This window comes from Neoarius graeffei, chromosome 1 (assembly GCF_027579695.1).
Source record: "Neoarius graeffei isolate fNeoGra1 chromosome 1, fNeoGra1.pri, whole genome shotgun sequence".
NCBI classification, from domain to species: Eukaryota; Metazoa; Chordata; class Actinopteri; order Siluriformes; family Ariidae; genus Neoarius; species Neoarius graeffei.
The window spans coordinates 104,660,986-104,805,164 of NC_083569.1; the positions used below are offsets into that span (position 1 = coordinate 104,660,986).

Sequence of the window (144,179 nt, forward strand, 5' to 3'; positions counted from 1 at the left end):
GGGCTCAGGAATATTTCCAGAGAACATTATCTGTGAACACAATTCACCGTGCCATCCGGCGTTGCCAGCTAAAACTCTATAGTTCAAAGAAGAAGCCGTATCTAAGCATGATCCAGAAGGGCAGACATCTTCTCTGGGCCAAGGCTCCATTTTTGAATGATGGATTGAACAGTGCTTCTTGAGATGTTCAGTGCTTGGGATATTTTTTTATAACCTAACCCTGCTTTAAACTTCTCCAGAACTTTATCCCTGACCTGTCGTTCTTTGGTCTTCATGATGCTATTTGTTCTTCACTGTTCTCTAACAAACCACTGAGGCCTTCACAGAACAAGTGTATTTATGCTGAGAGTAAATTACACACAGTAGGACTCTATTAAATAATTAGATGACTTCTGAAGGCAATTGATTGCACTGGATTGTATTTAGAGGTATCAGAGTACAGGGGGCTGAATACTAATGCACACCACATTTTTCAGATTTTTATTTGTTTAAAATTTTGAAGACCATTTATCATTTTTCGTTTCACTTCACAGTTATGTGCTACTCTATGTTGGTCTATCACATAAAATCTCAATAAAAAACTTTTAAGTTCGTGGTTGTAAGGTGGAAAAATGTGAAAAAGTTCAAGGGGTATGAATACTTTTGCAAGGTACTGTATAGTCTTTTATTCTCTGTCTGTACTGACACTTTTCCCTTGTTTTTTTTTGCTCCACCTACTCAAGCGAGTAGGACGCTTCTTTGCTTTGCTCCTGCTTTGCTTCTGCTTGATCTTTATTTTATTTTACTTTTTCACTTAATTTCCACTATTTCTTCATTTTATTTTTCACCTTTACAAGATAAGTTAGCTTTTAAAACAAAATGCCAGGGGGCAAAAAAATCCAGGAGCTCCTGCAGAAAATGCACAGAACTAAAACAGAGGATTTCTATCCTAGAATCAAAGGTTGATGCCCTGCCAAAGACGGACGAACTAAGAGAGATATCTCACGAAAGGAGTACAGCTGTGAGTGGCTGAGAATGCAGAGATTGCACCCCGACAGGCCGATGGCATTGCAGATTGAGTGGATGAATGCATCGATCTAACAGAGCAAAATGTGAGTACAGAAAACTGGCACACGATGGGTGGCAGGCCCAAAAATAAAAACAGAAGAGTAATTACCTCAACACCAGTTCGTTCTGATACTATGCAACCCATGCTCCACAGCCATGCTATTAGAAATAGAGCCAGGTCTACAAACTACAATAGGATTTACAGTCCTATGGAAAATCCACAGCCCGTAAGGCTTCAGAACAAATTTGAATGCCTCAGGGATGTGGAAGCGGAATTTTCAGGTGGACAAGCACACCATAGAAAGAGATCGCACCACAACCGAAGAGCTGTGGGAAGAGGCAAAAAGCAGCTCGTAACACCACCTGATCCCACAACCCTTGTTCTTGGTGATTCCACTGGAAGACATTTAAAAGGACATGGGATGATTATTTGCTGCCTTCCAAATACACCCATCTCTGGACTTTCGGTTGCGCGATGTGGTGTTAAGACGTGTGAGCCTGAGCTCCGATACTTTCCAGTTTATAACTTAACGAAAGTGCCTTTACCTTTCATGCCTCTTACATTAGGAGTGATATTGGAATATACCAGTACTTTACAGCTATTTGCAGGACAAAGAGTAATGCGCAAGATGAGGAAAACCAGTGGAAGAACAACGCCGTCCCCGACTGACAAATCTGCTGCTAGCAACATGGCGGATAGTCCTCCGCTAACCACTGAGACACTGGTTGTGGAGCTTGAAAAACTCCGAAAAACAATGACTGACGAACTGACTACTCTGTTGAGCAGCTCGTTGGAGTCTGTGCGTTCTTCTGTGGAATCGATAGAGTCTATGCTAGTTACTCAGGCTGGTACAATCAGGGAAATGGAGTCTAGCCTAACTGACCATAGCGACCACGTTACGCAGCTCGAGCATGATATGTGCGTGCTTCAATCAACGGTGGAAACATTAATGGAGGAGAATGCTGCGCTCCAAACTAAGGTGGAAGATTTGGAATCTAGATCTAGGCGTCAAAACCTCCGTGTCCTGGGACTACCGGAGGGTACCGAGGGGAAGGACTGCAGAGACTTTATGGCCAAATTGTTCCATACCCTGCTGGGCGGACTGTTGTCTGAACTACCTGTATTGGATCGCGCTCACAGGAGCTTACAGAATCAGCCCAACAAACGAGCAGCCCCACAGCCAGCCCAACAAGAAGCTCCGCGCGCTCTGATTGTTAGGTTTCATAGATTCCTTGAAAAGGAAACGGTGCTGAAGTGGGCAAAAGCGCACAAAGATATTTCATACGAGGGCCACCGAATCAGAATTTTCGAGGATTTCAGCGCAGCAGTGGCGAAGAAGCGCTCAGCCTTTAACGATGTCAAAGGGCTCCTCTACAAAAAAGGCGTCAAGTTTGGCATGATCTACCCAGCCCGTCTCCGTCTCACTTACAGGAACAGAGTACACACCTTCGACTCCCCTGCGGACGCAGAGGCATTCTACGAGCGACACATCTCAACCACTGACCGTATACAGCCACTGGTTCCAATTACGGAGGACTCATCTGCCGCGGACCCATCCGATTAAGCAACGCGCTGACCGCAGGTGATAGCCAGCCTTTGGCTGGCTGGTTTATTTGTTAAGAAAGAACATTTAGGGGCTGAATGTTTACCCTGACATAGTGAACTGCAAAAGACTTTTCAGTTTTTCTCCCCTTTTGTGTTCTTATAATTTTTTAGCAGTCATTTTTCTCTTTGACGCTTAGTTTACTATGTGATCCAGAGGGGTTTATTTTTACTCAGATATCTGGGTTAAAGCAACTGGTGCTGGCAACACTGCACTCTTTGAGGAGCAACGTCGCCATTTAGTGGCTATCTTGCTGTTTGCTTTTCAATGACATGTTCTCTCTCCTTACAGCTCCATTTATTTCCTCACTTATTGATTATTTGCTGGTTCAATGTATCATGCCTTTTTAGTTCAGGAGCAGGATTAACACAACACAATTAATCGGATGCATGTTTACCATTTCTGGCTACTCGCCGCTCTGGCGGACGAGCTTCAGAATCATTTGTCTGTTATGTTTACTGTTTCAATTTTGGGGTTGTGGGGGTTGGGTGTTTTTTCTCTTAGGCCAATTGTCTCTTTTTTGTGTAATTTTTCCTTCTTGTTTTTCTTTCTCTTTTATTTATTTTTTTTACCTTCCTTTTAACTTTGTGTCACGAATCCCCATTTTTACTTAAATTGTCTCTGATACAGCTCCCATATGATTCATGTAGAACTAATTATCTCCAAGACTTGATATAGATGTCAACTTCCTCTACAATGCAAGGTGGGTCGAATAGGCACCCCATTAAAATAGTTACCTGGAATGTACGTAGGTTAGGTGGGCCAAATAAACGATGTAAAGTTCTCTCACACTTAAAGAGCCTCTCTACTGGTATAGCTTTTTTGCAGGAGACACACTTACGCAGGGAAGATCAGGTGAGACTACGCAAACCTTGGGTTGGTCAGATTTTTCACTCCAATTTTAATAGTAAATCCAGAGGCGTGGCTATTTTAATTCATAAAAGAATCCAGTTTTCTCCTGACCAGATACACTCTGATCCCTGTGGCCGTTATATTATAGTTTCTGGCTTGCTCTTTAAAACTCCTGTGGTTTTAGCGAACTTATACGCACCAAACTGGGATTGCCCAAATTTCATGTCCACTGTTTTTTCTCATTTACCAAATTTGGATACTCATCAGCTAATCCTGGGTGGAGACTTTAACTGTGTCACTAACCCTGCTATTGACCGCTCTCAGTCTAAAACAGTAACACCATCAGCTATGTCTAAGGCGTTAAAAACTTTCATGGAACAAATTGGATGTGTTGACCCCTGGCGCTTTTTCCATCCCAGCGCGAAGGATTTCTCCTACTATTCTCCTGTCCATAAGGTTTAGTCACGTATTGACTATTTTTTTATTGATAAATCTCTTCTACCTCTTGTTGGTACTACACAATACTCCGCCATTGTAATTTCTGACCACGCCCCCCACATTCTAGACCTGTGTTTACCATTAAGTTCCCTCAGTCATAAAGGTGGTTGGAGGCTTAATTCCAGCTTGCTTGCTGATTCTGATTTTTGTGATTATGTTTCTACAAACATTAATTTTTTCTTAGATACTAATAGATCTGAGCATGTATCGCCATCACTTTTATGGGAAACATTAAAAGCCTTCATTAGAGGGAGTATTATATCTTTTAGTTCTAATTTAGCTAAAAATAGAAGATTGAAGCAGCAAGAATTAACAGATGCCATTCTAAATATAGATAGGCAACAGGCATTATCAATTAATCCTGATTTAACTGCCAAGCGTTTACAATTGCAGACTGAGTTTGACCTATTATCCACTGGGAAAGCAGAATACCTATTGCAGCGCACAAGAGCCACATATTATGAGCATGGGGATAGAGCTGGCCGCCTTTTAGCCTCACAGTTGAGACACGAATATGCTTCACATTTTATTTCACAGATTTATGACACTTCTCATAATCTGACTACAGACCCCGCCTCCATAAATTCCGCCTTTTCCTCTTTCTATTCTACTCTTTACCAATCAGAACCTCCTTCTAATAGCTTTTCCATGGACTCATTTCTAGATAACTTAGAATTTCCAACTTTAAGTGAGGATATGTCGGGAAGTTTAGATGAACCCCTTAAGTTAGAAGAAATCACCTTCTGCATAGCCCAAATGCGGAGTAACAAAGCCCCTGGCCCAGATGGCTATCCAGTGGAGTTTTTTAAGAAGTTTTCTATTCAACTAGCCCCTTTACTACTGGATGTTTATAATCACTCATTGGAGCAGGGAATTTTACCTCCAACTCTCAATCAGGCTTTGATTTCCCTTATATTAAAGAAAGACAAGGACCCAAATCTATGCGGCAGCTACAGACCCATCAGTCTTCTTAACAACGATGTTAAAATTCTGGCAAAGGTGCTAGCACATAGACTGGAGACATGTCTCCCTAAAATTATTTCAGAAGACCAAACAGGTTTTATCCTGGGCCGTCAACTATCATTTAGTGTACGCAGACTCTTGAACGTGGTTTTATCTCCTTCTGCCTCTCCAACCCCTGAGCTGGTCATTTCCCTTGACGCAGAAAAAGCGTTTGATCGCGTAGAATTTAATTACTTATTTTCTGTATTGCACAGGTTTGGGTTTGGAACTAAATTCATTTCTTGGATTCGTCTTCTGTACTCTGCCCCAACTGCTAGTGTTAAAACTAACTCTGATATATCTCCTGCCTTCCCTCTAACACGTGGCACACGTCAGGGGTGTCCCTTGTCACCTTTATTATTTGCAATAGCCATAGAACCGCTTTCAATTGCCTTGAGAACTTCCCCACTATTCTCTGGTATTATTAGAGGAGGCCTTGAACATAGAGTCTCGCTCTATGCCGATGATTTATTGCTATATGTGTGTGACCCTCTTAACTGCACTGAGAAAATAGTGGATTTACTTAAGACATTTGGAACATTCTCAGGTTATAAATTGAACATTGATAAGAGTCTCTGTTTTCCTGTCAATCAATCTGCTAAATTAATCCCTCCAGGTACACTACCCTTTCAGTTATCCCCTAATAGCTTTAAATATTTAGGCGTCAATATCTCTCATTCACTTAGCTCTCTTCATAAAAACAATTTCATAAAACTTGTTGAGAATATAAAAGCAGATCTTCAGAGATGGCATGCTTTACCCCTTTCACTTGTTGGCCGAATTGAGACAATTAAAATGAATGTGTTACCCCGTATCTTATTTCTGTTTCAGACACTCCCTCTTTTTCTTCCGAAATCTTTTTTTAAGTCACAGGACAGAAGTGTGTCCTCTTTTATTTGGAATGGCAAGATCCCCAGGATTCAGAAAAGAATGTTAGAGAGACCCAAGCTGGTTGGGGGTTTTGCTCTACCAAACATGCTGTTATACTATTGGGCCGCTAACATTCAAATGCTTAAGAAATGGTGTCATTACCCAGACATTAACTGGTGTGTAATAGAAGCAAACTCTTGCATTACATCTTCACTACCAGCCTTGCTTTTTGGTCCTCTCTCTATACGCCCTTCTCAACACACTAATAATCCTTTGGTGCGTTCCTCCTTAAAAATCTGGAAGCAGTTTAGAAATCACTTTGGTTTAAAAGCTCCATCTGTCCTTCTTCCCATCTGCAATAATCACTTGTTCTTACCTTCCAGTATAGATAAGACCTTCATGTTGTGGAGAAATATGGGCCTGGTCTCTTTCAATGACCTATATTCAGTTAATTCTTTGGTAAGCTTTGCTGACCTGGTCAAAAACCGTGGTGTCTCAAATCAAAGTCTTTTTAGATATTTTCAATTAAGAGACTTTGCAAAAACTCATTTCACTTCCTTCCCTATATTGCCAGAAAAAACTCTGTTGGAAGACATTATGTACAATCCAGTTATAAACAGCCGCATTTCCTCAATACACAATCTCCTCCTCTCATCCCAGTTGTCTCCCCTGTTATGGCTTAAGGAGAATTGGGAAAAGGAACTTGGTCTTCCATTGGAAGATGTCTGGTGGATGGATGTCTTGGCCAGGATTAACACCACCTGTATTTGTGCACGAATGAGTCTTATTCAGTTCAAAGTGGTTTTCAGACTTCACTACACCAGGGCCAGGCTGAAAAAACTGTTCCCTGAAGCGGATGATCTCTGCATCAGGTGTTCTCACTCTCCAGCAGATCATACACACACTTTCTACACCTGTACCAAACTTAATGCTTTCTGGTTATCTTTCTTCACCACCCTTTCTGAAGTCCTGAATATTCCTATCTCCCCATGTCCTTTAATTGCAATTTTTGGTGTGTCCCCTGTTTTAGGGAAATTTAACAGTTACCAAGCTGATGTTATTGCATTTGCTGCACTAATAGCCAAATGTCAAATACTTCTTCACTGGAAGAGCCCTAAACCACCTGGCTCTTGTTCCTGGCTTGGAAAGCTTATGTCTTTCCTACACCTAGAGAAAATAAAGCATACTGTTAGAGGATCTTTGAGAACATTCTATAAAACGTGGGAGCCCCTCCTTTCCTATGATCTACTTAACATAAACCAACAATTAGACATTGAAGACTAGTGACACTTTCCCCCTTTTTTTTTATTTATTGTACATATTGTTTTAAATTGTTTGCTTTTTATTAGTAGTAGTATCATTATTTTATGTTTATTATTATTATTTTTATTTATTTATTTATTTTTCACTCTGCTTCATTTTAATGTCTTTGTTGTCTTTGTGTATATGTATGTATCTTTATGGGTAGATATGCATCTACTAGTTCAGGCCGATTTGCCCTTTCTTTATAATATTTTAAGTTTCATTTTCAGTTCATGGGAATTATTGGGAAGGGGAGGGTGGGTGTTTTGGGTGTTGGGTTCTTGATTTAAAAACAAAAACAAACCCATGGCCTGTAAACATTTTATACTTTGACTGTGATTCTCTTTGTGGTTTGCCCAATAAACATATTAAAAAAAAAATAAAAAAATAAAAATACACCCATCTCTGACACCAAAGACAGCATTTTGAAACTCATGTCCGAGCATAAAACTATCAAACGTATTGTTGTGCATGTGGGAGCAAATGATGTTTTCAGAGAACAGCCGTTTGTCCAAGATGATTTCAGAAAACTTTTTTCTGACATCTATAAGACTAGAATGCAATCTTTTATCAGTGGCCCACTCCCTGCAAGGGGAAGTTTTGCATTTACTCAACTCTTCAGTCTTAACACCTAGCTTGGAAAAACTTGTTTTTCATTTGGTATGAACTTCATAGACAATTTTAACCTTTTCTGGAATCGCAGAGAATTCTTCAGGCCAAATAGCACTGAACTCAGCCGGATTGGGACCAAAGTTTTGGCTGATCACTACAGCCTCTCTCACCAGCATGCATTCTTTTCTCAGCCAACATTGAGCAGAACTGCTGATAAGTGCTCACAGACTGACCCAGTTACAGATATCAACAAAACCTCTGCAAAGCCAAAACAACTACCCATGCAAGCACAGCAGAGATGCTTCAACAAGGACACACAGCCATCTGGGGCAGACTGCCAAGGACATCAACAATCACATTGTTAGGTTTATATAAGTATTATTCTTGACCAAGAAGGCAGTAATTTATTAAAATGGTGACAAAATTAAGGATTAACTTCAGTTCAGTTAAAATGACCTTCTGTCTCGGCTGGACATTGTTTGGGAACATTTTGTTTATTTTGATATGAGATGTTTTTTTTTTCTTAATGGCGATTAAACAGCAGTGAAACCCATCTCTGGTTCTCTGTTTTTTTGCGGTGTTCCGTCCCAGACGTCTGGGTGGTACGAGGGCGGGGGTCCCAAGAAATAAGTTGACCGATTGACCGTTTCAGACTGGGTTGAACCCCAACACACATGGAAAATGTGAGCATGTTGTTAACAATGGGCAGCCACAGATATCTGCATCGCCCATCCAGATTGAAGACCTGACCAAAGACAATCATGCCAAGGCTGCATCATCCACATCTCGACCCCATGCAAGTATCACAGAGACTGTCAGGGAGACAGTCACCACAGAGACAGTCATGGAGACACTCACAAAAACCTCACCAAAGTCCCAATATCAGTCTCGCTCTTCTGACTTTATTGTACCATCCCCGTCTCCCCCCTGCATGGATTTCCCTAAAAGTATGCAGAGATTGCTGCCAATGGCTGCACTCTCTTTTTCCAGCCCAAATCATTTGCGACAAGCAGTGTACCCAGTTCATCGAAAATCAACCAACAGACTGAACTGTGTTCGCCCAGGACTTTCAGCTGGCTACCAATCTTTTTCACCATCTAAAAAATACATGACATCTCCAATCCTTCCCCCTCCCAACCTCATGGAATATACAGAGAGTCTTGTATGATGTGCTGTGGGTCCCTGCATTGGGTGTAGTTTTGAAAACAAGCTGGGACCCAGTATGCCTATGCCATTCTCTATTCCTGTGTTGATAAGAAATAGAAAACATAGAGCATATTTAACCCAGGGGGTAAACCAGTCTAGTCTCCTTCCTGTTTCAAAACAACATCAGAGTGCCCAAGCGGATATTACTTCTAGACTTTCTGTAAAGCTAGCTCTTCTGAACGTTAGATCACTGTGGCAGCGGGGGCGTGGTCAAGCGCCGGTCTGTGACAGGAGGGCAGAGCCAGGGAAGGTGAGTGGCAGAATCGCTACACCTGACAGTGATTAACCTGTGTTTTGTGTGTTTTCCCAGTAACCACTCCCTATTTAAGGAGGCAGAGGGAGAGCAGAGGGAGCGCAACCCGGGACGAGAATACAGTGTGTGTGTGTGTTGGTGTGTTACGCCGCTTACTAGAAATGGGCGATTTATACTGAAAAGTGAGAAATAAAAGCCCTCTCTGTATTTACAGCATTGTCCTGCCATCCTCTGTGCTCCACCCACACTCTTTAAGCGCTACAGTGGTGCCGAAACCCGGGAAAAGGTGGAGCACCAACCTTGTAGCCCCATGGAATCCTCCCCGTTCGCGGACTTGGTCCACGCCCTCGCCACGGCTCAGCAGAGCCAGCACCAGGCACTCGTCACACTCCGAAAGGAGCAGGAGCACCGCTTCGAAGCCCTGGTGCTGGCCCAGCAGGAAGATCGTGCGGCGTTCCGGCATCTCCTCGTGTCGGCGGGGTCCACCAGCGCCCCGGCCACGGGCCCGTCTCCCCTCACCATGACCAAGATGGGTCCGCAGGATGACCCCAAGGCATTTATCACCTTGTTCGAGCAGGTCGCCGAAGCCTTGGGGTGGCCGATGGAGCAGCGCGCAGAGCGCCTCCTCCCCCTCCTGACGGGAGAGGCGCAGCTGGCCACCCTACAGCTCCCCGCTGACCGCCGGCTGGCCTACGTGGACCTTCGCCGGGCCGTCCTCCAGCGAGTGGGGCGCACGCCCGAACAACAGCGCCAGTGCTTCCGCGCGCTGCGGATGGAGGAAGTCGGCCGGCCGTTCGCGTTCGGCCAGCAGCTCCAGGACACCTGCTGGCAGTGGCTGAGGGCCGACGATCGCGACGCCGAGGGAATCAACGATCAGGTGGCGCTGGAGCAATTCATCGCCCGCTTACCAGCCGGAACCGCAGAGTGGGTCCAGTGCCACCGCCCGGCGTCGCTGGATCAGGTCGTAGGACTGGCGGAGGATCATTTGGCGGCTGTTCCGGCGGCAGGACGGCCGACGATGTCGTCTCTTCTCTCCTCTTCTCTCTCTCTTCCTCCCCCCCCTTCTGTGTCCCGTCCTCGCCCCATTCCCCCACCACGGAGGCGGGGGCCGGCTCCACCCCAGCCGGCCCGCTGCACCCGTGGTGTCCTCCTGTTTCTCCCTTCTGTGTCTGTCTCTCCCCCCCCTCAGGTGAGTGAGCCCCAGAACACAGCTGCAGAGGGAAGGCCCGGGCCGGTTTGCTGGCGCTGCGGGGAACCGGGCCACCTGCAGCAACAGTGCGCAGCAATGGAGGTGGGGGGGGTGCGGATCCCCGACGCGCCAGAAGCTGCCCTCGATCGGGCCAGAGCGTATCGCATACCGGTGAGTGTACAAGGGGCTACATATCAGGTGTTGGTGGATTCGGGTTGCAATCAGACCTCGATCTGCCAAAGCCTGGTGCAAGACGAGGCATTGGGGGGAGCACAGGGGGTGAAGGTGTTGTGTGTGCACAGGGATGTTCACAGATACCCTTTGGTGTCGGTCCACATATATTTCAGAGGGGAAAAATCTATAGTGAAGGTGGCGGTTAATCCTTGCCTTACCCACTCTTTAATTTTGGGGACTGATTGGCCGGGATTTCAGGGTTTAATGTCACGCCTAGTAAAGAGTGGGTCCTGCCGTTTGACAGGGGGAGGTCCCGGTGTCGCTTTGGCTGGAGCTGCGGTCGCAGAGCCGTCTACATCATCTCCGCAACAGAGCGAGGAGCTGCCGGCTCCTCCTCTTTCTGTTGGGGAATCCCTCGCGGATTTCCCACTAGAACAATCGCGAGACGAGACTCTGCGACACGCGTTTGACCAAGTGAGAGTAATCGATGGTCAAACGCTCCAGCCGAACACCACCCCGTCCTTCCCCTAGTTTTCCATTTTGAAGGATAGATTATACCGAGTGACGCAGGACACTCAGACGAAAGAGTGAGTCACACAGTTATTAATTCCAAAGAGCCGCCGGGAATTGGTATTCCAGGCGGCTCACTTTAATCCCATGGCTGGACACCTAGGGCAGGATAAGACACTAGCCCGGATAATGGCCCGATTCTATTGGCCGGGGATTCGCGGCGACATCCGTAAGTAGTGTACGGCGTGCCGCGAATGCCAGTTAGTAAATCCAGCGGCCATTCCAAAAGCGCCCTTGCGCCCCCTACCATTAATCGAGACCCCGTTCGAAAGAATTGGGATGGATCTCGTCGGGCCATTAGATCGGTCAACACGAGGGTACCGCTTTATATTGGTTCTGGTGGACTATGCAATGCGATACCCGGAAGCGGTGCCTCTTCGCAATATCTCAGCACGCAGTATTGCAGAGGCCCTCTTCCACATCATCTCCCGGGTTGGAATCCCGAAAGAGATTCTGACTGACCAAGGCACCTCGTTTATGTCACGAACACTGAGCGAACTGTATGGGCTACTGGGTATTAAGCCGATCCGCACCAGCGTTTATCACCCACAAACGGACGGTTTAGTTGAACGGTTCAATTGCACCCTCAAAAATATAATCAAAAAAATCGTAAGTGAGGACGCACGTAACTGGGATAAGTGGCTCGAACCCTTGTTATTTGCAGTGCGAGAGGTCCCCCAAGCCTCCACGGGGTTCTCCCCATTTGAATTATTATATGGGCGTAAGCCGCGCGGCATCTTAGATGTACTGCGGGAAAATTGGGAGGAGGGACCTTCACAGAGCAAAAACGAAATTCAGTACGTTATGGACCTGTGCGCAAAATTCCACACGCTCACCCACCTAACTCAGGAGAATTTGCGGCAGGCCCAGGAACGGCAAGCCCGCCTGTACAACAAGGGCACGCGCCTTAGAGAGTTCACTCCGGGAGATAAGGTACTCGTCCTGTTGCCCACGTCGAGCTCCAAATTAATCGCCAAGTGGCAAGGACCATTTGAGGTCATACAGCGAGTTGGGGACGTCGACTATGAGGTAAGGCGAACGGACAGGGAGGGGGCACTACAGATCTACCACCTCAATCTGCTGAAACTCTGGAACGAGGAGGTCCCCGTGGCGTTGGTGTCGGTAGTTCCGGAGAAGGCAGAGCTGGGGCCGGAGGTTCAAAAAGGGACATTGGCATCACATACCTCTCTGGTCCCCTGTGGAGACCACCTCTCCCCGACCCAACTCGCGGAGGTCGCCCAGTTGCAGGCCAAGTTTTCGGATGTGTTCTCGCCCCTGCCCGGTCGCACTAACCTCATAGAACACCACATAGAGACGCCCCCGGGGGTGGTAGTGCGTAGCCGCCCTTATAGGCTACCCGAACACAAAAAAAAGGTGGTTCGGGAAGAACTTCAGGCCATGCTCGAAATGGGCATCGTCGAGGAGTCCCACAGTGACTGGAGCAGCCTGGTGGTCTTGGTTCCCAAGGCAGACGGCTCGGTTCGGTTCTGTGTGGACTATAGAAAAGTCAGTGCGGTGTCTAAATTCGATGCATACCCAATGCCTCGTATTGATGAGCTGCTCGATCGACTAGGCACGGCTCGCTTTTACTCGACACTGGATTTGACGAAGGGATATTGGCAGATCCCCTTGACTCCATTATCCCAGGAGAAAATGGCCTTTTCCACACCGTTTGGCTTACACCAGTTCGTCACACTTCCGTTTGGGCTGTTTGGGGCGCCCGCTACATTTCAGCGGCTGATGGACAGGGTCCTCTGGCCCCACGCCACCTATGCGGCCGCTTATCTAGACAATATTATCATTTATAGTAATGACTGGCAGCGGCACCTGCAACACCTGAGGGCCGTCCTTAGGTCGCTGAGGTGGGCGGGTCTCACTGCCAACCCGAAGAAGTGTGCGATTGGGTGGATGGAAGTATGGTATCTGGGCTTCCACTTGGGCAACGGGCAGGTGCGTCCCCAAATTAATAAGACCGCAGCGATTGCGGCCTGCCCGAGGCCCAAGACCAAAAAGGGAGTGAGACAGTTCCTGGGGCTGGCTGGCTACTATCGTAGGTTTATACCTAATTATTCGGACGTCACCAGCCCGCTGACTGACCTCACTAAAAAGGGGGCGCCAGATCCGGTCCAGTGGACGGAGCAGTGCCAGCGGGCTTTCTCTGAGGTAAAGGCTGCACTGTGTGGGGGGCCACTTTTACACTCCCCTGACTTCTCTCTCCCTTTTATGTTACAGACGGATGCGTCGGACAGAGGGCTGGGGGCCGTTTTGTCCCAGCAGGTGGAGGGGGAGGATCGCCCCATCCTGTACATCAGTCGGAAGCTGTCGGTGCGTGAGGGCCGCTACAGCACGATTGAGAAGGAATGCCTGGTGATCAAGTGGGCGGTCCTCGCCCTCCGTTACTACCTGCTGGGGCACCCTTTCACCCTCTGTTCGGACCACGTGCCCCTCCAGTGGCTCCACCGCATGAAGGATGCCAACGCGCGGATCACCCGTTGGTATCTGGCACTCCAACCCTTCAACTTCAAGGTGGTCCACAGGCCGGGGGCTCAGATGGTCGTGGCGGACTTCCTCTCCCGTCAAGGGGGGGGGAGTCGGCTGCGGGCCGGACGGGCGCCCGGCCTGAGTCGGGCGGTGGGGGTATGTGGCAGCGGGGGCGTGGTCAAGCGCCGGTCTGTGACAGGAGGGCGGAGCCAGGGAAGGTGAGTGGCAGAATCGCTACACCTGATGGTGATTAACCTGTGTTTTGTGTGTTTTCCCAGTAACTGCTCCCTATTTAAGGAGGCAGAGGGAGAGCAGAGGGAGCACAACCCGGGACGAGAATACAGAGTGTGTGTGTGTGTTGGTGTGTTACGCCGCTTACTAGAAACGGGCGATTTATACTGAAAAGTGAGAAATAAAAGCCCTCTCTGTATTTAAAGCGTTGTCCTGCCGTCCTCTGTGCTCCACCCACACTCTTTAAGCGCTACAATCACTTTCAAACAAATCATTTTTAATTAATGATTTTATTTGCAAACACAATCTTGATTTTTTGCTTCTAACTGAAACGTGGCTGGCTCAAGCAAAGAGTGCTACCACCCTTATTGAAGCAGCTCCCCCAAATTTTAATTTCATGAGTGCTACCCGACATGGGAAAGGTGGAGGGGTCACAAATATATTCAAAGCCTCTTTTCAATGTAAACAGTCCTCACTTGGTGATTTTACATCCTTTGAACACTTATGTGCACTTGTTACATGCTCTCCTAACATATTGTTATTAACTATTTATAGGCCTCCGAGACATTCAGCCAAAGTTTTTCTGGAAGAGTTTGGTGAACTGTTGTCAGTCATTTGCTTAGAGTTTGACTGTCTTATTATATCTGGGGATTTTAACTTGCATGTAGATAATCCTAAAAACACTTATGCCAGAGAACTACTTGCATTTATTGACAACTTCAACCTAGTACAACATGTACAGGGGCTGACCCACTCTCGTGGTGATACCCTTGACCTCGTTATCGCAAAGGGTCTTACTGTTTCTACTACTGTTGTTGACCTGGCCTTATCTGATCATTTCTGTGTTTGCTCTGATATTTCTATGCCCCCTCACAATCAGAACAGCTCCATGACTATGGGTAGGAGAGTCATAAACGACAACACGTGTTCTCTTTGAGCAAGCTCTCTCACAGATCTCAACTAAAATGTCAGACTCTGTAGACGACTTACTGGAAATTTTTAATTTAAATATGACCCAAATTATGGATGATATTGCTCCATTCAACATCAAAAGAGTCAATGACAAGCAGAAAGCACCATGGAAGCAATACCCAGCTGTTAAACTGCTAAAGAGAGAATGTAGGAAGACCAAAAGAAAATGGCGCAAATCTAAACTTCACATCCATTATCAAATCCATAAAGAGATGCTTTGTAAATATAATTATGAAATTGGTAAAGCAAGACAGTCTTTCTTCTCCAACATCAACAGGAATATGAACAATGCCCGTGTGCTATTTTCAACAATAGCGAAGCTAACTAATCCCCCACCACAATTAGCACCTGAACTTCTCTCAGTTAATAAATGCAATGAGTTTGCATCCTTCTTCAAAGGTAAAATTGATAAAATACAGCAGAATATTGCTCATAATATATCTCAGTTGCAAATAACTGAAAAGCTGCAATCACCAGTGACACAGACAGACAATTTCAACACAATGTCAGAATTTTGTTTGATTGATTACGAGACCCTTGAAAAAACTGTATAAAATCTCAGGTCCTCAACATCTGAATTGGACATTCGACCCACCAACTTTTTTAAGTCTGTTCTTCACCTCATAATTACAGATGTGCTTCAGATCATAAATACATCCCTAGAGACTGGCATTTTTCCTGTGTCCCTGAAAAAAGCCATCGTAAAGCCCCTACTTAAAAAGAATAATCTGGATGCTTCAGTATTGAACAACTACAGGCCAATATCAAATCTACCATTCATCGGGAAAATCCTTGAAAAAATTGTCTTCAATCAATTAACTGCCTTCTTGATATCAAACAGCTGTTTTGATAACTTTCAGTCAGGATTTCGTGCCAATCACAGCACTGAAACAGCGCTGATTAAAGTTATAAATGACATACGTCTTAATACTGATGCAGGCAAAACATCGGTCCTGGTGTTACTGGACCTCAGTGCAGCTTTTGATACTGTTGATCACAACATACTGCTATATCGACTTGAACACTGGGTTGGGTTGACTGGTAAAGTTATCAATTGGTTAAAATCATACTTAAAAGATAGAAGCTTCTTTGTTACCATGGGAAATTGTACCTCAACATCAATGTCCTTGACCTGTGGTGTCCCCCAGGGGCCGATCCTTGGACCATTACTATTCAACCTTTATATGCTCCCACTTGGACAAATTATCAAGAACAACTCAATTTTGTATCACTGCTATGCAGATGATACCCAAATTTATTTTGCTCTATCACCTAATGATTATGCCCCCCCTGAATGTCTCTACCAGTGTATCAACCTAATCAACAACTGGATGTCACAAAATTTTCTTCAGCTGAACACAGATAAAACAGAAGTAATTCTATTTGGGAAAAAAGATGAAAGACTCAGGATTACCACTATTCTTGACACAAAGGGGATTAAAACAAAAGATATGGTTAAAAATCTTGGTGTTTTCATTGACAGCGAGCTAAACTTTGACAGTCACATGAAAGCAATCACTAAATCGGCATTTTATCACCTAAAAAACATTTCCAAACTAAGAGGACTTATGTCAAAAAATGATCTGGAAAAACTTATACATGCCTTCATCTCTAGTAGGGTTGATTACTGCAATGGCCTTTTCAGAGGCCTGCCAAAAAAGACCATCAAACGACTTCAGGTGATTCAAAATGCAGCGGCTAGGGTTCAAACACGAACAAAAAGAACAGAGCACATTACTCCAATTCTAAGGTCCCTTCACTGGCTTCCAGTAAGCTACAGAATTGACTTTAAAGCATTGCTGCTGGTGTGCAAATCTCTAAATGGTACAGGGCCCAATTACCTCTCTGATATGTTGCAGCGGCCTAACCCAATCAGATCTACCAGATCGCAGCAGCAAAATGTACTGGTAAAACCTGTTGTTAAAACAAAGTGTGGTGAAGCAGCTTTTAGCTACTATGCAGTGCAGCTATGGAACCAACTGCCAGAGGACATCAAAAATGCTCCTGCTGTTGGCAGCTTCAAATCTAGACTAAAGACCAAGCTGTTCTCAGATGCTTTCTGCTAACTGATAAATATCATCATCTTTACATGTTTTAAACTTTACTTAACTTTTATTCCATTTTATTCTGCTGTTTTTTACTGAAATTTTACTTCATTTTTTTTATTTTATTTCTACTATTGTTTAATTCTTATATTATTTTTATTTTTCTCTCTTCTTCTCCCTTTATTTTATGTAATTTTATTTTCTATTGTTTACTGTTTTGCCTTTACCTCTGTAAAGCACATTGAACTGCCACTGTGTATGAAATGCGCTATATAAATAAACTTGCCTTGCCTTGCTTGCCATAGCAGACTATTTTTAATCTAACATGGGGAAAAAAGAATACTAACCACAACCTAACCATAACCTGCAATCCACCCATATCCCAATCTAGTGTTTAAAACAAACCAACAAACAAACAAATGAAAAGTTGTGCAGAGCACGATACTTGCGAATATTGCAAAGAAACGAAAGTTATGGCCAATTAAGTATTCTTCCAAGATTTGACCTTGGTGATCTTGACCTTTTGACCTTGACCCACCAAAAACTAATGATGTCTTTGTGTGACCCTCGTAAGTTGTCCTGTGCATTTTGGTGAAGATTGGTCAAGAAATGATGACACTAGAGCACCAACAAACAAATGGACAAACAGACAGATCAACATACTTGCAAAAATCTCTGATTTTCGCAAGTAACAAACAAACAAACAAACAAACAAACAAATAAATACATGACCCTGACAATCCTGGCTGCCTACATGATGAAATAATAAAATGGATTTCACTAAACCCAAACCATTGCATGGGTAAATCCCTTAAAAATGCTGTAAACTGACATGTATATTAGGAACAATCTATGTTAAACCATCATACATTCAGTACTCTGTGAAACATGTTTGAGTGCAGCTTGGAAAAGAAAAATCACCCATTTAAGTGTTTTTTTAAATTATTATTATTATTATTATTATTATTATTATTATTATTTATTTATTTTTTTTAAAGAATTAATGGACCAAATAGACAAACAATAGATATATGGAACTAAGGACAGAGTCAGTGTTATTTTTGGTTGTAATTGATTGATTATCAATCTCATAAACATGTAATAATGTGCTAAAAAAAAAACCACAAGGTTCAAATATTATTTATCTAATGATAACCATGACTTTACCAGGGTTATTTATGATGTGTAATTTTGTGGGGAAAAATATATACGTAGTAGGCTCATGTCTTTTCTATCCCAAAAAACTGATAACTGTTTTGTGTGAAGTGGAAAATAGGTAGATTAAAAATGAAGTATATTAGTTTGATTGGGTATTTACTGCACAAAATCCATATTTTATTCAATTTTATAATTTATTCTTTTTTTTAGCTATGAATAAACGTTAGGCTAGAATTTAGTTCCTGTATGTACAGTTAATATATTCATATTACTGGCACTTGTTCTGTTAGACTGTACCACTGTATGGGTGCTTTTTGTTTTGTCCATAATTCTGCTTTTGAAAAGAAAACACATGCAGTTTTTGAGAAATGATTTTTATCTTGTGAATGCTCCTGAGATGCTACTCTGTGTTACAGGGGTTGGAGAAAAACTATAAAGAAGTTCTCGATATTTCATCTGCTGATGCCCACAGAATGGGATTAAAACCAATCACCTTTTGTCGTCAGGTAAACTCACTATTCATCGTCATATTAACTTTCCACTTTCGAGACATCGTCATCAGTCTTACCCTCAATCCTGGCTTTAATAACTTTAATCAAAAGTCTTTGAGAAGTTAAAGCTAATCTGACCAGGAGTCAACCCTACTAAAACATTGATCAGAGATAAGGGTATTTACAGGACATCTACTTGACATCACATCACTGTGGCTATTACTGCATGTGTGTTTTCTAAAACATTTCTTTGGGGACTGTGGTGCAGGTGCTGTCCGCTTGTTTCTACCCCTCCCTCCTGAATGATGAGAGTTTACCCCTGGATGCAAGAGAGAGAGCACAAAGCATTCTGAGGGAATGTAATGGAGGGAGCATAGGTGATCTGTTTAAATAACTTTATAACATATAGTGCCTTGAAAAAGTATTCATACCCCTTGAACTTTTTCACATTTTTCCACCTTACAACCATGAACTTAAAAGTTTTTTATTGAGATTTTATGTGATAGACCAACACAGAGTAGCACATAATTGTGAAGTGAAACGAAAATGCTAAATGGTCTTCAAAATTTTAAACAAATAAAAATCTGAAAAATGTGATGTGCATTAGTATTCAGCCCCCCTGCGTCAATACTTTGTAGAGCCACCTTTTGCTGCAATTACAGCTGCAAGTCTTTTGTGGTATGTCTCTACCAGCTTTGCACATCTAGACACTGAAATTTTTGCCCATTCTTCTTTGCAAAATAGCTCAAGCTCAGCCAGATTGGATGGAGAGCGTCTGTGAACAGCAATTTTCAAGTCTTGCCACAGATGCTCAATGGGATTTAAGTCTGGACTTTGACTGGGCCATTCTAACGCATGGATATTCTTTAATCTAAATCTTTCCATTGTAGCTCGAGCTGTATGTTTAGAGTTATTGTCTTGCTGGAAGGTGAATCTCCTTCCCAGTCTCAAGTCTTTTGCAGCCTCCAACAGGTTTTCTTCCAGGATTGCCCTGTATTTAGCTCCATCCATCTTCCCATCTACTCTGACCAGCTTCCCTGTCCCTGCTGAAGAAAAGCATCCCCATAGCATGATGCTGCCACCACCATGTTTCACAGTGGGGATGGTGTGTGCAGGGTGATGAGCAGTGTTAGTTTTCCGCCACACATAGCGCTTTGCATTTAGGCCAAAAAGTTCAACTTTGGTCTCATCTGACCAAAGCACCTTCTTCCACATGTTTGCTGTGTCCCCTACATGGCTTCTTATGCCTGTCTTTCAACAATGGCTTTCCTCTTGCCACTCTTCCAAAAAGGCCAGATTTGTGGAGTGTACGACTTATAGTTGTCCTGTGCACAGATTCTCCCACCTGAGCTGTGGATTTCTGCAGCTCCTCCAGAGTGATCATGGGCCTCTTGGCTGCTTCTCTGACCAGTGCTCTCCTTGCTGGCTCTGTCAGTTTAGGTGGATGGCCATGTCTTGGTAGGTTTGCAGTTGTGCCATACTTTTTCCATTTTTGAATGATGGATTGAACAGTGCTTCTTGAGATGTTCAGAGCTTGGGATATTTTTTTATAACCTAACCCTGCTTTAAACTTCTCCAGAACTTTATCCCTGACCTGTCTGGTGAATTCTTTAGTCTTCATGATGCTGTTTGTTCTTCAGTGTTCTCTAACAAACCACTGAGGCCTTCACAGAACAAGTGTATTTATGCTGAGAGTAAATTACACACAGTAGGACTCTATTAAATAATTAGATGACTTCTGAAGGCAAGGTATCAGAGTACAGGGGGCTGAATACTAATGCACACCACATTTTTCAGATTTTTATTTGTTTAAAATTTTGAAGACCATTTATCATTTTCGTTTAACTTCACAATTATGTGCTACTCTGTGCTGGTCTATCACATAAAATCTCAATAAAAAACTTTTAAGTTCGTGGTTGTAAGGTGGAAAAATGTGAAAAAGTTCAAGGGGTATGAATACTTTTTCAAGGCACTGTATATCCTTATCACAACAGTGCCTGGAAACTAAAACCAGTTAAGAAAAGCATTATCCAAAAATGTTAATGTTGCTAAAAGAACGTTCATGAAGGAAAGGCCACATAAAAAAAGATCATGCTACATGTTCTCTGAAATACATTATGAGTTTCACTGAATCTTTGAAAGTGCAGTGTGTGGTGTTTAAAAGTGTTTCTAGACCCACTGCAATAACATATCATCAAAGACGCCTGAAGAAATCTTTGATTTGCACTATTGAAACAAATTGGATCTGGCCTTTTTCTTCATTTCAGACTCCTCTTAACATTTTTCTGGTCCATAAATCAGCTCCACCCCCAGGACAGAACAAAAGCGCTCTTCCACACCACTTTTCAGAAAAAAAAAAACAAACTAGAAAAAGTTGGGACGGTATGAAAAATGCAAATAAACAAAGAAAGCAGCAATTTCTAAATTGACTTTGACTTGTATTTCATTACAGACAGAATGAACCCAAGATATTTCATGTTCTGTCTGGTCAACTTAATTTCATTTGTTAATATCGTCAAGTCAAGTCAAGTCAACTTTATTGTCAAATATGCTATACATGCTCAACATATAGCACAGATGAAATTTCAGTCCTCTCTGACCCACGGTGCAAACAGGCAATGCAATAAATAAAAATAAAAATAGAATAATTGAAAAAACAAACAATATAAACAGTATAAACACTCTAGATAAGAACTAGACATAGACTAAACACTCATATATACATACACACACACACACACACACACACACACACACACACACGTTATACATTCGTTCTTGTGTTTCAGGCCTGTAAAACATTCCAAAAAAGTTGGGACAGGAGCAATTTTGGGCTAGTAATGAGGTAAAACAATTAAATAATGATGTGATTTGTACAAAATGTACAAAATCAGTAAAAGGCCTAGTCTTTGAGGAGCAAAGATGGGCCGAGGATCTCCAGTTGGTCAACAAAAGCATGAGAAGATGTTGAAAAACAATGTTCCTCAAAGAAATATAGGAAGGGATTTTAATATTTCACCCTCTACAGTGCATAATATAATTAAATGATTCAAGGAATCTGGAGGAATTTTGGTGCATAAAGGGCAAAGGGCACAAGCCTAAGCTGAGCACCCATGATCTCCGATCCCTCAGACAGCACTGCATCAAGAACTGTCATTCATCTATAGCTGATAGGACCACATGGGCTCGGGATCACTTTGGCAAACCTTTGCCAAGCTACAATACAGAGTTACATCCACAAATACCAGTTAAAACTTTACTGTGTAAAAAGGAAGCCTTATGTTAACTGTGTCCAGAAGCGCCGTCGACTTCTCTGGGCTCAGATGCATCTGGGATGGACCATCACACAGTGGAGATGTGTACTGTGCTCAGATGAATCAGTATTCCAGGTCTTTCTTGGAAGAAATGTAAACTGTGTCTCTGGATCAAAGACTAAAAGTACCATCCAGACTTTTACCAGGAACAAGTTCAAAAGCCAGGGCGTGTCATAGTATGGGGTTGTGTCAGTGCTCTTGACAAAGGTAACTTACACTTCTGTGATGGAGCATTAATGCAGAAAATACATTGAGATTTTGGAGCAACACATGCTGCCTTCAAGACGATATCTTTTCCAGGGAGATTTCAGCAAGACCACATTCTGTACACATTACAAAGGCATGGCTGTGGAAGAAGAGGGTGTGTTCTCTCTGTCCCCAATATAGAATGTGTGGAGAATTTAGAAATTAAAAATATGACGATGACGACCCTGTAGTGTTGCACACCTAAAGACCTGTTTGCAGGAAGAATGGGATACAATAACACCTGGAACGCTTCATCACTTGGTGTCTTCAGTCCCTAAACAAGTGTTGTGAGAAGTAATGGCAACATTATTAAATGGTAAATGCTTTAGTGTCCCAACTTTTTTGAAATGTGTTGCAAAAATTTAATTTGAAATAATTGTTGTTGGGTTTTGTTTTGGTTTTTTTTGGAAAAAAACCCCCAATAAAATTAATGTAGTAGAAGATCAAATAATATGCTATTGTATTGTTTTGAGTGCACTCCGTAAACGTTTGGGAACTGAGGAGACCAACTGCTGTAGTTTTGAAGGAGAAATGTTGTCCCATTCTTGCCTGATATACAGTTTCAGTTGCTTAGCAGTTCAGGGTCTCCTTTTGTCGTATTTTGCGCTTCATAATACACCAAATGTTTTTAATGGGAGACAGATCTGTACTGCAGGCAGGCCAGTTTTGCACCCAGACTCTTTTACTACGGAGCCATGCAGTTTTAATATGTGCAGAAAGCGGTTTGGCATGAGTGCAGTACAGGTCAAAGATTATTTACAAATCACTGTTTTCAGTTTTAATTTCAATTTCAGCATACTGTCCCGACTTTTTCTGATTTGGGGTTGTACATAGATTTAATCGTGGATGTGACAAGGTGAAAGCTTATCAAAGTTGTTATGGTATTTGAAAGTCACCTCATGGACAGCAGATGGCTCAAAAAAAAAATTTCACAAATAGCTCCTGATGGTTACTGCAATAATTATAGAATTAGAAACAATTGAACTTGTTTACTGATATAATAATATCCATAACTTCTTAAGTACTCTGAGTACTGTTTACTTTCATGATTGTTTTCATAATTTCATGACTGGTGTAACATTTATTATGATTATTAATCTTTTTTATATCACCAGGATCATATACTGAAGCACAAGGGATTGAAAAAATCCAGGAGTCCATTTGTAAATTTATCACTAAACGTGATGGTGTTGTTTCTCATCCTGACAACATTTTCATCACTAATGGTGCCCAGTCACACCTCACAGTGAGAAACACCAGAACTATAAGCACATTTTTATATACTGTACTTTTCATCTTGGAACATTAACTGCAATTTACCAGTATTTTTCTCTGTAGATGGTACTGAAGATGCTGGTTCAGAGTGAAGGTTCATTGAAGACTGGTGTTCTTATTCCTGTACCATCCCACTTCACCTTTAACATGGCAGTGGCTGATGTGGGGGGAGTTGTGGTGCCTTACTACCTGTGTGAGGAGCAAGGATGGGCAGTGCAGCTTGAAGAACTGTGCCGAGCCCTGCACACAGCCAGGGGGCGATGCAACCCAACGGTGTTGTACCTCATCAATCCAGGACCAACAGGTAATGAAAATATTGGTGCTATTAGCAGATTTATTTGTGTGCATATTCATTTATTCTGATTTTAAAATGTGTATATCGAGTATATTTACATGAATTGCAGGTGAGAAAAATGAATAAAATAAGGATAAACAAAACAAGGTTAATGAAGATTAATCACTGAATGAGTGTTTTAAAAAAAGCTAAATCCTCAAGTATTTAAGTGACTTTGGGTTATTAACATGTGTGGCTAGAATAAATGAGCTTCTGTATAAAGAAAGCTCCCCTTTCTTTAAGTAAAAAAAAATATATCAATAGTTTTGTCAGTTGTCTTCAATAATTTTTTGGATTATTGTGGAACCAGGTGCAACAGCACCACAAATGGCCATAATAAAAACACACAGAATTGTATACAGGCTGGGCTTGTATACAGTTCTTTCTCGCTCAGACTGTACACTCATGCAGTCTATCAGTGATGGGCATGTCAGGAGATTACACAGAGTGATGCACCCACTACAACCCCAATTCCAAAAAAGTTGAGATGCTGTGTAAAGTGTCAATAAAAACAGAATGCAATAATTTGCAGATCATGGAAACCCTATCTTTCATTGAAAATAGTACAAAGACAACATATCAAATGTTGAAACTGAGAAATGTTATTGTTTTTTGAAAACTATACGCTCATTTTGAATTTGATGTCAGCAACACTTTTCAAAAAAGTTGGGACAGGGACATGTTTACCACTGTGTTGCATCACCTCTACTTTTAACAACACTCTGTAAACATTTGAGAACTGAGCAGACCAATTGCTGTAGTTTTGAAAGAGAAATGTTGTCCCATTCTTGCCTGATATACACTTTCAGTTGCTTAGCAGTTCGGGGTCTCCATTTGTCGTATTTTGCGCTTCATAATGCACCAAATGTTTTAAATGGGAGACAGGTCTGGACTGCAGGCAGGCCAGTTTAGCACCCAGACTCTTTTACTACGGAGCCATGCAGTTTTAATATGTGCAGAAAGCAGTTTGGCATTGTCTTGCTGAAAGAAAGAAGGCCTTCCCTGAAAAAGATTGTGTAGATGGCAGCATATTGCTCTGAAATGTGTATATATCATTCAGCATTAATGATGCCTTCCCAGATGTACAAGCGACCCATGTCATGTGCACTAATGCACCCTCATACCATCACAGATGCTGGCTTTTGAACTGTGAACTTATAACAAGCCGGATGGTCCCACTCCCCTTTAGCCTGGAGGATGTGGTGTCGATGATTTCTAAAAAGAATTTCTACTTTTGATTCGTCAGACCTTGGGACAATTTTCCACTTCACCTCAGTCCATTGTAAAAGCGCTCAGGCCCAGAGAAGGTGGCGGTGTTTCTGGATATTGTTTATATCTGGTTTTAACTTGCATTTGTGGATGCAGTCATGAACTGTTTTCACAGATGACGGTTTTCTGAAGTGTTCCTGAGCCCATACAGTGATTTCCACTACAGACACGTGTCTGCTTTTAACGCAGTGTCTCCTGAGGGCCTGAAGATCACAGGCATCCAATGTCAGTTTTCAGCCTTGTCTCTTGCATACAGAGATTTCCCCAGATTCTTTTAACGATATTATGGACCACAGATGATGTGATCCCCAAATTATTTCCAATTTTATATTGGGGAACGTTATTCTTAAATTGTTGCACTGTTTTGCCCACACAGTCTTTCACAGAGCGGTGAACCCCTCCCCATCTTTACTTCTGAGAGACTCCGCCTCTCTGGGATGTTCTTTTCATACCTAATCATATTACTGACCTGTTACTGATTAACCAAATTAGATTTTTTTTAACATTACACAATTTTTCAGTCTTTTGTTGCCCTTGTCCCAACTTTTTTGAAATGTGTTTTGCTGACATCAAATTCAAAATGACCATATATTTTTCAAACAACAAAATTTCTCAGTTTCAACATTTGATATGTTGTTTTTGTACCATTTTCAATTAATTATAGGGTTTCCATGATTTGCAAATTATCATATTCTATTTTGATTTACGGTTTACACAGCGTCCCAACTTTTTTGGAATTGGGGTTGTAGATTTGATCTCCAGTTTGGCTGATATTTTCTGATATGTATCCTGCTTCACTGACACATCCATAACATGTCCACAATATTGATTGAGAAGGATACCTGTGTAGGGGGCTGCCATGCCGTAGCCATAGTACCCACAATTCCCTGCTTCACTTTATGGCCCATCGTCTCCCCTTTCACTGTTCCAGCATTAAACACAACAATCCCTGTACTCGATGCCATGTTCTATCTCTGCCCATTCTTCTCATACTCACTGTAATGGTATTGGATACAGAGATGATACCGGATACCAAATACAGTGACATCACGACTGTGATTTAAAACCCGCGGTGGAATCGAAATTCTCTCTCTCTGGTGGTGGATCCCCACACGTGAAAGAGACATCGTTGTATCTGTGCTAAAGAAGAACAAAGAACGGGCTATTGATACTGGACCTTTAGCCAAAGTTCAATGTATTTGATCTTCGCATAGTTGCAATAATAACTGAACCGGTTAGTTACTGCAGCCCACGCAGTATTTTAAAGAGAAAAGGTGACCGGATCCCTTTTCCCTTGCTCAACACCGACAAACTACAAACAAGATTCCTTCCAGATCATCGGATGACCGACGGGACACCAAAGATCTTCAGCTGACGAGCTGTAAAAGCAAAAGGAACAGAACTGTTTTCTCCCTGGACCTGCGCTCCGTGCTGTCTTTGGATATTATATGATGTTATATGATTTTTATAGATCTAGAGAAAACGTATTACATTAGAACTACAATACTCACTAAAACTATAGCAGCATCACCACTAAGTTATTCCATTGATTTTAATAGTTTAGTTATAAACTATTAGACACTTGAATTAACGATTAATGAATTTATGAGACTGATCCCTTTTACATGAGATTGATTTGATAAGCCTATTGCACCTACACCTTTGAAATACAGTTGTGGGTGTAATGAATAGGAACACAAATTCACATGTATGCTTGTTAACCACATTTTATGATTTTGCTAATTCTGTGCTTAAACTCTCAGCCCTGTTAAGAAAAAAAAAACCATTAATTTTTTTAAAGAGCTACAGGGATTAAATGGCATGCCAATTGTTGAAACACCTTGCTGCACGACTAAATAAAAACTCTTCTTTATACCAGGGTTTTAGAGCATAAAATGCGATTGACATGAAGGTGCAAAATTAATAAGACCACCCAGGAACCAGTTTTACACATTTAAATCGCTAACAAAAAACAAAAACCATGTCATTTTCATTGCTCTGTAAAGCTCTTTAACCAAAGTTGCATGAATGTTTCACCAGGTCACGTGCAGAGTAAGGACTCGATTGCAGAAGTGATTCGCTTTGCTGCAGAAGAACGGCTCTTCTTAATGGTAGATGAGGTAGCCATCTTTAATTAAAGCAAATTCTTGAAGATACCTCCTTAAGTACATAATTTGTATGTTTTCTTTCCTACATTTAAGAGTACCACCACATAAACACGAGAAGATAGCTTCATATCTGAAGTGAATCCTATTCTTTGCACTTAATTCTGCATTTTGTATATTCTGTGAACTAGACAATTCACAGAGCCATATACTCATCTCATCTCATTATCTCTAGCTGCTTTATCCTGTTCTACAGGGTCGCAGGCAAGCTGGAGCCTATCCCAGCTAACTATTAGCGAAAGGCAGGGTACACCCTGGACAAGTCGCCAGGTCATCACAGGGCTGACACATAGACACAGACAACCATTCACACTCACATTCACACCTACGCTCAATTTAGAGTCACCAGTTAACCTAACCTGCATGTCTTTGGACTGTGGGGGAAACCGGAGCACCCGGAGGAAACCCACACGGACACGGGGAGAACATGCAAACTCCGCACAGAAAGGCCCTCGCCGGCCACGGGGCTCGAACCCGGACCTTCTTGCTGTGAGGCGACAGCGCTAACCACTACACCGCCATGCCGCCCCAGAGCCATATTAGATATTTAAAACATAAATGGCTTTCTTCTTTTTCATTTTGTCACAACAGGTGTATCAGGACAATGTGTACGGGAAAGGAATTGAGTTTTATTCATATAGAAGAGTGCTGTCTGAAATGGGTCCCCCATACTCCAACACCATGGAGTTGGCCTCATTTCACTCCATCTCCAAGAGTGTCATGGGAGAGTATGTTTTTTTTTTAAAGTTGCAGTCAAGATGTTTACATGCACAGATGTGAATGTCAACATGGGCATGGATGTCATGGCAATGTTGGGCTTTCAATGAAGTGTAAATCTATTATCCTCATTCTCAGATCTGCACTGAGCTCCTTGGACTTTCCCATTGTAATGTGTACTCATCTCATTTCGTTATCTCTAGCAGCTTTATCCTGTTCTACAGGGTCGCAGGCAAGCTGGAACCTATCCCAGCTGACTACGGGCGAAAGGTGGGGTATACCCTGGACAAGTCGCCAGGTCATCATAGGGCTGACACATAGACACAGATAACCATTCACACTCACATTCACACCTATGGTCAATTTAGAGTCACCAGTTAACCTAACCTGCATGTCTTTGGACTGTGGGGGAAACCAGAGCACCCGGAGGAAACCCACGCGAACACGGGGAGAACATGCAAACTCCACACAGAAAGGCCCTCGCCGGGACCTTCTTGCTGTGAGGCGACAGCGCTAACCACTACACCACCATGCCGCCCTGTACTGTGTGCTGGTCAGTCCAATTAGTGCTAACAAACAAACAAACAAACAAACCCTTTTTATGTTGGCACTAAGAACCTACCAGCTGTAGTCAATCATAATCATTAACAGGAAGTTAAGAGGCCTTGGTCTTTGCAAGTTCAGGGATGTTTTGGAACTTTCAGCACCACTGAATTATAATCTAAGTGGGTGTATGTATATTTTTGACCCTGCATGTATAATGTTGACCCTGTGTTGATTTCAGAAAATCCAAAATAATTTCAAACTTGTGAACCAAATTCTTGTTATTTTTCTATTAAAGATGTATATTGTACAGTCATTCTGCCACAGGAAGAGAACAGTTCAAAGAAATCACTGAAAGCCCAACACTGCCATGACATTCATGTCCATGATGATGATATTCATGTCTGTGAATGCAAACTTCTGACTGCAGCTGTATATACACTATAAGGCCAAAAGCATGTGTACACCTGACCAATCACACCCATATGTGCCTGTTGAACATCTCATACTTTCAAACTTTCCACTAGATTTGAGTATGTTTATGAGGATATGTGCCCATTCATTTACAATCCCAAATCAAAAAAAAAGTTCGAACGGTATGAAAAATGCAAATAAACAAAGATTTCTAAATTGACTTTGACTTCATTGCAGACAGTATGAACCCAAGATAATTCATGTTTTGTCTGGTCAACTTCATCCATCCATTATCTGTAGCCACTTATCCTGTCCTACAGGGTAGCAGGCAAGCTGGAGCCTATCCCAGCTGACTATGGGCAAGAGGCAGGGTACACCCTGGACAAGTCACCAGGCATCACATAGAGACACACAACCATTCACACCTATGGTCAATTTAGAGCCACCAATTAGCCTAACCTGCATGCCTTTGGACTGTGGGGGAAACCAGAGGACCCCCACACAAACACAGGGAGAGCATGCAAACTCCACACAGAAAACCCCTTGCCAGCTACTGGGCTCAAACCCAGGACCTTCTTGCTGTGAGGTGACAGTGCTAACCACTACACCACCATCAACTTCATTTCATTTGTTAATATACATCCTTTCCTGCATTTCAGGCCTGCAACCCATTCCAAAAAGAGTTGTAACAGAGGCAATTTAGTGCTAGTAATGATGTAAAATAATTAAATAATGATGTGATTTGGAACAGGTGATACTAATCATGATTTGGTACAAAATCAGCATCCAGGAAAGGGCACAATGTATGCTGGATCAGGTTTGAGCCTCTTAGTTCCATTGAAAGGACATTGTAATGCTAAAGCATGCAAAGCCTTTCTAGAAAGCCATGGCTTAATGGTTAGAGAAGTAGCTTTTGGACCAAAAGCTTGCTGGTTCAATTCCCTGAATCAGCAGGAATAGTTGAAGTATCCTTGAGTAAAGCACTTAACCTCCAACTGCTCCCCAGGCTGCTCTGGGTGTGTTGTATGTTGCTCTGGATAAGAGCATCTGCTAAATCAAATCAGTGATACTAGCGTTGACCAGTCTCGAGACCACTTTTGAAGATCTTGTCTCGGAATCAACCGCATTTTTACTCGGTCTCAGCCATCGAGGACTCAGGATTTTGTTTTCAAGACCATACAACCGCATGGGTCAAGCATGGTGGAGTTGGCGTCATGGCTTGGGCTTGCAGAAAAAGTGAGAATGACCCACAGAGAATGACCCAAAACACAGTGCCAACTAGTGTAGTAGTACTCAAGACTGGTCTCAAGAACACTTTTTGAAGGTCTCAGTCTCAGAAGTGACCACATTTTTACTCAGTTTTGTCTCAGTCTCAGACATAGAGGACTCAGGATTTTATTTCAAGACCAGTCAAGACCACAACTGTGGAAATTTTACTAAATTGCCTTTGCGTTGTGCAATTTATTTGTTAACATCACTAGTGTGATTGAATGTAAAATTTCCTGCTTCAAATGTAACCAATAACATGACTCATTGTTAATTTGAAGCCATGGCATTTATCTACATGGAGTTGTCAATTTTGTTTTAACAAATAGATAAAACAAAAAAAATTAATTGAAGCACTTGGCTTTTAACTTTAAGTGACTGAAACTGTTAACACTTTAGAGTAGCAGCTTTGGGACCAAAAGGTCACCGGTTTGATTCCCTAGACCAGCAGGAATGGCTGAGGTGCCCTTGAGCAAGGCACCTACCCCCCCCAACTGCTCCCCAGGTGTCTCTGGGTGTGTTGTATGTCACTCTTGATAAGAGCATCTGCTAAATGCCATTTATGTGATGGGAAATCTAGGCAATTGTTTAGGGAAGAACCACTTTGAGCATCTGGATCTTCAGCACATGGGTGTGATGGTCAGGTGTCCACAAACTTTTGGCTATGTACTGTAAATACACATGTATTAATATACATATATAATTTATAAAACATATATTGAAAAGTGTATTAATATAATACTGAAATGTATCCAATTCAAATTTAAACTCATTTAGTGTCTAAATTCATCGAGTTCAGAATCCTTGGATTCTAAACTCGATGGCAGTTAATAATATCCATGTCTGGGAATTTTTTAAAAATCAGCAACTGATCTTATGCAAAACTCCTTGTGTGGTCAGGTGCGGTCTGCGTGGAGGTTATTTGGAGTTGCTGAACCTTGACCCTTTAGTGATTCCATACGTCCTCAGATTCTTCTCCACAATTTCATGCGGTTCATTAAGTGGACAAATCGCTGTGGATGTGATGGTCAACCCTCCACAACCCACACAGCCTTCGTATGAACTCTACACTCAAGTACGATGTGTTAATGCAATAATTTTGTTTCACTAGAATTTTTTTTTTTTTACCAATTTCAAATTTATACTTCTCATTATAAACTTGAATTTCCAGGAAGTTCAGTCTATTAGGAACACAATAAGGAATAATGCCCAGAAGACTGTGGAGGTTCTCAGTGGTTTACCTGGAATCAGCTGTCAGCCAGTGAATGGAGGAATTTTTGCCTTCCCACGTCTGCATTTGTCCCAGTCTGCAATAAAACATGCCAAGGTAAGATAACCAAATATACTAAAGTCGCTAACAACACTAATTGCATTCAAACTATCATATACCATTAGCTAATAGAACATATTCCTTGTAACATATTAAAACCAGACCTGGATTTAAATTTGTTTAAAAAAATCTTGCTGTAACTTAATTTATAACTTGCTTTCTTGTACCATTTTGAACCAAATAGTCTGTTCAAGGGACATTTGGACGATTCCGCACATTAAACCATTCAAAAATGTTCAGGCAACATTCTTCTTCTTCCTCTTCTTCTTATTTTTTTTAATGAATAATATTTCTTTCCTGAAAGGCTGCATTTTGTTCTGAAATGATTAACAGAGTAGAAAGAAACAGGATTATATTTAAGAAAGAAACAAAATTATAAAATATATAAAAGGTGGCTAATTTGCATCTATGCGAATAAGAACATAAAACACCTTCTAATTATTATTTAATTTGTTTTTGTTATGAACTTACTTTCAGAATATAATTTAGGCAATATGGCTATACTTTCAAAGTGATCTCATTTGTGAATATCAGAATCATCATCATCTTCTCCCTTGTCCAGCACTATTGATCCATGTCATATTAATTGGAGCATAGTTTTATGCTGGATACCCTTCCTACCACAACTCTCCCATTTCTGGGCTTGGGAACCAACCATTCACACACTCGGACAATTCAGAGTAGCCAGTTAACTTAACTGCATGTCTTTTGACTGTGGGGGAAACCGGAGCACCTGGAGAAAACCTGGGCAGACATGGGGAGAACATGTAAACTCCACACAGAAAGGTCCCTGTCAGCCACTGGGCTCAAACCCAGAACCTTCTTGCTGTGAGGCAACAGTGCTAACGACTACACCACTGTGCCACCCTTTGTGAATATCCAAATTTAAACAAACAAACAAACAAAAATGGATTGACAAAACTTACTTTTCTTCTTCTTGTGATCTTCAGGAAACTCAGATGATGTGATCTTCTGTAGAACATGTGACTTATGGAATACTGTGAAAGGAGTTAGTCCATTTACATTTACTGCATTTGGTAGACACTCTTATCAAGAGCAATTTACATAAGTGCTTTGAAATCTCTATCAATAAATACATTCTGATACCAATTCACTAGGTCATAGACTAAGAATACTATCTGTCTAAAAACTCTGTTGGGGAGGTAATGTAGCAAGAAAAGCACAGACAACACAAGATCTTTTCTGAAAGTGCCAAATTAAGTACTTTGGGAAGCAGTAGTTTTTTGGATGTCGTTTGCAAACATCCAGTGACTCAGCTGTTCAGATATCTAGGGAAAATTCATTCCACCACCTAGGTGCCAGAACAGAGAAGAGTCTTGATGCATGCTTTCCTTGTACCTTGAGAGATGGTAGGACTGGTTCAGCAGTGCAAGAGGATCGTAGAGAGTGTGGTGCAGTGCGAGGTGTGCTTTGAAGTAAGTGGGCATTGGTCCATTTTTGGCTCTGTAGGCAAGTATCAGTGTTTTAAATCTGATGCAGGCAGCTACAGGAAGAAGCCAGTGGAGGGAGTGCAGCAACGTGGTAGTGTGAGAACTTAGGAAGATTGCAAAGTGTCATGCAGCTGCATTCTGGATCAGTTGCAGAGATCAAATGGTGCTCAGAAGCAGACCTGCTAGGACCGAGTTGCAGTCGCCCAGTCCCAAAATGGCAAGGGACTGAACAAGCAACTGAGTGGCCTATGCGGACAGGAATGGATGAATCCTTTTGATGTTGTAAAGGGAAAATCAACAGGAGTGTGACACGTTAGTAACGTGAGACGAATAGGACAGCTGATTGTCCATGGTTGCATGCAGTGACCAAAGGTGAGTTGTCCAGGGAGATCACAAGATCCTGATTTGGGGATGAATTATCTGGGATAAACAGCAGTTCAGTTTTGCTGGCATTAAGTTTCAGCTGATGTGCTACCATCCATGCTGAGATGAGAGCAGAAATATGAGTGTCTGAGGGAAGAAGAGGATGAGTTTAATGTCATCCACATAAAAGTAGTATGAGGATTCATTTAAGGATATGACCTCAATAAGAGATTGAGTAGAAAGCGAGAATAGAAGGGGACCCAATACTGAACCTTGTGGGATACCAGTGGAAAATCTATATGGACCAGATGTAGATCCCCCCATATTACCTGGCATGACTGACCTTCCAGGCTGGAAGCAAACCATTGCCATGTAGTATCATGAATTCCAAGACTCATGAGGATGGACAAGAGTCTTGTGGTTGTCAAATGCTGCTGAAAGGTTGAGGAGGATGAGGACTGATGACAGTTTGGCTGATCTGCAAGTAACTTTTCAATGACAGCCAAAAGGGCAGTCTCTGTGGAATGTGCTGCTTTGAAGCCAGACCGGTTTCTGGCTTCTACCAGGAGATTTTAGAGCACTTCATGCTTCCATCTGCTGATGAGCTTTTTGGAGATGCTGATTTTCTTTTCCAGCAGGACTTGGCACCTACCCACAGTGCCAAAACTACTACCAAATGGTTTGCTGACCATGATATTACTGTGTTTGATTGGCCAGCCAACTTGCCTGACCTGAACCCCATAGAGAATCTATGGGGTATTGTCAAGAGGAAGATGAGAAACACCCGACCCAAAAATACAGATATGCTGAAGGCCACTATCAAAGCAACCTGGGCTTCAATAACACCTCAGCAGTGCCACAGACTGATCACCTCCATGCCACACCGCATTGATACAGTAATTCATGGTAAAGGAGCCCCAACCAAGTATTGAGTGTATAAATGAATATACTTTTCAGAAGTTGAACATTTCTGTATTGTAAATCCTTTTTTTGATTGATCTTAGGGAATATTCTAATAATTTGAGATACTGGATTTCTGATTTTCATGAGCTATAAGCCATAATCATCAAAATTAAAACAAAAAAGGCTTTAAATATTTCACTTTACATGTAAGGAATATAGAATATATGAAAGTTTACCTTTTTGAATTACATTATGAAAAAAAGGAACTTTTTCATGGTATTCTAATTTTTTGAGATGCACTAGTATATATTTGTTCACCAGCCAGCCAGACTAGTTACCTTCCAAAGTAACTAGCCAAACAGAAAATCAACTCGCCAAAATTTGTTCATGTATGAATTTTACTCAGGGGTGAAAGTAACTTATTTCTTGCCGGTACTATTATTTTGAGTCATAGTGCGCGCGCAGTGCGCACCAAAAAATACACCTAATTATTTATTATTGTCTACAACCCCGATTCCAAAAAAGTTGGGACAAAGTAGAAATTGTAAATAAAAACGGAATGCAATGATGTGGAAGTTTCAAAATTCCATATTTTATTCAGAATAGAACATAGATGACATATCAAATGTTTAAACTGAGAAAATGTAGCAGTTAAAAAGAAAAAATTAGGTGATTTTAAATTTCATGACAACAACACATCTCAAAAAAGTTGGGACAAGGCCATGTTTACCACTGTGAGACATCCCCTTTTCTCTTTACAACAGTCTGTAAACGTCTGGGGACTGAGGAGACAAGTTGCTCAAGTTTAGGGATAGGAATGTTAACCCATTCTTGTCTAATGTAGGATTCTAGTTGCGCAACTGTCTTAGGTCTTTTTTGTCATATCTTCCATTTTATGATGCGCCAAATGTTTTCTATGGGTGAAAGATCTGGACTGCAGGCTGGCCAGTTCAGTACCCAGACCCGTCTTCTACGCAGCCATGATGCTGTAATTGATGCAGTATGTGGTGTGGCATTGTCATGTTGGAAAATGCAAGGTCTTCCCTGAAAGAGACGTCGTCTGGATGGGAGCATATGCTGCTCTAGAACCTGGATATACCTTTCAGCATTGATGGTGGCTTTCCAGATGTGTAAGCTGCCCATTCCACACGCACTAATGCAACCCCATACCATCAGAGATGCAGGCTTCTGAACTGAGCACTGATAACAACTTGGGTCGTCCTTCTCCTCTTTAGTCCGAATGACACGGCGTCCCTGATTTCCATAAAGAACTTCAAATTTTGATTCGTCTGACCACAGAACAGTTTTCCACTTTGCCACAGTCCATTTTAAATGAGCCTTGGCCCAGAGAAGACGTCTGCGCTTCTGGATCATGTTTAGATACGGCTTCTTCTTTGAACTATAGAGTTTTAGCTGGCAACGGCGGATGGCACGGTGAATTGTGTTCACAGATAATGTTCTCTGGAAATATTCCTGAGCCCATTTTGTGATTTCTAATACAGAAACATGCCTGTATGTGATGCAGTGCCATCTAAGGGCCCGAAGATCACGGGCACCCAGTATGGTTTTCCGGCCTTGACCCTTATGCACAGAGATTCTTCCAGATTCTCTGAACCTTTTGATGATATTATGCACTGTAGATGATGATATGTTCAAACTCTTTGCAATTTTACACTGTCGAACTCCTTTCTGATATTGCTCCACTATTTGTCGGTGCAGAATTAGGGGGATTGGTGATCCTCTTCCCATCTTTACTTCTGAGAGCCGCTGCCACTCCAAGATGCTCTTTTTATACCCAGTCATGTTAATGACCTATTGCCAATTGACCTAATGTGTTGCAATTTGGTCCTCCAGCTGTTCCTTTTTTGTACCTTTAACTTTTCCAGCCTCTTATTGCCCCTGTCCCAACTTTTTTGAGATGTGTTGCTGTCATGAAATTTCAAATGAGCCAATATTTGGCATGAAATTTCAAAATGTCTCACTTTTGACATTTGATATGTTGTCTATGTTCTATTGTGAATACAATATCAGTTTTTGAGATTTGTAAATTATTGTATTCCGTTTTTATTTACAATTTATACTTTGTCCCAACTTTTTTGGAATCGGGGTTGTATATTTCAGACAATTTTGTAACAAGGACAGTTCATTCTTAAGAGCAGGCCATGAAGGGGGGGATTTGGCATATCAACACTTGTGTATGTAATATTTTGTAAAAAATAATGAGATTATTCACCAAAAACTCAGTTTTCTTATCTTTAAGGATTACTCCCATTTGAATATTTTGAAAGGACCAGGAGCCAATGTTTCTGGAGCTGGACGATATTAAATCATGGAGAGATTTCCACAAACTTTGGACAATTTCACATTTGTAAAACAGGTGCTCTGTCGTTTCCATATCTGTTTTGCAAATATAACAGTTTTCTACATCAAATTTAAATCTTCTTTTTATAAATTCATTTGAGGGATCAATGTTATTTATAGTTTTAAAATGAACTTCTTTACCTTTTGGGGAACTTGGGAATTTTAAGTATCTTGTTCGAATAGATAATAAATCAGAATTGTTATAATCTTTCAGAATGAGTGAGCTTTTTGTTATACTTGGATATAAAGTGTTTACTAAGTACTGCATTAAAAATTTATTGTTACATTTTTCGTTTACTAAATCCAGACCATGTATCTTTACTTTGTGTAAATTTGGAGTTGGTATGTTCAAAATATTATTCTTAAAGGTGCCCTTCCACCAAAAACGTTTAATACTGGCTCTTTTTGAAATACCATAGTTCACTCCGAGTTGCATATGCATGCTGCATGTGAAAATGTAATTCTACTCCCATTCCCTGCATTAGCTTATGAAAGAAAATAGTCGGAAAAACAAGAGGATCAGAAAAAGCCATACGAAGTGACGTCACTTCAAAAATTAGTATTCATGGCCTCGCCCACCTTGGCTTGCGACCGCCCACGGGAAGGAAGTTCGGATTTAAGCGCGAGGAGAGATAGCAGAGCCAGTGTTGCCAGATTGGGTGGTTTTAAGTGCATTTTGGCGGATTTGAACATATTTTGGACTGGAAAACGTCAGCAGTATCTGGCAACACTGAGCAGAGCCCATCTCGTCAGTAGCTAATGAAGAGGACCTAAAGCCTAGGTCACAACCGGACGTACGATTTTTTGGCTGTGCGATTTTTGGCGTTTCCCAAATCGCTGCGTTTTTTTTGTTCATGGAGAAAGACACACGTTGGCCATAAGTTTGTCTTGCAACCTGAAAAAAACTTAAGCGCCCGTAGAGTTTGTTTGACATGACAAAGAACCTCTGCGGCCGGTCTGCGGCCAGTCTACGGCTCGAAAATCAGCATGTCACACGCGCGCCCGCCGTGCGTTTCACGCGTGCCCTCCGTGCGTTTCTTGCGTTTTTTTGCGCTTAGACCGGCCGTAGGAGCACGTACGGCCGGTTGTAACCGAGGCTTAACAGCAAGTAGAAAACATGTCTGAACAAGTTCGTGCCTGTGTTATTTGTTGCAGTAACACATCAACATTGCATTTCTTGCCCAAGATAGAAGATCTGAAGAAGAAATGGTTGGAATTTATCTTTGGAACACCACCAGCGAAGTATAATGCAGCGTTAGTGCTGTGTTCTGATCATTTCAACCACAGTGACTTTTCAAACTTCGGTGCCTTCAGTAGTGGTTTTGCTTCGAGGTTTCATTTAATCCCTGGATCTGTGCAGTCAAGACGATCGACCACCAGCTCACAAGCTGTAACTAAAACATGAACTTTTTCTTCAAAGGTTTTTGTTACAAAATAGCATGTTCATATTCTCCACGTTAGCATGCATGACATGGTCACAAGCTAGGCAGGGATGAGAGTTTTTTCCACTTTTTCTGAGTAACAAATGACCTTTTTATATTATGCCAAATCCGTTGAGAATTTTTTTATTAATTTCGGGGGGTTGGGGTATGTTCCTTCATGCTGTTCAAACTTTATTAACTCCAACGATGTTTACACATTATTTGTAAGTCGCCATCTTTAGTCTTGTTTAAATCTCGTTGAATGGGATGTAAAATTCGTGTTTACATTGTTATTCGTCAAAACATCGATGTCGAGACCATAATAGCCAACCAAAACAGTTTTTACAAAGACACCCACATCCGCTTGTTCTGACCCACTGGAGGTAGCGTCACAGTGCTGTTAGCCAATCAGAGGTAACACGTTTACATGTCATGAATATTAATGAGTAAGAGCTGAAATCCTGTCGTTCTCCTGCCACCCACTCCTCCAGCAAACTAGAACAGCCTGAAACAGGAGAACCACAGCATTTTTTTCACCAAAACCGGCTCACAGGGCATTCATTCATACTAGAGACCACCGCACAATTAATGAAAAAAAGATGCAATGACACCTTTAACAATTGGATCAAGGCTCTTGGGATATTTTGTGTGACTTTCCTATAGGTCTCACTGGAGCAACTCATACTATATTTAGCATTAAAATAATTTAGCTCAAGAATGTTTCCATTTCCATCCAAAATATGCATAACAGACCAAATTTGTTTTGCCATCCAGTCTTCCATAAACATAGACCTCCTCTGACTCAGTAGTCTCCCGCATATTGATAGTGGCTCCCTGATGCCCGCAAATTGGAGAATATCTCCCGGAATCTAGAGTAAGCGAGCAAGCGCGTGCACGCAAAACATTAATGTCTGCATCGTGCATATGACGGAGTGTGCGAGAGAGAGAGACTGCGCGTGTGCCTATTCATGAAGCGCATGCTAGACAAAGAGCATCCTGATTGGTTTACAGACATCCCAACGTGCAGACCGGAGAAAAACGTCCAATATATTATTATTTGTTGATATTATATTATGGTGCTCTGTGCGCGCTAGCCAGCCTGCCCCGGAGCGCGCTAGCTCAGTAAACTAGTAAATAGAGTAAAGGAAAAACTTCTAACGGGCCATGTCTCAACAGACTAAGAAGTTATTTCAATGGCATTTAATAACATTTTGTTTATCCTGAGGACCGAAAGTAAATGAAAATGTGAACAAACCTTAGCTGTCAGTGAACAGTCCTGGTGGAAGCAGGTAAACGTCGTTCTCTAAGCCTGCTAACCTCAATTTTTGCAAATACCTCTCCCTCTGCTCGCCCTGTAAATGCCCTACGTCGCTGGATAGTGAAGGTGTTTTCTGCATCTCGCTCCTTTTTCTTTTATGTTTTTCGTTTGTCGCCTTCCTCGCATTCAAACTGATTCGAGCCATGACGTCCAAAATGGCAGCCTCACATGACTTGGTCACGTGGGTGAAAAACCTCAATACACACATTGATGAACACAGACATGGCACGAGCCCTGTACAGTGGTGCTTGAAAGTTTGTGAACCCTTTAGAATTTTCTATATTTCTGCATAAATATGACCTAAAACATCATCAGATCTTCACACAAGTCTGAAAAGTAGATAAAGAGAACCCAGTTAAACAAATGAGACAAAAATATTATACTTGGTCATTTATTTATTGAGGAAAATGACCCAATATTACATATCTGTGAGTGGCAAAAGTATGTGAACCTTTGCTTTCAGTATCTGGTGTGACCCCCTTGTGCAGCAATAACTGCAACTAAACGTTTCCGGTAACTGCTGATCAGTCCTGCACACCGGCTTGGAGGAATTTTAGCCCATTCCTCCGTACAGAACAGCTTCAACTCTGGGATGTTGGTGGGTTTCCTCACATGAACTGCTCACTTCAGGTCCTTCCACAACATTTGGATTGGATTAAGGTCAGGACTTTGACTTGGCCATTCCAAAACATTAACTTTATTCTTCTTTAACCATTCTTTGGTAGAACGACTTGTGTGCTTAGGGTCGTCTTGCTGCATGACCCACCTGCTCTTGAGATTCAGTTCATGGACAGATGTCCTGACATTTTCCTTTAGAATTCGCTGGTATAATTCAGAATTCATTGTTCCATCAATGATGGCAAGCCATCCTGGCCCAGATGCAGCAGAACAGGCCCAAACCATGATACTACCACCACCACCACGTTTCACAGCTGGGATAAGGTTCTTATGCTGTAATGCAGTGGTTTCCTTTCTCCAAACATAATGCTTCTCATTTAAACCAAAATTCTATTTTGGTCTCATCCATCCACAGAACATTTTTCCAATAGCCTTCTGGCTTGTCCACATGATCTTTAGCAAACTGCAGATGAGCAGCAATGTTCTTTTTGGAGAGCAGTGGCTTTCTCCTTGCAACTCTGCCATGCAGACCACTGTTGTTCAGTATTCTCCTGATGGTGGACTCATGAACATTAACATTAGCCAATGTGAGAGAGGCCTTCAGTTGCTTAGAAGTTACCCTGGGGTCCTTTGTGACCTCACCGACTATTACACGCCTTACTCTTGGAGTGATCATTGTTGGTCGACCACTCCTGGGGAGGGTAACAATGGTCTTGAATTTCCTCCATTTGTACACAATCTGTCTGACTGTGGATTGGTGGAGTCCAAACTCTTTAGAGATGGTTTTGTAACCTTTTCCACCCTGATGAGCATCAACAACGCTTTTTCTGAGGTCCTCAGAAACCTCCTTTGTTCGTGCCATGATACATTTCCACAAACGTGCTGTGAAGATCAGACTTTGATCGATCCCTGTTCTTTAAATAAAACAGGGTGCCCACTCACACCTGGTTGCCATCCCAATTGATTGAAAACACCTGACTCTAATTTCACCTTCAAATTAACTGCTGATCCGAGAGGTTCACATACTTTTGCCACTCAGAGATATGTAATATTGGATTATTTTCCTCAGTAGATAAATGACCAAGTATAATATTTTTGTCTCATTTGTTTAACTGGGTTCTCTTTATCTACTTTTAGGACTTGTGTGAAAATCTGATGATGTTTTAAGTCATATTTATTCAGAAATATAGAAAATTCTAAAGGGTTCACAAACTTTCAAGCACCACTGTATATATATAATTATACAGCACACCTAATATTTGGGTAAAATGTCTCCTCGCAAGATAAACAGTGACCAAACATTTTTGTTTACCATGAACAAACTTCTGGCAGAATTCTGGTTGGATGTTTCACGACTCTTCATGGTAGAGTTCAATTAATTTTTTTTTCTTGGCATGGACTCGGCTTATAAACACGGTCCATATATTTGCAATAGAGCTGAAGTCAGGGCTTGTTTTAAGCTTAATATTGGCCTGCTTTATCCTCCACAACCAGCTCTGATGCGTGTTTGGGTTCATTGTCCTGTTGTAACTCCCAAGTCCCAAGTCGTGTTCAAGTTTCTGATGGTTTATGCTGAAGAATTCTGAGGTCGTCCTCCTTCTTCATTATTCCATCCACTTTGTGCAATGAACCAGTTCCACTGGCAGCAAAACAGCCCCAGAACATGATGATCCTACCACCACCACCACCAGCTGGTACAGTGTCCCTCTGCACATGGTGGTCATTGTGGCCAAACAACTCAATCTTTGTCTCATCTGACCATACAGCTTTCCTCCAGAAGGCTTTTTCTTTGTCCGTATGGTCAGCTTCAAACTTTAGTTAAGCTTGAAGGTGTCAGTTTTGGAGCAGGGGGTTATTTTTTGGATAGCAGCCTCTTAGTCCATGGTGATCTGAACTGTAGACAGTGATCCATCAGCTTCCAGTTCATGGCAGGGCTGTGCCATGGTGGTTCCCAGGTTGTTCCTGACCATCCAAACCAATTTCCTTTCAGCTGAGGGTGACAGTTTGGGTTTTCTTGAAGCAAAGTGGCTTGGCAAAGTGTCTACACCTCACAATAACTTGGATACAATTGTTTGAACTGATCTTGGAATTTGCAGTTGTTTAGAAATGGCTGTAAGAGACATTCTGGAGTTGTGTATATCTGCGATCCTCTTTCTCAGATCTGCACTGAGCTCCTTGGACTTTCCCATTTTACAGTGTGTTCGTCAATCCAATGAGTGCTGTAAACAAACCCTTTTTATGAAGGCACAGAGAAGCTACCAGCTGTAGTCAATCATGATCACTAACAGGAAGTAAAGAAACCTTGGCCTTGGCAAGATAAAAGACATTTTGGAAGTTTCAGCACCTCTGAATTAATAATCTAAGTGAGCATTTGTCAATTTTTGACCCTGTATGTATAATTTTGACCCTATGCTGATTTCAGAAAACCCAAAGAAAATTAAAACTTGTGCACCAAATTCTAGTGGTTTTTTTTTTTTATTAAAGATATATGCTGTACAATCATTCTGCCACAGAAAAAGAACAGTTCAAAAAAATTCCTGAAAGCCCAAATATTGCCATGACATTCATATCCAAGATGACATACACTACCATTCAAAAGTTTGGGGTCACTTTGAACTTTCCTTATTTTTGAAAGAAAAGCACTGTTCTTTTCAATGAAGATCACTTTAAACTAATCAGAAATCCACTCTATACATTGCTAATGTGGTAAATGACTATTCTAGCTGCAAATGTCTGGTTTTTGGTGCAATATCTCCATAGATGTATAGAGGCCCATTTCCAGCAACTCTCACTCCAGTGTTCTAATGGTACAATGTGTTTGCTCATTGCCTCAGAAGGCTAATGGATGATTAGAAAACCCTTGTACAATCATGTTAGCACAGCTGAAAACAGTTGAGCTCTTTAGAGAAGCTATAAAACTGACCTTCCTTTGAGCAGATTGAGTTTCTGGAGCATCACATTTGTGGGGTCGATTAAATGCTCAAAATGGCCAGAAAAATGTCTTGACTATATTTTCTATTCATTTTACAACTTATGGTGGGAAATAAAAGTGTGACTTTTCATGGAAAACACAAAATTGTCTGGGTGACCCCGAACTTTTGAACGGTAGTGTAAATGTCACTGTACGTAAACTTCTGACCACAAATGTATATCGTATATATGTTTGTGTATATATGTATGTGTATAGGACAAGCAGCTGGAGCCAGACTTCTTGTACTGTTTGTATTTGCTGGAGGATAAAGGCTTGTGCGTCGGACCTGGATGTATGCACGGACAAAAAGAGGAAACCTATCACATTAGGTGCTCTTCATACCTTCACTTGGAGTTATATACATTTTTTTTTCCTGAATGATCTTACTGCAGAAATAAGAACTACTAGTTTGCTATTGGTGGTTATAATTTATTATGCTATCCACATTCACTGGATATGAGCAATTGCGTGCTCTGATTGGCCACTCTACTACTAAGCTATCAGCTCATTTACCGTGAATAGAGAAAAACAAAATGGCGGCGCATGTTGCTGAACCAACCAAGGACGAAATAAAAACTCGACTTGAAAACAAAACCCCCCAAAATAATAAATTTAAAAAATAAAAACAAAGCAACAAAAAATGGAATGAAAGTATTTGATGGTAAGAACTTTTTTTCCCCAAGAATTATTATAGCATTTTTCACAAATTGCTCCTGTCATTTTGTCGTTTTTTTATTTATCATATTTGCAAAAAAACAAAAATGCTCCGTTTCTCAAAATCCAGGGAATGTTTAGAATAAAACAGCTATTCCACTCAATCTTGTTGTACATGGTTTAGAGCCAACTCGGTGTGACATGCCTCGTTGGCTATCAGCTCATGTACGACTCGATTTTGTGGAATAACTTAATTATCCAGGGAGCCTATATAAAGTCAGTGGTAGTGTATTTTTTGGGATGTTATCTGTGATGTTTCAATTATCCTTGACAATGTGTGCTCAGTTTTTATGCACTGTCTCGGCACATGACACTCAGCCTTGTATGGTCTCTTAATTGAACATGTGCATGTACTGTTTTCTAAAGGATTTCCCTGGCAACTCCGGAGGAGACCATGAAGGACGTGCTGCAGAGGCTGAAGAATTTCCATCTCCGTTTCATCCAAGAGTTTCCCTGATCAGCCACACTGACATGAGAAATCTGTTCATCAACATTTGTATACAGTGGATATAAAAAGTGTACATACCCCGTTAAAATGATCGTTTTTTCTGATGCAAAAAATGAGACCATGATAAATAATTTCAAAACTTTTCCCACCTTTAATGGGACCTATACAATACCTGTACAATTCAACTGAAAAACAAATCTGTTAGGGGGGATAAACATAAAAAACGTACAATAAGCTGGTTGCATAAGTGTGCACACCCTTAAACTAATACTTTGTTGATGCACCTTTTGATTTAATTACAGCATTCAGTCTTTTTAGGTCGGAGTCTATCAGCCTGCAAAAGCGCTCCAAATCTGTCAAATTGTGAGGGCATCTCTTGTGCACAGCCCTCTTCAGGTCACCCCACAGATTTTCAATTGGGTTTAGGTCTGGGCTCTGGCTGGGCCGTTCCAAAACTTTTTTGGGGTCATTGTCGTGCTGAAAGATGAAATTCCTCTTCATCTTCAGCTTTCTAGCAGACACCTGAAGGTTTTGGGCCAAAATTGGCTGGTATTTAGAACTGTTCATAATTCCCTCCACCTTGACTAAAGCCCCTGTTCCAGCTGAAGAAAAACAACCCCAAAACATGATGCTGCCACCACCATGCTTCACCGTGGGTATGGGGTTCTTTTGGTGATGCGCAGTGTTGTTTTTGCGTCAAACATACCTTTTGGAATTGTGGCCAAAAAGTTCAACCTTGGTTTCATCAGACCATAACACATTTTCCCACATGCTTTTGGGAGAGTTGATGTTTTTTTTTTTTTTGCAAAATGTAGCCGGGCCTGGATGTTTTTCTTTGACCCTACCTCATAGTCCAGACATATGGAGAATACGGGAGATTGTTGTCACATGTAGTACACAACCAGTACTTGCCAGAAATCCCTGCAGCTCCTTCAGTGTTGCTGTCGGCCTCTCGGCAGCCTCCCTGACCAGTTTTTGTCGTCTTTTCATCAACTTTGGAGGGATGTCCAGTTCTGGGTAATGTCACGGTTGTCCCATATTTTCTCCACTTCTTGATGACGGTCTTCACTGTGATCTAATGGTGTGGAAATGTTTTTGTCCCCTTCTCCTGACTGATACCTTTCAACAATGTTTGAAACATTGACACTTTGTAAGCTCTCTGTGAACCCTGGCTTTTGCTGGAGGATGCAACTGAGTAAATGTCTGAACTTTATTTGGGGTTAATCAGAGTCATTTTCATTGATGGCAAGCATGAACCTAAAAAGACTGGATGCTGGAATTAAATCAAAAGGTGCTTCAACAAAGTATTAGTTTAAGGGTGTGCACACTTATGCAACCAGCTTATTGTACTTTTTTTTTTTATTTATGTCCCCCCCCCCAACAGATTTGTTTCATCTCATCTCCTCTAGCCGCTTTATCCTGTTCTACAGGGTCGCAGGCAAGCTGGAGCCTATCCCAGCTGACTACGGGCGAAAGGCGGGGTACACCCTGGACAAGTCGCCAGGTCATCACAGGGCTGACACATAGACACAGACAACCATTCACACCTACGGTCAATTTAGAGTCACCAGTTAACCTAACCTGCATGTCTTTGGACTGTGGGGGAAACCGGAGCACCCGGAGGAAACCCACATGGACACGGGGAGAACATGCAAACTCCACACAGAAAGGCCCTCGCCGGCCACGGGGCTCGAACCCAGGACCTTCTTGCTGTGAGGCGACAGCGCTAACCACTACACCACCATGCCGCCCGCAACAGATTTGTTTTTTAATTGAATTGTATAGCTTATAGGTCACATTAAAAGGTAGGAAAAGTTTTGAAATTATTTATTGTGGTCTCGTTTTTTTTTACATCAGAAAAACCTATCATTTTAACAGGGTGTGAACACTTTTTATATCCACTGTATGTTCAGAGTCCTGGTACTTGGCTACTTCAGTCAATTTTCTGGACTTCATGTTCAGAGTATGCAAATTACCAACTTTTGAATAGCGATCAATTCTATAATGTCTGAGCTCTGTATTAAATCCTTGACTGAATACAACCCTCAAGCTCAAGCAGTGACAGTAAGAAAAGACACCACCGTAAAGTTTTAATGTTAGACACTTATAGCGTAAACCATAATCAAATAAATGTAATAAATTAACTCACTTTCAGTATAGTAATGAAGACGCCTTAACAAGGAAGAACTGTAATTAAAAAAAAAAAAAGTCTGCGAACAATAAATAAAGCCACTGTGTAATAACCTCAATCCAAATGGTTTGTCTTTCTGAAAGTCAATTTATTAAATAAAGAATAATGTGCAGTTTATTTTACATATAGATTAAATTTGAACACTCAATATATACACTTCTATGCACATATTTCACAGATGTTGACAAAGTGGATGTCAAATTCACTTAATCATTTCATTAAAATGCCATTGTTGCTGCAGTGCTGTAAAATAGGGTTATGACTGAGTGTTTTCAAAATTTCTACTTTCCTGATGTTGCATTTGGTGAACTTTTACTCATATATTACTTTTTTGAAGTTATTTTTATTGGGTCATGCAAAAACCTCCCACACCCAGCATCACCTCACTTTTGATAAATACATGTATATTAAATAAATAAATCATGATTATAAAATAAATTCATTGAAAGGTGTGTAAAGTACTTTTATATAACAATAAATTGCTTAACAATTGTAATAATTATAATTGTTAATACAAATTTATTAATTATTAAATTTGTATTAACAATTATAATTAACTAACAATTGTATTATTAACAATTATAATGAACAATTGTAATAATTGTTAATTAATACAAATGTAATAATTTATTATTAAATTTAGGGCAGCACGGTGGTGTAGTGGTTAGCGCTGTCGCCTCACAGCAAGAAGGTCCTGGGTTCGAGCGAGGGCCTTTCTGTGCGGAGTTTGCATGTTCTCCCCGTGTCCGCGTGGGTTTCCTCCGGGTGCTCGGGTTTCCCCCACAGTCCAAAGACATGCAGGTTAGGTTAACTGGTGACTCTAAAATTGACCGTAGGTGTGAATGTGAGTGTGAATGGTTGTCTGTGTCTATGTGTCAGCCCTGTGATGACCTGGCGACTTGTCCAGGGTGTACCCCGCCTTTCGCCTGTAGTCAGCTGGGATAGGCTCCAGCTTGCCTGCGACCCTGTAGAAGGATAAAGCGGCTAGAGATAATGAGATGAGATTATTAAATTTGTATTATTATTACAATTGTTAAGCAACTTATTGTTATATAAAAAGTAAGTAAAAGTTCACCAAATGCAACATCAGGAAAGTAGAAATTTTGAAAACACTTTCAGTCATAACCCTACTGTAAAAGTTACGCACATATTTCCCATTACACTATGAGACATCAGTGTTCCCATTGAATACATAAACATTTATAAGCAGTACCAGTCAAAAGTTTGGACACACCTAATTCAAAGTTTTCTTTATTTTTATTAATTAAAAAGACACTTCATGTCTTAAAGTAATGATGGATGTCGTGTCTCTTTACTTAGTTGTTCGGTTCTTAGCATAACATGGATTACTACAGTTGTGGTATTATTGTTATTATTATTATTAAGTCTCAAACACATTAAGAAGGTAAGAAACTCGTCCACTAATTAACTTTTGACGAGGCACACCTGTTAACTGAAAAGCATTCCAGGCGACTACCTCATGAAGTTGGTTAAGATAACGCCAAGTGTGTGCAAAGCGTCATCAAGGTAAAATACTGGATACTTTGTTTTTGTAAACACTTTTGTTTACCACATCATTCCATACGTTATTTCATTGATTTGATACCTTCAGTATTGTTCTACAGTGTAGAAAAGTCAAAATACAGAAAAAGAAAACCCTATATGAAGGAGCAGAGTGGGGTGTCCAAACTTGACGGGTACTGTATATGAGGCAGGGTGTTTTAGAGGAAGTGCAAGTTTTATCATACAGCTGAAAAAAGCTTCATCATTCTCCATCACTGTAGTCTGCAGCGTGAGCGTCCGGCTCTGCATTGTTCAACAGGTCCACTAATAAAGAGATGAGCTGGCTGTCCTGAGTGCTCTTCATTTCAACACTACAGTCAGAGGTTAAAGGTCGGAGGTTACGATGAAGCATAGCCTGCAGAGAGGTGCGTAACGTCCACAGCAGCTCCCAGGTTGGAGCAGACAGATCCCACCGTACGAGAGAACGGCCCGGCATGGTCACCTCCACCCGGTCACCATACGCTGCAAGAGAGAGAAGGAAGGAAGGAAGGAAGGAAGGAAGGAGCAAGCACACGAGAGAGAAAGGTGACAGACAGAAGGAAGGAAGGAAGGAAGGAAGGAAGGAGAGAGAGCATGCGAGCGAAAGAAGGATGAAGCAAGCACATGAGTGAGAGAGAGAGAGAGAGAGAGAGATGTTAAACTGGTCTTAGTGTGTGTCTCCTTCTGCATGTCTCAAATCATTCTCTAGCTGCTTACATCTCTATTTGTCCTGCCTGTGTCTCTTTTGATACGTACAACTCTCTCCTTTTCTCACACGTATATATATATATATATATATATATATATATATATATATATATATATATATATATATATATACATACACACACACACGTATGTACGTACACTACCGTTCAAAAGTTTAGGGTCACCCAGACAATTTCGTGTTTTCCATGAAAAGTCACACTTTTATTTCCCACCATAAGTTGTAAAATGAATAGAAAATATAGTCAAGACATTTTTCTGGCCATTTTGAGCATTTAATCGACCCCACAAATGTGATGCTCCAGAAACTCAATCTGCTCAAAGGAAGGTCAGTTATAGCTTCTCTAAAGAGCTCAACTGTTTTCAGCTGTGCTAACATGATTGTACAAGGGTTTTCTAATCATCCATTAGCCTTCTGAGGCAATGAGCAAACACATTGTACCATTAGAACACTGGAGTGAGAGTTGCTGGAAATGGGCCTCTATACACCTATGGAGATATTGCACCAAAAACCAGACATTTGCAGCTAGAATAGTCATTTACCACATTAGCAATGTATAGAGTGGATTTCTGATTAGTTTAAAGTGATCTTCATTGAAAAGAACAGTGCTTTTCTTTCAAAAATAAGGACATTTCAAAGCGACCCCAAACTTTTGAACGGTAGTGTATGTATTATATATAAAGTTTTACCACGCTCGATCAGGTTACAGTCCGTGAGGAGGAGGAGGGCCAGAGGATGGACTGCAGAAGAGTCTCTGATAAAGACGCTGCCATTCGATTTCACTGCAGAAAAGAACGTGAGCCAGCGACTGGGAAGCTTTCTCTCGGCCCTGAACGAACACACACACACACACACACACACACACACTCAAGGTATTTTCACAGACTTCTGTATTAAACATTTAAAATAAATTATTTTTTCTTTTATAAAGCACCATTATGCACTCCATGTCTTTTTTTTTTAAATAACTATTTGGATAAAATATATAATGTAATAAATATATGTCAAGAGTTAGTGCAGAATGTTAACAGGGTTACTCAGTGACCTGTTGACGGAGGAGCGGTGGAGTAACACCGGTCCACTCTGAGTGCGGTAACACAGGTCGTTGGGCCGAAACCTGCCCACTTTGCTTACCACGCCTCTCTTCACCTGAAAAGAACATAAGGATGAGGATTAACATTCAGACATCAAACTTAACACGCTGTAGCAGCTTTAGTGTCATTTAGGCCCTGTCCACACGGCAACGGATTCAGGTGAATCTGATAAAATTGTTTATCGTTTCGGCCTGGCGTCCACACGGCACCGGCGTGAGAAAACAGTCGCAGTAAACTTAGGATATGAAAGGTGACCCAAACATCTACGCATTTCGACTTACAGTGCTTACACAACGCCAAAGCAACAATGCATTTTGGGGGCACTGACTATTTGTTTTTGTTTGTTTGTTGCCTGATTTCAGTAAAGTTCATTTATTCCCAAAACAAGCATACTTTGTTTTTTTTTCTTGAAACAAGATGAACCGCATTTGACAAATGTCCAAAACGAAATCTTTTGAGAATGGGTTCCAGAGTGAAAAAATCTGGCAACGGCGCCGTTGCGAAGTCGTCTGGATGAGTAGAATGGATTTGTTAACGATGACATCACAACCACATGACTGTCAGTGCTTCACGCTGGGAAGAATTGTAACGAACTTGATGCGAGTTGTCAACAAATCCTATAACTTGGTTCATGAAACGCACTTACAAAATATTTTCACTGTGAATATTTATTGTGTAATGGTGCAAAGTGAGAGAGAGAGAGAGAGAGAGAGAGAATAGCCCTTAGGGCAGAGTCTTTAGTCCAAACACTGCGGAAGCAGTACCAAACCGTGCACCGCCCGTGCACTTTCCAGAAACAAAAACAATCCCGCCAGCAAAAATAGGGGAAAAAAGGAGCGATCTCACCTCTTCAGATGTTGGTTTAAGTCCGACAATACATTCCTCAAAAAGGGCGTAAAACAACAAAATAATCCATCAACGTGTAGCATTCAATTTATTCCGGACCATTAAAGAATTCTGGAGGATATCAGAAAGTTGGCGTACCGGCTTCCATCTACCCCCATTCATTCCTCTTTCCGCGTCTTTCGTTTTACACTACTGATTAATAATCAAAACTTTATGTGGCTGATGCTACAGAAGAAGGGGTTTATGCGCATGTGTCTACTTCTATTGTTCTGGTGTCTCCGATGGGACCGTCTTACAGCGCACGTAGAGGTGTGGCATGTGTATTGCATCGTTTTCAGCAAGCGTTGCGTTGCCATATGTACCTGATATTTTTTTACTGATCCGTTGCCCATGTGGACGCGATATTTAAAAAAAAAAAAAAAAAAAATCTCGTTGCCGTTGTCGTGTGGATGTTGCCTTAATCACACTGTGGTAGTGTCACTCAGTAAGGTCTCATTAATGAACACACCCACACACACTGTTTATTATGGGGTTAAACCATTTTCCTACCCCACCGTTAACAGCATCCGATGCAATGATTTCTTTTAGACTGTATTTGAATTCATTTAATACTCGAAAGTAGGGCTGTGCGATATGGGAAAAAATGAATATCCCGATACATTTTCTCCATTTCACGATATTCGATATATATCTCGATATATTTAAATCTCCTCTAAAGGACCCCATGAAATCTAACTTTTACTCTTTTCACTACAATCCCTGCAGATTAAATAACATTCTTGGTTAACTTTACAGGTGGTTTTCAGCAACACATTTTAAATTGTCATGTTGGTGATTTAATCACAATTGAATTGAAATAAGACTATTTTTATTCAACAAAGATGTGGCACAAACTGCAAAAACAATCTTGAAAATTGCAACAAAGAGGCAAAACAATACAGAGCTGCTCAGAGCTCAAACCAATAAAGCGCAAGCTCAACACTGAGAAAGACATTTAGCCTAAATAAGAAAAGTGCTCATTCATTAAATTATTTTAAAAAAATAGATCTCCAAGCTATTAACCTGACTACTGAGAACCACTGGAACATTCACAATAGAGAGAGAGATTGAGGGAGAGAAGAGAGAGATCTGTAAAATATCATTTTTCTCTTTGCGCACTTTTAAACTGAGTGTTTTCTGGCTCTGCCTCTGTGACCAGGCAACTCGTATTTGGGATCGAGTGTGTTTGGTAATTTTTGGAAGCCTGGTTTTTCCACTATACTAACTGGGATCATGTCTTCAGCAATGACGTTAGTGATTGCATCCGTTATAGCTCTCCATCTCTGACTCGTTTTCTCATATGGGGGGGCTTTGGAGAACGAGGCTGCTATGGTCATTTGTTTAGCCCGTGGGGGGTTTCAGCTCGTGGGCAAGTAGTTCGGAGTTTAAGAGACTCTTCATACTGTACCGGGTGAGTTTTCAGGTGAGGGAACATATTTGTAGTGCTGCTGCCTTTCGTGATGACAGGGTTTTTTTGCACACTTTACAAACTGGCATTTGCTGTTCCACGTCCTCCTCGCGATATCCAAAAAAATGCCAGATGACTGACCCCTTACTAGTTCTTTTAGGAACCAATTCGTCTGCTTCCATTTTTAATTTGTCGCTGAAATTGACAGAGCTTACACGGTAGCCTACGCAACACCAGCGATTGCACGAACTGAGTCAGCGCTGTAAACCGGAACCAGGAAATCTTCCTGCCGGCAGTGTTGCCAGATACTGCTGACGTTTTCCAGCCCAAAATATGTTCAAAACCCGCCAAAATGCACTTAAAACCACCCAATCCGGCAACACAACCGCAACTAGAAAATCTTCCCGGAAGTTCCTTTCAGCACCGAGATGTCGCCTGGGATTGGTTGGCGAGTGCGTGACATTTTGTTTTCTTTACCCTTAGGCAGCCTCTCACGTTACTGCCTGAGGGACAGGGAGAAAACCACCGGGAAAGGTTTTAAACAAACGCAACAAACACAAGTCGGAAGATGACCATAAAATACGCGATAGTTACGATATAATAATTTTATGTATCGCACACAGAATTTTCGGCGATATATCGAGTATATTCGATATATCGCACAGCCCTACTCGAAAGCATTCACATCTTGGTATAAACAGACCCAAGAGAACGAAAAGTAAAGCATGGGCTTTGAGCTTTACTCAAAAGTTGACTACATTTAATTGTAAACATCAGAATAAATAAAATCCCCCCTCCCCCCCAGTGTAAACCCCTATATATTATTAAAAATAAATAAATAACCCAGACACCTGGATGAGGTTGGGGTAAAACCCTGCCAGCAGCACGGCTTTCAGAAGCTCCTCCTGACCGCTGTGCTGATTGAGCAGTGATGAAGGGCGGAGACATTCAGCAGGGTGTGTGACTAGCTCCGCCTCCACCAGATTCTCACTGAACTGCTGAGTTAAACCTGCACGAGAAAATATTAACATGTTAGGACCGGATATAAAGACACGAAATATAAAAAAAAGTCATAATAAAGGAAAAAAGATAGTGATTTAAATGACCGTTATCGAACTCTAGATGACGTTTTCTCGACATCTTTTATTCTTGTGCCAATGAGGTATAATTAATCAAATACATAAAACATATCGCTGCTATTAAAATCATAATTAAAATGCCTCTTGGACTTAAAACAAATATAGCCACAAGTGGCGATCATCAGGGTACAAGCATATCACAGAAGTTGCAAACAAACAATGTTGGAATTAGGGCAGTTAGTACTTCTGAACACGTTCGCATAAGTAGCCAGGTACAACCACATACGACTTCAAAATTTGTAGCTTAAAAGCAGATACACAGAACCTTTATTTTTAAATATATTTCTGAGTGGATTGTATCTCCATACTTGACTTTTGTATGCTGCATAAAATGTACCAAAAAAAAAATTGAGAGTTAAAAATCAACCACAAAAGTTGCCATTCGAGCTGCCCTGCTGAGCCAGCCGGCCCCGAGCGCATGACGTCACAGCAGGAACCGGTTTTAAGGCCGCACTGCAAAAAATGGCCTTTCAAAAATAAGAAATAAAAGATTAAAACAAAGCATATTTGCTTGAATCAGGTGAAAAAAAATCTGCCAATGGAACTAGTCAAATTTGACTTGGTAAGATTTCTTAAAGTAAGATGAAAAATCTAACCTGTTTTTAGATGAAATAATTCCAAAATAAGATTGGAGAACTTATTATGCGAGATCTGATTAACTCAAAATAGTCAAAATAGTTCTTATAACAAGATCGTACTTCTTACATTTAGCCGTTCAAGTCATTTTTATTTATTTCATTTTAAGGGTATTTCGCTTAAATTCATGACAAAGTCTTAGCAGTAAAAACTGAATTTAAGATAAATATACTAATATTAGGATTGTTAAATTCTACAACTAAGCATTGCTAGCTTAAAAGATTCTCCTTTTGTGACCTGTAATTAGTAAAATACTCTAGATATGAGACCAGAGACTATCTTGAATCAAGTTGACGACACGTGTAGCATTGCAACAAGTTTTTTTTTTTTTTTTTCCCATTTCAACATTCAAACATTAAAACATCTCTTAAGATTCCACTTCCCCAGGACCTCAGGCACCAAAAAAAAAAAAAAAAAAAAAAAAAGTCTACGCATTTTGACTTACAGTGCTTACACAACGCCAAACCAACAGTGCATTTTGTGGGCACTGACTATTCCATGGATTAAAGCAAAAAAAAAAAAAAATTATTTGACTGAAAATTTACGGGGGGGGGGTGTTATGGGTGGATTTCGATGAAATTCTGAGAATGGTTGACTTAGAACTGATAACTTTATTATCAATTAATTAATGGATTAATATATTCAATTTATTGCACTCTCTTTCCATTGCTTCCGTATATTATTCTTTTGTGGCAAACCACACAAATGCAAGCGCCTGGAATGTTTAGTTTTTTGCACCATGAACTAAGGTGGGGTTTACATTAGACCGTATCAGCGGATCATCAGATTAACGTTTTTAAAACGATTAGCGTGCACACAGCAACACCAATACACGGATACGCTCGGCTCTGCAGGCATCCTGCGCTCCAAATCACTCCGCCCTGAACAGCGAGTGCCCTCTGGAGGGTGCGCACTCCGGCCCTGCGCAGCTCACAGAGCGCGCGAGTGAAGCACACGAGCAGTGATTCGGGACTGAGCCGCTGTGTGTGTGATCTCAGTGCACATCACTTACCACTTGCAAGTGGAAGGATGGCAAGCCTAAAGACAATCATAACTACACAATGGGCAGTATTTGCATCAGTATTTGCATTATTTTCATACTTTTATACTCTTTAATGAAAGGTGATACAAGGCGGAAGTCCGCGCCGTTTTTCAGCAGTCGCGTCACATGACCAACGCCAGCGAATCAGGAAGGTGGATGTCAAAGTGACGTTGTCCAATGACGACGCCAGCTAGAGCTCAGCACAGCGTATCCGCGTATTCTCAATGTTTACACAGCACCGGACCAGACACGATCTGGATTGAATACGTGGACCCTGGCGGATTCCCGTTTCCCGGCGTTTCCAGGCGTTTTAATGTAAACGGACAGTGCATCCGCGAAGAAAACGAGACAGATACGGTCTAATGTAAACTTGGCCTAAATGGCTTTCCGTTTTCACCTACTTAGTACAGCCAAGCCCACCTCCACTTGTTTTTTTTACACCTTTATCGATGGCAGACACATCAGTGCCTTCTTTCATGTAAAGCGCATCCATGCTGCCGAAACCGAAAGCAGAATGACATGCTCCTCTGTGCTCGACGTCAATATAGAAAAAAGTTTGGATCTTCGCTTAAATTAAAATTGGGGTTTGACCTTACTTTGTGTTGAATACGACTTCAAAAACAATTCAAGATTTTATTAAGAGAAATATTGTGGCCAACATGAGTGTTGTTACCTAAAAGATCACGTTAAGTTGGCTGGTATCTACTTTGCCTTCGTTCTCATTTTCCTCCATCATTTCATAGGCCGGAAACAGATGTTTTGACGTAATTCAACTTAGTAGGCTATGATTATTATTTAACCGTAGTCTTCTAGACATTTTGACTGTTTGGGGCATTGAACGCTGGTGTATGATTTTCAGGGAATAAAGTTTAGCGCATGTCGGAACATCATTGCGCTCGCAGCCTCCAACTCCTCAAACGTCCTTTAAATTGTGATATAACGTCGGCTATAAGGCACGATTCTAACATACCTTACACACTGGCCTAACGAAAATAATAATTGTTGGGGCGTCTGCTGATTTGTTAGCTATAAATTTAGGTCCAATTACTTCTGACAGTCTGCAAGCATTGCACCGTCAGGTCTTCAAGTCTGGCTGAAGCAGAGGAGCGGGCTTTCCGGGGTTTATTTTTTCTTTTAACATGCTCTATTTCTATATGTCCAGGTTTGAACTAAGTCATTTTGGCAAGATTTAATTTAATACAAAACAGAAATGGTCAGACACAAGCACGCCAAGCACATGGGAATGTATTTTGCCAATTTTGACAGCGCATGTTTTTTTAATGCCGCACCGTAGACAGCGAACGTTTAAACATGACCAAACATAGGAAATGAACGACACAAAGCATGGCTCAAAAACAAAAAAGTTAAATAAACCCTGCTGATAGTTGATGGTGTTGCAACACAGTGTTATAACCCAATCTCTACCCAACCACCCGTCATTTTAATTCTCCTTGGATCAGCACCGACCTCACATTTGGCCTTGGGAGAGTTCAGTTGACGGAAATCCGTCACACGACGGAAAACTTTAATCCATGCTATTCATGTGTACGAGGGGTTTACAGGATCAGGCACAAAAAAAACCCCAAACAAACAAACAAAACACTGAACTTAACTCACAGCATTCCAAAAAGACGTCACTAAAACGCCCTCCACTCACTCATAGCCTTTTTGAAGGCACTTGTCTGGTCTAGAGTATGTACAGCATCTAGAAGGAGCTCACTCTGAATGACTGAGAAAACAGTCGCAGTAAACTTAGGATATGAAAGGTGACCCAAACATCTACGCATTTTGACTTACAGTGCTTACACAACGCCAAAGCAACAATGCATTTTGGGGGCACTGACTATTTGTTTTTGTTTGTTTGTTGCCTGATTTCAGTAAAGTTCATTTATTCCCAAAACAAGCATACTTTGTTTTTTTTTCTTGAAACAAGATGAACCGCATTTGACAAATGTCCAAAATGTACGTACTTGTTTTAAAAAAAACCTTGTTTTATTTTCAAAGGTGCTCCAAATAAGACTTTAAGACATTTTGTTTATACAAGATTTTCAAGATGGACTGTCTAAAAACTAGCCTTTCTAGCTAAAAGAGGTTTTGCTTGTTGGGCAATTATAAGGGTGGCTAGATGTTTTGACTTGAAAATAGACAAATAAACTTCCTAAGATTTTTATTTTTTGCAGTGCAAGGCCTTAGACAGCTATAGACCAAAGTCATATAAATAAAAGTTTACGGTGAAAGTAAGAAATCCCGTTACCGACTTGCTCAACTAAGACTGATTTGACTTCAATGATTGTGGGTTGACTCTCATTAAAAAAAGGATAGGTGTTATAACTTATGCAACAGACATGTACATGCATGCATTTTCACTGATAAAATGTAAAAGGTGAATTAAATAAATCAGATGAACTGAGACGATCACATTCTGAAGCAAATTAAATAATCTTATACCGGTAACTTAAACACACAATACAAGTTACATGGATTAATCTAAATGCAGGTAAACAACGTGCTGTTTTGTATCCAAATGAGAGTCGCAGCTTACCCATCTGTGTTCTCGCTTCTTGAAGGCAGAGCTTGTGGCCGATTGTTTCGAAACAATCTGACTTTCAGTTCTCCGTTCATTCGCTTCTTCCACGTAAGGGCGAGATATTGCTGCTGAGGCAACAGATCCAGCGGAGAAATCAGACAGCTGGTCCACTCATTCTCCATTTTCTCCATACGGAGTACTCCGCCATTACTGCTCGGCTCAGGCAATTACTAAAACCCGGGACGGGATGTCACAGGTTTTAGCAACAACCCTCGGCTCACATAAATGCCTTGAGACCTCAAGAACGGCACAGGAATAGTTTTAAGCGTTAAGTCTAATAGTCATTTTTACGATTAAAATGATTCATACAGGTAGCAGTCTGAGTGAATGACCTTGACATCTGTGATGTCACCACAGGAAGTCTATCGGTCTCATCGCCATTTCCGCTATACTAAAACACAGAGCTGACTGCAACTCCGATCCTCCATTTTGAGCTAATTTATCGCCATGCCACGTAGATGTGTTGCTGGCCGATGCAGCAACACAACAGAAGGTGGATTTACATTGCATCCATGGCCCAAGAATGCTCAAACTGCAAAGATTTGGATGCATCTTGCGAGAAGTTTACGCGCACATTGGGTGCCAATGAAGTGGTCTCTCCTCTGCTCTGCACATTTTACTGAAGACTCGTACGAGACCTTTGATCTGTTGAGGAGCGTTGGCTATAAGCTTGTATTGAAAGAGGGTGCATTACCAACAATTAAAGGAAAAGAAAACAAGAAAAGGAAAGCAAGTTCAGTTGCACCAGTTCTCCCGGAGTGTGAGCCGAGCAGTAATGGTGGAGTACTCAGTATGGAGAATGAGTGGACCAATCGTCTGATTTCTCCGCTGGATATGCTCGCCTCAGCAGCAATATCTGCCCTTATGTGGAAGAAGTGAATGAATGAAGAACTGAAAGTCAGATTGTTTCAAAACAATCAGCCGCAAAGTCGGCCTTCAATAAGGTGAGAACGCAGACGGGTAAGCTCCGACTCTCATTTGGATACAAAAACAACACTACTCGTTGTTTACCTGCATTTAGATTAATACATGTAACTTGTATTGTGTGTTTAAGTTAGTGGTATAAAGATTATTGAATTTGCTTCAGAATGTGATCGTTTCAGTTCATCTGATTATTTAATTCGCCTTTTACGTTTTATCAGTGAAAATGCATGCATGTACATGTATGTTGCATAAGTTATAACACCTATCTTGTTTTAATGAGAGTCAACCCACAATCAGTGAAGTCAAATCAGTCTTAGTTGAGCAAGTCAGTAACAGTATTTCTTACGGAAGCTGAGAGAGGCCCTTCATATAATCCTTTTTTTTATTCACCTTGTTATCCCGAGATAACGACATAATTAATTCAGGATCTCGAGAAAACAAAACCGTTATTTCAAGATCTCGAGAAAAAACAATTATTCCGTGATCTCGAGTAAACAGCTGAGAAATGGTTCATTCAGGTGCGCCAAGAGACTTGTGATATGCTGACTTTGGGGCTATTTCTCATTCTGTATAGACGCAACTTTGGTCATTAGAATGTCTCCTCTGGGACCCCCCCCTCTCTCAAGGCATCGTAAAAAGCCATTTCTGCTCGGTTACATGTCCGCCAATTTCCAAGTCTTCATTGTCTGACCCACAGGGGGGCGCAGCTCTGCTAGAAATCTCAGCTGTTTTCTCAAGATCATGAAATAATTGTTTTGCTTTTTTGAGATCACGGAATAATTGTCTTGTTTTCTCGAGATCACAGAATAATTGTTTTGTTTTCTCGAGATCTCGAATTAGTTGTGTTGTTTTCTCAACATCCTGAATTAATTATGTCATTATCTCAGGATAACAAGGTGAATAAAAAAAAAAAAGAAGATTATATGAAGGGCCTCTCGCAGCTTCTGTAATTTCTTACTTTCACCATAAATTTTTTATTTATATATGACTTTGGTCTATAGCTATCAAAGGTCTCGGCCTTAAAACCGGTTACCGCTGTGACGTCACGCACTCAGGCATGGCTAGCTCAGCGGGGCAGCTCGAACACCAACTTTGCACTTGATTTTAACTCTGAAAAAAAAATATATATATATAATTCTTTTTGCCTAATTATGCAGCATACAAGAGTTAAGGATGGAGATACTGTCCACTCAGAAATGTATTTAAAAATAAAGGTTCTGCGCATCTCCTGCAATCATTATCAAATTTAAAAAGACGATTAAACTGTCTAGCCTTAATGTAGAGCAATGAAAAAAGGGACTTTTTGTTTTGAACACTCCATCACAGGTTCCCCACCCTGATCCGAGAGAACCCCTTGCCCAGGACCTTGTTAAACCAGGTGTGTAGGGAGCAGAGAAAAATGCCCAAATGTGCTGGGGGGGTGTTTCCTAAACCTTACAGCACAGAGAGATGCGTTTGGCCTGAAAGAAAGTGACTTGCCGTGTATAAAACGCAGACTGGCTGCTGAAAGACTGTTCGAGTCCAAATACTCCTGCCGCTCACGTCTGTCCTGTTGCTCTCGCCAACCCTGTACTGCTCGACTGAACACCAGATAATCACTGCAGCTCGAGCCACTCAGAGCCTCTTTAGCCTGCTGAGTGAGAGACGCAGAATTAATAACAGTTTCAGCTATAATAATAAAAAAAAAGAGCAGTTGTAATTTAATCCCGATGTTCCTTTCCACAGATTCAGCCTGTTTTGAGATTTACAGCAGTGCTTTCTCAATCTGTGTCACAATGGACCCCTTAGACTGTAAAATACAAGGTTAGTCAAAATTACGTGAACACTAATGGATTATTTTTCTCCTGAACGCGTGGTGCGCCGTGACCGCTACTGGCGTAATCGGGCCCTACTATTTTTGACACCCCCCAACAGTGACGTCAGACGTCTACTTCCAGATGGTGGAGCAGTACGCCATTATTGAACTTCCACTACAGATCCGATTGGCAGGGTATTTCCAACAGAATGGCGCACCGCTGCATTTTGGCTGTACTGTTCGTGCTTATCTCAACCACACATTTCCAGGTCGATGGATAGGTCACGGTGGACCATTGCCGTGGCCGCTACACTCCCCTGATCTGATGCCCTGTGATTTCTGGTTATGGGGTATGGTGAAGGAGCAGGAAAGTTTGTGATATCAATGCCCTCAAGGACAGAAATAAGGACTGTGGCATCATCTGTCCCCTGAGAAATGTGTGTGTACCGGCTTTAAATTGTACTGCTGCTCGAACAGGTTGAGACCATCCTGTAAATCATCTTACACATATGATGCACGTTTTGCAAATAAATGGTTTCTACCATTTAAGTGTTAACATAATTTTGACCAACCCTGGAAATTCTACATTGTACAAAGCTTGGGGGGAAAAACTAAAATGCTTCCTTTACATTACAGAAACTAAGCCAAACACACAAAGATTTACAGTGGGGCAAAAAAGTATTTAGTCAGCCACCAATTGTGCAAGTTCTCCCACTTAAAAAGATGAGAGAGGCCTGTAATTTTCATCATAGGTAGACCTGCACCAGGCTGGGAAGACTGAATCTGCAGTAGGTAAGCAGCTTGGTGTGAAGAAATCAACTGTGGGAGCAATTATTAGAAAATGGAAGACATACAAGACCACTGATAATCTCCCTCGATCTGGGGCTCCATTCAAGATCTCACCCTGTGGGGTCAAAATGATCACAAGAACGGTGAGCAAAAATCCCAGAACCACACGGGGGGACCTAGTGAATGACCTGCAGAGAGCTGGGACCAAAGTAACAAAGGCTACCATCAGTAACACACTACGCCGCCAGGGACTCAAATCCTGCAGTGCCAGACGTGTCCCCCTGCTTAAGCCAGTACATGTCCAGGCCCGTATGAAGTTTGCTAGAGAGCATTTGGATGATTCAGAAGAGGATTGGGAGAATGTCATATGGTCAGATGAAACCAAAATAGAACTTTTTGGTTAAAAACTCAACTTGTCGTGTTTGGAGAAGAAAGAATGCTGAGTTGCATCCAAAGAACACCATACCTACTGTGAAGCATGGGGGTGGAAACATCATGCTTTGGGGCTGTTTTTCTGCAAAGGGACCAGGACGACTGATCCGTGTAAAGGAAAGAATGAATGGGGCCATGTATCGTGAGATTTTGAGTGAAAACCTCCTTCCATCAGCAAGGGCATTGAAGATGAAACGTGGCTGGGTCTTTCAGCATGACAATGATCCCAAACGCACCGCCCAGGCAACAAAGGAGTGGCTTCGTAAGAAGCATTTCAAGGTCCTGGAGTGGCCTAGCCAGTCTCCAGATCTCAACCCCATAGAAAATCTTTGGAGGGAGTTGAAAGTCTGTGCTGCCCAGCGACAGCCCCAAAACATCACTGCTCTAGAGGAGATCTGCATGGAGGAATGGGCCAAAATACCAGCAACAGTGTGTGAAAACCTTGTGAAGACTTACAGAAAACGTTTGACCTCTGTCATTGCCAACAAAGGGTATATAACAAAGTATTGAGATGAACTTTTGTTATTGACTAAATGCTTATTTTCCACCATAATTTGCAAATAAATTATTTAAAAAAATCAGACAATGTGATTTTCTGGATTTTTTTTCTCATTCTGTCTCTCATAGTTGAAGTGTACCTATGATGAAAATTACAGGCCTCTCTCATCTTTTTAAGTGGGAGAACTTGCACAATTGGTGACTGACTAAATACTTTTTTGCCCCACTGTATATTGAGGGGACCCCAAGTATACATGGGAAAACATATGCACATGTGTGTGACCTTGTTGACTGTGGAGCGGTTTTGCAGGCTGTTGTGAAACGGGTCTCGGGTCAGACAAGCTGCCACAGAGAGCATGGGCAGGATGCAACGGAAAAGAGAGGATAGAACCAGGAGCTTCCCCAAGCGTGAGTCACATGACATACACGCCACACGCTCCCCCAGCGGAGTCAGACACTCGGAGGTGTCCAACACTCCTACAGGGACAGAAATATGTAAAAAAGTCATCCAACTTGAACATGGGGTAAAATTCAGAATAGCATCACGTTCGTGCCTTTTTGTGCACCCAGTGTATCTAAAAACGTGCAAACCACTGTGTCTCCTCACCGATATCCTGCAGCGTCCTCACGGCTTCCCTCACTGCTCCTGGTTCTGGAGAGTCCATCACCTGGGACAGGAAGTCTACAGCCTATAAAGAAAAGTAATTGGTATATTTAAATGCAGAAAGGAAATTGAGTCTGCATAAGGTATTTGCAAATCTAAAACTTAAATGAAATAAATAAATTAAAACACACACACACCCAACAACACGTCTCCTCAGACACACCCCCCCCATCCCTGGAGATTTTTTGGTATGGCTCATACCTTACTCCGAGGACTGTGGATCTTGGCCTGAACCACCAGGCTCTCCAGAGGGGTGCGGAGAATCTCAGGGATTTGAAACATGGTCATGGCATCTAGCTGTTTCCGAGGAAACAAGTGATAGGCGTGGCCAGGTTGGCATCGACCCGCCCTCCCTCGTCGCTGAATGACATTTGAGCGAGAGATCCAGACCGTATCCAAACATGAGACCTGTGCAGAAAATTTTAATTTTATTACAAAATGGCAGAAAATCTGAGAAAGACACTGAAAGAATTTGGTAATGAAATTAACGATGATGACTGAAATAGGGACCAATCAGCATTGTGCAATGTTAATTTTTTTTTTTTTAGCTGAAGTATTTCTTTAACAGCCAATTTCCAATCACTCTATCCAAATATCCATTTATCGGCTGTGCTTGACTTACGAATATTTTTCCCAGGAGTGGTTTATTCTCCTCTTACCCAATCAGTGGTCTCACCTTGGTCCTGGGATCGTAGCTTTGCTGTTTCTGAGTGCCCAGGTCCACAACGTGCACAATGTCATCGATGGTGATTGACGTCTCTGCGACGTTGGTTGCCAGGACGATTTTGCGCTGGCCCTCTGGAGGGCGTTTAAACACAACCTGCTGATCTGCAACAGACATGCTGGAGTGCACTGAGAGGACGGAGGAAGGAAGGGGGAGAGAGAGAGAGAGAGAGAGAGAGAAGACAGCAAGGTTGGTTTATTTTAATGCTATAATGCATCACTGACTGGATCATGCCTTTCTTTGGTTTTTGAACTTGGCGGCACTGCGGTGTAGTGGTTAACGCTGTCGCCTCACAGCAAGAAGGTTCCGGGTTCGAACCTCACAGCCGACAGGGGCCTTTCTGTGCGGAGTTTGCATGTTCTCCCAGTGTCTACGTGGGTTTCCTCCGGGTGCTCTGGTTTCCCCCACAGTCCAAAGACATGCAGTTAGGCTAATTGGTGTGTCTAAATTGAATGGTTGGGTGTCTCTATGGCGACTTGTCCAGGGTGTACCCCGCCTCTTGCCCACAGTCAGCTGGGATAGGCTCCAGCTTGGCTGTGACCCTGCACAGAATAAGTGGTTACGGATAATGGATTTGAGTTAATTTTTCCAGGATTTAACAGCTTGGACTTTCGTACCTTGGTCATGACAGAAAGGTACATTTACCTCCTCTTCTTTCGGCTGATCACGTTAGGGATTACCTGATCTATCCGGGCTTGGGACCGGTACTAATTATGCACTGGTTTGTACAACCCCAGTGGCTGGGGACTTTACCTTATGGGTGCACCCGCAGGAAATCCACACAGACACGGGGAGAACATGCAAACGGCAGAGGTTTGAACCCAGAACCTTCTTCCTGTGAGGAGACAGTGCTAACCACTGCACTGCCCAAAAGGTACATTTACCTCCTCATCCCCCCCCCCAGAAATCATGGGGATGCAAACTTTTGCACTCAATCGTACTAAGGCTTAGTAAAGTATCGAGCTCTGTTGCATCACAGACTGCATATATTTTATATTCCATCAGAGAGAAATAATTAATTAGTGTTTTAGATGAACTGAAGAAGTAGTGATGAAGTTTTTACATGGGAGGATGAGCTGGGAGCTCGACTGGAAGGCCAGTTTCTCCTCCAGCTTCTGCTGCACGGCTTTAATGTCCTGCCAGCCGGGTAGAAAACACAACACTGCACCTGCACAGCCCATAAACAGAGAGAACGAAAACACAAGGTGAGGTAGGAATCAGATTTAAAAAACACACCACACCTGGGTGTAAGGTAAAACAGATGCTTCAAAGAGAGAGATAGGATGAAGAAGTGTGTGTGTGTGTGTGTGTGTGTGTGTGTTGCGTTCACCTGGCTCTCCGTGAGTGTGAATGTGGTCGATCACGTCAGCCACTAAATCGAGGTCAGGGGTCGGATCATCCTGCTCCTTCTTAATACAGAAAGCGCGAGAATAAATTGTTACACCAGTCTTTATCACTCCCCTTTTCTTCCCTCTCTCACCACTGCTCCTTTCGCTACCCATAATGATGAGCTGCGTCTTTTCCCCACCTTGGCGTTTACTTTCTCCACTGGTCTCTCCATCTCCCTCAGGACCTCCTCCAGGTATCTCTGCCTCACAGGGTGCATGAAGCCAGGGATGTGCACTACAGGACACTCATCAAAGTACGAGGCAAGACGCTGCGTGTCTCCGCTTGCGCTCATGAGCACCACGCGCAGCTCGGGATTGTGTTTAAGGGCGCGACGCAGCAGGGCCAGCAGCACATCCGTGTTCACGTCTCGCTCGTGCACCTCATCCACCAGCACGTGGCTGATGCCGCGGAGCCACGGATTGGACTGCAGCTTCCTTAGCAGGACTCCCACGGTGAGGAAGAGCAGCGAGCCGCCGCTGGCTTCTGGAGGACGGGACTCTAAACGAACCTGCGGAGAGAATGAAAATAAATTTTTACTCACTCAAGAATTCTGGGGTCGGTTTCAGACTACACGCTTATTTAAAAGCACTAATGCCGCTTTTCCACTACAAACTTTTCCACTGAGTCGGGCTGAGCCGTGCCGTGCCGTGCTGAGTCGGGCTGAGCGGGGCTGTTGGAGTTGCATTTCGACTACAACCGCGCTGAACCGTGCTGGCTGGAAGTGGGTGGACACATTGGGTGGAGTTAGCGAAAGTGGGTGGACGTCACGTGATGTCGATAAGCAGCGCAAACAGTGACATCAGTGATCTTTTAAGCGGTAGTCTCACGACCCGGAGAGTAAACAATAAACATGGAGGACATGGAGTCGTTAGTGTTGCTGGTCTTGGTGCTGTGGCTTGTTGTCACCGACAACGCGGACAGATACTGGCAAGAGCGTATAGATGAGGCGAGGCGCATAAGGCTTCAGAAATTCTCGTAATTCGTAATTATTCTCCTTCCGGGTTTGCGGTGTTTACAGATCCCAGCGCGCTCGCGGGGCGTGTGTGGGCATGTGAGGACACTCCTCCTCACCAATCAGTGCACAGGGGAGTGTCTGCTCACGCCCCCAGCCTCACTCGGCACGGCTTGGCTCGCTTCAGCCCCACTCCAAAGCGGTGCGAGTTTTAGGGGCTAAGCAGGGCTGAAACGAGCTGAGTCGTGCTGGTTTTTGGTAGTCGAAACGCGAGCCGTGTCGGGCTGAAGCGAGCTGAAGTGAGCTGAAAAAGGGTAGTGGAAAAGGGCCATAAATATACCTGATAACCGACGCAGGGCCTGAGGGCGGGGCCCATCTCATTGGCGACGCGCTCAGCCACTGAGACTGCGCTGATCCTGCGTGGCTGCGTGACCAGGATGTTGCACTGAGCCCCGGCTCCGCCCCTCACACGATCCTCCAGCAGGAAGCGTGGGATCCGTGTCGTCTTCCCGCAGCCCGTCTCTCCAGCGACCACCACCACCTGTGACGCTTCCACTGCCTCCACCAGACGTTCACGATGACCGTCTACAGGAAGCTCCGCCCCCCGAGGCGGTCCTGCCTGCTCCCACTGCTTCAGAAGGCTGTCACTCAGGAGCTCCATCTCTTCGGGGTTCAGAGGGCGGTACGGCTTACCAGTAATTGCATCAAGCACAGGATCGTCATCATAGTCCTCATCATCCTCCTCATCAAAGGAGGAAGACTGCCTCTGGTCAGCTTGCTCTTCCCACAGTTTCTGTACCTCTTCCTCCACCGGATACTAAGAAAAAAAAAAGGTAACAAACCATTATTTCCCCCCCAATTGAAAATTTAGCTGTGTGTCTGCAAAACAGAATTTTATGAATTGGTTACATTTCCCAATTTAAAAAAAAAGGTTAAAATGTGCTAAATAGTTATCTAACGGTACTGCACAATTGATCGCGTTTTAAAATGTTTTATAAAAATACTGACCTGCGTTAAATAATCTCTAATCCTGCGTTCCAGATTGTCTGGGATCTCGACACGGCACGGCCTCCTCTCTCGCTCTCCTGCCTCCCTCACCTCCTCTTGGTTGTACTTGGCGTGTGTGAGAGGATTATTCTGCTCATCCAGCAGCTGCAGCTCCTAAAAGCATCCCAACAGCATGGCGTTTTCCACAGAGCTACTCTTTAAAAACAGCAGCGGGTTTCCCAAAAGAGCATCTTAACTACAGTGGTGCTTGAAAGTTTGTGAACCCTTTAAGGTCCCATGGCATGGTGGTTTGTTGATGCTTTAAACGGGCTCGTGGAGGCTTCCGGATGTTATATCCGCAGCCTTTCTCGAAATGAACCCTCGGCACGTAGATATAGCCTCCTGGGAGAAAGCCCCATTTCAGCGCTTTTCTCAGTGCGTCGTTTTGCTAATGAGAAGCAGGAGGCGGGGAAGGGTAGAGGGTGGGGGCGGACCATGGGGGGAGGGGGAGGGGCTTGACCAAGCTGCGCGCACACATACTCGCTGCTATCAGCGCCTGTAGCCACGCTGCTAAGACAAAACCCCGTTCTCCCTCTGACTCCTTTCGTAAACTCAATGTGACACAGAGAGTGAGAGTGAGAGTGTTCGGAGTGGTAGTTTACGAACGTATAATACCCTAGGCTTGAACACGCACTCCATAACCAAAGAGGATAGAAGCAGCAACTACAGCAACATATCGCTTATCCAACAGAAGACATGCATTGCGGAGCAATAGTCAAACATAAGCTCATAAGTTACAGTCAATTTCCAGACTAAACTCAGTTTAACAGAGCATGCTGCATGCTCTTTAGTTTTGTAGCGCAGATTACCTGGTTAACTGCAGGAAGCGGTTAGCTGCACAGCTAATGTAGCCATTGCTAGGCTAACGCACCGATTTTAAAACACGGCAAAACGACCTAACAGTTATACACTTACTTGTTCGGTGTTTGTGGCTGATGCGGCAGGGATGCTTGGTACGGACCCAGGCTTCAGTGACAGTTGATGTGCAAAACCTGCCCTGTACTGTCCCAAGTTGTGGAAACATTCCTCAGGAAAATGCTTCCGACAAACATACACCGTCTTAGGTAGACTCGACGGCGTATTATTGGAGTAAATAAAATTAAGCCACTGCGTCTTCAGGGGCTCTCCCGTCGGCAGTAAAAACAGACTCTTTTCTGTGTTGTCACATCCATGTACAGCGCAATTTCCATGTTTCGCTCGCTTAGGTGATGCCATGTTGTTGTGTCCTCTATGGTCTCCTCACTACAACTGGGCGGGCAATTCATACAGTGGGTGGGAATCCAGAGGGGGGCGTGGGGATCATCTCCCTTGCTGACGTAGTAAAGGGAAGAGCTTATCAACGCGCCGTTTTGATGCGTCATTCTCAAATGTTGGGCATAGTTTGGTTTACACATTATGAAATTTCTAGCCACTGGGGTGACTTAAGAAGGTCAGAGGAACTCATTTTAACGTTAAAAAACCTCAGAAAGTGAAAATTTCATGCCATGGGACCTTTAGAATTTTCTATATTTCTGCATAAATAGGACCTAAAACATCATCAGATTTTCACACAAGCCTTAAAAGTAGATAAAGAGAACCCAGTTAAACAAATGAGACCAAAATATTATACTTGGTCATTTATTTATTGAGGAAAATGATCCAATATTACATATCTCTGAGTGGCAAAAGTATGTGAACCTTTACTTTCAGTATATGGCGTGACCCCCTTGTGCAGCAATAACTGCAACTAAACGGTTAGGTTTATTAACACTACCAATTAGGTCGCACCTTCCTCATGAATATTCATTCAAAGACAGTTCTCAAACCGAGAGTGGAGATATTCAGATGAGGGGGCGGGATCATTCTAATGAGCTCCACTTGTGACATAGAAAGAGGAGACGAATCTGAACAGCTTGAAGCACAAGCTGTTATCTAACGTCAACACAATTCCACACACCTTCAGTCTGAGGCAGGCGAGTGCTGCTGCTCGCGTTTCAGCCTCCAGTCTACGGCGGCCATGGGCGGTAAAGCTCATCTCCTCGGGCCAGCGCAGAGTGAGTTCACACTCCTTCATCTTCCCTCCTGCTGTCCTGTAGTGCAGCAGCTCCTGAGGTGCACGAAAAAAATCATCAAAACAGAAGAAGACAGGAAGGACAGGCAGTGTTCCAGCTAGTTTATGTTACCAGGGTGCCGGCCACGCCCTCCAGAACGTGCACCCCGCCCTCAAACACCAGCGCCACCCACAAATTTATATCCACCCTGCTCATAAATTTTCCAAGCACCTGGCACATGCATTCCTCCACAGAAAGAAAGCAATCCATCATAACACACTCTTTGTGCAGGGTCATGCTCTGTCGGCCATTTTGTTTTGTTACAATAACGAGTCAGTGATGCTAGGTACAGGGTTCGTACACATTTTAACCAACAAATTTCCATGACTTTTCCATGAGTTGGCCACAAGTTTCCATGACTACGCATAACCTCTAAAATATGTCAATATTAGGTGTGCTGTATGTATACTTTTGACCCGTGTTGATTTCAGAAAACCCAAAGAAAATTAAAACTTGTGCACCAAATTCTAGTGTTTTTTTTTTTAATTAAAGCTGTATGCTGAACAATCATTCTGCCACAGAAAAAGAACAGTTCAAAGAAATTACTGAAAGCCCAAATATTGCCATGACATTCATGTCACTGTATGTAAACTTCTGACCACAACTGTATATATATATATATATATATATATATATATATATATATGCCAAATATTATGTAAACCATAGTTAGTACAAAGTGTTTAATAGAAGCGACGATGCAACCAAAAATGTGCACACCCTTAGAACAAAATTAAAAGGAATTTTCCACATTATAACCATTTAAAGGGGAACAGAGGGCAATATAGAGATCTTGCAGTCACGTGACCGGAAAGTACACAGCCGCCATCTTGTCGGTAAAAAACACAGCTGAATACTGCTGCACTCGTGTACAAAATGGATCAATTTCAACCGACGGACTACACGGCTCATTTTTCTAATGAACAGATAACTAGATACATGTCTAAAATAAACGATCTACAGATTAGTGACCCTTATGGCTTACCGGACGGAGTTTTCACGACCATGTCAGTGGATGTTGAACTGCCAGCGGAATACCCGGACGTGTATAATTACCTCATTAACTTTCCCTCGCTGTTCAGTGGTGAAGCACTGCGTGCTTATAAATCTCTGGACAATTATCTTTACAGAAATTCAGGATTTGTCAGCGACTCAGATGTGGCATCTTGTAAACAAGAAAATAACTATCCTCATTGGACGGGTAAGTCACTTAAGTATTGAGTACTAACACTATATCAGTATCTAGTATAGCACTGACCAGCCGATTATAGAACAGAATAAGGTAATTCCAGCTGTAATTCCAAATCGTCCGTCTTGTTTACATGGATCTGGCGTTGGAGAGGTAGAGGCTTAGCAGTGGAGGTTTGAGTGGCTGTTTTCTGAGCTTAGTCAACAGGCCAGCTCTGCAGCCTCGCTTTTGCTTCCGCTCCCGGCGCCGCCTCCTTCGCTTTGCTTCCAATAACAATCCACGGAGACCCCGCTGGTCTCGCTATCTCGTCCGGAATGTTGTGCATGCGATGGAAATCGCTACAAACCGTCATTTTCTGCTGGAAACCAATGTCCAGTAAGTCCATACGGTTGTAGTGGATATTGAAGTCCGGTACAGATGAACAACACGCAAAAATACACACAAAAAACATAAAAAACGTGCACAGGTAGGGAGAGCTTGTAGCCGCAGCCGTTGTAGTAGAATTGTATATAGTAGGGCTTTCCAGAAGAAAAGGTAGAAGTAGAACCAGAAGTAGAAGGCGGAAATATGGCGTTTGACCGACAAGATGGCGTCTGTCACAATCTGGATCGGCTGTGACGTCACATGCAAGTGCTCCATATAGAGTACATATAACAATATAAAAAAAAAAAAAAAAAAAAAACAACATATTAACGAACCTTATTCAAGACTTACAAAAGTTTTTTGTTCTAAGGTTGGAAAGTTATAGTGTTTTGAAAGTAGCTCGAGCAAACTATTTCCGCAGTTTGAACAGCCCGCCATGATATTAATTTTATCCAATCAGAATGCACGTTCATTTTCTCTGTGTAACACTCATGACGTATGTACGTGCCCAGTTGTGTTGGCTCATTGAGGTTGGGAATAGCACGTGTGAATCGGAAAGTAGGATGAATTGTAAGTGATAGGCTACACAATGCCACAGTGTGTTGCTTTCGGGTGTAATAACAGGACCGATGGAAAGCATAACGATCCTCCAGACGTGTCTTTTCACTCGTTTCTGCTGAAAAACACCAAGCGAGTTCGAGCTTTCTTCTCTTCTTTCGTCATCACTGGAGTCGAGAGTACCTCTCCTAGGTTCAAACTGGTACCCTTCTAAGCCATAGCCTGCTTGCAGTGTGTCTTGCGGGATCTCTTCGTATGATTCGACAGAGCTGTCGTTTTCACTTGATGCGCCCGACGCCATGATTACACGCTTCTCTCCTAGTGCAGTGGGTAGGGCTGACGTCACGGTCTTTTAAAAATGGCGACTCTTGTGCCGTTTAGCGTACCGACTATTATATTTACAATTACCAAGATATTTCGTTGTTTACTAGTATATAAATTTGATAGAATACGTTACTTTGTCACATCAGCAACTGTATATATTATATCTGGTACCCCTTTAAGTTTATTTATTCAGTAACTACAGTGAAACTAATAGGAAAGGTGGGTTGTAGTAGGGGTTCACGAATGTCTCATCTCATTATCTCTAGCCGCTTTATCCTGTTCTACAGGGTCGCAGGCAAGCTGGAGCCTATCCCAGCTGACTACGGGCGAAAGGCGGGGTACACCCTGGACAAGTCGCCAGGTCATCACAGGGCTGACACATAGACAGAGACAACCATTCACACTCACACTCACACCTACGCTCAATTTAGAGTCACCAGTTAACCTAACCTGCATGTCTTTGGACTGTGGGGGAAACCGGAGCACCCGGAGGAAACCCACGCGGACACGGGGAGAACATGCAAACTCCGCACAGAAAGGCCCTCGCCGGCCACGGGGCTCGAACCCGGACCTTCTTGCTGTGAGGCGACAGCGCTAACCACTACACCACCGGGTTCACGAATGTGAACCTAGACATAATGGATTAACAGGGGTTTTCTTGAGTTACATTCTTTCTGCTTCTCTTATTTGGTGCTGCATTCACCTCATTCCTTCTCACTTATTTTGTCTGAGCTGAAGACTGGAGTCCATTGTTTGCGTTGTTATTCGATCAACATGTTCAAACATCAAATATGCATGTTCGGAATAAACAGGATATAAATGTTATGGCCGCTTTCACAATCTCGCATTCTCTTCTTCTTTACCTTGTTATGAAGATAGTCCAAATGTGCAGAGATATGCACACTTGCGTTCACCGCATGCAAATCTTGCGGCTACCTGACTATCGGGAAACATGGCCTGGAACAACTGGGCTGTATCCTCACACGACTTGAAGGAGTAGTGAGCTTTGATTACCTTTAGCGCCCAGAATATCTCCGCAGTAAGCGAGTCGTTGCTAGTCACAGCACTTGAAAGCGTTCCTTGTCTCAAAGACCAAGTGGCAGTAATGCAGGTAGATGTCGGTGTGGATGTGGGTGTCGTCGTGTGAGGTTGAAAAAACCTGGCGATTGAGTTTGCTTGGCGGGCAGCGACTACAGCTTGGTGCTTAGCGCCTTTGGCATGGCTAGTCAGAGCTGCTTCTCCCATGTTAGCTATGTCGAATATTTTACTGCACAAGACACATTTGGCTCTTCCAGGGTCCTCTACCCTCTCCAACCATGATTTGTATTTTTCGGCATGAAGCCAGACATTATTAAATGTACAGTTCCCTGGCATTGTGTACTTTGTCTCTTGGCATAGTACAAGCCACGCGATCTGATCTAAAGACTGAGGGAAGTTTACATTGCATCTAGGCAACGCACATCACACGTGATATGAACAGTGGCCGGAGAGGGGGAAAAAGCGGATCAGTAACGATCTCCGCACTGGCCGGTTAATCAAATCAACATGCACGATTTTCTAAGTTGTTTACAAGATACAATAACCAATTTTAAAAATCACATTGTCTGTTCACAAAGGAAGGCGGATAAATTCCATAACTTTTCCAGGGTGCTCGTGTTTCCAGGAGTATTCCAGTCATGGAAAACGACATAAATCACATTCCATAACTTTTCCAGGTTTTCCATGACCGTACGAACCCTGTAGGTACGTTTGAAAAGCAGCGTTTGTAGGAATCGCCGGGGGGGGGATCGTAAAAGCAGAAACGGGCTCACAGAACTGAGCATCTTTGTTTGCCAGAACGTCAGTAGATTTACAAGTTGAAGACTAAACAAAATCCATCAAAAGTGAGAACTGATAGATCTAGACTCTAGATACAGATCTATAGAGAGCGTGCACGTGACGTCACGAGGTCACGTGATATTCGTTATCCGCCATTTTGGACGGCAAAGTCGCGCATAGAACTTAGACGAACCCCTTCTAATTACAGGGATGAGAATGAAAAATATTTAAAAAGTCTGAAAAAACCAGGGCGGGGCCCATGGCCCAGGGGGGCGGGGCGGGGCAGGGCGGGGCCCAGGGGCTAATGATTTTTGGCTTATTTTATTTATTTATTTTCTTTATTATTAGACAGGGAGATTATTATTAGACAGGGAGATTATTATTAGACAGGGAGATTCTTTTGTGTAATCTGAGCTGAAGTGGGTTTTGTGCTTTGGTTTTTTGGGGCGCGCGCGTGCTCTCTCTGCCATGCCGATCCTGTAGGCTGCGCTGACTCAGCTGAAAACTCCGGTCCTCGAGAAAAGAGATAAAAGCCCGCCCACACTGAAAGCTGATTGGCTTATTTTGCTGAGTAACCCAATCAGGATGCTCTTTGTCTGGCATGCGCTACATGAACAAGCACACAGTCTCCCTCGCGCGCACACATTCTAAGATGCGTGATGCAGACCTTAACATTGCGCGCGCACGCTCAAAAACGATCATTTTGGTCTGAAAAAGTCGGAAATCTGCCGATCGGCGGAAAATTCTCATCCCTGTAAGTATCAAGTGTGTGGGAGTAGATCTTTCGAGAATGGTTATATCTTGTTCAGCATTTGGTGTAATCTTCTAATTCAATACTCCTAGTACATCTGTTAAGTTGATTTTCGGATTGAATGATAACTGCATACTTAGAAACTAGACAGTCTCTAACGTTTAAAATGGCCATGCCTAGCCCTACTACCCTGGCCTAGTCTATGACAATGTTTTATCTTTTTGGCTCATATATGCCTTTGAAAGGCCAATCCATAGTAGGGATGGCGAAAACTTAAAAAAAATAAAAATAAAAAAATCTTGACCGACCACCGAGCCTCATTAGCTGGTTAAAGTCAGTTAACCTATGAGTTTAAACAGGGATGCAAACGGCGGATGCTGGTTCACGGCTGAAACGCGCAGATCCGATTTTTTTCTTTGGGGGGGGCGTTGGAGTGTCTGAATAATTTCATCAGAGTAAATTCTGTATTAAAATTACTAAATAAGCAAATGCCTTACAGTCCATGAAACATAGGAAGTATGAGAAGAAAACTGCCTACGTTTTCGTGGAAGCTGCGCAGATTTACTGTTTTTCAGAAAAAAAAAAATACATATTTACAACCCTGTCATTATCTGGAACGGAGTTTAAATTTCGAACATTCTTAAGATAAAACGTCCTGCATAGTCTCTTTATGATAAACGTCTTAATGCCACTTACCCGTGAGGTCATCAAGTAGACATTCTTCTTCGGGAACTTCCAGAGGTATAGTTGGGATTCCCATCCCGCAACAAAATATTTATAAGCTTCCAGGCTCTTGTAAGCTTTGAGGGCTTTGCCAGTGTAACACGATTCACGATTAACAAGAAAATTGTAAATGTCGTGGTAGGCCAGATCGGGCAAATCGCCAGCACCGCAGCTCCGAATTTCCCTGAACAAGGATTGCGGCAAGTTGTACGGATCTGCAATCCCCAACCTGGAACACTTTTCCACGTAACACTGCCTCACGTCACCTTCAAGATGCTGAACAAACTTAGACAAGTAATCGCGCGATGTAGATGGGGTATTTTCCGAATTTTCTTGGGGATTACTCCCTGGATCCATTACGCTCGCGCAAGGTAAACTATCCTGATGCCGTCCAATATGCCGGAGTACACACATGCGGGTCACGTGACTGCACATCCTCTATAGAAAATCTAACACACATTAACCTGTTACACTAGATTTAATCTAACATTAATATCCCAGACTAACACAAATGATCAGTTAACACTATTAGTATTAACTAATGCTAGACTGTCATGTGATAGACAAATGCAAGTGCTGAAAGAAAGTTTATTGAAAAGCAATGCTGGCAAACGGTTCTAAAACATCCCACTCGCTCAGAGCAAAAACGCACATGGACATAAACTGGTTAACTCAGAAGTTTCAGATTTGCTTACTTTATTTTACAAAAAAAGTAATCTACCTTGCATGCAGAGGTGGACAAAATACCCAACTCCATTACTTAAGTCCAAGTACAGATCCCACTGGTCAAATGTTACTCTGATACAAGTGAAAGTTGTACAGTCAAATTTTACTTAAAAGTATTTGCTTTTAAAAATACTTAAGTACATTTTCTGTCAACGGATTGTTATATTAATGCCACAACGCTTACAAAACCAAATGCCTCTGAAACAACCGACTGGATTTATTGACTAACTTGTAGAACCTGTAGAATAAACGCCTGGTAGAATGTTACAAAATGAAACGCAACTGAACTGAAAAAGAGCCAGTGTTTTTTTTTTTTTTTTTAATTGTAACCAGGGCTTAATTTGAGCCGGAACATGACAGAACAAGATCTGGAACCTCCGTCGTCGGATCTGGCAGCTATTTTCGTTTCATTCGGTGTTCCGGCAGCTATTTAAATGGATCAGATCACCTCCGTGACCATCACAAAGGGAAAAAAAAAAAAGAATCAAACAATAAATAAGTAAATAAAAATTTGTTTAGTGTTCGGTTTTGATATCTGTTGTTGATTTCTCCAGGGATGAGAATGAAAAATATTTTAAAAGTCTGAAAAAAAATGGGGCGGGGCCTGGGGGGGCTAATGATTTTTGGCTTTTTTTTTTTTTTTTACCCCAAAACCATTAATTTTATCAGCAAAAATTTGCAATGTATTTGGAAATAAATTCCCCTTCTTGGTGGACTCCCAGGTGAAAATGATTAATATGGTACAAGAGACTTGTTTTTAATCAATTCACATTTGATGATTTCAAAAAATCAAATGCACCTTTTAATATAAACAAGCTCTACAGTATTATATTTCTGCATTTTTGCTATTCATGTCTTTGAATACTCTAATCCTTTACAATGAAGTGCAAACCAGAAAAAAGTTCTATCATATAATTCTCTAATACAGATACCATATGGTCAATCTGAAGATCGAGATGGTGACTTTGAATTAAAGAACAGGCATGTACAATGGGCATTACATATTGGAAATTTTTTTTAAATCAAAAACTAAGTTCATCTCGGCCTAAAAAATTTGGGCAGACGCTCCCGCGCGGCACATGCCAACAATTCCCCCCCGTCCCCCTATGAAATGAGCAATAAGTAGGAGAGTTATACATGCTATCATACTTAAAATTTCATCAGAAATATAGATATGATACTATGATTCTCCCCAACATGCTACATTAGATAAACTAACCCCATTTATAAAAGATACACACTTATATATGACATGTAATTGATATATATTTTTTTTTTTTGGGGGGGGGGGCGCTCTCTCTCTGCCATGCCGATCCTGTAGGCTGCACTGACTCAACTGAAAACTCCGGTCCTCGAGAAAAGAGATAAAAGCCCGCCCACACTGAAAGCTGATTGGCTTATTTTGCTGAGTAACCCAATCAAGATGCTCTTTGTCTGGCATGCGCTACATGAACAGGCACACAGGCAGTGTTGCCAGATTGGGTGGTTTTAAGTGCATTTTGGCGGGTTTTGAACGTATTTTGGGCTGGAAAACCTCAGCAGTATCTGGCAACACTGCACACAATCTCCCTCGCGCACCCCCTCGCGCGCGCACATTCTAAGATGCGTGATGCAGACCTTAATGTTGCGCGCGCACGCTCTTGCTCGCTTCTATCAATATGCAGGAGACTCCCGGAACTTCCGGGAGACTTGGGATGTCTGCGTTATAAGGTGACCACAGATCGTTAATCATACCCCCCCCCAAAAAAAAAAAAAAAATTTCTCAACGGATTTACATCGATCTCAAAAACGATCATTTTGGTCTGAAAAAGTCGGAAATCCGCCAATCGGCGGAAAATTCTCATCCCTGTTTCTCTCCTATGACATCCACAAAATCTATGTGAAAGGGGAGGGGGGGGACATAGGGTGTATACTTCCGCTCAAGAGAACACCGGGTTTTTTGTAGCCGTTAGCTTGTGCTGTGGAAAAAATGGCAAAAAAACAAGAAAGCTTACTAAAATTTTTCAAAATATTCAAAATATCAGCGGGGGACAGGAGGAAGACGGCATGTCAAGAGCCTCTTCATTATGAAAAAGAATATATTACACTCAAATTGTTGGTCATACGTAAAAATGCATTTTAGTTGTATTCAGCGTCACTTTTTATATATGGCTCTCACGAAAATGTATTTGAAAATATGTGGCTTTCATGGCTCTCTCAGCCAAAAAGGTTCCCGACCCCTGCCTTAACGTATGTGTGGAGAGCGAGAGTGAACTTGAGTGCCTGTTTGGAGGACATTCTGAGCGTTGTCCATTGTTGTCCAGGATCTGATAACTGGTGCTGTTGCAATACATGTCATGCAATAGGCGTGTGCGTAAAGTTACAGTAAACCGCCCCCCCTCCATTTTTTTTTTTTTTTGAGTCGCCGGACCCACCCACCTCCTGCGTTCCGGCCTGGGACCTCCCACTTCAGCACTGACTGTAACGCTCCTCCCCACCCCCACAAAGCAGCACAGTAGTGATCTGACCCAGCTCTGGCAGTGTGTGCACACATGCATGTGTATGTTAATCAGGAAGACAGTGGAACAGCTGTAAATGCAGCTTGCTCAGAAAATAAAATTACAAGCCAACCTGCTTAAAACCCAGGTCCACACCTCTAGCTTAATAACTGTCCAACAGCAACACTGCTTTAAGCAAGACAAAAAAAAAAGTGCAAGACCATCATCTGACATCAAAAAAAATTCCATCAATTTGTTGTGACTTACTGTCCATCTCACAGGTCTCGCATGCACAAGTGTGTATATATATTCATGCACATATCAAATCAAGTTTATTTGTATAGCGCTTTTACCAATAAACATTGTCGCAAAGCAGCTTTACAGAATTTGAACGACTTAAAACATGAGCTAATTTTATCCCTAATCTATCCCCAATGAGCAATTTTATCCCTAATCTATCCCCAATGAATCTGCCTGTGCCATCTTGGAGGTTTAACATTAAGCTAGCTAGTCAGTGAAACTCCACCTGACATGCTAGCAAAATCTTTTCAAACTCAAAATCATATTGGGTAGCTAACGATACTAGAAAAGAAAGATTTCTACACTGTTTATTTGGCAAGATTGTGCTGAAACATTTCTGAAAGCACTCCAGATAAGTTAACGTTATTCATGTTAGCGTAACTCCGTTTTTACATGCTAACTAACAGTAATCCAAGTTAACTAGCTATGTGTAAATGTTAGCTGTGGACAAGGTTACGGCAACTTGGCGGGTAAACCCATAGAAAGTGATTAGTCAAATCAGACCACATAGCTACATTTGCAACATTGTCGCTAGCTCTAAAAGCACAGACAACTTCATTACAAGCTTTCTCTTGGAATAAAACGTTTACATAGCTCAATATGCTTCCGCAGGTCGGACGGCGAGTTTTTGTAGGCTGTGATGTGGTTTGTTTTAGGCAAACAACTCTTTATTCCTTTCAGAAACGACTCTATTCCTTTCAGAAAACTGAAACATGGGTTCTCGGTAAAGCCATGAGTGTGTGCATTCCCCAGAAGAGACGCCTCCTTCCATCCTGCCATCAACTGATTGCGTTCAATAATGCTGTTGAGAAATAACCGATCTCGAGGTTATACAGTCTATGGACGTGACGCGACCCTAGTGATTACTGATAGGCTGTCTCAGTGTCACCTGGGAAAAAAAAACAATCACGTTTTCAAAAAGAAAAAAAAACAAAACACATCCACTTTCAAAGCTGCTTCATAGTAACAAGGACCTTGATAGAAATGTAGTGGAGTAAAAAAGTACGATATTTGTCTTTCAAGTGTAGTGAAGTTAGTCACAAGTTTACAAATCACTCAAGTAAAGTACACTGAGTATCTGTACTTAAGTACAGTACTCAAGTAAATTTACTTTGTTACTGTCCACCTCTGCTTGCATGACAGACTCTTTGTCTAAAGCGATGTACGTGATAATCATTGGTGCCCCGCCCTTTCGGAAAGCTAGCTGGAACACTGACGTGAAAGTGTCTGGTCATGTGACCTGGGTTTTAAACATGCATTTTAAAACAAAATCAGGCCTTGACATTAAGCATTTACCACTGGTGGCCCATTGGGCCAGTGGAATTGAAAAGTTACTGGCCCAAATGGAAAATGTGGTGGCCCGAATGCGTGTGGTACCCGAACCATAGCTGCCGTAGGCAGCTGCTGCAAGCACCATAGGTGCTTGCACAAAGAGGGGGGTCTGGGGGCCCTCCCCTGGAAAATTTTGATTTTTCAATTTATATTCGCGCATTCTGGTGCATTTTAAGGTGAAATTAATGAAAATAAGATTATTCATGGTGGCACGGTGGTGTAGTGGTTAGCGCTGTCGCCTCACAGCAAGAAGGTCCGGGTTCGAGCCCCGTGGCCGGCGAGGGCCTTTCTGTGCGGAGTTTGCATGTTCTCCCCGTGTCCGCGTGGGTTTCCTCCGGGTGCTCCGGTTTCCCCCACAGTCCAAAGACATGCAGGTTAGGTTAACTGGGGACTCTAAATTGACTGTAGGTGTGAATGGGAGTGTGAATGGTTGTCTGTGTCTATGGTGGTGTTTACATTAGACCGTATCAAGTTGAAATGTGTAAATAGACCTCAGTGCGGCTCAGCGCTTCCTCCTGCGCTCCAAATCACTCCGCCCTGAACAGCGAGTGCCCTCTGGAGGGTGCGCACTCCGGCCCTGCGCAGCTCACAGAGCGCGCGAGTGAAGCGCACGAGCAGTGATTCGGGACTGAGCCGCTGTGTGTGTGATCCCAACGCCAGCGAATCAGGAAGGTGGATGTCACAGTGACGTTGTCCAATGACGACGTCAGCTAGAGCTCAACACTGTTTCTTCGTTCCTCAATGTTTACACAGCACCGGATCAGATACGAACTGGGTTGAATACGTGGGCCCTGGCGGATTCAAGTTGTTCCGCCTGTGGAGTCGTTTCCCGGCGTTTTAATGTGCACGGACAGTGCATCCGCGACGAAAACGAGACGGATACGGTCTAATGTAAACACCACTTATGTGTCAGCCCTGTGATGACCTGGCGACTTGTCCAGGGTGTACCCCGCCTTTCGTCTGTAGTCAGCTGGGATAGGCTCCAGCTTGTCTGCGACCCTGTAGAACAGGATAAAGCGGCTAGAGATAATGAGATGAGATGAAGATTATTCATATTTTGCTAACATTATTATATCTTTGTTTGTTCACATTGATATTTTATTGTTTGCACTTCTTGTTCTATCAATTTCTTAGTTACGTTTAAAAATTTCCTTTGTTCTTGTTCTCGGTTCGTTTAACATGCTGTTAATTACTGTTTTACATTAACAATTGTTTGTATAAGTTTTAGAATAAGCTAAGTTTTGCCTCACCATGCAACTAACTTGTTTATAGAACAAGCTTTGCCTGTAACCCACCCTGTGTGATGGAGACATATTTCCCTTTTTTGTCATGGTTTCAACTTTGGCTCATATATTCTCAACATTGTAGATATTGAATTCTCACCACTGTAGATATTCATATAGAAATAGAGGTACAATGAACTTTTTAAATACAACCCCGATTCCAAAAAAGCTGGGACAAAGTACAAATTGTAAATAAAAACAGAATGCAATGATGTGGAAGTTTCAAAATTCCATATTTTATTCAGAATAGAACATAGATGACATAAATGTTTAAACTGAGAAAATGTATCATTTAAAGAGAAAAATTAGGTGATTTTAAATTTCATGACAACAACACATCTCAAAAAAGTTGGGACAAGGCCATGTTTACCACTGTGAGACATCCCCTTTTCTCTTTACAACAGTCTGTAAACGTCTGGGGACTGAGGAGACAAGTTGCTCAAGTTTAGGGATAGGAATGTTAACCCATTCTTGTCTAATGTAGGATTCTAGTCGCTCAACTGTCTTAGGTCTTTTTTGTCGTATCTTCCGTTTTGTTTTCTATGGGTGAAAGATCTGGACTGCAGGCTGGCCAGTTCAGTACCCGGACCCTTCTTCTATGCAGCCATGATGCTGTAATTGATGCAGTATGTGGTTTGGCATTGTCATGTTGGAAAATGCAAGGTCTTCCCTGAAAGAGACATCGTCTGGATGGGAGCATATGTTGCTCTAGATTGAACCTGGATATACCTTTCAGCATTGATGGTGTCTTTCCAGATGTGTAAGCTACCCATGCCACACGCACTAATGCAACCCCATACCATCAGAGATGCAGGCTTCTGAACTGAGCGCTGATAACAACTTGGTTCGTCCTTCTCCTCTTTAGTCCGAATGACACGGCGTCCCTGATTTCCATAAAGAACTTCAAATTTTGATTCGTCTGACCACAGAACAGTTTTCCACTTTGCCACAGTCCATTTTAAATGAGCCTTGGCCCAGAGAAGACGTCTGCGCTTCTGGATCATGTTTAGATACGGCTTCTTCTTTGAACTATAGAGTTTTAGCTGGCAACGGCGGATGGCACGGTGAATTGTGTTCACAGATAATGTTCTCTGGAAATATTCCTGAGCCCATTTTGTGATTTCCAATACAGAAGCATGCCTGTATGTGATGCAGTGCCATCTAAGGGCCTGAAGATCACGGGCACCCAGTATGGTTTTCCGGCCTTGACCCTTACGCACAGAGATTCTTCCAGATTCTCTGAATCTTTTGATGATATTATGCACTGTAGATGATGATATGTTCAAACTCTTTGCAATTTTACACTGTCGAACTCCTTTCTGATATTGCTCCACTATTTGTCGGCGCAGAATTAGGGGGATTGGTGATCCTCTTCCCATCTTTACTTCTGAGAGCCGCTGCCACTCCAAGATGCTCTTTTTATACCCAGTCATGTTAATGACCTATTGCCAATTGACCTAATGAGTTGCAATTTGGTCCTCCAGCTGTTCCTTTTTTGGACCTTTAACTTTTCCAGCCTCTTATTGCCCCTGTCCCAACTTTGAGATGTGTTGCTGTCATGAAATTTCAAATGAGCCAATATTTGGCATGAAATTTCAAAATGTCTCACTTTCGACATTTGATATGTTGTCTATGTTCTATTGTGAATACAATATCAGTTTTTGAGATTTGTAAATTATTGCATTCCGTTTTTATTTACAATTTGTACTTTGTCCCAACTTTTTTGGAATCGGGGTTGTACACCTTTATATAATAGCCACAAGACACACACAGGCCAGTCCCAAGTCTGAATGAAAGGTGAGGGTGGCATACTAACCCTTATCATGCTGGATTTAAATGGGCATTTTTATTGCCCATGAAGAAGTTTTATTTCTTAATTAATAAAATCTCATGAGAATCATTGACAAACCATACATTTCCTGAAAGGGTGGACTTTGGGGAATAATATAGTGAGATTTTTGCAAAGTCTTACCTGCTCGGGGGTGATTTATAACCCTAATTACCTGTTAATTAGCTCATTAACAGGTATGCTCAGGTGAGCCAAAAAGGGGTGAAAAGTTGTGTTTTTTTAATAAGACAAGATATAAACACCAAATTTTCAGGATATGCCCTTGGGGGAACTAGTAGTAAATTTTTGCAAATTCAGCCTATTTGCATAAACCGTTGCCATGGCAACAGCAGATACCCTAGCAACTGGGGGTATACTGGGTTTAGCATGGTCTGGTTGTACCAGAGAGGGTCAGAATTAGGGTTGGGCGGTATCCAAATTTTGATACCTTTAAACTGTCTGTGTTTTCCCGGGGTATACGGTATTACCGAGAAAAAAATATTTTTGTTTCGGCCTACTGTGTAACGTGCGCCTATACCGGCGGACCTTGTCCAGACCTGCGCCTATGCCTCAAATGTACTATTTAAAAGCAGCATAGCGAATTATGTGCATTGTGGTATGGATTAAGCAGCAAAGCGAATTTTGTGCATTGATGAATGGATTAAGAGATATTTCAAAGCATCACGCAACTCTTCCTTCATCTTGAAAATAGCATTCAACTGTCGTTTACACATGTCTGCGTTGAAACGCCATTTGCAGCACTATTTCACCTACTCCATCAAAAAAAGTACACGATGAGCAGGATCATACCCTTTCAAGCATGGGAAATAAAAAAAGAAAAGAAAAAGAATCAACCAACACCCAAGTCCGTTTAGACTGCGCGATAAACCATATTCTTCAGCGCAAATGAGGCGAACCTAATTCAAATGCATGATAGCTGCACAAGGCAAAATCATATGGGCCCACATCATGCCATGGCGGGGAAATTAATAATCAAATGGCCTTACCTTGCTTAAAACGTTGTCTTGATCACATAACTCCTTACAATTATTCCACTTAAATCCATACGGTTTAACACACCCAACAAAGATAGCAAGCGCATTGCTAATTCCCACCAGAAACCTAACAGTTTACACTACGATGTTTTCTTCCGTTTCTTCAGTAGATGACATTTCAAACGTTTATTACCCACATCCCAAATGTCATACGTTATATTATTTTACCTTGTTGTTACTCATGTAACCTACTCAAAACACAACTCATTGGAGAGATCTCGTGGAAGTGGAGTACCCCAGGCTATGGTGTGCCTTAGGGGACATATTAGATTTTTTTCGATTTTGCGCGGTCATTTACATTATTGCTGGCTCTTCCTTTTCGTTTGGTTTGAAACCAAAATACTGCCACACTGCCGATGTTGTATTTTTTTTTTTGCCACTAACTCGTTATCTTGACTTGCCATCTTTCAACCGCGGTCTCAGTCTCTTGCGAAGCTTTCTGTCAGACTCCAAATGTCATGCAGGGTTGCCATGGTAACGACATAAACAACCCTGCACGCGATGAGAACTTCTTTAGGAAATTGATAGAATTAGTGAAAATACGATCACACAGTTATTCGGGATGATCTTCAATTTATTATTTTATATTATGACCTCATGTACTCCATATTTATTTAGATATTATATATTTTTTTTAAAATGACGGTAATGAGACCGATACCGTTGGTACTTTTGGATACCTCGGGATACCTTCTTACCGTAATACCGCCCAACCCTAGTCAGAATAGTTATTTTTGTTGTCATGAACTAATGTAGACCTAGTTTGGCTATTTTGATAGATTTCATCATCTTTGGATATTTGAATAATATAATATATGGGATCAGATCTAATTTACCACATTATTTTATCTGTTCATTTATACTTCATTCTTTAAATCACTAAAAGTTGATACACGTGTATTTCTTGGCAGTGTATCCTGAAATTTTGATATTAATATACAAAGTCTGAACGATTTTACACCATCTGAAGCTAAAGCGCGTGTATTGAAATGCTGTTTTACGATTTGGCGAGTTGTAAACCGAGCGTGATGTCGCGTGCTCTGATTGGCTGCCGAGTTCAAAATGAAGCCGTTCGTTAACACCCGATAGTTAATTTATGCACAATCGTATTTAAACTGTTTACCTGGCCTTTAGCCAGGTTGGGGAGCGTGCAGTTTGAACATATTTCTATTTGAATTTCACCGTTCTGATGGTCTCCTTGCCGCAACTGTTTTCGTCTACAAGATGCCATTTTCCCGCCAAAACGATGCTTCCGAACATCTCCGAAGATGCACGAAGACGACACACTCCTGCCGTGGAGCGGAGGGTGACGAAAACAAAGATGGCGGACCTCGTATCGAAAAGGTGTATTTTACGAACAATTTCTTCGCAATTCTGGGTAAAGGCCGAATCCCATTTCACCCCTTGGACCAACCCCTTGGCCCTTCCCCTCCATTTTGCGCGTTCACGTGAAGGGGTAGGGGTATCCCAATCCCAGTTAACGCGGAGGGGTAGGGGAAGGGGTAGGGCTTCTGTACCCCTCCAAACGGAGATTTTCCTGGAGCTGACTCCGAACGAAGGGGTTTGAGTGATTTCCCACAATGCCATGCGGATTTCAGAAAGATGGCGGTTCCCACGGCGAAAGATTGTCATAAATGTATTTTCTCCATTATTTACGTGTTTTAAGTTGTTATCCAGAGGAAACACGCCGCTTGATTCGCTTTCGAGCTGAGAATGAGCAGCGATTTCTGAAATCCAAGCTGCTGCTAAAAAGCTTTGGGAGTGAGTATTGTTTTCAGTTGCTTGACTGCGTACGTTTTGTTCTGTTATTCTCACTTTTATTGTTTACATGAGTGTTCTGACACCTCATTCTGTCGGATGTGGTGCACGAAGCGCCAAAGATATCCCATTCAGTGGTGTTAGTTAACAAATCACACCCTGCCAGCAGAGATTTCTGCCTCTGGCTCTGACTGTAGTGGCTGGTCGCAGCCAATGACGCATTTGGTCGCGTTTTGCTAACGTAAACGCTGACGGAGGTACGCGATGACGTATGCGATCGTTGAAGGGCTATCCCAATACGTAGGGGTTGAATTTCAAGCCCTATCCCTTGTAGCTCAGTTTCAAGGGGAAGGGCCAAGGGGAAGGGGGAGGGGTAGAAATTAGAATTGGGATTGGGCCAAAATATGGGTAATAAAATTTGTTAATTTGTATCGAAAACGTACTGGCCCGCCCGGGCCACTGTTTGGCCAAATTTAGTGGCCCGAACTGGCCCGAAAGACGTAAAAAACACCGCCGGGCCATCGGGCAATTGCTAATGTCGAGCCCTGAAAATTATGAGATTAAAAGTTGGGAGTCAGGACAAATGCCCCATTACGGCTAGCAACACATTCGTGCTGATGATAAATTTAGATTTTTTTTTTTAACCTCCATGATCATAAAAGAGCCAAGAAAAGAAAAAGAAAGCAAATTCAATTAACTGGTTAAATAATTACATGTTAATTCCCACACAGTCAGCATTACAGAATTACACCACAGAATCAGAATCCATAAAAGTGGTACAACTGCAATAAAATGCTATTCAGCGATATAATGTTACAGGAAAGCAATCACGCAGGAAACCCTGCTATTGATTATTTTCCTCCAACAGCACATATGTTTTATTTCACCGTTCAGGGTTTAGCATGCTCCTTTAACTTACGTTGACGCTACCAGATGTCGTGGCTACTTGAATAACCCTCGCCAAGAGCGCTTTCGGCTTCGAGAAGATGGCGAGTGCCTCCAAGACCTTCGGATCCTCTTCCACCATTCTGCACCCAAAAGCCAATAAATACACTCAACACAAACATACAGCAGAACCAAACAATCCTGAAACCACGTTTAAAAAAAAAAAAATCTGTGGATCTTTAGACAAGAAACGTTTAATATCTTGACTATTCAAGAAGAATAAACCAAATTACATTAAAGTAAATATTGCCAAGATTGTCATTCAGGTTTAAAGTATAGCTTGGAGACGAAAATACAGGAGGCTGAACTGGAGGTAGGAGAGTTGATGTTGGGATTTTCATTATAGTGACAAAGTTGGACAGGATTAGAGGGACAGAGCGTATAGGACGGCTTGGAGACAAAGCGAGAGAGGAGAGCTTGAGATGGTTTGGACACATCCAGAAGAGAGATCCAGGGTATACTGGGGGGAGGGGGGGGGGGGGAGAGAGATACTGGAGATGGAGTTGCCAGGTAGAAGGAAAAAAGAGGGAAGAGCAAAGATGAGGTTTATGGATGTAGTGAAGGAGGACATGAGGACGGTTGGTGTGACCGAAGACCAGAACATCAAGGACGTAATCACTATCTGGCCTGCCGTCAAAACCACCATGATGACCAAAACATCAACCAGAACTGAAATGTGACGATGTGAGAGAGGACCAACCTCCACGACAAACTGTTTACAACAGGAAAATCAACAAAAAGGACTAAATTTTGTTCCCCGAGGGAAAATCTAACCAAAACAAACATCGATCAGAACTGAATTTGCACGATAAATGTATTAAAGTTGACCTAATGACTAATCTGTTCACAAAAAATGGACAAAACAATAGGGGTGTTCACACGGCAACTTTTACTCCGGTGTAGCACCGGGGCTGCCCCGGTAGAGCGTTCACACGGTACAAAGTTATACCGGTGTAGCCCCTGAAAGCTGCTTAAACCGGTGCAAATCTAACCCTGCTCGGGAGGTGGTTTCAGAAATTTACTCCGGAGTAAATGCTAGTTTGCGGGGCAGCACCGATATAAAATGGGACGTCTGAACGCTACAGGGGTAGACTCGCTACGCGTGACGAGAGTTGATTACATACAGGCATTGCATAATTTGCATCCTGGTACTTTGCACTTCCAAAATGGCGAATATCAACAACAACAGAACTGCATGTCTTCCAGTGTTGCCAGATTGGGCAGTTTTAAGTGCATTTTGGCAGATTTTAACATATTTTGGGCTGGAAAACGTCAGCAGTATCCGGCAACACTGGTGTCTTCATCCACGTTGTTTTCCCGGCGCTTGGTGATGCCATGACAACCGGGAAAAGGAAGTACATTTTCACGCATGCGCGTATTTCATTTCCGCATTATTACTATCGTATAGCACGGTCGCAAAAACTGCCGTGTGAACGCAAGTGGGGCTGCACCGGTGCTAACACGCTTCTCTCTAGTAAGCAGGGTTGTGATGTGTGAACGCTCCACAAAATTTACACCGGTGTAAGATATATTGCAACAAAATACATCGGTGCAGCATCGATGCAAATATGTGCCATGTGAATACCCCTAATGACCAAGTTTTATGCAGAAGGTCGAGTTCTTTCACATAAAACAAACAACCGGAACTGAAATCCGTTGAGAACTGAAGGAGGGAGATGTGATTTAACTGAAAATAAAGTTGTAAACAAATTGTTTACAACAGGGAAAAAAAAAAAAACACCAAGTTTTGTTCCTTGAAGGAAGATCGACTCAAAACAAAACAAACATCGATCAGAACTGGAATCGGATGAGAAGTCTGAGAGGAGATACAATTCTAGTGAGAGGCCTGGAAAAGTCATTAATTTGGCCTAATTAGTAACTCGTTAGCAGAAAATTTGACAAAACAACCAAGTTTTGTGCGGAGTGATGAGTTCTTTCAAACAAAACAATCGGAATGGAAGTCTGTGGAGAACTGAAGGACGAGATACGATTTAACTGAATTGTGGATGACGGACGCTATGCCACGCCGCGGCAACTGCTCATCACTCATGGTTAGATGAGCTAATAAAGATACGGCGGACAGGAGGAGATGGAGGGACGTTATCTGCTGTGGCAACCCCTAATGGGAACAGCCGAAAGAACTACTTCAGGTTTAAAAAAAAAAAGTCAACATTTGTATGATTCGTAAATGAACAGGAAGTGAAAAGACCAAAGTCACGGTTTAAAGGGAAATAAAACCAAGCACTTACTCCAGGTTTGTGGCAGCTCGTCTCATCCTGTTGCTCGTGGTTCGTCGTAGCTCCCTGCTTTTATACACACTCGGGTCTTCCTCTGTATCCTCCCAGACAGAGGAGCGCCATCCAGACTGCTGGGATAATCTCTGCGTGGGAAGCTGGTTCCTCGGACCCAGAACTCCCAGTTCCTGTTCATAAAGAGAACTCAGTTCAGCTGTACTCAGCCAAGACGCATCTGGAACCCAACGTTCGGATGTTTATTTCTTTCGCACTTGGGCTTTTTTTTTTTGGCCGCATGAAAAAAAAAAAAGGATTAAATATACATGATAAATTCTTATGATAAACATGATCATAAAGCTCACCTTTCATTTCTGTGGCAGAAAATATATAGTTTTAAGTGGGTGGGGCTTATACTCACTCTCAGCCTATGGCAGGCAGCTGCTGCAGCACGTCGCTCCGCCTCCTGTTTCCGTGACCCAAATCCCTCGACTTCGATCCTCTGAGGCCAGAGCAGTGTAACTGTCGCCCTCTGACACAACAAAAAAATAAATGAATAAAAATTCAGGCTTTTAGCATGGTTTCTATTCATGATATTTACAGATGTTCATTATCGGGCTGTGATGAACGAGCGTAAGGTCTCGTAAGGATTTATCCCGTCTGTACCTTCACATCTCCGTCTGTGCAGTTGTACTGGATATACTGAGAGATATTGGAGCGTCTCAGGGATCTGGACAGGGTTGAATGGAGGAGATGCTTTGGCTCGGGGAACTCCATGAGGAGGTCAGACTGGCCTGGAGAACAAACACAGCCAAGCTGGAGATCACGCATTACCTCACAAACGCACACTGGCCTACTAAACTATGGCTACGTTCACACTGCAGGCTGAAGCGACTCAAATCCGATCTTTTCGCCCATATGTGACCTGTATCCGATCTTTTATTGACAATATGAACGACACAGATCCGATTTTTTCAAATCCGACCCAAGCCGTTTGGATATGTGGTCCTAATTCCGATTCCTATCCGCTCTTTTCATATGCGACTTCAGTCTGAACCGCCAGGTCGCATTCATCCGACTTACACGTCATCAACAAGCCACAAACGTCACTATTCTGCGCTGAAGTAGGCGGCGGGTCTCTCAAAAAAAGTTACAACAACATGGCGCATAATCACGGGCGCAGATAGAGGGGGGGGATTGGTCCCACCCAGATTTAAATTCACCTCGCTCGGTCCCCCCCACTTATAGGGAGGAAAAAACGTCTATGCTGTCTTTCTTTGCATAAGGCAAACCTCACGGAAAAATCAAAAGACTAATTACCATTCGGTTTATTGAGGTGCACAGCAGTGTATACATAGATGCAACAACTCACATAAAACAAAACAAAGACTGATATTCGGTTGGTTGAGCTGCGCAGACTGCACAGGTTGCGAGCTCGAGCTTGGTTGCTATGGTAACCCACAACAAGTTTGACAGGCATATCGGGGTTGGGGTTGGTTTGCTGGCAGCTTTGTCCCCCCCCAGCTCAAAAAACGTATCTGCGCCCCTGCGCATGACATCAATGCGAGGGACGCTTCGGGCTGTGAAGGTTCTGAATCTTCTCAATGGAAGGACGCAGAGGTTAGGGAGCTGATTTCCATTTGGGGGGATGCAGCTATTCAAGCTAGACTGGATGGGTCATACCGCAACCGGGCGGTTTTACTTCCGTAAACACTGGCCATGCTCACTGCGTGTGACGTCGTCGTATCCTGCAATGCGCATGCGGAACACTTTTAGGTCGCTTTTCGTTCATACTGAGGATCACATACAAGTCGCATATATTTGTTAATGTGAACGACCTCACAAAAAAATCGGATTTCACAAAAAAAATCGGAATTGAGCATTAAGCCTTGCAGTGTGAACGTAGCGTATAATACAACCCCTGGCAAAAAGTATGGAATCACCAGTCTTGGATGAGCACTCATTCACACGTTTTATTCTGTAGAACAAACTCAGATCACAAACATGATACAATAATAAAGTCATTCCAAAGTGCAACTTCTTGGCCTTCAGAAACACTAAAATAAACGAAGAAAATACATTGTGATAGTCAGCAAATGTTACTTTTATAGACCAAGCACAGGGAAAAAAAAATATGGAATCACTCAATTTTCAGGTAGAAAATAAGGACTCGCCCAGTCAATTTCCTTTCCCTAAATTGACACCTGCCTCAGATTAGATCTGCTCGTTAGTCTGCAGTTAGAAACAGCGCAGTTATCACACCTTGGAGGGCTGCTGGACCAAGTGGATTGGCAAGAATCATGTCTCTTGAAACAAGAGAGAGGATTGTCAAACTTCTTAAAGAAGGTAACTCTTCACGCATGGTTGCCAAAGATGTGGGCTGTTCACAGTCAGCTGTATCTAAGATATGGACCAAGTACAAACAGCATGGGAAGGTTTTTAAAGCCAAGCGTACTGGTAGACCAAGGAAGACATCAAAGCGTCAAGACAAAAAAACTTAAGGCCATATGTCTTGAAAACCGAAAAAGTACAACAAAACAAATGAAGCATAAATGGGAGGAAGCTGGAGTCAATGTATGTGACCGAACCGTGAGAAATCGCCTAAAGGAAATGGGATTTTCATATAGGAAAGCTAAAAGAAAACCATCATTGACACCTAAACAGAAAAGAACAAGACTACAATGGGCTAAGGAGAAGCAATCATGGACTGTGGATGACTGGATGAAAGTTATCTTCAGTGATGAATCACGAATCTGCATTGGACAAGGTGATGATGCTGGAACTTTTGTTTGGTGCCGTTCCAGTGAGATTTATGAAGAGGACTGCCTGAAGAAAACATCCAAATTTCCACAATCCTTGATGATATGGGGCTGCATGTCAGGCAAAGGCACTGGGGAGATGGCTGTGGTTTAGGGGTGCAACGATTCACCGATGCATCGCGATACTTTCGCCACGATACGATATGTATCGCCGGCCAAAACGAATCGTGATACACAACGATACTAACTCATTTTCCGCATGTAGAGACTATATTATACTCAAAACAATTATAGTCGGGCGTGATCGTCGAAATGACACGAAAGGTGGGTATTTATTTGGAAACATTTGGGAAATTGACATATGCCGCTCTTGTCATTTCGAACACGGTAACAATTAAGTCCTGCAATCAATTTATCATACACCGTACTCAATATGCTAACGATGATAAGCTACTAAGTTCAGAGTGATCAACTTTTACGTGCGGGGCAGTTTCAATACCGTGTCCGAGGTATTCGCGCTTGCGCAGTAGATCGTGCGCTTCCGTGTGCATTCGGTTCTGTCCGTAGCCAATCAGATCGTTTGGTAACATTGACGTTGGCACGTGTTGCTAATACACGAGGTAGCTTCGTTATTAGTTTGTTTTTGAAAGACAGATGCTATTGTGCAAACGGTGTTTTAATCAACTAGTCTGTTTTAGTCCAACTAAGTCAGTTGGTCAGTCCAATCTCTGCATATGTACAGTGGATTATTCCACACACTGCATGTAATGTGCATGCATTGCTGATATATTGGTATTTAGTAAGAACTGTAAGCATGGTAAGAAGTCACCCTTTTATGTAAACGGATGAAGGATGTGTTATTATCTGTTTATATCGGCTGGTCACTCATCATTTCTCATACACTGTAATGTCTGCATAAATGTATGGTGTTATTGTTGATTCATATTAAAAATGTCATTTTTGACATTTTCACACCAGTTTGTCGTGTATCATTGTGTATCGCGATACGTATCGTATCGTGACCCTAATATCGTGATTCGTATCGTGGCCTAATGCATCGTTGCAGCCTTACTGTGGTTACTTCTTCAATAAATGCACAGGTTTACATTGACATTTTGGACAGTTTTCTTATCCCTTCAATTGAAAAGATGTTTGGGGATGATGAAATAATTTTCCAAGATGACAATGCATCGTGCCATAGAGCAAAAACTGTGAAAGCATTCCTTGGTGAAAGACACATCCAGTCAATGTCATGGCCTGCAAATGGTCCAGATCTCAACCCAATAGAAAACTTGTGGTGGAAATTGAAAAAAAAAAAAAAAATGGTCCACGACAAGGCTCCGGCCTGCAAAGCTGATCTGGCAACTGCAATCAAAGAGAGTTGGCACCAGATTGATGAAGAATACTGTTTGTCACTCATCAAGTCCGTGCCTAAGAGACTGCAAGCCGTTATAAAAGCCAGAGGTGGTGCAACTAAGTACTAGTGATGTGTTTTGAATGTTCTTTTGTTTGTCTGTTTTTCATGATTCCATATTTTTTTCCTCAGAATTGAGTGATTCCATATTTTTTTCCCTGTGCTTGGTCTATAAAAGTAACATTTACTGACTTCCACAGTGCTTTTTCTTCATTTATTTTATAGTGTTTCTGAAGGCCAAGAAGGTGCACTTTGGAATGACTTTATTATTGTATCATGTTTGTGATCCGAGTTTGTTCTACAGAATAAAACGTGTGAATGAGTGCTCATCCAAGACTGGTGATTCCATAATTTTTGCCAGGGGTTGTAAATATTCAGCAGAAAAATGTTGGAAGTGATCATTAAAAGGAATACTGGGGTGTTGGTCAAGAAAAAGTCAACACAAGAGCCAGCATAGGGCCAAAACGGGTCACTATTTTGAACAGAAACAAGAGAAATAAAAGGACGATGACAACATGGCTGCCTCCAGTGAGTTTTTGCCGAAATTCAAAGACGATGAGAATTTGGAGGATTTTATGGAATCAAGTGATGCTGAGAATACACACAAAAATGTATTTGTTTGTGCTCATGCACAGTTTGGAACTTTGGATAGTCTTTTTCCAATTTGGACATTTGGACGCTCGTATAGCAGAGATGGACAAAGACAGGGAGTTTGTCCTCATCTTCTACGGACATCTCCCACTTCAACGCGGGGTCGATGGATTTGACGAGTCTCTTCCAGGTTGCATGACTGCTCACTTTTTGTCTGGACAGGTCTTTCTCTCAAGTCCATTCTAATACTTTCTAACCATCTTTGTTTCAGGCTTCCTCTTTTCCCTTCCACCTCCATATCAAATCACTCTTCCAGCAACATACTCCTCTTTTCTCCTCATCACATGACCATACCACTGCAACCTCCTTTCGTACACCTTCTCTGATATCTTCCCCACTTTCGTTGTCATGCTAATCGTTTCGTTTCTAATCCGGTCTCTCCTCATCATTCCGCACATCCATCTCAGCATCCGCATTTCCGTGGTATCCAGCTTTTTCTCTTGAACCTTCTTCACAGGTCATGTTTCTGCTTAATATAGTATTGCTGGTTTAACCACTGACTCGTACACTTACACATTCATTCACTTTCACACAACACTCCTGACACACTTTTCCAATTTCTCAGAAATTCACGGAGTTAAACCTCTAATTTTTTTTTTCTAATTCTTTGTAGTTAACACTTAGTTTGGAATTTTTTGATGAGGGATATAAATCAAATTCACCAAGCACTCAGAGGCACCGGCTGAAATTATGGATTCTCTTCAGTAGACACAGGGTAATCATAATTGTAATTAATTACAATTTTTTAATGTAATCAATGTAATTGTAATTTTACTCAGGAAACACGCTGTAATTGTAATCATAGGTATGAATAATGGTAATCATATAAGAAAATTACATGATGGTATATGAAGAACATTGGTACCTTGTGTATACTGAACATCTCTGGTCTATTTACCTGCAAGGTCAGTAGACTTTAACCCGCTGGGGTCTGAGGGTATTTTCTGGCACGCTAATGATTTTGGCATCCTCTGATTTTATCAATTTCGACAAATCTAAGCAGCATTTTCAAAGTCATATGACTTTTTTTGTATTCAGCACAAGTTCAGCTACAATAATATCTCTGCAGTATGTATATCATGATTGTACTTTAAAAAAAAAACAGATAAATGAAGATTATGTTTTAGAACTGTGTTGGAACATGTGAAAAATCATGACCTTACCCATTGTATCGGACCTTTTTGGTCACTTGAGGTGATTCTGTTCAGTTTTAGGAATGGACTGAGCAAAAAACTTAAATCTGCTCCATTAATTTGGACAATTAACTGGCCATCAAAATATGTATGCCCTATTGTTTTGGGATAAAGGGTTGGCAGTGGGAGGGGATTCAATGAGAAGGGTAAAAATTTTCATTCCATTCAATGAGAAGAGTGAAAACCCCTTCCACTGCCAACTCTTAATCCCATCAGGTCAAGTCCTAGTGGGCAAGGTCATGCCCCCCCCCCAACACAGCTCTAAAACTACTTTTTATCACAGCTTCATTTATCTGGTATTTGACTCGATTCAGTGCATCTTGAAATTAACTCTTGTACCAATTTACTCAGTTCATAACCACAATCAACTCTGTTACACAACTACTCTAATTTTGCTCCCACTCCAAATTTTACTCTCGAAACTCAAAATAGAACAAAATTAACTATTTTGAGAAAAATAATTTTAACTATGGGGGAAAAAAAAAAAAACGCTCAGTCATTTTCCTGTGTCTGCATGACAGCGCACGCGTATCAACCGATCTGCTCATCATAGACCGGAAATAGAAGAAAGAAATTAGGTAATGTTTTCACATATAGTCTCTCGCACTTTAATGTACACTGACCAGTTTTGCATTACATTTTACATTAATGGAGACTAAATGTGGGGCAGCACGGTGGTGTAATGGTTAGCGCTGTCGCCTCACAGCAAGAAGGTCCGGGTTTGAGCCCCGTGGCCGGCGAGGGCCTTTCTGTGTGGAGTTTGCATGTTCTCTCCGTGTCCGCGTGGGTTTCCTCCGGGTGCTCCGGTTTCCCCCACAGTCCAAAGACATGCAGGTTAGGTTAACTGGTGACTCTAAATTGACCGTAGGTGTGAATGTGAGTGTAAATGGTTGTCTGTGTCTATGTGTCAGCCCTGTGATGACCTGGCGACTTGTCCAGGGTGTACCCCGCCTTTCGCCCGTAGTCAGCTGGGATAGGCTCCAGCTTGCTTGCGACCCTGTAGAACAGGATAAAGTGGCTAGAGATGATGAGATGAGAGACTTGTGAAAACATACGTAATGAAAAATTATAATAAAATGTTACAAGTAAAACAAACATTGTTCTTGTTTTTTCCCTTTATTTTCACCATTTGATTCATTGAATAGTATTGCTCATAAGTGCCCAAATAGGTCAAAAGCACTTGTCCATAACAGAATTTGGCATGGTATTTGCTGTAATCGTAATTGTGCTCAAGTAATCATAATCGTGGTACATGTGATGTAATCGTAATTGAATTTCACATAATCGCCCCAAGTCTACTCTTCGGTGACTGGCGTAGTACTATTTTCTTCAGGGGGCCCCTCAGAGAATCCATAACTTCAACCGGAGCCATCCAGTGCATGGTATATTTGATTAACATTCAATATTATATCGGTCTTTATTTATTTATTTTTTAAACTTAGTCTACATTTATCGACATTTTACTCCCTACTTGAGCTGCTGCAAACACCTGAATTTCCCTTCATGGGGCTCAGTAATAAATCTTAATGCAATTGGTGCCAGAAATCTCTTATCAGGTCAAGCCCTAGCACACACATACACTACTGATGTTGCCTACAACAGTGGTGCTCGAAAGTTTTTGAACCCTTTAGAATTTTCTATATTTCTGCATAAATATGACCTAAAACAACATCAGATTTTCAAACAAGTCCAACCCAGTTGAACAAATGAGACAAAAATATTATACTTGGTCATTTAATTATTGAGGAAAATTTTCCAATATTACATATCTGTGAGTGGCAAAAGTATGTGAACCTCTAGGATTAGCAGTTAATTTGAAGGTGAAATTAGAGTCAGGTGTTTGTCATCCCATTGACTGAAATCAGGTGTGAGTGGGCATCCTGTTTTATTTAAAGAACAGGGATCTATCAAAGTCTGATCTTCACAACACATGTTTGTGGAAGTGCATCATGGCACGAACAAAAGGAGATTTCTGAGGACCTCAGAAAAAGTGTTGTTGATGCTCATCAGGCTGGAAAAGGTTATAAAACCATCTCTAAAGAGTTTGGACTCCACCAATCCACAGTCAGACAGACTGTGTACAAATGGGGGAAATTCAAGACCATTGTTACCCTCCCCAGGAGTGGTCGACCAACAAAGGCCAAGTTTACATTAGACCGTATCTGTCTCGTTTTCTTCGCGGATGCACTGTCCGTTTACATTAAAACACCTGGAAATGCCGGGAAACGGGAATCCGCCAGGGTCCACGTATTCAATCCAGATCGTGTCTGGTCCGGTGCTGTGTAAACATTGAGAATACGCGGATACGCTGTGCTGAGCTCTAGCTGGCATCGTCATTGGACAACGTCACTGTGACATCCACCTTCCTGATTAGCTGGCGTTGGTCATGTGACGTGACTGCTGAAAAATGGCGCGGACTTCCGCCTTGTATCACCTTTCATTAAAGAGTATAAAAGTATGAAAATACTGCAAATACTGATGCAAATACTGCCCATTGTGTAGTTATGATTGTCTTTAGGCTTGCCATCCTTCCACTTGCAAGTGGTAAGTGACGCGCATGCCCGACATGCACTGAGATCACACGCACAGCGGCTCAGTCCCAAATCACTGCTCGTGCGCTCCACTCGGGCGCTGTGTGAGCTGCGCAGGGTCGGAGTGCGCACCCTCCAGAGGGCACTCGCTGTTCAGGGCGGAGTGATTTGGAGCGCAGGATGCCTGTGGAGCCGAGCGTATCCGTGTATTGGTGTTGCTGTGTGCACGCGAATCGTGTATTGGCGTTGCTGTGTGCACACTAATCGTTTTAAAAACGTTAATCTGATGATCCGCTGATACGGTCTAATGTAAACCCCACCAAAGATCACTCCAAGAGCAAGGCGTGTAATAGTCGGCGAGGTCACAAAGGACCCCAGGGTAACTTCTAAGCAACTGAAGGCCTCTCTCACATTGGCTAATGTTAATGTTCATGAGTCCACCATCAGGAGAACACTGAACAACAATGGTGTGCATGGCAGGGTTGCAAGGAGAAAGCCACTGCTCTCCAAAAAGAACATTGCTGCTCTTCTGCAGTTTGCTAAAGATCACGTGGACAAGCCAGAAGGCTATTGGAAAATTTTTGTGGACGGATGAGACCAAAATAGAACTTTTTGGATTAAATGACGAGTTATGTTTGGAGAAAGGAAAACACTGCATTCCAGCATAAGAACCTTATCCCATCTGTGAAACATGGTGGTGGTAGTATCATGGTTTGGGCCGGTTTTGCTGCATCTGGGCCAGGACGGCTTGCCCTCATTGATGGAACAATGAATTCTGAATTATACCAGTGAATTCTAAAGGAAAATGTCAGGACATCTGTCCATGAACTGAATCTCAAGAGAAGGTGGGTCATGCAGCAAGACAACGACCCTAAGCATAGGGCTGCACGATATCAGAAAAACATGCGATATTCGATAACATAACTGAATATCTCGATATCGATATGTATCACGATAATTAAATATATGTTTTTCTTACCTCTACTCGCCGTTCTGCCCTGTATCTAGCATTTAAAAAAAAACACCCAATGCATCGCTTCCATTCCAACATTTTTTATTGGAAAAACATGGCTACACCTGCAATGGTGTCCATCAATCATCTTTAAATCTCTTAAATTTTTGTGAGCGCAGCAGAAAATGTCTTAAGTTGAAGTAAACAAAAAACTGAAAACTACATTACATTAACATAAAGCATTCAAAATGGCAATTTCAGCGGCTCCCGGGAGATGAAGGTGAGCGACACAGATTCACCATAAACTCCAACACAATCTGTTAATAACACATGCGGGTGAGAGAGCAGTGGTGTGTGTGTGTGTGAGAGAGAGAGGGAGAGAGCGGTAGCATGTGTGAGTGAGCGAGCAGTAGTGTGTGTGTGTGTGTGTGTGAGAGAGAGAGAGTGGTAGTGTGTGTGCGAGTGAGCGAGCGGTAGTGTGTGAGGGTGAGAGGTAGAGTGTGTGTGTGTGTGTGAGAGAGAGAGTGAGCGCGGTTTTATGTTTTTATGCTTCTGTACGGCAGTGTTTGTTGCACAGCAGTGTTTGTCCCAGTGAGCCGCCCCACCACTGTTTTACAGGTACATGTCTTTCAAAGTACCTGAGTTTGCAGTACATCACCCCTCCTGAATCCAAAGTACTTCCAAATAGCAGAAGTGCATTTTTTTTTTGGAAACCAGTTCCTCCTCACACAAGTTTGTCTCACCACACTTGCTCCCGCCTTCCACCATCACCACGAGGCTTTTACTTGTTTTGCAATAGGGGGCGGAGTTATCCCGCGGCGCTTGTTGACATTCAAATGTGATTGGACGGCACAGAAAAATGTGCCTTTTATCTAAATTTAAGTAATTTTTGCGGTATGTGTATCGCAAACTATGATATCGCGATATCAATACTTTTTCGATATATTGTGCAGCCCTACCTAAGCACACAAGTCGTTCTACCAAAGAATGGTTAAAGAAGAATAAAGTTAATGTTTTGGAATGGCCAAGTCAAAGTCCTGACCTTAATCCAATGGAAATGTTGTGGAAGGACCTGCAGCGAGCAGTTCATGTGAGGAAACCCACCAACATCTCCCGTGACCCGACCGTAAGGGGGACACGCTAACCACTAGGCAAGTCGCCGGTTCTGTACAGAGGCACGGGCTAAAATTCTTCCAATCCGGTGTGCAGGACTGATCAACAGTTACCGTAAATGTTTGGTTGCAGTTATTGCTGCACAAGGGGGTCACATAAGGTATTAGGCAGAGACCCGTCCACCCGTAAATTTGACGGGCAATTGCCGATTTCAACGGGCAAGTATACACACAGACGGATACTGAAACGGACGATAATGCCGAAAATTTTCGCACATGAATACTCCCACATGTCATCCGATAAATCCAGTTATGTTCCGCCCACACACGGACTGGCCATCGGGAGTAGCGGGAGTTTTCCCGGTGGGCTGGTGGTTCAGCGTGGGCCGGCGGAGAAAAAAAAAAAAAAAAAAACAGTTGCGCGCTGGCCTTTAATATGATAAGCAATGTTAACAGTTTCTTTAACAAACTGTTAACATTGCTTATTACAGTTGCGCGCTGGCCTTTAATATGATAAGCAATGTTAACAGTTTGTTAAAGAAACTGTTAACATTGCTTATCATATTAAAGGCCAGCGCGCAACTGTTTTTTTTTTTTCTCCGCTGGCCCACGCTGAACCACCGGCCCACTGGGAAAACTCCCGCTACTCCCGATGGCCAGTCCGTGTGTGGTTCCGCCATCATTTACAAATCGTAAGAAACACAGTTTAATACGAAAAATACTGAAAACTTGAAATGAAAAATCAGAATATTTCATCGCTTCCGCCATTTTGGCCCGCACTGAATCTTGTAACATGCGGACTGAATAAATCGCGAATTCTGATTGGTCGAAAATTGCCAAACACCCTGCGTTGTAGTTTCCTCTTTCTTGGCGGGAGAACCGCATTTTTTTTTGCTGACTCACTCTTCTGGATCAAGATGAATCCCAACAAACGCCCCAAATTGAATGTGACAAAAACTGATTCGTTTTTCCACAAAAAGACAGAAAAGGTATGTGTGATACATTGATTAACAAGGGGGGTTCATTGGGGTATGGTAAAATAGAATACGGTTGGTTTTTTTTTTATTAAATACTGTAACTAGATCAAAAGATTATATACAATTCATTGTTGTTTATTTTCTTTTCACTTTTGTTACCAAATCAGACACCATACATACATCTGATACATTCAGGAGTGAAACTGAAAAAAATACAAAGTAAAAATATGCAATATTTCTGATCAAAAATTACACGCCATTTCACCCTGAAAATGTCCTAGAATGCAGGAAATGAAGTCTAAATTTCAAAAATTTTCTGGGGGGGCATGCCCCCAGACCCCCCTAGAGGGACTTCGCGCCTGCGGCGCTCGTCTTCGCACCTGCGGCGCTTATCAGGATTATATAAAATATTATTTTTGACTGGTAAATTTCTTTTTCTGCCTAATACCCTAGGGTCACATCAGATACTGAAAGCAAAGGTTCACATACTTTTGCCACTCACAGATATGTAATATTGGATCATTTTCCTCAATAAATAAATGACCAAGTATAATATTTTTGTCTCATTTGTTTAACTGGGTTCTCTTTATCTACTTTTAGGACTTGTGTGAAAATCTGATGTTTTAGGGTTCACAAGCTTTCAAGCACCACTGTATCTCATACTATATTGCTTAATTATTTTTTTTTATAGATAATTACTAAGGCACATTCACGAAACATAGTGTCGTCTCTAGACAAACGATTTTGCGGTCTCCATTTTTTTTCTTTGTCGTGTGGGTATTTTTCTTTTTCTTTAAAAATTGATGGAACAATGAATTCTGAATTATACCAGCGAATTCTAAAGGAAAATGTCAGGACATCTGTCCATGAACTGAATCTCAAGAGAAGGTGGGTCATGCAGCAAGACAACGACCCTAAGCACACAAGTCGTTCTACCAAAGAATGGTTAAAGATTTGGAATGGTCAAGTCAAAGTCCTGACCTTAATCCAATCGAAATGTTGTGGAAGGACCTGAAGCGAGCAGTTCATGTGAGGAAACCCACCAACATCCCAGAGTTGAAGCTGTTCTGTATGGAGGAATGGGCTAAAATTCCTCCAAGCCGGTGTGCAGGACTGATCAACAGTTACCGGAAACGTTTAGTTGCAGTTATTGCTACACAAGGGGGTCACACCAGATACTGAAAGCAAAGGTTCACATACTTTTGCCACTCACAGATATGTAATATTGGATCATTTTCCTCAATAAATAAATGACCAAGTATAATATTTTTGTCTCATTTGTTTAACTGGGTTCTCTTTATCTACTTTTAGGACTTGTGTGAAAATCTGGTGATGTTTTAGGTCATATTTATGCAGAAATATAGAAAATTCTAAAGGGTTCAAAGGGTTTTAGTCCCTAAATTATGAGATTACTCACTCACTCACTCACCTTCCTTGACATTTAAACTCCATGTTTAGAAGAAAGAGTGCAGTACATCACCCTGACACTGAGTTTCTAGGCCTTTGAGCATCATAGAGCAGTTTTTCTCAACCATGTTCACCTGAATATCAAGCTGTAAAACCTGACACTATATTCGTTATTTAATAACAATGTTTTTTAAAAGGTATTCGATACTACATCACTCTGAACAGTGCACTCCATGCCCGATAGGAAGGGGTTTGAGATGCCGGGTTGGAACACTACCTCTGTCCGGATCTGTGTTCGTTTCTCCGCGGCTGTGAGCGGTTCCGGTTCGGGTCCTGTATAAGCTCACACCGGTCCGGTCGAAACCGCTTCTGATATCAAAGGTTTTCCTCCCAAGGTTGCACAGAGTCCGAAGACGCATGATGCACAGACAGTGCGCCGCCATATTTACACATAACACTCTGCTTCGGTGCCTCAAACAGGAAGAGAGTCCGCGGCCTCAGCAGCGCCATCTGTCGGTGCGGCATAAGAACAACGCTGCATTGACACACACACACACACACACAATAACCAGTCAAGGAGTTGATTGATTGATTTTCATTATCTGTAGCCGCTTTATCCTGTTCTACAGGGTCGCAGGCAAGCTGGAGCCTATCCCAGCTGACTACGGGCGAAAGGCAGGGTACACCCTGGACAAGTCGCCAGGTCATCACAGGGCTGACACACAGACACAGACAACCATTCACACTCACATTCACACCTACGGTCAATTTAGAGTCACCAGTTAACCTAACCTGCATGTCTTTGGACTGTGGGGGAAACCGGAGCACCCGGAGGAAACCCACGCGGACACGGGGAGAACATGCAAACTCCGCACAGAAAGGCCCTCGCCGGCCACGGGGCTCGAACCCAGGACCTTCTTGCTGTGAGGCGACAGCGCTATCCACTACACCACCGTGCCGCCCATATAGCTTCTGTTTACACAAATTAACGCTGCGATATGTAATCTTCAGAAGTGTCTTCATCTCTAACAGTCTTAAAGTGCATATCACGGGTAAATTCCGAAGCAAGATCAATGTAATTCTCCTATTTTATATTAAACTTTGGTCAAATATCTGTCACGTTTTGCATTTTGTGCAATTTTTTTTTTTTACCTTGTGCAATATCAGAAAAATTCAGTTGAAATCAAGCCATTTGCGGCGAATTCATCCGCCTCTGAAAAAACTTCGCATTTGGATTTCCCGGCAAACATTGATTTTCGTGACGTCACATGCGGGACGCCTCTTTCTGAATCCTACGTCAGTGCTGATCATGGCCGTAGCCAGCTATGAGGCCACCGTGGTCCAGACCTCGGTCATTTTTCATCTTATCTCATCTCATTATCTGTAGCCGCTTTATCCTGTTCTACAGGGTCGCAGGCAAGCTGGAGCCTATCCCAGCTGACTACGGGCGAAAGGCAGGGTACACCCTGGACAAGTCGCCAGGTCATCACAGGGCCGACACATAGACACAGACAACCATTCACACTCACATTCACACCTACGGTCAATTTAGAGTCACCAGTTAACCTAACCTGCATGTCTTTGGACCGTGGGGGAAACCGGAGCACCCGGAGGAAACCCACGCAGACAACATGCAAACTCCACACAGAAAGGCCCTCGCCGGCCACTAGGCTTGAACTCGGACCTTCTTGCTGTGAGGCGACAGCGCTAACCACTACACCACCGTGCCGCCCCTTGAGATTGATTGATTTTATTTAGTAAAAATAATGCACAAAATACATAAATTTATTTTTTTCGCAGTCCAAATCCTGCTCTCTGATTGGCTGGCAAGCGGGTCCATATCCTACGGTACGGACCACGGTTACAGACCTCTGGCGACTCGCTCGTTCACAACAACAACAAACATAGTAGCAATTTTTGTCAACATTTATTTTCGCATTTCTCAGGAGAATAGCATTAAGTTTACAGCATGGACAGTGATAACGACAGTGTTCACAGCGAAAGCGAGTTTTACTACCCTGAGGAAGAAGAAATAAAAGAAAACATTTCAGGAGAAAGCTAAAAACCTCTAACTGTTGCTAACGCCGAGCAAAAACATGGCTGAATCCTGAATGACTCTTATTTGTATAAATAGGGGACTACATAGGCGGCAAAATGTAGTTTTTTTCCTGCCATGGAAGTGCACTTGTATACCGAGGAGGAAGCCATTTACATTACAGCCGTGAATGAGGATTCAAAATGGCGGCTCGGCTCGGTTTTCCCTTTCAGGCGCTCTCGTTTTCTGTTAGAATTTGGTAAAGAAAAAAATAAATATATTATTTACCAGCTTAAAGTTGGTCCGTATGGTGAAATACCGTGACCTCGGCCTTGAATACTGACCTCGGCCCAGAGGACCTCAGTCAGTACTTTCAAGACCTCGGTCACGGTATTTCACGCTACGAACCTCCCAGCTGGTAAATAACATATATAGTGGACATTAAGAGACACGGATAACACAAGAAAGTGTATAACATTTATTTCCATTGTGGTCTGACAAATTTAGAAACACTAAAGTGTTCTTTCTTTAAAGCAGATACGCAGAATCTTTATTTTTAAAGTGCATATCCTGGACCAATTTTGTTTTTTGTTTTTTTTATATGAAAGTATGTCCCTTTACACACTCATCCAGAAGGGTACATTTTGCACAAGCCCATCTGTCTACAGCAGAAAAAAAATAAAATAACAAAATGCATCTGGAAAAATCCCAAGGGAGTCTGGAGCCAGATTTGTGACGTTACCTGTGGAAGCGCCAGCAGGCTGCGAGACCTTGCATGGTTTCAGTGCACAGCCTGTGTAGACCAAGTTTAGCAGCTAGCGATTTTGCATTGAAATATGGAATTGTCACCTGAGCGCAATGTTACTTCACTTTTCGATGAAGAATATAATGAGGTGTCAGAATTATTTCTTACCCTAGCAACAGTCAACTTGTGAATTGCCGATTTTCTTGGTCTTTTTCTCGGCTCTTCTTGGTCCTCGGCTTCCGGGTGCTTCGCACGAAGTGCTCCCATTTCTCTCTCATTGTCCGGTCTTTTGGAAAATGATGAGTACTAATCCCATCATGATTGGTGTTGCTACACCCTCCAACAATACATCTGTTAACAATTTTAATAATGATGTGATAACATTGAAGAAATTTGCAGAAAACCACCAGGTCGTTTTCTCATAAACAAACCAGCGCTGACGTAGGATTCAGAAGGAGGCGTCCCGCACGCGACGTCACGAAAATCAATGTTTGCCAGGAAATCCAGTTGGCAAGTTTTTTCAGAGGCGGACCAATTCACCTCAAATGGCTTGATTTCAACTGAATTTTTCTGGTATTGCGCAAGGTAAAAAAAATTGCACAAAATGCAAAATATGACAGATATTTGACTAAAGTTTAATATAAAATAGGAGAATTACATTGATCTTGCTCCTAAATTTACCCATGATATGCACTTTAAATAAATTTGAGTGGATAGTATCTCCATCCTTGACTCTTGTATGCTACATAAATGGGAATAAATTTTTTTTTCGAGAGTTAAAATCGACTGCAAAGTTGGCATTCGAGCTGTCCCACTGAGCCAGTTTTAAGGCCGAGGCCTTTGACAGCTATAGACCAAAGTCCATCCATCCATCCGTTATCTGTAGCCACTTATGCTGTCCTACAGGGTCTCAGGCAAGCTGGAGCCTATCCAGCTGACTATGGGCGAGAGGAAGGGTACACCCTGGACAAGTCACCAGGTCATTGCAGGGCTAACACATACAGTGCCTTGCAAAAGTATTCATACCCCTTGAACTTTTTCACATTTTTCCACCTTACAACCACGAACTTAAAAGTTTTTTATTGAGATTTTATGTGATAGACCAACACAGAGTAGCACATAATTGTGAAGTGAAACAAAAATGATAAATGGTCTTCAAAATTTTAAACAAATAAAAATCTGAAAAATGTGATGTGCATTAGTATTCAGCCCCCCTGCGTCAATACTTTGTAGAGCCACCTTTTGCTGCAATTACAGCTGCAAGTCTTTTGTGGTATGTCTCTACCAGCTTTGCACATCTAGACACTGAAATTTTTGCCCATTCTTCTTTGTAAAATAGCTCAAGCTCAACCAGATTGGATGGAGAGCATCTGTGAACAGCAATTTTCAAGTCTTGCCACAGATGCTCAATGGGATTTATGTCTGGACTTTGACTGGGCCATTCTAACACATGAATATTCTTTGATCTAAACCATTCCATTGTAGCTCTGGCTGTATGTTTAGAGTTATTGTCTTGCTGGAAGGTGAATCTCCTTCCCAGTCTCAAGTCTTTTGCAGCCTCCAACAGGTTTTCTTCCAGGATTGCCCTGTATTTAGCTCCATCCATCTTCCCATCAACTCTGACTAGCTTCCCTGTCCCTGCTGAAGAAAAGCATCCCCATAACATGATGCTGCCACCACCATGTTTCACAGTGGGGATGGTGTGTGCAGGGTGATGAGCAGTGTTAGTTTTCTGCCACACATAGTGCTTTGCATTTAGGCCAAAACGTTCAACTTTGGTCTCATCTGACCAAAGCACCTTCTTCCACATGTTTGCTGTGTCCCCTACATGGCTTCTGGCAAACTGCAAATGGGACTTCTTATGCCTGCCTTTCAACAATGGCTTTCTTCTTGCCACTCTTCCAAAAAGGCCAGATTTGTGGAGTGTATGACTTATAGTTGTCCTGTGCACAGATTCTCCCACCTGAGCTGTGGATTTCTGCAGCTCCTCCAGAGTGATCATGGGCCTCTTGGCTGCTTCTCTGACCAGTGCTCTCCTTGCTCGCTCTGTCAGTTTAGGTGGACGGCCATGTCTTGGTAGGTTTGCAGTTGTGCCATACTTTTTCCATTTTTGAATGATGGATTGAACAGTGCTTCTTGAGATGTTCAGAGCTTGGGATTTTTTTTTATAACCTAACTCTGCTTTAAACTTCTCCAGAACTTTATCACTGACTTGTCTGGTGAGTTCTTTGGTCTTCATGATGCTGTTTGTTCTTCAGTGTTCTCTAACAAACCACTGAGGCCTTCACAGAACAAATGTATTCATGCTGAGAGTAAATTACACACAGAAGGACTCTATTAACTAATTAGATGACTTCTGAAGGCAATTGATTGCACTGGATTGTATTTAGAGGTATCAGAGTACAGGGGGCTGAATACTAATGCACACCACATTTTTCAGATTTTTATTTGTTTAAAATTTTGAAGACCATTTATCATTTTCGTTTCACTTCACAATTATGTGCTACTCTGTGTTGGTCTATCACATAAAATCTCAATAAAAAACTTTTAAGTTCATGGTTGTAAGGTGGAAAAATGTGAAAAAGTTCAAGGGGTATGAATACTTTTTCAAGGCACTGTAAACACAGATAACCATTCATGCTCACATTCACACCTACAGTCAATTTAGAGCCACCAATTAGCCTAACCTGCATGCCTTTGGACTGTGGGGGAAACCGGAGCACCCAGAGGAAACCCACACGGACAGAGGATGCAAACTCCACATGGAAAGGCCCTCGCTGGCCGCGAACCCAGGACCTTCTTGCTGTGAGGCGACAGTGCTAACCACTACACCACCGTGCCGCCCTAGACCAAAGTCATGTAAATAAAAATTTATGGTGAAAGTAAGAAATACCGTTGCCGACTTGCTCAACTAAGATTGATTTGACTTCATTGATTGTGGGTTGACTCTGATTAAAACAGGATAGGTGTGATAACTTATGCAACATACATGTACATGCACGCATTTTCACTGATAAAACATAAAAGGCTAATTAAATAATCAGATGAACTGAGACAATCGCATTCTGAAGCAAATTAAATAATCTTATACTGGTAACTTAAACTCACAATACAAATTACATGTATTAATCTAAATGCAGGTAAACAACGAGTTGTGTTGTGATGTATCCAAATGAGAGTTGCATCTTAACTGTCTGTGTTCTCGCTTATTGAAGGCCAAGCTTGTGGCCGATTGTTTTGAAACAATCTGACTTTCAGTTCTCTGTTCATTCACTTCTTCCATGTAAGGGAGAGATGGCAGCGATATTCAGTTGAGAAATAAGACGGCTGCTCCACTATCTCTCCATACTGTGTATTCCGCCATTACTGCTAGGCTCAGGCAATTACTCAAACCCAGGACAGGACGGGACGTCACTGGTTTCAGCAACAACCACGGGGAGGTCACTGCCCGAGTGATATGTCACATCCCGTCCCATTCCGTCCCGGGTTTTAGCAACAACCCTCAGCTCACACTCTGGGAGAACTGGTGCAACTGAACATACTTTCCTTTTCTTGTAGTTTTCTTTTCCTTTAATTGTTGATACTGCACCCTCTTTCAATACGGGCTTATAGCCAATGCTCCTCAACAGATCAGAGGTCTCGTACAAGTCTTCAGTAAAATGTGCAGAGCAGTGGAGAGACCACTTCATTGGCGCCCAATGTGCCCGTGAACTTCTCACAAAAGGCATCCAAATCTTTGTAGTTTGAACATTCTTGGGCCATTAATGCAATGTAAATCCACCTTCTGTCATGTTGCTACACCCACCAGCAACACATCTACATGGCATGGTGATAAATTAGCTCAAAATGGAGTGCGCTGCCATATTTACACAAAACACTCTGCTTTGGTGCCTCAGACAGGAGGAGAGTCCATGTCCTCACCAGCGCCATCTGTCGGCGCAGCATAAGAACAATGCTGCATTTACACTCGGGCTGATGCTAATACAATAACACACACACAAAATAACCAGTCAAGGAAATTTAGAAACACTAAAGTGTTCTTTCTCTAAGTAGCAACGTTACAACGTTTGCACTATTCCGCACTACCTCACCTTAACAGCTATTAGTTTATTGTTTATACTGCTTATTTCATGTTTACCTGCTATACCTCAAGTGCTCTTGACTGTTTATTTGCTCCAATTTGTGTGTGTATATTATATATGTGTGTGTGTTTAGTCTATGTCTAGTTCTTATCTAGAGTGTTTATACTGTTTATATTGTTTATTTCAATTATTCTATTTTTATTTATTGAATTGCCTGTTTGCACCATGGGTCAGAGAGTACTGAAATTTCATCTGTGCTGTATGTCGAGCATGTATATAGCATATTTGACAATAAAGTTGACTTGACTTGACTTACAAACATTTAATACAAGCACCATTAGTAATACCCAAACCTATACTCCATAAACAAAATACTGCCTTATAAAAAAATAGCTACGCTACTTTATAGTTATATTTCCATTTTAACTTTCAAAGTACTCCTTACAAATCTCAAACAGGACGAGAAGTTAAAAACATCTGTTTTTAGTCAGATTCATAGAGTAGAGTAGAGTAGCATGTCCAGTCCCCCTGGTTGCACATACAGGAAATTCTCAGGAAGCAGCCGATCTCCTGGTTGGCTCTCTCAGCTTGGACTGAGGGTGGTAGCCTGATGTGAGACTTACTGCCACCCCTAACCTCTCCATAAAGCAGGTCCAGAAATGAGAAATGAATTGCGATCCTCTGTCACTGACTATATCTTCTGGGATACCATAGTACCTGAACACGTACTGAAAGAGGAGTTCAGCTGTCTGGGATGCCTGGTAATGGGATGAGCTTGAGAGCCTTCGAGAAGCAGTCCACGGTCACCATGATGGTGGTGTTCTCCTCAGAACATGGGAGGTCCGTGATGAAGTCAATGGCTATATGGGACCAGGATCTCTGAGGAAAGGGGAGGGGGCACAATTTGCCAGCAGGAGGGGCTCGAGGAACTTTGACCTGAGCACAAGTGGAACAAGAGGATATGAACTGGTTAATCTCTGTTTGCATGTTCTCCCACCAATATTTATCCTTTAACATAAGGTGAGTGCGGTGGCTGCCAGGATGCCCTGTGGCAGGTGATGCATGGGCCCATGTGATGAGTTGCCCTCGAAACTGCTTGGGCACGTAGAGTAGACCCGGAGGGAGGTTATGGGGAAGATTTTGTGGTTGAGCCCTTCTTATTTCTCTGTCCAAGTCCAAGGTGATGGACTGCATGAAGCACTGAGTTGGGAGAATAGGATGGGTTCCCGGATCTTGGTGTGTCAAGTCAAAGCTGCGAGATAAGGCATCCGCTTTGGTGTTCTTGGAACCGGGGTGGAATGAAATGGTGAAATTAAACCTGGTGAAAAAATAAGGCCCACCTGGCTTGATGAGGGTTTAATCTCTTGGCTTTCTTGAGGTATTCCAGGTTCTTATGGTCTGTTAGAATGACAAAAGGGTGAGTGGAACCCTCCAGCCAATGCTGCCATTCTTCGAGGGCTAGCTTAATGGCCAGAAGTTCTCTGTCACCAACGTTGTAGTTCCTTTCTGCTGAAGAAAGTTTTTTCGAGAAGAAGGCTATTGGATGTAATTTTTGCTTCTCTCCAAACTGCTGGGACAGGATGGCCCCTACACCTGTATCTGAGGCATCCACCTCTACTGTAAATGGTTTGGTGGGGTCTGGATGTCGGAGCAGATGTGAAGGCTTGCTTGAGACACTGAAAGGCTTCTTCAGCCTCAGCGTTCCACTAGAGGCATTTTGGACCTTTCTTTAGCAACATCGTTAAAGGGTTAACGATAGTGCTGAAACCCCTGATGAATTGGCGATAGAAATTAGCCAACCCCAAAAAACGTTGAAGTTCTTTCACAGAAGTGGGTGTGGGCCAGGAAGTAACTGGATGACCTTGGAGGGGTCCATGCTAACTCCTTCGGCGCTTATAATATATCCTAGGAAAGAGATTCAAACCTGATGAAATTCTCATTTCTCTGCCTTGATGTAGAGGTGATTATCGAGTAGTCGTTTCAGGATGACTCTGACGTGCTTTTTGTGACTCTTCATCTGTGGAGTAGATCAGGATGTCATCAATATATGCGATAGTGAATCTGCCTAGCATGTCCCATAGCACATCATTGATTAGGCATTGGAACATGCTAGGCACTGAAGAAAGGCCATATGGCATCACCCAGTACTCAAAATGGCCGGCGGTTGTGCTAAAGGCAGTCTTCCATTCATCGCCCCTTTTGATCCTGATCAGATTGTCACACTCACTTCACTCATCCCTTGACTGGCATCATCGGAGTGACATGGCAGCCACTGAGGTCAATATCCTCTTCCAATTCTTCCAGTCGCTTGTGGCTCGGATGTTCTCTAGGAGGCTCCTCTGGGTCTGCTCGGTGATATTGTTCGTCCAGGCTTTCCTCTGCCTTCCTCTTTGGCGTGTGCCTTCAACCATTCCCTGCAGGATTGTTTTGCTGAGGGTGTTATGGTGTGTTGTGTGACCGAACCAAGTAAGCTTTCTCTTTTTTACTGTGATGAGGAGAGGTTCATAGGGTCCTACTAGTCTCCTGACTGCGCTCTTGACAAATTCAGGTTGGAAGCACTTCTTAAATCCAATTTTGAAAAGATCTTAGCTGATCAAAGTTGTTTGAGCACTGCAGGAACTAGAGGAAGGGGATAAGGGTACTTTACTGATACCTGGTTCAACCCTCTATAATCAATACAGGGTCAAAGACCACCGCCTCATTTCTCCATGAAGAACCCTGTGGAAGTGGGAGACTTGGATGGGCAGATATATCCTTGCTTCAGGCCCTTTGGATGTACTCCTCCATGGCAGTGTGTTCCTTCTGGAAAAGTGGGTAGATGCACCCTCATGGAGGTGACATGCCTGGCAGGAGATCAATGGCGTAGTCATAGGGCCAATGTGGTGGTAGCCCGCACGCCTTTCCCTTACTAAAGACCTCCTGCAAATCCATGTAGCACTCCGGGACACCATCCAAGGAGTCCAGCTGAGGACTCTCAACTGTGGTGGAGGAGAGCTTAACTTGTAGGCAAGAGATACAGTTAGTGAAACAGGTGGCAGACCACTGAAGAATTTCCTTGTTCTGCCATGAGATTAAGGGATCATGAAGCTGTAGCCAGGGATAGCCAAGAATGAGGTTGTGACTTACTGTATTAGTGACATATAGCGAGATTTGTTCCGAATGCAGAATGCCCACTTGGAGTGGTCCTTGAAGTGATGAGACCATCTCCTATGAGTTCTCCGCCAATGGACCTAATGCTGAGTGCGCTTTGCAGTGGGACCATTGGTAAGTTGAGTTTCTGCACAATGGAGCAGCTGATAAAGTTTACTTCTGCCTCTGAATCAATGAAAGCACACAGGGTGTGTGTAGAATTGGTCAACTTCAATAATACTGGGATTTTCAAAGACTTGGATGTAAATTTTCTCACCAGACTCATAGAACGTGTAGAGTCTTCTGCTAGAACTGCCCGGGACGGACGAATGGGACAGTGGTTGAGTTGATGTTCGGAGCTCCCGCAATAGAAACACAGCCCTTCCTTCCTCCATCTCTTGTGCTCAGAACGTGACAGCTTGGTGCATGAAACCTCCATGGGAGAGCTATCTTTGGGGACTGTGATAGGCTGAACACCTTCCTGGATGAAAGGGTGGTGAGTCAACAGATGGTTGAGCCAGATGGCCAAATTGATCAACAAGCCCAGCGTGAGATGTTCATCTCAGCATGCTAGCTTGCTGAGAATGGCAGGACATAGACCCTGACGGAAGACAGCCTTCAAAGCAGGCTCGTTCCATCCACTAGCTGCTGCCAGGGTTTGGAAGTCAAGAGCGTATTCCGCCACACTTCGAGAACCTTGTGAGATGGTAAGCAAACTTTTGCCAATTTCAATACCCTCCAGTTCATGGTCGAATACCCTCTTGAACATGGTGAGAAACTGCTCGTATGTTGTGGTTTGTTTTTGGTCTTCGCTTCATACTGCGCTTGTCCAGCGTAGCGCTTTGCCAGAGAGAAAAGAGAGGAATTTAGCGATTTTATGCTTGTCGAAGAGATTCGGCATGGTGGTGAAATACATGGAACACTGAAGCAAGAAACTCTTACAAGCAAGGGCATCTCCAGCAAACTTATTGGGTGCAGGAAGTTGCAGCGTGGGGTGAGGAAGAGACTCAAGGCACGGCAGGAGGGCCTGTGACATCACAGTGGTCAGCTGCATTAAGCAGGTGTTGAGGTCCGCTAGCATCTGTTGGTGTTCTCCCAGCAGGCGACCCTGAGCATTCAAAGCAGTCCGCTTCACTTCTTCCGCTACATCCATGGAGGCGAAGTATCCTGTCAGAATGCAGGTGCTTATGGATGTAAACACAGAGGAGAGCAGGGAAGCAGACTGTCAACGAAGCCAAAACGATAGACAATAATCGAGGTCAGGAAACAAGCGAGGGTCGGTCAATCAGCAAACAACGTGAAGGAGATGAGACAATAGGCATAAACAAAGGAAGGCTAGCAAAGGTCAAAAACTGAAGAGGCAGAAAGAGAAATGCAAGGCTTGGTCTGAACTGGGAGGATTCAGAACAATACTTCACATTTGGAGTGGAGAGTGAGAGTGGTTTATATAGGAGAGGGGCTAATGAGGAAATGAGCATCAGCTGTAGTTAATACTCAGGAGACAGAGGGCGCTATGAGTCTTGGGAATTGTAGTCTTGAGTGTCCATGTTTGTAGTTCAGGTGTCGACAGCAGGCTTACTGACATTCTGCTAGCTCTTTTAAGACACATGGGTGGATGTTGTCTGGTACAGGACGTGATGTTTAATTGATGTTTAAGAGGTTCACCCTTCAAACTTTGAATAAATATTGATTGAAGTCTTTATAATTTGCTGTTCAATCTAAATAATTATGTTAATTTTAAGTTTGGTAAGATAGTCAGTTATTAAGCTAGCTATTTAGGTTTTGTAAATTAGCTTGCGAAATTAGCTATCTAGCTAACTTTTTTTGTTTGTTTATTGCTAATGTGCTTTAGCATTGTTCCAAATTTTAGGTTTGTTTGAGTTCGCAAAATATTTTCCCTATGACTGATTGCTAAGCAAACTAACTAGTCACTCAGGATGACCTTGTGTTCAGTTCTTTTCACCAATTAAAAGAAATATTTACTTTTACACTTGAATACATATAAACGTCGCTACTTTTTGACTTTCATTGCAGGGGGATAGACTATTTGGCTTCATATAGTATCCATACTTTTATTTAGGTAGCCTACAGTTTCTCAGGAACTTGTCCAGCAGTGGGCAGGTGAGACCCAATGACTTTACTGGGGTGGCAATCTCTGGTACGAATGTGTATCCATGGAAAATAACTAGCTTCAAAGAATGCAGGTTCTTGGTTTGAACCTGGTGATCAACTGAAGCCTTTCAGTATGGAATGCTTCATGTTGTCCTCGTGTCTGTGTGGGTTTCCTTCGGGTGCTCTGGTTTCCTCCCACTATCCAAGACATGGATTAGGTCAACTGGCTACTCTAAATTGCCCCTGAGTGTGAATGGTTATTTCTGTCTGTGTTATGACCATGTTAGATTGGTGATCTGTCCAGGATGTATCCTGCTTCTCGCCCAAAATTAGCTGGGATTGGCTCCAGCTTCCCCAACAACCTGCAATGGATAAGAAGTTTAGATAATGGATGGATGGGCTACACATATTACATAAAATCTCCATATTACAAAAAAGTCATGGCGAACTTAACATTAGGTTATATCTCATGATGTATGCGAGCATTATGATTTCAAGATGTAAGTCATAACATGATGAGCTATGCTGGTGTAGGAAATAAATAAATGGCCTGATGCAAAGCAGTTTTTCATTTGTGAACCTTTTACATTTTTAATAAATGCTACATTGCTCTTTTTAACCATGACTATGATCTGCTCTTGACTCAAATGAGTTCTGCAGCCTAAAGATTAAAGAAAGTGGGCAAGTGTTGAGTCTTATCTGTCTTTCTCCCGACACTATAGTGACTACTGTTCCCCAAAACGAAGCCTTGGGTTTTATATTTCTACCAGCACAGAAAATTTACTTCGTTTACTTAAGTGAAATAAAAATAACCAGCATTTGCCCTCCTAGTGAGTCATTTGCTTCAGTGCTTTGTTTAAACATTTTGCATTGAAGTTTTTTTCCACTGCACCATGACCAAGAACAAGTCTGCCATTGAACACGAGTTCTTGTTCATTCAAATTTTTCTGCATTTTCAAGTCATTTGTTAAAGAATATAATAACACAGTTGCTACTGCAAGCCCTGCGATGACCTGGCGACTTGTTCAGGGTGTACCGCACCCATAGTCATTTGGGATAGGCTCCAATGGATGGATGGAGTTGCTACTACAGCTCTACACATGTAGACAGCAACAGTTTTATATTTTAACATTTTCATTTTAAAGAAGAAATTGCAGAAGGGTATTTCTTTTCATTAATTATTTTTTGTCCTAAAAATCATTATAAAAGGATACTTTAACACCATACAGAACAGGAGAAAACAAGCACAAGTAAATAAAAAAAAGAAAAGAAAAGAAAAAGAAAAATACCCACACAACAAAGAAAAAAATGGAGACGGCAAAATTGTTTGTCTAGAGACGACACTATGTTTTGTGAATGTGCCTGAGTAATTATCTATAAAAAATATAATTAAGCAATATAGTATGAGATACAATGGTGCTTGAAAGTTTGTGAACCCTTTTGAATTTTCTATATTTCTGCATAAATATGACCTAAAACATCATCAGATTTTCATACAAGTCCTAAAGTAGATAAAGAGAGCCCAGTTAAACAAATGAGACAAAAATATTATACTCAGTCTTATATTTATTGAGGAAAATTATCCAATAATACATATCTGTGAGTGGCAAAAGTATGTGAACCTTTGCTTTCAGTATCTGGTGTGACCCCCTTGTGTAGCAATAACTGCAACCACACATTTACGCTAACTGTTGATCAGTCCTACACACCGGATTGGAAGAATTTTAGCCCATTCCTCCATATAGAACAGCTTCAACTCTGAGATGTTGGTGGGTTTCCTCACATGAACTGCTCGCTTCAGGTCCTTCCACAACATTTCGATTGGATTAAGGTCAGGACTTTGACTTGGCCATTCCAAAACATTAACTTTATTCTTCCTTAACCATTCTTTGATAAAATGACTTGTGTGCTTAGGGTCGTTGTCTTACTGCACCTTCTCTTGAGATTCAGTTCATGGACAGATGTCCTGAAATTTTCCTTTAGAATTCACTGGTATAATTCAGAATTCATTGTTCCATCAATTAAAAAAAGAAAAGAAAAAGAAAAATACCCACACGACAAAGAAAAAAATGGAGACGGCAAAATTGTTTGTCTAGAGACGACACTATGTTTCGTGAATGTGCCTTAGTAATTATCTATAAAAAATATAATTAAGCAATATAATATGAGATACAGTGGTGCTTGAAAGTTTGTGAACCCTTTAGAATCTTCTATATTTCTACATAAATATGACCTAAAGCATCATCAGATTTTCATACAAGTCCTAAAAGTAGATAAAGAGAACCCAGTTAAACAAATGAGAGAAAAATATTATACTTTGTCATTTATTTATTGAGGAAAATGATCCAAGATTACATATCTGTGAGTGGCAAAAGTATATGAACCTTTGCTTTCAGTATCTGGTGTGACCCCCTTGTGCAGCAATAACTGCAACTAAACATTTACGGTAACTGTTGTTCAGTCCTGCACACCGGCTTGGAAGAATTTTAGCCCATTCCTCCGTACAGAACAGCTTCAACTCTGAGCATACCTGTCAACCCTCCCGTTTTTTCCCAGGAAATCCCTTATTTTGACTTATTTCCCGCTGTCTTCCCGTTTTTTTATTTTCCCGAAAATATCCCGTATTTTCACAATATAAAAAAGTCGGTAGGTCCAGAATTCATGACGCGCCTCTGACAGGAGTTTACAGCAGGAAGTCGGGCCATGAATTCACGTCCCCGCCCTCTCAGGCATCAGTAATTACAGAACTACATCCGGAGGCGAGGCTGAACAAGTGATTAGGTCCAGTGTTGCCAGATTGGGTGGTTTCCCGTCCAAGTTGGGCGGTTTCAAGTGCATTTTGGCGGGTTTTGAACATATTTTGGGCTGGAAAACGTCAGCAGTATCTGGCAACACTGATTAGGTCTGAGGTGAAGATGGCGATGCTAATAGCTAAGAAAAACATTAGCCTCTCTTTCTTTGATGATTTCAACAAGTGCGTGGCTGGAATGTTCCCAGACTCTTCCATCGCAAAGAAATTTTCCATGGGGAAAACGAAAGCCTCCCAAATAATCAAAGGTAAGCTACACATGTTTACATTAAGTATGTCCTGGCTAAGACCTCATAAATAGCCTAGTGTAAACTAAATGGTGTATTAACTGTTTTATCCACTCATTGTCTATTTTATTTTCTATCTGAAACTTACCCATTTTAAATCACTCTTGGTTTAATATCTTATATTACTCTTTATTACTCTATCTATCTATCTATCTATCTATCTATCTATCTATCTATCTATCTATCTATCTATCTATCTATCTATCTATCTAGTGTTCCGAGGCCATGACTATGGTAAAACCATAATAAATTGCAATGGAATTGAATTTATTGACTGGTTATATAATGACCTTTCTTATTTTAACATAAGATACGTATTTTAGCCCTTAATTTGGGAAATAACTGGTACCACTGAAAGCAAATAAAAATAAAAGTATAGTTTATTCACAAATGCACTCTATAAACCATAAGCATATTGAGTTTGGGTCTTGGCTATCACCAACATGCACCAGAGTACAGGAAATCACAAATACTAGATAGAAAATTGCCCCCCATTCAACTACACACCCACTTTTGGTGAAGGGTATGACTTTCCGAAATTTTCCCTTATTTTGAGTTAAAAATCTGGGAAATATCCCTTTTTTTCAAACCTCAAAGTTGACAGGTATGACTCTGAGATGTTGGTGGGTTTCCTCACATGAACTGCTCACTTCAGGTCCTTCCACAACATTTCGATTGGATTAAGGTCAGGACTTTGACTTGGCCATTCCAAAACTTTAACTTTATTCTTCTTTAACCATTCTTTGGTAGAACGACTTGTGTGCTTAGGGTCGTTGTCTTGCTGCATGACCCACATTCTCTTGAGATTCAGTTCATGGACAGATGTCCTGACATTTCCTTTTAGAATTCGCTGGTATAATTCAGAATTCATTGTTCCATCAATCATGGCAAGCCGTTCTGGCCCAGATGCAGCAAAACAGGCCCAAACCATGATACTACCACCACCATGTTTCACAGATGGGATAAGGTTCTTATGCTGGAATGCAGTGTTTTCCTTTCTCCAAACATAACACTTCTCATTTAAACCAAAAATTTCTATTTTGGTCTCATCTGTCCACAAAACATTTTTCCAATAGCCTTCTGGCTTGTCCACGTGATCTTTAGCAAACTACAGAGGAGCAGCAATGTTCTTTTTGGAGAGCAGTGGCTTCCTCCTTGCAACCCTGCCATGCACACCATTGTTGTTCAGTGTTCTCCTGATGGTGGACTCATGAACATTAATATTAGCCAATGTGAGAGAGGCCTTCAGTTGCTTAGAAGTTACCCTGGGGTCCTTTGTGACCTCGCCGACTATTACACACTTTGCTCTTGGAGTGATCTTTGTTGGTCGACCACTCCCGGGGAGGGTAACAATGGTCTTGAATTTCCTCCATTTGTACACAATCTGTCTGACTGTGGATTGGTGGAGTCCAAACTCTTTAGAGATGGTTTTGTAACCTTTTCCAGCCTGATGAGCATCAACAATGCTTTTTCTGAGGTCCTCAGAAATCTCCTTTGTTCATGCCATGATACACTTCCACCAACATGTGTTGTGAAGATCAGACTTTGATAGATCCCTGTTCTTTGAATAAAACAGGGTGCCCACTCACACCTGACTGTCATCCCATTGAGTGACAACACCTGACTCTAATTTCACCTTCAAATTAACTGCTAATTCTAGAGGTTCACATACTTTTGCCACTCACAGATATGTAATATTGGATCATTTTCCTCAATAAATAAATGACCAAGTATAATATTTTTGTCTCATTTGTTTAACTGGGTTCTCTTTATCTACTTTTCAGACTTGTGTGAAAATCTGATGTTTTAGTTCATATTTATGCAGACATATCAAAAATTCTAAAGGGTTCACAAACTTTCAAGCACCACTGTATATTGCACAGGTGCAGTTATGCTGAATAGTGACATGGCTGTGATATATTGAGAAAAAAAATTAATTTCTAGCATACATTAAAGTCCGGGCGGCACGGTGGTGTAGTGGTTAGCGCTGTCGCCTCACAGCAAGAAGGTCCTGGGTTCGAGCCCCGGGGCCGGCGAGGGCCTTTCTGTGTGGAGTTTGCATGTTCTCCCCGTGTCCGCGTGGGTTTCCTCCGGGTGCTCCGGTTTCCCCCACAGTCCAAAGACATGCAGGTTAGGTTAACTGGTGACTCTAAATTGACCGTAGGTGTGAATGTGAGTGTGAATGGTTGTCTGTGTCTATGTGTCAGCCCTGTGATGACCTGGCGACTTGTCCAGGGTGTACCCCGCCTTTCGCCCGTAGTCAGCTGGGATAGGCTCCAGCTTGCCTGCGACCCTGTAGAAGGATAAAGCGGCTAGAGATAATGAGATGAGATGAGACGTTAAAGTCCCAGTATACTAACTTGCTCAACACATGGGAATGTAATATTAAAATGAATACAGCAGACAATAATTTTGTGCTGTAAATGTGTCTCAAAAGAAATACACTCTGATGGAAATATACCTATATACTGATATAGTCAAATTAAAAAGTTTGTGAACCCCTTGGAATTTTCTATATTTATGTCTAATTCCCATATAAAACATGGTCATATCTTCATGTAAGTCACAATACTGAACAAAGACAGTCTCCTATAACTAAAGATACACAGATTTGCAAAGATTGTTTGACCATATTGAATAAATCATTCAAACTGTGAAACTGAAGGTTGGAAAAAGTAAGTGAACCCTAAGCTAATGACTTTTTAAAAAGCTCATTGCAGTCAGAATTTAGCACACCTGGGTTCCATTTAATGAAACAAGTTCAGAGGTGTGGCCTAGAATTACTTTGATTGATAAAAAACCCTGAAAAGTTTGAGTTTGAACTTTTGACAAAAAGCATATCTAGATGGGAATCATGCCTCATACAAAAGAGCTATCTGAAGACCTAAGATCAAGAATTGTTAACTTACATAAGACTGGAAAGGGTTACAAAGTTATCTCAAAGATTTTAGGTATTCATCAGTCTACTGTCAGGCAAATTATCTATAAATGGAGACGATTAGGTATTGTGGCTACTCTGCTAGAAGTGGGCGCCCTGCCAAAATGACCCCAAGAGCACAACGTAAAATCATTAATGAGGTAAAGAAGAACCCTAGAGTGACAGCGAAAGACTTGAAGATGTCATTAGAACTGGCTAACATCTCTGTTCATGATTCAACAATACACAAAACACTGAACAAGAAAGGAGTCCATAGCAGGACACCAAGAAGGAAGCCACTGCTGTCAAAAAAGAACATTGATGAATGCCTGAATTTTGCAAAAGAGCACTTGGACACTCCACAATGGTACTGGGAAAAAGTTTTGTGGCGTGATGAAACCAAAATTGAACTATTTGGGAGGAACAAGCAGAACTCCATTTGGCATAAAAAGGGCACTGCATATCAACATCAAAACATCATCCCTACAGTAAAGTATGGTGGAAGGAACTTCATGATTTGGGCCTGCTTTGTTGCGTCAGGGCCTGGACAGCTTGCCATCACTAAGGGGAAAATGAATTCCCAAATTTATCAACAAATTCTCCAGGATAATGTGAGGGTGTCTGTCCATCAACTGAAGCTCAGAAGAGGCTGGGTGATGCAACAGGACAATGACCCCAAACATCGCAGCAAATCCACAGCACGATGGTTTCAGAAGAACAAAATCCGCCTTTTGGAGTGGCCTAGTCAGAGCCCAGATCTCAATCCTATTGAGATGTTGTGGAATGACTTGAAGACACCCATACACAGAAGACAACCCAAGAATATGGAAGAGTTAAGGCAGTTCTGCAGGGAAGAATGGGCTAAAATTCCCCCTGCACGATGTGCAAGTCTGATCTGCAGTTACAGGAAGCGTCTGGTTGAGGTCATTGCTGCCAAAGGAGGGTCAACCAGTTATTAAATCCAAGGGTTCACTTACTTTTTCCATCACTACTGTGAATGTTGAATGCATTTGTATAATAAAGTCATGAAAAAGTAGAATTTTTTGTGCGTTATTGGCTTAAGCTCATTGTGTATATCAGTACCTGTGACTTGGATGAAGATCAGATCACTTTTTATGACCAGTTCATGCATAAAACCAGATAATTCCAAAGGGTTCACATACTTTTTACTTTGACTGTATAATGTATAGAATTTAATTGTTATTTGAATTGCACTATATTTTCAAAGAGGAAATGAGTTTTGGATAGGCTCTAGCTTGCCTGCGACCCTATAGGACAGGATAAGCGGCTACAGATAATGGACGGATGGATGGATGGATGGATGGATGGATGGATGGATGGATGGATGAGTTTTGGTGACTGAAGGAATGAAAGAAATTTGTACAAAAGTGTCAAATCTTGTCTGCCTTTCCCCCGACAGTTTAATTAGTACTGTTCCTTTTACTCAGAGCCTCATGCTTCACTTTTTTTTCTCAGTGCAGGAGAAACTGAGCAATAGAATTATAATATAGTTACATTCACTGGCCACTTTATTAGGAACCTGCTGTTGGATGCAGTTCTATAATCAGCCGATCCCTTGATGCATAAAAGCATGTAGGCCTAAGGGTCCCATCTGCATCTCATCATTGCTGAGGAGTGTGCTCCCATCACCCAATCAAGCATCCAGCCAGAGCAGGTCATGATATATTTTTTACCATATTAACATGCCATTGTGTGTTATGCCTGATGTAAAGACTCTCGTCTCTGCGAGCCTACCACACAGATTTAATACTTGTCATTTTTAGGGCATACCTAACAACGTGTTTTCTTTCTCTCTCTCTCTCTCTCCCCCCCCCCCCCATCTGTCCTTCTGAGTTACATGTTGATCCTGGGATTGAGATGCTGGCCTCTTCTGCCCCTCGGACCTGCTTGATCCATCCTGGTGCCCTGTGTCTGGTCGGAGTTTTATCGCCCCACTCCTGTTAAGGACGGCCCCATGAGGACAGTTGAGGGTTATACCTGTTAAAACTGTTAATATTATAGTCAGGCTGTCTCTTGTTGCCCAAATGAGGATGGGTTCCCTTTTGAGTCTGGTTCCTCTCGAGGTTTCTTCCTCATGTCGTCTGAGGGAGTTTTTCCTTGCCACCGTCGCCACAGGCTTGCTCATTGGGGATAGATTAGGGATAAAATTAGCTCATGTTTTAAGTCATTCAAATTCTGTAAAGCTGCTTTGCGACAATGTTTATTGTTAAAAGCGCTGTACAAATAAACTTGATTTGATTTGATGTAGATACAAATCAAGAACTGCATTTAATGTTCACTCACATCAAACATCAGAATGGGAAAAAAATTGTGGTCTCAAAGTGCGACTTTCTTTCACTGTGGCATGAAAGTGTGTTGGTTTGAGCCAGATGGACTGGTTTCAGTATTTCAGAAACTGGGTGTGGTAACAGGGGCGTGGCCAAGTGGCAGTTTGTGAATGGAGGGCGGGGTCGGGGAAGGTAAATGGCTAAGTCATTACACCTGGTGTCCATTAATGTGTGTGGGTGTGCTTGTTTGTTGCGGGGATTGGGCATAAAAGGAGGGGGAGAGCAGAGAAGAGCAGCTCCCTGACCCGACCACCCACCCACTCACTCACTCACTCACTCACTCACTCACTCATTCATTCATTCATTCATTCATTCACACACATGTGATGGGGTCGGGGAGCTGCTCTTCTCTGGTCTCCCCCTCCTTTTATGCACAATCCCTGCAACAAACAAACAAACAAACAAACAAACAAACAAACAAACAAACAAACAAACCCACACACATTAATGGACACCAGGTGTAATGACTTAGCCACTTACCTTCCCCGACCCCACCCTACCCTCCATTCACAAACTGCCGCTTGGCCACGCCCCCGTTGCCGCACTGGGTTTGACAGAAACTGATGTTTTTCAGAGTATTTCAGAAACTGCTGATCTCCTGGGGTTTTCACACAACAGTCTCTAGAGATTACATAGAATGGTGAGAAAAAACAAAAAGCACAGAGTGACAGTTCTGTGGGTGGAAACAAACGCCTTATTGATAAGAGAGAGGTCAGAGGAAAATGGCCAGATTGGTTCGAGCTTTTTGGTCAGGAAAGATATAGTAACTCATAACAACTCTTTACAACCATGGTGAGCAGAAAAGCATTTCAGCATGCAACAGCAGAATGAAGACCACATTAGGTTCCACTCCTGTAGCCAAGAACAGGAATCTTAGAATCAACAACAAGTTCTTGATAAAGTGGCCGGTGAGTGTATATTTCACTGAGCAGCATTTGCTGCGGCCATTTGTTTAAGTGCTTTGTTGTTTTGTTTAGACATTTTGCATAGAAGCTTTTTTTCTCCATTACATAATGACCAAGAAGTATGGTGTAACTAGACAAAGTCAGAAACCAACCTTTTTTTAAAAAACAAACAAACAAGAAACAAGTGCTAAAGTCAAGCGTTCTATTGAGATTTTCTGATGAAATTTTTAAAGTTTTCAAATATTTTATCTTTTTGCAGCATTGATTAACATGTGTAATGTTTTTAAAAGGACTTTTAACCAGCATGCACTTGGCATATAGACTGACTGAAAGCATTTGTAATTCCATTAAGCTAAATAATTCATATCTGTGGTTCTCTTTTCCTCCTTTTCCACCAAGGTAGTTCTCAGGCAGGCTCGGAGCCAGTGCTTAATCTCGAACCATTTCATGTTTCTACAGCCAAAGAACTGGCTCTCAGCCAGGAAAACTAGTTGCAGAGCGGCACTAACTCTTTGCTGGGCTACAACCAAGAACTGCTTACATCAGGGGCTAGAGGCACGATTATCATGACCAATAAGACTAGCTAAAACTTTGTGACCACCATTAAAGAAAAGAAAATAGAGCTAATGGAGTCTGTCATTATTGTTATGATTGGTGCTGGCGATCAAAACTTTTGATCAAACCTTCCCCAAGGGAACCTGCACACTCTCCGTGTTGCCAGGATCGTGGCTTAATAGTGTGTTTAGGCTCATATGCCAGATGTTTTTCATCATAAACATTTAATATGAGTTTTTAATTCTTCACTTTTACTTTAGCCTGGCTAATTTCCCACCAGGTGCACTGGCTATAGCTTACTTTGCTCGTGGCCCATGATGCATAATATTCTGGGCAGATTTGGTGTTTGTATGGTTGAATACGCCACATTTTCAATTATTAACTTGCTTTAATTTGGAAGCCATTTGGGGAAGCCATGACCTAATGGTTAGAGAAGCAGCTTTGGGACCAAAAGGTTGCTGGTTTGATTCCCTGGACCAGCCGGAATGGCTGAAGTGCCCTTCAGTAAGGCCTGATATCACCCTGGATAAGAGCATCTGTAATGTAATGCTTTAATTTGGTATTACCTTAATATTGCTTCACAAGAAAGAATAATGGAAGCTGCCGTAATATTGATCACCTAGCGTGTATATTAATTAATTTCAAGACCATGGGATCATAAGGTTATCTCAGACAATTCTGTAATTTATATTGAGTAACAGAGTCAAAAATTCATACATACTATTTTGTGACATTAATTCATCCCATTTATTTGCTTTTTGAGGTCATTTTAATATGAGCATTTTAAACAATTGTTAGAAATGTGACAAGAAATTAGTCCCAGAGAGAACCTCCTAATTTAAAAATCAATCAATTAATAAACCAATCATTCAGTCACTCAGTCAAGATTGATTTATTTTATTTATTGACCACAGACACGACTGAGACTAATACACATCGAAACCTGTGTATACACATCACATAAAATACCACCACCACCACCACTACTACTACTACTACTACGACTATACTACTACTACTACTACTAATAATAATAAATATAGTAAATAAGAATACAAATCAGAAAATGTGAAAATGAAAGCATCAAACTGAAAAAGCAATGATAATTGTTGGACAATAAATTTATGAAAAAAGAACAGAAAAAACACAAGATCACAAAATCCTTAAGACTAATATAACCAATAAAAGTAAATAAATACAGACAGTCTATAACCAATAATGAACAGAAAGAGTACAAAAAGCATTATTGACTAACAATAAATCTTTTGATTTTACATCTAAAAATATCGAGATTGTTGTCTGCCCTCAGATCTTCAGAGAAATCGTTTCAAATCCTGGATACACAACAGCTGAATGCTGCTTTACCAAACGTTCTCATTTTATGGACTTTGAGGAACACTTGAGAAGTTCCTGAGCAGATCTGAGGGGTTGGACTGGATGACACCTACAGAGCTTTCCCCCCACACACCCATATGTAAAGTAATAAAAGGATTTGAAATCAATGAACAGGCAGCTCGTGTAAAGACATGAAAATGATGTGTAATATGTGCTCTATAACACAAATAACCCAAAACACAAATAATTAGCAGGATTTCTGAGTTTATGCTGTACTTGATTAGATGCAGTATGTAAATTGATCATTAGCTTATTTTGTGTGTCTGTCTCTCTTTTTTGTAATGCACTTTTCGCCAAATATACAGTATCTTGATAGGAAAATAGTTTATTGAATAACTTGAAGATAAAACTCGCTGCATCCAGATCGAACTGATCGACCCATATGCATCAAATATTTTAAAAACTTCAGCCCTCTCCTGGCTCTCCCCCTGTTTCTGAGTGATCACAGAGCAGGAGTGCAAAAAGCAATCCAAAGCAAACTGCTAAATGTTCAGTGCAACCAAACAACTTACACTAAAAACTACTAGCACATTACACAAGTAAGCGATATGAGACTAAAGCTGGCTGAAGACTTAGACGTCACACGATTCCTCAGATTCATTTTCTGTGTCATTATTATGACCTTCTTCCTTGTGAAACACCACACCACCAGGCTTCTCTATCCATTTCACTGTGGCGTTCTCTGCCATCCCATGCTCCTTCAGCTTCTCCTTAATCTGAGGAACAACAAGGAATACACTTTTATTAATAATTATGTCACAACATTGTTGAGTCTGTATGAACACAAGATGTTCATTCATTTTCTTAACAGCTGCTCTGACAGCAGTTTTTAAGTTTGATTAAGAAAAACGGATTGACTTTGAAGTGGTGACAGTAATTACATTACATCACAGGCATTTAATAGACGCTCTTATCCAGAGTGAGGTACAACATACCCAGAGCAGCCTGGGGTATGGAGCAGTTGGGGGTTAGGTGCCTTTCTCAAGAGCACTTCAGCCATTCCTGCTGGTTCAGGGAATCAAACTAGTGACCTTTTGGTACCAAAACTGCTTCTCTAACCTTTAGGGCACAGCTTTCCCATTGAGCTGTAAAACTGAACAGTAATTCTGCATTGCAGCAGGTCACATTATTTTCAATAAAACCTTCCCTCATTATTATTATTATTATTAGTATTACTACCTCCACCAACTTTGTTGTTGGTGGTTATGTTTTCACCTCTGATTGTTTCCAATGTAACTCATCGTAGCTCAAAGTAGTGAGCAGATTTTGATGAAATTTGGAGAAAAGGTGCAACATGGGTCAAGGAACAACTGATTAGATTTTGATGCAAATCCAGATATGTATCAGGATTCTTTTGTCTGTTCCCACCACAACTCAAAAAGTATTGAACAGATTTGGATGAAATTTGGTGGACAGCTTTAGTATTATTCTAAGTTCAAGTGATTTGATTTTGATGGTGATAATATGTGCCTTGGTGGAGGTATGAACTCTACCAAGTGCCCTTCTAGTTTCGTCACTGTTTTTGTTTTTTTTTCCCAACGTAACTCAAAAATTAGTGAATGGATTTTGATGAAATTTGGTGGAAAGGTGAGCCATGAGCCAAGGAACAATTGATTAGATTTTGATGCAAATCTGGATATGTATGTGGATCCATGATTTTTTTTTGTCTGTTTCCAATGTAACTCAAAAAGTAGTGAACAGATTTGGATGTAATTTGGTGTACAGTTTTAGTATTATCTGAGGTTCAAGTGATTCAATGTTGATGTTGATAATTATGTGGCTTGGTGGAGGTATGAACTCTACTGAGTGTCCTAGTTATAACTGAAAATGCTTTGGGAATTGCATACAATAGCCAGATTATGATTTCAAGTCTTAAGTCCTTGCCGCTGTAATATATATTAGAAATGGAGTTTTTTAGAAGATGAGACTCACTTTCTCCAAGATGGCTGCCTTTACTGCAGGATCATTTACATTCTGTTGGGACTGGATCTTCACTCTTATGGTTTGTTTTCTTTCTGTGATTGCTGGATCCACAAACACATACACACAGCAAATACAGCATAAATGTAAAAAAGCAGTTTAAAGCTGGTCGATATAAAAGACCAAAAATAACTTTAACCTACGTGCATAACAAAAGAAAGCCTTCGTGTCTGCACACAGCGCATCAGCTGCCTTCCCATTTTTTACAAAACCACAATTTTCATCATCGTGCTTGTTATCAGGTTGACCAGGTTCCCACAAAATGGTGGACATGTTGGTCTGATTTATCCATTTCCAGGAGTCTCGGAACAGGCCTATCCAAGCATCAGCTGACAGAAGGTTATTTACTTCTGTATTTTCATTTGAGTTTCTGACGATGGCCAGGTCTGTGTGATGCTGTCTGCAGTAACTCTGAGCATCATACCAGCTCATCCCTTGAGAGATGAAAATGTAGCTGGTAAGGCCAGTGCTCGTGGCTGGAAGATATGAAAAACACATTACTGATTTTCCAGACGGGAATATTTTAGTCTCACGGACACCTGATATTAATTCAAGGACACAAAATGATATATTTTTTGTGATAAATTTTTTTTTATTACTATCAAGTAAAAAACAACAGTTTGATTCATTTGCGCTTTGTAAATGTAATGAGACAAGTTAATGACTTTGTACAAATTAATTTTAAAAATTAATTTGTATTTCTCACACGTGTTGTATTTATTTATTTTAACAACCAAGTACTTTTCAGGGCGGCACGGTGGTGTAGTGGTTAGCGCTGTCGCCTCACAGCAAGAAGGTCCTGGGTTCGAGCCCCGTGGCCGGCGAGGGCCTTTCTGTGTGGAGTTTGCATGTTCTCCCCGTGTCCGCGTGGGTTTCCTCCGGGTGCTCCGGTTTCCCCCACAGTCCAAAGACATGCAGGTTAGGTTAACTGGTGACTCTAAATTGACTGTGAATGTGAGTGTGAATGGTTGTCTGTGTCTATGTGTCAGCCCTGTGATGACCTGGCGACTTGTCCAGGGTGTACCCCGCCTTTCGCCCGTAGTCAGCTGGGATAGGCTCCAGCTTGCCTGCGACCCTGTAGAAGGATAAAGCGCCTAGAGATAATGAGATGAATGAAGTACTTTTCATTTAGAACATAGAGGAAGCAGTGGAGAGCTTTGGGAAGCTTAAGAAAAATGGCGAGTGCGTGCAAAACTTTATCAGGAATATACTTCCGATTTTTAAAAAAATAATATACATGTATAAAATAGTTTGATTTGTTTAACACATTTCTTGGTTGCTGCATAATTCCATCTGTATTATTTAATTGTGTTAGTGACTTCATTATTTGTCAAAAACCCTTCTATCATCCACTGTGTCCAAACATTTGGTTGTTAGTGTATTATAAAAAAAAAAATCTGCCAAATATAACATGTATATAAAAATAAATACAGTACTGTGCAAAAGTCGTAGGCAGCCTATTCTTTTCATTCAAACTTTTTTATAGATTTTTATTTTATGACTTCTACATTATCGAGTCAAAACATTGTAAAAACATTTTAGAGTCCAAACGTTCGTTTTCCAGCACAAAAGTAAATGTTACCAAAAAAATGTATGTATCTCAGCAACATAGTATTACATAAGAGAGCACTTTTCAGATTAAAAAAGAAAACATAATGGGTTTTCGTGCAAAAATGAAGACGCGAGTGTGACAGTCAAAGTGTCCAGAAGAACTGTGGCTGGTTCTGTAAGATGTTCAGTAAAACCTACAGCTCATTTCATTATAAAACTGCACTCACTGGACCTGAGACTACTATTTTTTTTTTAAGCAAAGGGAATTTCATCTCGCACCAAATATTGACTTTGTTTCGTTGATTATGGCTTACTAATTACTGTTTATAATGTTTTTTTTTTTTTAATGTTGAAACATTTCATTTTATTTCATTATTTTTCATCCATTTTTGGTCTACAGCATTTCTTTATATGTCCCTAAGACTTTTGCATAGGACTGTATGTCATGTATAAAAATATACATAAGATAAGACTTCATTGTCACTGACGTTATACAACAAAAGTTTGCATGATAACACTCCAAAAAAAACCCAAAAAAACAGCAGCAGCAATAAAGAGAATATAAATAAAATAAGTTCAAAAATATATCAGTACCCACCCACCCATGTTAGCACTGTTGCCTCACGGCAAGAAGGTTCTGGGTTCGAGTCTCATGCCTGACGGGGGCCTTTCTGTGTGGCGTTTGCATGTTCTCCCCGTGTCTGTGTGGGTTTCCTCCCACTTCTAAAATTACATGCAGATTAGGTAAAAGATTGTTGAACTTGTTGTACATCGCTCTGGATCAGGTGTCTGCTAAATGCCTGTAACGTAATGTTACAGCAGCAGGGGCCCCCGGGGGGGGGGGGGGGGGGGGGGGAGTTAGGATGATTCTAAGGGCCCAGTACTGATGAGGGCTCCTCAGAGGACAATATTAATATTATTACCATGTGTAAGTTAATTTAATAAAAATACTTTTAATAATTTTGTCTCTTAAAATGAGCAAATACAACAACCTTCTGGTTTGGTTTTCCATTTTCTGCAAAATTATTAGAATAGATTGTCTTTGTATTTCACCGCTCTCCCTTTTCATTACATGGTACAGTCTTGTGCAGGCGGAGCGAGAACATGATACCATGTTAGGTTTGTTGTTTTCCAATCCAGCACTAACGTCAACTGCACACAGTACAAGCAGAATTGATGGTAAATTGACACCACCATGAAGAAATTGGGCTTCCAGAAACTTAGAGAGGCAGTAATGAAAAGGAGTAAAGGAGCAATTAATGTAATCTTGGTCTGCAAAGAGCTCAGTGGGTGTATAGTGTAGGTCCACTACACAACTAGTGCACCAGCTAGGTTAAGATGCATGCTAATAACTAGCTTGTTCATTATTGCAGTCTCCTTTTTGTTTTTTTCTTTTCTTTTTATTTACTTGTGCTTGCTTTGTTTTGTCCTGTACCACATTAAAGTCTCCTTCTATAATTATGTTTTAATGAGAAGAAAAAACATTCTGCAATTTTTTCTTCAAAGTGAAGATGTTAAAATATTTGCGTCACATGTGTAAAGCATGTGTAGTTATTATATTCTTTAACAAATTACTTGAAAAGGTATAAATTTGAATGAACAAGGACTTATGTTCAACGGCAGACTTGTTCTCGGTCATGGTGCAGTGGAAAAAAACTTCAATGCAAAGTATTTAAACAAAGCACTGAAGCAAATGACTCACCTGGAGGGCAAATGCTGCCTGGCTAATTATAGATTTTCAAATCAGTGGCTTTTTTTTTTACTTGAACTTAAGTAAATTCAGTAAATTTTCTGTGCTGGTAGAAATATAAAACCCAAGGCAAGACTTCGTTTTGGGGAATAGTAGTCACTATAGTGTAGAGGGAAAGACAGATAAGACTCAACACTTTTGCCCACTTTCTTTAATCTTTAGGCTGCAGAACTCATTTGAGTCGAGAGCAGATCACAGTCACGGTTAAAAAGTGCAATGTAGCATTTATTAAAAATGTAAAATGTTCACGGATGGAAAACTGCTTTGCATCAGGCCATACCAATATTGATTATTTTCCTGTATGAGCATAGCTCTTCATGTTATGACTTACATATTGAATTCATAATGCTAGCCATTTTGTAATATGGAGATTCTATTCCAGCTATAAATAAATAAATGTCACCCATCCATCCATTATCTAAACCTCTTATCCATTGCGGAGGAAGCTGGAGCCAATCCCAGCTAAATTTGGGCAAGAAGTAGGATACACCCTGGACAACTCAGAGTAGCCAGTTGATCTAATTTGAATGTCTTTGGACTGTAGGAGGAAAACCATGTAGGTACAGGGAGAAGATAGAAACTCACACAGAAAGGCCCCAGAAAGAAGGTTCGAACCCAGAGCTAACAACTGTACACATTTTTGTAAAAAATTATACAGGCATTTTCTTTGTAGATAGTTCATTATTGTAAAGCAGCTCCAGGATACAGGAGATTGCATACAAGTTCATAGCCATGCACAACAAGTTCAATGGCTGCTTCACTGATCGGCTTCAGAGGGCGATTCCAGCGAGAGGTGGGGTACACCCTGGACAAGTCGCCAGATCATCACAGGGCTGACACATAGAGACAAACAATCATTCACACCTACGATCAATTTAGAGCCACAAGTTAGCCTAACCTGCATGTCTTTGGACTGTGGGGGAAACCAGAGCACCCGGAGAAAACCCATGCAGACACGGGGAGAACATGCAAACTCCGCACAGAAAGGCCCTCGTCGGCCACTGGGCTCGAACCCAGAACCTTCTTGCTGTGAGGTGACAGTACTAACCACTACACTACAATAGGACAAGTATATAATTAAATTGTTGTGTTTTCAGCAAGATATAACATAAGAAGGATGAAGATACAGGTACTCGATGTAATGTAGCGACGCTTCCACGAAGAACATGGAACCAATTAAAATAAATATTCACCTAAGAAATTGTAAAAATCTTGTCAAAGTTATGAAGAAGTATATTGCTGCACTCATATCCAGAAATGTACAAAATATTTTAAATACAAAGTTATGAAAATTATGCACAAACTAACTTGACTAAAAATGGATGAATGATTAAAGGAGCACTTTTCATTTTTTTATAGTCCTTTGTTGCCTGGAAGTCAAATTGAATTGCCAAAAAAAAATCAAATTGACCCTGCTGTCCTCCTGTCGAAATTGTTTATTGTACATGTGAGCTGAGCTGCTTAGTTCCAGGTGGAGCTCATTTCAGGGCCAGAAAAATGTAAAAAGAGTAGCCTGAAATAATAATAATAATAATAATAATAAAAACTCAGGCAAATACATTGCACAGAATTTTGCGAAACACAATTTCACTAAGATATCATTCAATTTATATGATTATTTCATCTCCAGAAGCACCTTTAAGATTCAGATGAGAAGTATTAATGACATAACAACAGCAATCACTTCATTGAAATGCATGGCACGATGACGATGACCTCTTTGTCGTCTGATGTGCCCTGAAATTCTTATTGTTATTTGTCTTAACAATATTTGTGATGATTTTAGTCTACAGCGAGAGAAAGAGAAAAATAGAACAGCATACAGTGGTGCTTGAAAGTTTGTGAACCCTTTAGAATTTTCTATATTTCTGCATAAATATGACCTAAAACATCATCAGATTTTCACACAAGTCCTAAAAGTAGATAAAGAGAACCCAGTTAAACAAATGAGACACAAAATTATACTTGGTCATTTATTCATTGAGGAAAATGATCAAATATTACATATCTTTGAGTGGCAAAAGTATGTGAACCTCTAGGATTAGCAGTTAATTTGAAGGTGAAATTAGAGTCAGGTGTTTTCAATCAATAGGATGACAATCAGGTGTGAGTGGGCACCCTGTTTTATTTAAAGAACAGGGATCTATCAAAGTCTGATCTTCACAACACATGGTTGTGGAAGTGTATCATGGCACGAACAAAGGAGATTTCTGAGGACCTCAGAAAAAGCGTTGTTGATGCTCATCAGGCTGGAAAAGGTTAAAAAAACCATCTCTAAAGAGTTTGGATTCCACAGTCAGACAGATTATGTACAAATGGAGGAAATTCTAACCAACTGAAGGTTGCCAATAACCCTTTGTCAAATCCAGTGTCGAGTAAAAGCGAGCCGTGCCTAGTCGATCGAGCAACTCATCAATACAAAGCATTGGGTACGCGTCGAATTTAGACACCATGTTGACTTTTCTATAGTCTACATAGAACCGGACCGACCCGTTGGCCTTGGGTACCAAGACCACCGGGCTGCTCCAGTCACTGTGGGACTCCTTGACGATGCCCATTTCGAGCATGGCCTCGAGTTCTTCCCGAACCACTTTTTTCTTGTGTTTAGGTAGCCTGTAAGGGTGGCTGTGCACTACCACCCCCGGGGGCATCTCAATGTGGTGCTCCATGAGGTCGGTGTGGCCGGGCAGGGGCGAGAACACGTCCGAAAACTCAGTCTGCAACTGGGCAACCTCCGCGAGTTGGGTCGGGGAGAGGTGGTCTCCACAGGGGACCAGAGAGGTACGCAATGCCAATGCTCCCTTTTGAACCTCCGGCCCCAACTCTGCCTTCTCTGGAACCACCGACACCAACGCCACGGGGACCTCCTCATTCCAGAGTTTGTGCAGATTGAGGTGGTAAATCTGTAGTGCCCCACCCCTGTCCGGTCACCTCACCTCGTAGTCGACGTCCCCGACTTGCCGTGTGACCTCAAAGGGTCCTTGCCACTTGGCGATCAATTTGGAGCTCGATGTGGGCAACAGTACGAGTACTTTATCTCCCGGTGCAAACTCCCTAAGGCGCGTACCCCTGTCATACAGGCGGGTTTGCCGTTCTTGGGCCTGTCGCAAATTCTCCTGGGTTAGGTGTGTGAGTGTGTGGAATTTTGCACGCAGGTCAATAACGTATTGAATTTCGTTTTTACTTGGTGAAGGTCCCTCCTCCCAATTTTCTCGCAGCACATCTAGAATGCCGCGCGGCTTACGCCCATATAACAATTTGAACGGGGAGAACCCTGTGGAGGCTTGGGGGACCTCTCACACTGCAAATAACAAGGGTTTGAGCCATTTATCCCAATTACGTGTGTCCTCACTAACAAATTTTTTAATTATATTCTTGAGGGTGCGATTGAACTGTTCAACTAAACCGTCCGTTTGTGGGTGATACACGCTGGTGCGGATCGGTTTAATACCTAATAACCCATACAGTTCGTTCAGTGTACGTGACATAAACGAGGTGCCTTGGTCAGTCAGAATCTCTTTCGGGATTCCAACTCAGGAGATGACGCGGAAGAGCGCTTCCACAATACTGCGTGCTGAGATAGATAGAACCGGGCCATTAGTCGGGCTAGTGTTTTATCCTGCCCTAAGTGTCCAGCCATGGGATTACAGTGAGCCGCCTGGAATACCAATTCCCCCGCTGCCACAGTTATGTTTGGAGAAAGGAAAACACTGCATTCCAGCATAAGAACCTTATCCCATCTGTGAAACATGGTGGTGGTAGTAGCATGGTTTGAGCCTGTTTTACTGCATCTGGGCCAGGACAGCTTGCCATCATTGATGGAACAATGAATTCTGAATTATAAATTCTAAAGCAAATTCTAAAGGAAAATGTCAGGACATCTGTCCATAAACTGAATCCCAAGAGAAGGTGGGTCATGCAGCAAGACAATGACCCTAAGCACACAAGTCGTTCTACCAAAGAATGGTTAAAGAAGAATAAAGGTAATGTTTTGGAATGGCCAAGTCAAAGTCCTGACCTTAATCCAATGGAAATGTTGTGGAAGGACCTGAAGCGAGTAGTTCATGTGAGCAAACCCACCAACATCCCAGAGTTGAAGCTGTTTTGTACGGAGGAATGGGCTAAAATTCCTCCAAGCCGGTGTGCAGGACTGATCAACAGTTACCAGAAACATTTAGTTGCAGTTATTGCTGCACAAGGGGGTCACACCAGATACTGAAAGAAAAGGTTTACATACTTTTGCCACTCATATGTAATATTGGATCATTTTCCTCAATAAATAAATGACCAAGTATAATATTTTTGTCTCATTTGTTTAACTGGGCTCTCTTTATCTACTTTTAGGACTTGTGTGAAAATCTGATGATGTTTTCAGTTATATTTATGCAGAAATATAGAAAATTCTAAAGGGTTCACAAACTTTCAAGCACCACTGTACCCTTTAATTACAATCTTTAACCCCAACGAAGTATTATTAACTCTTATTAACCAACATAACTTCACAATAGTAACAAGAAAGATATTGTAAGAAAAATTACATTAACACGCCTTATATAGTGCCTTTAAACACCAGCCTTATGGACACATTCAACTAAATTAAGCCCAATTGGTAAACAGGGTATCAGTAACAAACAAAGGCAGAAATCAAGCAAGAACACCATACGTTTCATGCCCAAAGTAGATTATTAACTCATTCCATTAATCATTTTTGTCAGAATTTTAACAATTTATAACTTCTGCAAAATCATCAGTACTCACTCGGTGAAAATGTGAATTTAATTGGATTTAATCAAAACCTTAAAGCAGGGGTCACCAAACTACGGCCCGCGGGCCAGATCCGGCCCGCCACCCCCCTTTGACCGGCCCCCCACCCCCCTTTGACCGGCCCCCCAGCCCCTCTGCCCCCCATCACTTGAACCGGCCCTATGAGCCAATCCCCAAAAGTGGTCATGGCCTATTTTTTTAAATTGCTTTTTGGCAAATAATAACATGTCTGCATCTTGTATTTTGTTGATTTTATCAATTAAAATTGATATTTAGTTATAAAATGAACTATTCATATTTTCCGAATTTTCGTCATATGCTCGCAATCAAGCAGTGACAAGCAGCGCACGCGCAGAGAACTGTCAGTGTTCAGGACAGCAAAATGGCGAGCGGTAAGGGAAAAGCTGACAGAGAGTGCAGAGTTTTTAAAGAACAGTGAACCACCGATTATTTTTTCGTTCAGTGTAAGGACCGTGCAGTTTGTCTTGTATGTAAAGAAAGTGTGCCGGTTTTCAAAGAATATAATCTGCGTCGTCACTACGAAACCTGCCACAAAGAGTATGTTAGTTTGCGAGGGCAAACAAGAGAAGACAGGATTCGGAGGACGAAATGCGGACTGGCTGCACAACAGAATGGATTCCTTCGCCAAACCCAGATCAACCAGGCTGCTGTCCAAGCTGGCTATAAGGTAGCTCACCTACTAGCTACCCATGGAAAGCCGTTTACTGATGGGGACTTTGTTAAAGTATGCATGCTTGCTGTGGCCGAGGAGGTGTGTCCCGACAAGAAGGATGCGCTCGACGCGGCGAGTCTCTCCGCACCTACTATGACCAGGTGAACCGAAGATTTGGGGGACAACATGTATGACCAGCTGAATGAGAAAGCGTCAGAATTCGAGTTTTTTGCTTTGGCCATGGATGAGAGCAATGACGTGCAGGTCACAGCACAACTGCTGTGATCTATTGCTCATATTATTATAATTTCACTGTTTTTTAAAATGTATTTATTTTATAGGCCTATTTATTTGACCTTTATTAAGTGCTGCATACAATTATTATTTATATTATTAATAATATCAACAGGCCTACCTACAATTTATAATTTTCCACTCACCTTTGCCAGTGTCAATCACCTCAAATAGGCAGATGTTTCTTACCTTGACAGCTTTGATGTTATTTTTATTAGAAAACAAATAAATGGAATATCTGTGGTATTTCAAATTAAAACAAAGTGTGAAGACTCGATTACTACTTTTGCAAACCACTAGTAAAGATAAACAAATATGTGCCAGGAATCAAGTGTTGATATAGTAGTGTGGATACAGTAGTGTGGATACAGTAGTGTGGATACAGTAGTGTGGATATAGTAGTGTGGATATAGTAGTGTGGATATAGTAGTGTGGATATAGTAGTGGGGATATAGTAGTGTGGATATAATAGTGGGGATATAGTAGTGGGGATATAGTAGTGGGGATGGCCGTGCCAGGCTAGTAATCTCTACTACACAATGAGGCCTGCTGGTGGTCATATTTGTCTGGGTCATACAATTCTATGTGATATACCTGACCTGACCCCGGCCCCCATCACAGTCAGGAACGACAATGTGGCCCCCAGAGAAAAAAGTTTGGTGACCCCTGCCTTAAAGGAACCTTAAATTTAGTAGTGTATTTAAATTACCTTCAAGACCAGCCCTTAAATTTGGTTGTAAATTTAAGTACCTTTCCTGAACCTTTGAAATTCATTAAATGTACTCGTCACTTCAAGACCCTTTATTAGTACTCTTAAAAGTAGTAGTGACTTAAAATTAAGTACATTTAAATGTTAAATTTAGTAACTTTAACAAACTGACATCTTAAGCATTCTTTAAGAAGTCATGGAAAATCGCTTCAAGTTATACTATAAGAATTCTTAAAGTTGTAAGTAAATACACTGAAATTTAGCATTTCATAAACTTTCCAGATACTTTAAAGCTAGACGGCCTTTCGATTTCATAAAATCGGTGAAATTTAGTTCCCTCTGAAATGTGGTCATTGTGAGATATGTTTATTTCTGTAATATCTCAAAAAAACAGGCCATTCTGTGGCTGGGAAGTTATTTAATTTGAGGGGATTAAAGCAAATAATATGCATGAAAGCAGTCAAGCAGACTGAGGAAATTTGTATGCATGCGTAGGTTTACCTTTGACCGTGCACTGACAGTTCCATCATTCTGTCACTAAACGAACAGCTGATCACACCGAGGTGCTCGCTGACCGCCAATATTTATTAGTTTGGTTCTGTGTTTGCTTTCCTTCATATATAACATAATGTCTTTTCTTCTCATTTTCCGTTACTATAGTCGGTCTTTCACTTTTCATTCGCACATTCACGTCCTCCATTTTTCACTCCTGTTTCAAATTTGTATCCCACAATGCCCTGCGTGAACGGGGAAAGCCCAACGTGTGATGCATGATGTAGTATCTTGAATTGGGTCATGGTGAAGCAGGAAAAAATATTGGAAAATTTAGGGCCACGTGGCTTTAAATTCATTAGTTGTTCTATTTAAAAAAAATAATAAAATTGGAAGTCTGTGATTCGAATTCAGTAGCTTTCGGTCCACTAAACAAAAATAATTGGGTGTCGTGGAAAATTCTTTTTATGACCTACACTTGAAAAATCTGAAAGGCAGTCTACCTTTAAGGATCTCTTAAAGCTGTTAATTCATCTAGTAACTATTTGAAGTTTTGATTCTGACGATAATTCCTCTAAAAATCCCTAAAATAGCATTACATGAAAAAAAATCATTACCCTGCAATCTAACATGGATCAGATACATTTAACCCAAATTTCTCAAATTGCACTGAAAATCCTGAATATGAGAAGATTGCAAAATTAAAATACTGGTTCCTTACCCTCAAAGCAGACAGCAGGCTTTAACTTGTCACACACATCGTCGTACCAACCCTTACTAGATGCCTTGACACATTCTTCATGTCCGTCTTTGTTGTTAGGCTGTCCCCCGTCCCAATTTTCAAATTCTAGTGGCACGCTTTCAAAGGACCAGCGCCAACTGTTGATGTCATTGTACAGGCCAATCCACGCTTCAGAAGTGAAACTCTGACTCTCTGCTTCATTTTGAAGTTGAACCAAATCATCACTGTTTTTGATGATGGCGAGGTCGGTGTATGTGGCCTGGCAGTAAGCCCGGGCATCATGCCATGTTTTCATATCCTGGATCAAATAGTACTTATGGTTGCCAGACAGGACAAAGGGGACGACGCCTGTGGATGAGATTTTAAAACATTTCTAGGAAGGAACTCCTCCTAACTGGTTTATTTCTGTTTTTTCTAATATTCTCTGCTTGGGGCGGCACGGTGGTGTAGTGGTTAGCGATGTCGCCTCACAGCAAGAAGGTCCGGGTTCGAGCCCCGTGGCCGGCGAGGGCCTTTCTGTGCGGAGTTTGCATGTTCTCCCCGTGTCTGCGTGGGTTTCCTCCGGGTGCTCCGGTTTCCCCCACAGTCCAAAGACATGCAGGTGAGGCTAACTGGTGACTCTAAATTGACAGTAGGTGTGAATGTGAGTGTGAATGGTTGTCTGTGTCTATGTGTCAGCCTTGTGATGACCTGGCGACTTGTCCAGGGTGTACCCCGCCTTTCGCCCGTAGTCAGCTGGGATAGGCTCCAGCTTGCCTGCGACCCTGTAGAACAGGATAAAGCGGCTCCAGATAATGAGATGAGATGAGATTCTCTGCTTGGGCTACCAATATAATCCCATGTGTCTCGAAGCACTGCATTATTATTTTAAAGCTCTATGTCAAAGAGTAATGATTTATAATCACACTGCAAGATGGGTTCCTTTTGGAGTCTGGTTCCTCTCAAGATTTTCTCTTCTGAAGATTTTTGTCACTGCTCTTGTCTCTGGTTTGTTCAGGCTCTAAGTCTACATCCAGATTCCAGTAAAGCTGCTTTAGGAGTGCTTTTAAGATAAAATTTGATCAAATTGAATTTCTGACTGAACGTTACTCTGCGATGGGATGGGATGATCCATTCATCCATCCATCCATTATATGTAACCGCTTATCCTGTACAGGGTCGCAGGCAAGCTGGAGCCCATCCCAGCTAACTATAGTCACCAGATCATCGCAGGGCTGAAACAGAGACAAACAACCATTCACACTCACATTCACACCTACGGTCAATTTAGAGTCACCAGTTAACCTAACCTGCATGTCTTTGGACTGTGGGGGAAACCAGAGCACCCGGAGGAAACCCACGCGGACACGGAGAGAACATGCAAACTCCGCACAGAAAGGCCCTCGTTGGCCACTGGGCTCAAACCCAGGACCTTCTTGCTGTGAGGTGACAGCGCTAACCACTACACCACTGTGCCGCCTTGGGATGAGCCACTATTCAGTTATTTGAACACACATGGTGTGCTGATGAATCTCTTTCTCATTTGAGTTACTGATATTGTGGACCCTTTAGATGGGTGCCATCTCTCTCTCTCTCTCTCTCTCTCTCTCTCTCTCTCTCTCTCTCACACACACACACACACACACACACACACACACACACTATAATCTTCCCTCTTACCTGTGAATAACACGAGTTGGAACAGAGTCATCATCATCTCTGATGTGTTTACTGGGCAACTCTCCACTAATAAGTAAAAAAAAAAAAAGTTAGAAAGCAAGCCATATATTAGCAGCCATATTGAAACAGTACACAATAGTGCTGTAGTCAAGACTACTAAGTCGTGACCAAGACCAAAGTGCATTGAGACCAAGACCGAGGCGGGGTTAGACCGAGTCAGGACCAGAACTAGACCAGTGTGTGTGAAGCAGGGTGGGGGAGGGATGACAGCCATTAACAGGAAAACAAATTTCAAATTAGTAATGAGTCACGTTATTGGTCGCGGTTGAAGCAGAAAATTTTACATCCAATCACAGTAACGATGTTAACAAATAAATCAGACAACACACGGGCAGTTTAGTGAAATCCCTGCAGTTGTGTCTTGAAATAAAATCCAGAGACTGAGACAGAGACAAGACAGAGTAAAAATGTGGTTGATTCTGAGACCGGTCTCAAGTACTATAACACTAATGCACAAAATATCCTGGTCTAGAAAAAAACAAACAAAAAAAAAACCAAAGGATAACAACTGCTTCATTATGACAAATACTGCTCTGAGGACCATCTTCTCCAAACCTTTGCTTTAAACTCATTAAAGTAAGAATAAGTAACTTTAATTAGTAAACACCAGTTAGTGTAGTTATGGTCAGGCACCACCTGAACTGATAATCACATCATCAGTTTTTCTTTGGCTAAAGTAAAGTACACAAGGTACTCCACCACTCTTGCCAGAGCAGTTGGGGGTTAGGTGCCTTGCTCAAGGGTGCTTCAGCCATTCCAATGGCCAGCAGGAATGGCTGAAGCACCCTTGAGCAAGGCACCTAACCCCCAGAAATGGTCCAGGGAATCAAACTAGCAACCTTTTGGTCCCAGAGCTGCTTCTCTAACCATTAGGCCATGGTTCCCCCTGGTAAGCACCAAACACCTCCAAATGACCAAACAGATAACTTAATTACACTAACTTACCTTAAAATAAAAAATAAAAGCATTTGATTTCATTCGCTGACCAGCAGTACATTTGCTCTTTATTTGTGAGTGGTGTAAAATAATCCTACGAATGATTCTTCATGACAGATAATCAACCAGAAGATTTACTTTAACCTACCAGGAATAGGAAGGCAAAAAAAAGAAGAAGAAGAAGAAGAAGAAGAAGAAGTGGTAACTCTGCACCCTTGGAGTTTCTTCCAGTTTCTGGGAAGAGATTCTTCTTGTCGCACTGTTTATTAGAGATTCACACTCATGCAAAACATCTTTCTCACATGACACAACGTTTGTTTGTTTGTTTTTTCCCCCTCCCAGTGCTTTTAGTCCAATGGGCCTGTCCTAATTTCCATTTCGATTTCCATCAGAATCAAAAACTACTGTTATTACAAAAACTTTATCTTGTCTTGCTAAAAATATCATTGAACAATATTTCTAGACTTGAATGATTTCTTAAGTATAGTGATTGCAATTTAATTAATTTGTAATTTAATTCTCAAGAAAAAAAGCTGTAATATTTCATTCTTGGGCGAATTGAAGCATCTCAGCGGCTTTTGTCTGGATTTGATGGTAGACACTAAATTCAGGTCAAAAGCAGATTGTAGTAACTGGACTCTTAATGGTATTTTTTTGAAACTCTAGTATCTGTTAAGACAATTGCTGGGTTGCATCCGACGTCACATCCGCCTCATTAGATATGCAAGACGTGAAGTGGTGGTCAGCTGAGCTCACTGTTCACAGAGCGTTAGTATCATTGGGGCGCCTTGCTAGTCGTTAAAATGCCCTACGCTTGCGTTGTTTTGGGCTGTTTGAATCAATCAAAGTGTGAAACTGATAAAAGTTTCTTCTGGGTTCCCTGTGAAGTTAGAAAGGGTGAAAGTGCTACGCACTTCCTGGTTTCCGAGTTGTTTACGACGAGTCTTTTTTCCACGAGTGTTGGCGTTAATCACTAATTTTTTTTATTTTTTCTACAAATAATTTTCCAGTATCCTCTTAATTTTTTTTATTGTACTTTCGCTTTCCTTTTTTGTACTTTCCACTTTCACTTTCCTCTTTTCACTTTTTTCTTTTTTTCAGAAGAACGCCAAGACCGGAAGCTTTCTTTTTTCTCCTCCTGCGTAAAGACCATAAGTGGAGGCCATCCACATCGGATCTGCTTTGATATCAACAGATCTTCAATTAAGGTACGTGAATCTTTTCATCATGGCACACCTTCAGCCTGTTCAGTGTGCTGAGTGCAGGATGTTTAGTCATTCTTCCTCCATCTCTAGTGATAGCTTTATTTGTGATAAGTGCAGATCAGTTAGCTCTCTGACGGAGAAGATTGCAGTTTTAGAAGCATGTATCTAGGCTTTAGAGAAGGCCAGTAAGAATGATAACAGTGTAGTTTCTGTAGGGGAAAGTCTGGATGCCCTAGGTGGAGTGAGTAATCCCCCAACTCCGGCATTAGAGCCCTTACAGCGGGGTGAATGGGTGACGACTTGGCGGCATAAGCATAGAGCCAAAGCTACCGCTGAGGCTCACCCATGGGAGCACCACTCCTCTCCGCTTCACGTGTTGAACAGGTTTGCTGTCCTAGTGTCCTTAGGGGCACCAGCAGCTTTAGTCGGGCGCCAAACATAGCAGGTAATCTTAGGGTCCAAGGCAAGCACAGGTTCTCAAAGATAGTTATCCATGCAGGAGCTAATGATATAAACCCTCGTCAGTCTAAGGTTACTAAGAGTAACTTTGTAGAGGTGTTTAAATTAGCAAAGGTGATGTCCAATGCTGTAGTATGCTCTGGCCCCATCCCAATGCAGCATGGCAATGTAGCTTACAGCAGGTTATGGTCGCTGAACTGCTGGTTGTCCAGGTGGTGCTCTGGAAACAGTGTGGGCTTTATAGATAATTGGGCTAATTTTGAGGGCACTGCTGGCCTGTTAGGGTGGGACGGTATCCATCCCACTCGGGAAGGTGCTGCTCTCATTTCCTGCAGCATAGGTCATAGTCTCAGAACAGGCCTAGTTAATTTCTGACAGTCCAGAGCCAAGGCCAGGGAGCAGACAAACAGGCTAAACCGATTGTCTGCTAGCTGCACAGAGTCGTCACTCAGGGTCCACTACATCGAGACTGTGTCCTAATCAGTATAAAATTTGATCATACTGACTGTACAGCCGCTGCCAGCACCTTTGATCTAAAGGTGGGGCTTTGATCTAAAGGTGGGCTCTCTTATACCTAAAGCGCTAATGGTTAATGAACTTATTACTGATCAGGAGTTTAATGTATTGTGTTTAACAGAAACATTGATTAAGCCAAATGAATATATAGCATTAAATGAAGCTAGTCCTCCTGGATACAGTTACATACACCAGCCTCGTCTAACTGGCAGAGGAGGAGGCATCACGTAATTTATAATGATTATCTAGGTGTAACACACAAACCTGGTTATAAATTTAATAGATTTCAAGTTCTTCATACAAATATAATGTACAGTATGTAGCCTCGAAAAATAGGTCTACCCAGTTAATTCTGTTACTTATTATTTACAGGCCCCGGGGCCATATTCTGAGTTTCTTTCTGAATTTGCAGATTTTATCTCAGACCTGGTTATTTCCTTAGACAAAGCTTTAGTTGTCTGAGATTTTAATATTCACTTCGATAACCCAGAAGACCCTTTGAAAACAGCATTTGTGTCCATTTTAGTTTCAGTAGGGATTAATCAGAATGTCATAGGATCGACCCATAATGGTGGTCACACCCTCAATCTAATACTAACATTCAGGTTAAACGTAGAAAATATAGTCATACTTCCACAGTCTGAAGTTATCTCAGATCATTATCTCATCTCATTCAAAATATGTCTGAGTAATAATATCTGCACCTCATCATGCTACTGTATTAAACGTACATTCATGTCAACTATTGCACAGAGCTTTATAAATGATCTCCCAGACTTATCAACTTTGATTGGGTCACTGTCAGCCCCTGGAGAACTTGATCAGGCAACTGCATGCTTAGAGTCAACGTTTCACTCTACTTTAGATAATGTAGTTCCTCTTAAAAGGAAAATGATCAGAGAGAAAAAAATGAACGCCCTAGTATAATGATGACACTCGCACTTTAAAACAGACCAGTCAAAATTTGGAATGTAAATGACATCAAACAAAATTGGTAGCATTCAAATTAGCATGGAAGGAGAGCTTCCTGAAGTATAGAAAAGCTCTTAGTGCTGCTAGATCAACATATCTCTCCTCCCTAATAGAAGATTACAAAAATAATCCTAGATTCCTATTTAATACTGTAGCGAAATTAACCAGGAATAAGTCCACTATAGACAGATGCACACCTGCAGTATGTAGTAGCAATGACTTCATGAATTTTTTTTAATGACAAAATTGAGAATATCTGACAAAAAATTCAAACTACTAATTTAAGGTCAGACAATGTAAGTGACCCTGTAGTTAACAATATAACTGTATCAGATCAGCAATTAGAATGCTTTACTCTCCTTAGAGAATTACTTTCATTAATCTCCGCATCAAAAGCCTCAAGTTGTGTACGAGATCCCTTACCTACATGTCTATTCAAACAGATAATACCTGAAGTAATTGAACCGCTTCTAAAAATAATAGATTCTTCTCTTACGATTGGCTATGTACCCAAATCCTTTAAACTAGCAGTTATCAAACCCCTGATTAAAAAACCTGACCTTGATCCCTGTCAGCTGTCCAATTATAGGCCAATATCAAACCTCCCCTTTATCTCCAAGATCCTTGAAAATGCTGTGGCACAGCAGTTATGCTCATATTTACATAGGAATAGCATCCGTGAAATGTATCAGTCAGGATTTAGACCTCATCATAGCACAGAGACAGCTTTGGTTAAAGTAGTGAATGACCAGAGGTGGAAAGAGTACTAAAATATTATACTCAAGTACAAGTACTGTTACTCTGATGAAATTTTACTTAAGTACAAGTAAAGTTACCAGACAAAAAATCTACTCAAGTAAAAGTAAAAAGTACATCATTTAAAATGTA

At 41.8% G+C, this 144,179-nt stretch overlaps 2 protein-coding genes across 3 annotated transcripts; one reads left to right on the forward strand and one right to left on the reverse strand.

The window, feature by feature from the left end:
* Positions 1–16,699: 16,699 nt before the first annotated feature.
* LOC132889406 (alanine aminotransferase 2-like) lies at positions 16,700–44,007 on the forward strand. Its single transcript, XM_060925867.1, has 11 exons — positions 16,700–16,770; positions 18,492–18,572; positions 18,826–18,934; positions 23,233–23,363; positions 23,456–23,696; positions 27,036–27,115; positions 27,752–27,888; positions 31,001–31,175; positions 31,272–31,427; positions 43,053–43,165; positions 43,917–44,007. The coding sequence occupies exons 1-11, from the start codon at positions 16,714–16,716 to the stop codon at positions 44,005–44,007; spliced, it is 1,371 nt and encodes a 456-aa protein (XP_060781850.1). The 5' UTR covers positions 16,700–16,713.
* A 2,305-nt stretch (positions 44,008–46,312) lies between these two features.
* dhx30 (DEAH (Asp-Glu-Ala-His) box helicase 30) lies at positions 46,313–101,660 on the reverse strand. Of its 2 annotated transcripts, none has more exons than XM_060913919.1 (20): positions 101,488–101,660; positions 88,881–89,008; positions 88,636–88,746; positions 88,233–88,405; positions 85,958–86,066; positions 68,400–68,549; positions 66,425–66,577; positions 65,757–66,233; positions 64,604–64,972; positions 64,406–64,481; positions 64,139–64,243; positions 63,028–63,203; positions 62,553–62,759; positions 62,295–62,376; positions 61,971–62,164; positions 59,653–59,803; positions 52,697–52,854; positions 49,504–49,607; positions 49,148–49,287; positions 46,313–48,214 (listed from the first exon to the last, which is right to left on the reverse strand). In XM_060913919.1, the coding sequence occupies exons 1-20, from the start codon at positions 101,651–101,653 to the stop codon at positions 47,955–47,957; spliced, it is 3,489 nt and encodes a 1,162-aa protein (XP_060769902.1). In that variant the 5' UTR covers positions 101,654–101,660; the 3' UTR covers positions 46,313–47,954. The 2 variants fall into 2 exon arrangements, with proteins under 2 accessions (XP_060769902.1, XP_060769894.1); XM_060913911.1 differs by having other exon boundaries at positions 64,406–64,484.
* Positions 101,661–144,179: the final 42,519 nt, after the last annotated feature.

Bases quoted from the DNA above. Each gene is read 5' to 3' on its own strand.
- dhx30 (XM_060913911.1), bottom strand. From the start codon at position 101,653: ATGGCGGCGCACTGTCTGTGCATCATGCGTCTTCGGACTCTGTGCAAC. The intron at 88,747-88,880 runs GTACAGACGGGA...TTGTTGTGTCAG, and splicing joins GCACAGACGGAGATGTGAAG to AGGGCGACAGTTACACTGCT. The intron at 86,067-88,232 runs GTAAGTGCTTGG...TTTTGGGTGCAG, and splicing joins CGAGCTGCCACAAACCTGGA to AATGGTGGAAGAGGATCCGA.
- LOC132889406 (XM_060925867.1), top strand. From the start codon at position 16,714: ATGTTGCAGCGGCCTAACCCAATCAGATCTACCAGATCGCAGCAGCAA. The intron at 23,697-27,035 runs GTAATGAAAATA...ATGTTTCACCAG, and splicing joins CATCAATCCAGGACCAACAG to GTCACGTGCAGAGTAAGGAC. The intron at 43,166-43,916 runs GTGCTCTTCATA...TGTTTTCTAAAG, and splicing joins GAGGAAACCTATCACATTAG to GATTTCCCTGGCAACTCCGG.